This window comes from Gopherus flavomarginatus, chromosome 4 (genome assembly GCF_025201925.1).
Source record: "Gopherus flavomarginatus isolate rGopFla2 chromosome 4, rGopFla2.mat.asm, whole genome shotgun sequence".
Taxonomy (NCBI): Eukaryota; Metazoa; Chordata; order Testudines; family Testudinidae; genus Gopherus; species Gopherus flavomarginatus.
The window spans coordinates 140,950,954-141,095,132 of NC_066620.1; the positions used below are offsets into that span (position 1 = coordinate 140,950,954).

At 42.9% G+C, this 144,179-nt stretch overlaps 1 protein-coding gene across 1 annotated transcript; it reads left to right on the plus strand.

The window, feature by feature from the left end:
* Positions 1-45,863: 45,863 nt before the first annotated feature.
* MCHR2 (melanin concentrating hormone receptor 2) lies at positions 45,864-92,484 on the plus strand. Its single transcript, XM_050949328.1, has 5 exons — positions 45,864-46,045; positions 61,299-61,508; positions 85,571-85,765; positions 89,757-89,876; positions 92,145-92,484. The coding sequence occupies exons 1-5, from the start codon at positions 45,864-45,866 to the stop codon at positions 92,467-92,469; spliced, it is 1,032 nt and encodes a 343-aa protein (XP_050805285.1). The 3' UTR covers positions 92,470-92,484.
* Positions 92,485-144,179: the final 51,695 nt, after the last annotated feature.

Below are 144,179 nucleotides of genomic sequence, written 5' to 3' on the forward strand. Positions count from 1 at the left end.
ATCAGCCTCAACCCCCTACCCCATCAGAAACTTAGAATCATAGAAGATTAGGGTTGGAAGAGACCTCAGGAGGTCATCTAGTCTAACCCCCTGCTGAAAGCAGGACCAACACCAAATAAATCATCTCAGCCAGGACTTTGTCAAGCCAGGCCTTAAAAACCTCTAAGGAAGGAGATTCCACTAGCTCCCTAGGTAACCCATTCCAGTGCTTCACCACCATCCTAGTGGAACAGTGTTTCCTAATATCCAACCTAGACCTCCCCCACTGCAACTTGAGACCACTGTTCCTTGTTCTATCATCTGCCACCACTGAGAACAATCTAGCTCCATCCTCTTTGGAACCCCCACCCTTTTGGTAGTTGAAGGCTATCAAATTCCCCCCTCACTCTTCTCTTCTGCAGACTAAATAAGCCCAGTTCCCTCAGCCTCTCCTCATAAGTCATGTGCCCCAGCCCCCTAATCATTTTCATTGCCCTCCACTGGACTCTCTCCAATTTGTCCAAATCCTTTCTGTAGTGGGGGGGCCAAAACTGGACACAATAATCCAGATGTGGCCTCATCAGTGCTGAATAGAGGGGAATAATCACTTCCCTCGATCTGCTGGCAATGCTCCTACTAATGCAGCCCAATATATTGCCAAGAAGGCTAATGGCAAAGGCACACTGACTCATATCCAGCTGCTTTTCCACTGTCATCCTCAGGTCTTTTTCTACAGAACTGCCGCTTAGCCAGTCAGTCCCCAGCCTATAGCAGAGCATGGGATTCTTAGGTCCTAAGTGCAGGACTCTGAACTTGTCCTTATTGAACCTCAGCAGATGTCTTTTGGCCCAATCCTCCAATTTGTCTAGGTCACTCTGGACCCTATCCCTATCCTCCAGCATATCTACCTCTCCCTCCATCTTAGTGTAATCCATGAACTTGCTGAGGGTGCAATCCATCCCATCATCTAGACCATTAATGAAGATGTTGAACAAAACTAGCCCAGGACTGACCCCTAGGGCACTCATTTGATACAGGCTGCCAACTAGACATTGAGCTGTTGATCACAACCCGTTGAGCCTGATGATCTAGCCAGATTTCTATCCACCTTACAGTCCATTCATCCAATCCATACTTCTTTACCTTCTGGCAAGAATACTCTGGGACATCATATCAAAAGCTTTGCTAAAGTCAAGGTATATCATGTCCACCAGTTTCCCCATATCCACAGAACCACTTATCTCATCATAGAAGGCAATCAGGTTAGTCAGAAGGGTGACCAGATAGCAAATGTGAAAAATTGGGACAGGAGTGGGGGGTAATAGGTGCCTATGTAAGAAAAAGTCCCAAATATCGGGACTGTCCCTATAAAATTGGGATATCTGGTCACCCTATACATCAGGCATGACTTGTCCTAGGTGAATCCATGCTCACTGTTCCTGACCATTTTCCTTTCTTCTAAGTGCTTCAAAATGGATTCCTTGAGGACCTGCTCCATGATTTTTCTGAGAACTGAAGTGAGACTGACTAGTCTGTAGTTCCCCGGATTCTCCTTCTTCCCTTTTTTAAAGATGGGCACTATATTTGCATTTTTCCAGTTGTCTGGGACCTTCCCCAATTGCCACAAGTTTTCAAAGATAATGGCCAATGGCTGTGCAATCACATCAGACAACTACCTCAGCACCCTTGGATCCATTGCATCCAGCCCCATGGACTTGTGAAACTTTTCTCCCTTTGTTTCACAGATGTAATGGAACACACAACAGGAAGCAACAACAGTAGGGACATTGCTTTCACTGAGGTCTAACCTAGTAAGCAAACCATGCCAGCAGCCTTTTAAATATCCACAGGCATATTCCACCACCATTCTCCACTTGCTCAGCCTGCGGTTGAACCAGTCCTTACTGCTGTCCACGCTGCCTGCCTACGGCTTCAAGAGGCATGGACCAAGGGGTAGGCTGGGTCTCCCAGGATCATGATTGGCATTTCAACGTCACCAATTTTTCAGTCTGGAAAGACAGTCCCTGATTGCAGCTTTCTGAACAGACCAGAGTTCCTAAAGTGCATGTATCATGCACCTTTCCCGACCATCCCATGTTGACGGGGAACCACCTGTTAGCCAGGAGTGAAATGCAAAGGCAAGCAGCAAGGCTTAGACACAGATTCTCAAAGATATTTAGGAGCCAGATTTTATATGTATTTAGGCACCTAGTGGGATTTTCAAAAGAACCTAGGACATTCTAGCCACCTGAGTGTTAAGCACCCAGCTACTTTTGAAAATCCCACTAGGTGCCTAAATACCTGTAAAAATCTGGCCTACACATTCCTAATTTCCATCGACCTGGCCTTGGCTCCTAACTGATGAGCCAGAGATAGGCACCTGCCTCCATCTCCACTTGAGAATCTCAGCCATGAGCCCTCTCCTGGAGTTAGGCATCTAAGCCAGCCCTTTCTTGTGAAGGAAAAAAAAAAGAGAGATGCCATCACAGAATAGCCAATAGCCCAGTGGTTAGGACACTTACCTCGGATATGGGCTCAAATTCCTGCTCCAGAGCTGGTCACTCAGATGAGTACCTTTGTGAGCTTACATTTGGAGGATTTTAAGGTATCTCACTATAAAAATCTGGATACTTAATTCCCCTCACCCCCAACCTCTACCTCTTAATCCAAATGAAAGTTTATTGTAAACTCTGGAGCATATGATGCAGTCACCAGGGAAATAAATGGCTTGTTGAGATTATACTGTGGTTCGCTAAATTTCTCAATGACCTCCAGTTCCTCAGCTGTTAGTACACTTCAGCTACATTGCCTTCACCTGAAATATTTGTCCTTGATTTTTATTAGTGAATATACAAGTGAGCTATTTTTCCTGGGATGAGAATGTCAAGCTGGCAGCCGTGGCCATTGACTATTATGGAACAGTTTTTCACATATCTTACCAAGCTATAAGCTGCCAGATCAGAAAAAAAAAACCTAGTGGGTTTTAACCCACCTTTCCACGATCTCTCCCTTAGCTGTGCTGAGCACTTCTTGGATGGACCCATAAACCTGGCCCAAAGTCATTCAAATACCATTACAGCCATTCTGAAGAAGAGCTCTGTGTAACCTTGAAAGCTTGTCTCTTTCACCAACAGAAGTTGATCTAATAAAATATCACTAGACCCAGCCTTGTCTCTCTAATCATCTACCACAGTGCTTCTCAAAGACAGGCCACTGCTTGTTCAGGGAAAGCCCCTGGCGGTCCGGGCTGGTTTGTTTACCTGCCGCATCCACATGTCTGGCCGATTGCAACTCCCATTGGCTGTGGTTCACTGCTCCAAGCCAATGGGGGCTGCGGGAAGTGGCGCAGGCCAAGGGATGTGCTGGCCTCCCTTCCCGCAGCCCCCATTGGCCTGGTGCAGTGAGCTGCGGCCAGTGGGAACCACGATCGGCCAAACCTGCAGACGTGGCAGGAAAACAAACCGGCCTGGACTGCCAGGGGCTTTCCCTGAACAAACGACAGCCCAACTTTGAGAAGCACTGATCTACCATATGCAGATGTTCAAAAAGATGAATATTCATATACTTTAGAATCTTACCAGTAAATATACCAAATAGAAAACGGTTTGGTATAAGGAATGTATGGGTCACTGCATATTCCTAGCACACTTAGAATTAGTTTCTAAACAACTCTTTTCTGTAGCAGGCCATTATTATAGTATATTAGCCTTGAAATACCATAACAGAAGGTAGGGTTAGATATAAAGTCTTCTTTCAGTGGAGAGTTAAAAGTTCATGGGTTAGATTCTTAGTGTCCCTCCAAACCATAACATGCACATGCTATTTGGTATTTGTCACACTCTTCTCAGACAACTGTGCATAATTAAACTATGTAGTGATGATTGCTCTCCGTGATTGTTCTAATTTATCCATTCTCATGCACTTGAATGCAGTTGTAACTCTAAGGGAAAAAAATTAGCTATGCAGCATAATTAAAATTAATCATTAGTAAGATCTCAATGTTTCACCTACTGTAATTAACCATTAAAATCTAAACTGACAAGTATAATTGGAAAGATGAACTGAAAAGTATCAATATTTTACTTAATTTCTGTACAGTTTTAGCAAAAATTACAGCATGAGAAAATTTAATACTGTGTTTACTATATTTTCCTAGAGATAGTGTTAGGAAAGGCCCTGATTCTCTAGTTACATACATGCTTAATTCTACACACAAGTTATATTAGTATAACCTAGTGTAAAGTTATGTAGTTAATTACTTAAGAAGTTTTGCTATTGTGACACTGAGCCAGAAAGGGTTAAGTAACTATCAGCTAAATGACCCAAATTCAACCTTTAAAAACATATTGGAAAAGTATATACATGGTAATCAGGGCCATTCCTTATAAATAATTAGCATAGCCATGTTAGATAGACTAGAGCTTTGAAAGTCAAAAATTAGAGACTGTAGTGAGGCAATGTGGGTCCTCACCGCCCCAGAGAGAGACACGCCCCTTTGAACACCAGAGTGGGCGGGGTCAGGGAGCTCTAAGCGTGCCCCCCAGAGGTCAGGCATGGCACAGGAAGTATAAAGGTCTGACCCCAGAGCTGCCAGGGAGGCCAGACATCTTAGGCCTACCTCCCAGTGGGGAAGCCCCAGAGACCTGCGGTGAACCCAAGGGCTGGCCAGACCAGCCCTAGCCCAGCTACCCAGGGGAGTTGCCGAGCCTGCCCTGCACCAGCTATCCCAAGGAACCCATGATGTTGGACCCCCTTGTGGACACCACCCTGCCCCAGGTACCTCATGGGGGAGTCCAGAAGTAGCCTGGGGCAGCCGACCCTAGTCTGGCTGCAGCACACCCAGAACCCATGTCAGTGTGTTGTGGCCAGAATCCCCACTTACACTGCAGTGCATCTTCTGCTGCTGCTAGGGCCCTGGGTTGGGATGCAGTGGAGTGGGAGGGCCTGCGTCCTCTCTGCCATCCAACTCGCGGGTGGTAGTCTCCCCCTCTCCCAGGCCTTCAGACCCAGGTCCTGGGCTCAGTGTTGATCAGTTGTTGTTGATCAGCTGATGCCTGAGGACCTGAGCACCTGACCACCCTGACCTAGGGCCTGGGCTGACGACTAACTGTGTTGTTTCTGCCCTCACAAAGGCCATGGAGGAAGACTTCTGTGGCCGGACTAATTCCGTGCTAGACCTCTTCCCGAACTTAGTGAGGCGATGGGGGTCCCAGCCGGCCCAGAGAGAGACGAGCCGCGGCTAACCTCTCTACAGAGGTAAATACTAATTGTACTTGTATGTGTTTATCTATATCTTGCTAGATGTTAACCATGTAACCAGATTAGCGTGTGGATGCTAATTCCCTTTCATGTCCTAATTACATTACAGTATGCTTGCGGATATTCAGTTAACCTTAAGATCAAAGATGTATTGCAGGAAATAATGACTTACATTGTCCTCAGTTTAAATTTCTGTGCCATAATGGAATGCCTTGATAGTTTAAATGGACAATTGCCTTATGTTAATTAATACTAGTTTACCTGTGTATACATGGGAAACAGAATTGACTTCAAAGCCACAAAGTATATTATCTATTCTTCATCCGATGAATGCCTGCTGTGTTATCATGCTGTCAAGAGGCTATAGTAGCCTGCCAGAGATCTATGAAAGAACCCTAGGACTTGATCCTGTCATCGCAGATCTGCTTAAGCCTGGTTAGGGGAAGCTCGAGTCACAAGACTGACGTCTCCAACTCCAGTCTGAATTACCCTGCTAATTTTCATGGAAGAATTTGAACAAACTCTCTATATGGATGGCCTATTATACTCTAATTTTGAAATTGATTCCAGAAGAATTTTATAAATCAACATCTTCACCATCTCTGCTATGAAACTGACCTAAGAACTTTGCTCATATCTGTATGTAGCTATCTTTTAACCAATACTCACTCTCTTCTTTTTAATAAATCTTAATTTAGTTAATAAGAATTAGCTGTAAGTGCATATTTGGGTAAGATCTGAAATGTTCATTGACCAGATGGTAATTTGTCCAATCTCTTAGGATTGGTAGAACTTTATATATGGTAAATAAGATTTTAACTAATCCTCATTATATTTGACTTGGCTGTCTGGGTGGGAGCCCAGGGCTGGATTGCTTTAAGGTAACTGTATTTTTGACTTCTGGGTAACCAGTAAGGTATTGTAGAAGTTATTTTGTTGCTGGCTTGCTTAATCTAATTATTAGAATAACCACCAGTTTTGAGGATCATCTGTCCCATTCTTTGCAGTTGGCCCTGACTGAGCAATCTCAGCGTGGTCCCCCACCCCCAGCTACCATGGTCACAGTTATATATAAAACTCATTTTTTGTTATGAATAAAGCCCATGATACATAAGTAGCTACAACTGAATCACTCATAAAAGACCAATCAATAGATATTTTAAAAACCTATCATGTTGACAATTGGCATATTTTAATTATTATATAAAGATGTTGTTTAAAATTAAAGGTATGTTAAACTTATTCAATTTGGTGCCAGTGCCTTGAAATGGAATTATGGAAAATAGTTGGCAGACAATTTTGATAGCAAGCATCATGGCCCAGATCAGGCACAGTTTGAAACAGCCTATGGTTCATTGAAAACAGACCTTTGAAATATGAGGTATATAGCACATTCCAAACCAAAGACCTTTTGCCTGCCGTAATTTTGAAGTTTGGGTTTTTATGAAAAGATCAGAGAGTTCTACTTGTAACTATGACCTGATCCTCAGCTGATGTAAACTGCTGATTTTGATGGATCTGTGCTGATATATACCAGGTGAGGATCAGGTCAATACATTTGTAACTTGGATTAGAAAGATTTTTGAAGGGTAATTTTGATGTTTCTATGTCAGGGAATGTAAAGGTAACCTTTAAATCACTCCATGTCTTGACTTACTTTCTGTGCACAATGGGCATAGCAGATGATCTGGTTCATTGTGTTTTAGACTGTTGCTACAAAATGAAGTAGTACTTTATTGTAAAGGCAATGTCCAAATCGAGGGTGACACAGGTAAGATAATCAAGTAGAACTGTATACTTCACATCAGGCTATTCACCCAAGGATGTTCCCCTGGTCTGATTACCTCTTTCAAAAATTGCTACAAGTCAGCATGAACCCAAATTACTGTGCAATGGTTTGGAAAGGCAGTATTTACCAATAAAGTGAAAAATTATTGACGTTTCCCTTGGATTTCTCATGATCTGAAAACTCCTCAATGCCAACCAGCAAGTGGAGTTACAAGAATATCCTGATACGTACATTCTAGTTCACCTAAGGATATCATGTGAGGTCTTAAATGAAAGCCATGGTCATTAATGTAGTGGTGAAATATATGTACAAATACTACGTAAGGAGTTATGTATGTATACTTAAAAGTCTGTATCAAGTTGTTATGGATGAGGATGTAGGCAGTCTGATCTAATAGTCAGAACAGGTGTCAGGTCTAGTGGGTGGAGCAGGCACCCAGGTTGGTGACTGAAGCCAAGAATGACCACCTGAATCAACTGTCAGTTACCAGAGCCAAGACTCAAGCCAGCATCAGAACCAGGAATCAAAACTGAAGGTTGTAGCTGAGGTCAGATACCAAATGCCAAGGGTCAAGCTGGAGTCAGGGTCAGAAGTCAGAGGCTGAATTGGTAACTGATGATTGAAGGTGAGGAGATGTAATGGCAGGAACTGAAGGAGAGGCAAGGATCCAGCCTGAAGCAGGAGCATGGTGGGAAAAGGAGCAAAGGCAGAAGCAAAGCAGGAATCAGAAACAGGATTGGGTGCAAGAGGTAGACACAAGAGGAAATCACCTTGTTGTTCAGACAAAATTTCTGGGCCTCCTTTTGGCTTAAATAGCATAGTTGGACCAATCAGTGCAGCCATACGATCCTCCAGTCAGGGCTCCTGTGGATGGTACATTGACTGAGGCTATAGTCCTATGAGTTTCTCAGCCCAGCAGGTTTCAGCAAACATTGAGTGGAGTCGAGGGTGCAGCGGCTGTCTGAGGCCCCTCCAGCCTGTGATCAAGACCTGGGGGCATCGCACAAGACAGAGTTGAAAAACAGGTTTTTTTAGACAAGACATTTATTCACCTCCCATGTTGGCATATAAATTAAGCCAGTACATTGGCTACATACGAAGTCAGCGAGGGGATATGAAATGAATGGGGCAGCAGCACACAGGAAAGTAAGCTATAGGTTATCCTGACTGGGAGTACAGACAATGAACTTTGGGGATATACGCAAAAAAACACCTCTTTATCCTGCACTTAGGAAGTAAACAGACACCACATTTATATTCATGAAAATAGGATCTCTGCCTGCCTTGGTGGAAGAAGCTTCAAAAGACTTTGGGTGAGATAAGAAATCTTTCAATGGGAGGTTATCCTTTTAAGTTTAGTCTCTAGAAAGCATGTTACAATTTTGTTTTATATGTAACCCTTTTGTTTCTTTCTATTATCCTTACTATCTCTTGAATCTTTGTTAATAAACTTATCCTTGATTTCACTATAAATATATCTAAGTGCTGTGATGCAACACTAGTTGCTGATCCTGAGTTGAATCCTATAAGCTAGCATGTACATTGTTCTCTTGGGGACAGAAGACCTGGTATTTCTGTGAGCTTTCAGTGAATAAGGGGCTGGAAACTACAGAACGCTTCAAAGGGGCTCATGGATTGGGGTGTATCTTCTGTTAACCTGCAAGGCAAAGGAAGGGTGGCCTAGTGCAGGGGACATAGTTTGGGTGGCTAACAGGCTGGTGGTGTCAGGGAGTTGACACCCAGTTAAAGTCTTCCTCTCACTGGAGGCAAGGCGGGGGGGAAAACAAGATGACTCTCAGTTCTGGGGAGCTCAAGAACTGTCACATTTCTGTGTTAGGAAATATTACGCTGTGATATAATATTCTGTGATCTAATATAGCCCATCAGTAATAGAGAGAATATAGGACTGTCTTTTTTTATTGTGCCTATGCAGTGCCTGGCATAATGGCAGCCTGAACCCAAACTGCGGCATCGACTGCTGCTGGAGGCTCACTTTGGCTGTCAGGTGACCTTCCTCAAGAAGGGCCTGGAAGCGTTGCTGTTTGTCTGATAACAAGTCATTCAGGAACTCTTCTAGCATGGCATAATTGTTAAAGTCATATTTTGCTAGCAGAGCCTGGTAATTAAAGATGGAAAACAGCAACGCCATGGAAGAATAGACCTTCCAGCCCAGAAGGTCTGGGCATTTGGCTTCATTGTTTGGGGGGGGGTTATAGTAATGTATGTGCTGCCTTGAGCGTTTGGTCACATGAACCACCAAGGAAGTGGGGGTTGGGTAGGAGAAGAGAAAATCTGCTCCGTTAGAGGGTACAAAGTACTGGCACTCTGCCTGTCTGGGTGTGGGGGCACAGGAGCAGGGCATGTGCCAAACAGTCCACATTGGCTGCAAGACAGCATTGTTGATAGGCAGCGTGACAAGCAGCCTTCGGGACTAGAGGATATCCAGCAACTGATGGTGGCAGTGGTCCTGGACCAGCTCCAGGGCATGCCCAAGTCACTAGAAACCCTCTGCAGCAGCTCCTGGTACTGCCTGTGATCATCAGGAGGTGATGGGTTGCGGGGGGGGGGGGAATTAGGGCATTGGCTGGAGATGAGGAGGCAACATTAGGGACTGGTGGAACCATCGGTACCAGCTCCAACTCCAATTCCAAGCTGCAGCTGGATGGATCTGGTGAGGGAACCTGAACCGCAGGGCACAAAGCCTGAGAAGGTGGATAAAGCTGGTGGTAAGGGTCCAGGATGGCCAGTGTTGCTAAGGGGTCAGGTCCTGGTGGTACAGCCAACCCCAAAGGTAGCGCTACCAAGGAGGTGGTGGTGGGGCACACTCCAATACATGCACTGGCTGTGCTGATTCAGGCACAGCCAGTGCATGTGAGTCTGAGCTGCACCGGGACACAGGAGAGAAGGACGGGTCTTCCCTCAAGAAGGCTTCTGAATCGGAAGAGACATACGGAAGCAGGTAAGCCATCAATATGGGAGGTCCGCAGCCAAGGTCTGGGTAAGATCCATGCCCCAATAGGAGTGGTGCATCTGCTGGAGAGGAGGGTTTCTGGTCTCATGAACAGCAGACAAAAAGAGTAGGGAAGATCCAGGTGTGCCAGCAGGAGGAGAGGATCAATGTGACCAGGTGTCCGGGGAACGTCTCTAGTATTGCTAGTGGAGTGCGGTGACATCTGCAGTACAGAGTGTAGAGATGGCTGTTGCACCAGCACTGCGTGCACCAGAAAGTGGTCCTGACTGTCAGCCGATGCATCCAATGATGTTCCACCACTTCCCACTTCTTTTTAACTGCCCTCAGAATAGAGAAGCTTGGGTGGCCATGTAGTGGTGTCTGCACCTGACGTCTCACCTAACTGAGTGTGGCGCAGGGAGGGAACACTGAGCTTGGAAGCAGTCTGCAACAGGAACTTGCTGCAATGCCCTTGACAGCGTTTGCAACTCTCATGCTGGGGCTTCTCCAGTACTGACTGCACCCCAGATCTGAGATGAGAGAAGCGCCGTCAGATCTGACAGTCCTGTATTGGACTAGGCATGTGGCCAGAGAGCCTCTTCCATGAGGAACTTGAAGAGGCAGAGTAGGTGAGCCTCATGGGTCCACGGCGGGAAGGAGCAGCAGATTTTGCATTGGGCAACTAGATGAGTTTCTCCAAGGCAACAAAGGCAGTAGTGGTGCTTGTCGCACAAGGAGAACAAGCAAGAGCACGGCGCACAGTTCTCACACCCTGGAAAGCAGGGCATAGTCCCCAGAGAAGCAGGAGGAGAGCCCAGCTCCAAAAGGGGCAAGAGTTGAGACTAACTGTACTAACTAGCAACACTAACTATAATAAAAGGAAAAAAGAGGAATACTAACTATGTATAATGGACAAGTGTTCTTGCAGGCAAGCTCTGAGTATGGAGGAACAAGGATTCCGACTCCAACCATGCGACAGTAAGAACTCAGGAGGTGTTGTCCCACACAGCATCATATAACCTCAACTGCACCATGAGGCTACATGTGGCGTACATGTCGACGAACAGATACTGCTACAAAAATCTTCTAGCTCCAGTGCATGGCGTGCATGCGCACCAGCCTTTGGAATGCATATAGGAACCATCATTCAAAGAAGAACCATTAATACTAAAAAAATTGTAGCCTATGCAAAACATTTATCTGAATATTAACTATATGGGACGTTTGAGTCTCTACTATTCTGTTACTGAGATAACTAAAGTCTGGCATTGGTGTTAAGTTTCTTAAGATGCCCATTTTTTATTTTCATTCCTATAAATTCTGAACAGATTTACTTTTGAATTCTTAGAATATTCATTCTTTAGTCAAAATGTAAGTGCTGTTATTTTGAGAAGGCTACGCTGTATTTTTCATACCTAACAATGAGACTAAATCTCTGCTTTAAGTGCAAAATTCAACTCTGCCTTAATTGTGGAGCCACTACTGATGTGTCTATATGAAATAGAAGTCATGTGTCTGCTAAACAAGTGCATGCTTTAAAGTACCTAGGAGTAGTTTAAACCTGTGATTATTTCTTATTCTGCACATTTCAATTAAAGTGTATCTCCTCAAAATGGATAGGATTTTCAAGGTGTTCTACACTGACCAGCTCTTTGCTGCTGAATTTGCTGCTGAAATGAAATTATCTTCTACTAGAAGTGATATGAATTGTCATTACCAGATTTATATAAAATCTGTTTTTCTTGTCAAGAATGTTAGTATTAGGCAGCAAAGTTAAATTACTGCATTGTTAACCAAAGCATGAATAGCTTGCTTGAAAGTGTTAAATTTGTCTTAAAGAAAATTCTGACCATGAACCTGAAGGAATGCACTGAACTCCAAGAACTGCATAGCGGTTTCTGGTAGACAACAACTTAAAAGCTTATCAGCTGCTAAGATTTACAGATCTCTCATCAAAATGGAGCGTGAAGTGCAATTATCATTGCATTTCATCTTGGCAGGTAGTTTCCAACAAGTACTGAAATTTACTAATGATGAGAAAGGTTCCCTTCCATACTGAAGTACTCCCCATTTCTCATTATCCAGGAGATGCAGTCATAGTTGTTCTTTGGGACTGAAGCTCCTATTGTGAATCTTGTTAAAAATAGCTACTGGTACCAATACTCTGCTCTAGATTATATTTTCTCTGTAAACTAAATGAGATCAGATGAAGTTCTGGTACCATCACCCCTTTTATACAAAGAATATTCTCTTTCATTAGAGACTAATATAAATGTAAAGTAGAAGTGTTCATATAATGCTTCTGAAATTACAACAGGCTATGCCGACCTGACCTTATGTCCTGGGAGGCAGATGCAGGCAGCATGAGACATTACAGAAAGGTTCCTAAAGGTCATCTGCCCCTGTGACCACTACCCCATGCTGCTTGTCCAAGTGGGCACCAATGATACTGCCAGCCATGACCCTGAATGGCTTAATGACTTCTTGGTTTCGGTCTTCACTGAGAAGTCTGAAGGAATGTCTAATATAGTGAATGCTTACGGGAAGAGGGTAGGTTTAGAAGATAAAATAAAAAAAGAGCAAGTAAAAAATCACTTAGAAAAGTTAGATGCCTGCAAGTCACCAGGGCCTGATGAAATGCATCCTAGAATACTCAAGGAGTTAATAGAGGAGGTATCTGAGCCTCTAGCTATTATCTTTGGGAAATCATGGGAGACGGGGGAGATTCCAGAAGACTGGAAGGGGGCAAATATAGTGCCTATCTATAAAAAGGGAAATTAAAACAACCCAGGAAACTACAGACCAGTTAGTTTAACTTCTGTGCCAGGGAAGATAATGGAGCAGATAATTAAAGAAATCATCTGCAAACACTTGGAAGGTGGTAAGGTGATAGGGAATAGCCAGCATGGATTTGTAAAGAACAAATCGTGTCAAACTAATCTGATAGCATTCTTTGATAGGATAACGAGCCTTGTGGATAAGGGAGAAGCGGTGGATGTGATATACCTAGACTTTAGTAAGGCATTTGATACGGTCTCGCATGATATTCTTATAGACAAACTAGGAAAGTACAAATTAGATGGGGCTACTATAAGGTGGGTGCGTAACTGGCTGGATAACCGTACTCAGAGAGTAGTTATTAATGGCTCCCAATCCTGCTGGAAAGGTATAACAAGTGGGGTTCTGCAGGGGTCTGTTTTGGGACCGGCTCTGTTCAATATCTTCATCAATGATTTAGATGTTGGCATAGAAAGTACGCTTATTAAGTTTGCGGACGATACCAAACTGGGAGGGATTGCAACTGCTTTGGAGGACAGGGTCAAAATTCAAAACGATCTGAACAAATTGGAGAAATGGTCTGAGGTAAACAGGATGAAGTTCAATCAAGATAAATGCAAAGTGCTCCACTTAGGAAGGAACAATCAGTTTCACACATACAGAATGGGAGGAGACTGTCTAGGAAGGAGTATGGCAGAAAGAGATCTAGGGGTCATAGTGGACCACAAGCTTAATATGAGTCAACAGTGTGATACTGTTGCAAAAAAAGCAAATGTGATTCTGGGATGCATTAACAGGTGTGTTGTAAACAAGACACGAGAAGTCATTCTTCCGCTTTACTCTGCGCTGGTTAGGCCTCAACTGGAGTATTGTGTCCAGTTCTGGGCACCGCATTTCAAGAAAGATGTGGAGAAACTGGAGAGGGTCCAGAGAAGAGCAACGAGAATGATTAAAGGTCTTGAGAACATGACCTATGAAGGAAGGCTGAAGGAATTGGGTTTGTTTAGTTTGGAAAAGAGAAGACTGAGAGGGGACATGATAGCAGTTTTCAGGTATCTAAAAGGGTATCATCAGGAGGAGGGAGAAAACTTGTTCACCTTAGCCTCCAATGATAGAACAAGAAGCAATGGCTTAAACTGCAGCAAGGGAGATTTAGGTTGGACATTAGGAAAAAGTTCCTAACTGTCAGGGTAGTTAAACACTGGAATAGATTGCCTAGGGAAGTTGTGGAATCGCCATCTCTGGAGATATTTAAGAGTAGGTTAGATAAATGTCTATTAGGGATGGTCTAGACAGTATTTGGTCCTGCCATGAGGGCAGGGGACTGTACTCGATGACCTCTCAAGGTCCCTTCCAGTCCTAGAGTCTATGAGTCTATGAATAGATCAGCAGTAACTGCAGGGTTCTGGGAGCATGGGTGAAGGAATCAGGGGCACAGGTGGTTCTCATCCATCCTCCCAGTTGAGGGTAAAGGCCCAGGCAGGGACATGTGCATCCTGAAGTTGAATGCATGGCTGCACAGGTTGTGTCACCTGGAGGGTTTTGGCTTTCTTCACCATGGGATGGGGTTCTGGGAAGAACTACTGCTGGCATCCTCCTAACCAAGAAGGGGAAGTGCATCTTTACACACACTGACTCACCTACCCAGCGAGGAGGGTTTTAAACTATATTCAAAGGGGGCAGGTGAAAAAACCCACAGACAGGTATTAAAAAAAGATGACCTTAGCAGAGGGCTAAATGTTGGGGGTGGGAAGCATAAATGGAAGTTACAACAGGGACACAGAATTTACAAGAGGGATAATGGAGAAATCAGCTCAGCATCTTAAATGTCTATACACAAAGGCAAGGAGTATCAGGAATAAACAGGAAGAACAAGAAGTACATAAGCTAAATTATGACTTAATTGGCATCACTGAAACTTGGTGGGATAAATCTCATAACTGCAATATTGGTATAGAAGGGTATAGCTTGCTCAGAAAGGATGGGCATAGGAAAGAGGGAGGAGGTGTTGCATTGTACATCAATAATATATACACTTGTCTGAAGTCCAGAAGGAGGTGAGAGCTGAATGTCTCTCTGGCTAAAGGTAAAAGGAGGGAAAACGGGTACGTTGTTATGGTAGGGGTGTACGATATACACACATCAGGAGGACGAGGTGGATGAGGCATTTCTAGAACAAATAACAGAAATATCCAAAACACAAGACCTGGTAGTAATGGGGAACTTTAACAATCCAGACATCTGTTGGAAAAGTAATAACAAACAGCAAAACATAAATGATCCAGTAAGTTCCTGGAATGTATTGGGGACAACCTTCTGTTTCAGTAGCCGGGGGACACAGCCAATTTATACTTGATTTTAACTAACAGGGAGGAATTGGTTGAGAATCTGATGGTTGAAGGCAGTTGGGGTGAAAGTGATCATGAAATGATAGATTTCATGATTCTAAGGAAGGGGCAGTGAGAGCAGCAGAATAAGGAAAATGGACTTCATAAAAAAATAGACTTTAACAAACTCAGAACTAGTAGGTCCCATGGGAAGAAAATCAGAGGGAAAAAGGAGCTCAGGACAGCTGGCATGGACGAATGGAGATGCTTCAGCCCTCCTTTTCAGAGTGATACTGATAGCCTAGTCATGAAGGATTTGTGTTTGCAGAAGAGGTAAAATACAGAGTCCTATGACAATTGAAGGGGGAGGTAAAGAATGTCTGTCTAGAAAAATATGTTGTTTAGAGTCCTGTGGATGATGAACCACATTTTGCTTTGGCTGTCTAAAATCCCTGTTCATGCAAAAGCAGACCATTATGCAGTGTCTTATCTATGCCAATTCATTTCTCTTCTAACAAGGAAATATCCTTTTGGAAGTACTACAGTGATGAACGCCATAGAAAAGCCTGTATCAAAACATACAACCTACTGCTTGAGCCCAAATGTTCTTGACCATTAGAATGCTATGGTAATACATTGATGCACAACTTCAGAGACAGTAGCAGCTACTGATTGAATTTTAACCATAGAGCAAATTCTAAGATCTTTATTAAATTTCTACTTAGTCCTTAATCAGGAAAACTCCCAAAGAATCAAGTCTTTACACAGATAAATCCCACTTGATATGTAACGACTGAGTAAAAACTGAGTAAGTGTAACAACTCACAGCTCTTTGGCAAGAAATGAACCCAGGATCTTAGGTACTAAAAGCCTGGGCCTCTATCACATGAATGGAAGGCATTATGCCACTGACTGGTAGCAATCTTTATCTTCTTTTATGGACCACATTATGACAGAGAAAGTTGTTATGCCCTGACAGTGCATAAAGCCTAGCAAAATATTGTGAATTAAGCACCATGGTCCCACAAACATCATTTTATTTTTAATAGAAAAAATAGAACGATATGTGGTATGAATGGGGTGTAGTAATACAGAAGCTTTCGGCTGCATGATGGTAAGGGCGGGTAAAATGTATAAGCTTGTGCAGCAAACGCTTAAGACTTAAGATCAGATTTGATAATTCCAACATTTTAAGGACATCACTTGTAAATAATTGTTTTTTCACCATAACTACCAGATAGTATACTGAACACTGATTTGTTATGCACACATACAGCGCTGACTGCTAGATAAACTTTTTTTTTTAACCAAAGGCAAAAGTACAATAGCTGTAATTATAAACAATATTTTGTGTTACACAAACTTGGATGAAGCAGTAAAGCACTGGCTGTGTTACATTTCATGAGTTGGAAACTGGCCAATATACTGCTTTCATTGTGTTACTTGCATTACTCAACAACACAAGCAAAAAAAAACCCCCAAAACCTGGACCCAACTAGGCAGAGTCTGCCGCCAGGGTCAATACAGATGCAGACTCGCATCCACAATGAGGAATAGCTCAGTATCCACACTTAGAAAATTAAGATGTTTTTGAATATTCCTTAACCTAGCTAGCAGCTGTGATCAAGAGTGCTTTTTCTCCTGTGTGCCTGCTGAGAACAATTCAAACTCTTTTGATGTGGACTTTGCCACAGTTATACTTGCTTTTGTCCGTTTGAGCTTGGAATACTCTCATGCACTATACATGACCCTATACTGGGAGATCATCCAAAAGCTGAAGTTGAAGAATGATGGCTGTCCATTTATTAAAAGGCGTTTTACACAGAGAATACATTAAACTGGTGTTCAGTGGTTGTTAATGGCAATTTATTAGCTTTTGGGTAGAGTTTAAGCATTGGTTTGAGAGCTGGCTACAAGAGACCACCTTTTTCTTTGTGTGGTATTGCACAGATCAGCCTGTGCATCTTGGAGGCTGCCTCTCTCTTCGTGCTTTCAACTTACAGTTGAGTTCAGATGGGATGCTTGAGCTGAGGAGTCCTAGTTTATTTTTCCAGGGGGCAGGATTTTCTAGCTTCCATCCTCCAAACCACTCTTGGTCTGCATGCTGAAAGACACTGTTCCTGAGAGGCTAGGTAGAGTACAGAGGATATTCAGTTTTGTAGGCAGCTTTCTTAGTAGCACTTCTTACAATAATGTAAAATGACACTGTCACTTTGAAATCCAGTCAATTTCAAAATAGGAGTTAAAAGCAATTGCAAGTATTACACCTGCCTTTTGGGGCCCCCTTGCCAATTATTGTGAGTTTAGAATGACTTTTTTTCCATTTTCAGATGTTTTCCTTTCCAACTGTTGTGTGATAAGCTCAAACACCAAGGAAAATTGAAACTGTCTAGACACAAAGTGCTATCAAATGATCAAAATAAAACAGATTGACATTTTTCCCTAATCTTTTTCAGATATAGCAATTTTAGGTATTACTTATAACAATAGTACCAACGGGTAAAATATTTTCAGAAGAGAAGGTGCCTTCTGAAGGTGATAGAATCCTGTTCAAGGTGATGGTTTTAAGACTTGCAGTCTAAATGGTTTGAGACCTGGCTACAAGAGACCACCTTTTTCTTTGTGTGGTATTGCACAAAGATTATTATTGTTACTGTGTGTTTTAAATTGTTGTTGTTGTGCATTTAAAAATACACTGATAGACCATTTTATATATTGAAAATAAATATTAAACTATTACTTCTATGTCCTTCTAAAGGGAATTTGTGTCAATAATATAAAATTGATTTATGGTTTTTGATGGAGTGAGATGTACAAAAAGTGCTTCTGTAAAGGTAATTTAAATTTCAAAAAATGGACTGAAGTGTATTTTTGACTTCAACAAGGTTACACCAGGAATAAATCTATCTTTTTAATTTTTGCCAGATATGTTATTAGAGGTGAAGAGAGAATGAGAAAAGGATTGTGTTTAAATGCTCTGAATTGACCTCAGGCTGGAAGAGAAGGAAGATGTAATAGTCCAGATAGTATCTTATCTAATTAGATACAACAATGACCAGATAGGTAGGTGCCAAATACAATGATAGGGCCTGGTCTAGCAAACATCCATATAAGTAACTTTATGTATAATAAACCCATTGAGGTCAGTGGAACTCCTCACCTCTGTGTCTGCAGCATGAGTCCTTAAGTCAGTTTCCCTTTTGGGAGACTTTCACACACAGCCACAATGATCAGAATGTCCCATTTGCTTTCAGCAGGCAACATTCATTCCTCCTAGGCTCTGGCTCCAGTTTCCTCATAGCTGCAGCTGTATTTGTGGGTTGGGACTGAGGCAAACTGCTTTGCCCCTATCTTTACAGGAGTTACACATTTGCACAGCATGTTGCAAAAGGGAGGATTTCCAGCTGGTTTTGTTCACTAGGTTTTGCCCCTGTTTCTGAGCTGATGAGGTGAGGGACAATACTTTGCAGAAGCAGGCAGCTTGATGGGGAGGAGTCGGAGAAACAAGAATGAATGATCAGATGCTGCTGCTGCTGCATCCATAGTAAGTGTTAGCTTGCTATTCTCTGAGGCAGCACTGTAGATGCGGGTCTTAGCACTCCTTATCAGCCTAAGCAGAGCTTTGCCTTCCTTCTATGTTAATAGAGTATGCAATGACCTGGCACCAGTCAGCCAAGAAGCAGGGGAAAGCAAGTTTCATCCAGAAAATGATCATGCTATAGGGTCTTTTACTTATTTATTTTGCAGGGGATGGCAGGCAATGAAAACAAAACCAATCAATTGAGGTAACAGGATAATACAGATATGGGAAAGTTTATATTTCTGGAGACCCCAACAGGAGATTATGTTGCTTGTGTCCTTTGAACCTCTAGGATGTTTCTTCTCATTCATTCGTTCTGATTCCAGTTTGGTGACCTGCACCCTCTAAACCATGGCAATTCTCTGGAACAATTTGTCTGAATAAGGTAGGTGTAACAGGGCATTTATTTTCCATTTGCTGTATCCAAATGAGGGAGTTGATGAATCTTTAACTCTGATCTTTTTCTTAATTAAAACTCAGGGGCGGCTGTAGACATTTCGCCGCCCCAAGCACGGCGTCATGCCGCGCGGGGGCGCTCTGCCGCTCGCTGGTTCCGCGGCTTCGGTGGACCTCCCGCAGGCGTGCCTGCGAAGGGTCCGCTGCTCCCGCGGCTTCGGTGGAGCCGCGGGACCAGCGGACCCTCCCAAGGCATGCTGCCGAAGGCAACCTGCCTGCCACCCTCCCAGCAACCGACAGAGCGCCCCCCGTGGCATGCCGCCCCAAACACGCGCTTGGGGTGCTGGGGCGTGCAGCCGCCTCTGTTAAAACTGCATTATTTGTGGATCTTAATTACTGGAAAATACTGCAACACAGGGAGTTTAAGCCTAAAGTTTGTTAGTTTTCTATACTTTTGCCTTGGTTTGGTGGATTTGTGACACTAGACTGTAATGAGGTTTTAAAATTCCTTCTCTAATTTCTTAATTAAGAGCTGCTCTTAGTAGAAAGTTACATAAACCAGCACAGGCTGAAGAAGATTGGTTTAAAATTGGAATAGTAAGAGCTCAGACTGTAAGGATGTGACAAGGATGCTGTGAAGTGAATTAAGGAATGATTTTTTAACATGTAGATCTGGTAGCATTTTGGACATCAGAGCTAAACGTGTAGATCGAAAGGACTAGAATTTTTCTTTTAATGAGAACAAAATCATATTCTCTTAATTTCCTCATGAGATGAATTAGAATGACCTTTTCTGATTAAATTATTCATGGTAATATTGCTTCATTTCATTAAAAAAGAAGCTAGTGCTTTGAGAATTCAGCAGGAAAATATTAAGTGTAGGGTTTTTTTAAAAAAGTTGTACTGTACAATAATCATTAAGAGCACATTTAACAATATGAGGTAAACACCACATTTAAAAAAATTGTCTGCTCCATGATGTGTATTCACTTACTACTTACATCTCCATTTTGATATGAGAGTAGACCATAAAGAATAATATTTCCCGGGTAGTCTACCTCAGTGTACTTTCACCATCAGAATAGAAATAAATGTCTGCTTTGTATTGTTAAATAAAAGGCACTTGCAGATTTACTGGGATATACTATATTTAAATATGGATATTTAAGGGGTACCTCCACTGGAATTTTTTAAAAAGTATTATATAAAAGATCAAGAAGAACAACTTTTACAATTTAATTAAAGTGTCTTGAATCAATAAAGATGATCTTAGCTAGATATTAAGAGCATTATCCAATATTTTCACTTTCTGTCATTATATATTATAAAATGAACCTATTCAAAAAGCAGTTTATATTCAACAAGCTGCCTTGCAAGCCCATAGTCCTTATTTCACAGGGGAAATCTTCAGAACAGCATAGAAGCAGCAATCATTATATGGAACCGAAATGAATATTGATTATTCTCTTATCTCAGCGCATATTTTTCAAATTCAAGAACACAAAAAACAATAGCTTGTCACTATGAAATCAACATATTAATTCAAAAGTTAAGTTGTTTCAAGCAAGGACATTCCAAAGACTCCCTCAGTCTGCCATACTGTAGTGCAGCACATATCGTGTGTAATAACACACATGATTCTGAGATGCCAGAATCCCGAGGTCTGACATAGTTTTTAAAATACACAAAAGGTGGATGCTGCTAAACCCTTTAGCGGATATTGAATTTTGGTCCTTGAGGCAAAGTAATTGGGTTCTACTGCATGGCAGGTGGGGGCCAAGATACAGGGAGGTATATGGTGGGCGGAGCATAGGCCAAAGGAGAGGCATAGGCGGGCCAGAAGATCTGTCACTAGAGATTCTTCTATCTCCAGAAGCAGCCCACTGGGCTGAAGTAGCTTCTGCAGAGCAGCTCCCATACAGACCAGAAGGTGATTCCTTCCTCCTGCACTCTTTGCCCTGTGTCCAGTCCCTTGCTCTCCCTGTGGTTGCTCAATGTCTGTGTATTCAGATGAGATCGCACTTCCAGCATCCACCATTGTCAAATATTGTGCTAACACCATCAATTTACACAGCCGCTTATACAATGTTCCCAGCCTCCATGGCCAGAGATGGATAATTCTAAACAGTGATGTCTACCCTGCAAAGCCACAACTTGTTAGCTGTGGTTTACACAGGTCTCTGATCAATGGGCAGCTACAGCTGAGGCTTCTATTCTAGAACCCAGGTTTCCCTTAGAATTACATGAGCCAAGCAAACAGGCCTCTGCTCAACTTTTCCCTCTCTTTTACCATGCATTACCCAATTCCATTAGCAGCTCAAAACACTCATGTTCAGTCATGAAAGCATAACATGGCCTGAGTGTTAATGGAAGTCACTTCTGCTGATGAGCATTCCTGTTTGCTTGCTCTGAAGAGAAGACCTAAAAAGTATGAAACAATCCACTTGTCATGAATAACATGGTATACAGGGAAACTGGCATTTCTCTCATATTTTCATCATTGGTCTTGCTTAGCAGTTCTCAAACTGTGGTTTGGGACCCTAAAGTGGGTTGTTACCTCATTTTAATGGAGGTCGCCAGGGCTGGTGTTAGACTTGCTGAGGCCAAAGCCAAAGCCTGAGAGCTTCAGCCCTGGGTGGCAGGGCTCAGATTACAGGCCACCCGCCTGGAGTCGTGTAGTAATTTTTGTTGTCAGAAGGGGGATGCAGTGCAATGAAGTTTGAAAACCCCTGGTTCTAGCTCAGTATCCTGCTTCTCCTATTGGATTTTTGCTTTTTTTGGTGCAGGGAGAGGGGGCTTAAGCAATAACTTCTTGCCTCAGAAATGCACAGAAGCTAGAAAATTCCACAGAGTCTATGATAATGAAGTCTGTAATCCTACCATGTGTTGGTAGCATGCTATTATTTGTAATGTGATAGTACATAGGAATCCCAGTCATGGACCAGGACCCCACTGTGCTAGGTGCTGTACAAACATAGAACAAAAAGATGGCCCTGCCTCAAAGAGCTCACAGTCTAAGCATAAGATGAGATGGATACAGACAGATGGAGGAACACAAGGAAACAAATGAGACGTACTGGTCAACCTGATGCGTAGTGCTTGGGCATTTCCTCAACCATTGTCAAGCTTTTTGTAGGCAAAGGAGAGTTTTAAGAGTTGATATGTAGCTCCTTCCAAGTGTGAGGAGCAGCATGAGAAAAAGCATGAAGATGCTTGTTTGAAAATGTAACAAGTAAGCAATGAAGGCTGACATCATTAGCAGACTGGAGGTAGGATAGTATGTTCCAGTGGAGAAAGCACTGGACACAGGAGACATGGGCTTAGCCTCAGGTTTACCAGGAACCTGTTCTGTGACCTTGAGTAAGTTGTATGTTAACCTCTCTCTACCTCAGTTTTCTCATCAATAAAATAAGGATATTTGCTAGCCCTTGTAAAAGTGCTTTGAGATCTCCTGCAGAAAAGTGCTATAAGTATTAATATTATTCCCATTTTGTCCTCTAGACAGGTATCTAATTGCAGTGGATTTCTTAATTTTGCATGTTTTCTATAGCTTTTTTCAGATGAGGTACCATGAACTAGTAGATACATGACCTCTACATTACATGGACTTCTAAACAAATGTCCCAGGGACAGATTGTTTTCTCTCTCTTCCTCTCCCCCTTGAGATCTAAAATGAATTAAAACATATGGATAAAACATTGCTTGTAGAATTCATTGTTTTATTGATTGGGCTACACAAGGTAGATCAACACTCGAAAAAATAATTTTAGAAGATGAATGGCTTCACATAAAAGCCAGAGCTTTTATGATGCTGTGATGGGTTGGACCCCCTAGCCCCCATTCTGGGATGCCACCTGATGTACTTGGATTTCACTGAACCTCCCCTGCTCAATCAGCCTTGGTTCCCTGTCCCTGCTTTGCTGAATTAGGCTTTCCAGCCTCTTGCAGCACACACATACAGGTAGGGCTATGCCCTGCTGCAGACACAGACTCTCCTTTTGGGGAAAGAAAGCCAAAAAAATACTGTCTTGTGCTGTATAGAAAAATCTATAAAGCACAAGCTCATAAAAATCTGCCCTCTTCCTTCATGTGGAGAGAGATGTGCACACTTTTTGCCCTCCCCAGTTAAAAATTGTGTAAAGTGGGTTTTATTACAAAGAAATAAGTCTATTAACTACCAAAAGGTGGATTTTAAGTGAATATGAGATAACAGACAGAACAAAGCAGATTACTTAGCAAATGAAACCAAACACGCAAAATAAGCTAGTAGTACTAAAGAAATTGGTTACAAATAGTATTTCTCACTCTAGATATTTTTGCAGGCAGATTTCAGAAAGTCTTGAAAGGCAGCCACACTGGTCTCCCTCTTGAGATCTCAGGTATTATTACTCACCAGCTAGATGCCCTTCCAGCTTAGGCTCAACCCTTCTCCCCCCAGTTCACTTCTTGTTTCCAGATCTTTTTTTCCAGTGTCTCTTAGGCCACTCCCCCACCTTCCCCTCTCTGGCAGAGCCGCAGTGCACTGTGCCTCCGGTGCCAGCGCTCTGGATGCTCCTGGGCAGCTCTGCAGCTCCTGCTGCTTTGAGCGGCATGGTAAGAGGGTGGGGCTGCAAGCTCCAGCAGGCTGTGCAGCATCCATACATGCTGCCCTGAGCAGCATGGTAAGGGGGCCAGGCTGGGGCTGGGAGGAGGGGTTGGATATGGGGCAGGGAGCAGTTGGAGGGGGCAGAGGTTCTGGGGGGGGCATGGGAGTTCCGAGAGTCTGTTGGGGTGGTGGTGGATGGAGGGGTCAGGGCAGTCAAGGGACAGGGAATGGGGTGAGTTGGATCAGGGGACAAGGAGCAGGGGGGTATGATGGATTGCGGGTTCTGAGGGGGGCAGGATGTGGGTGGGGGTCAGATGGGGGGGGAAGGATAGGCTGTTTTGGGAGGCACAGCCTTCCCTACCCGGCCCCCAATACAATTTTGCAAACCCAGTGTGCAGGGCCAAGCTTTAGAAAGTGCAGGGCCCGATTCGAACAGTTTCGATGGGGCCACAGCAAGGATGACAAAAAAAAGCGCATTAAAAAAAACATGTGGGTCTTATACTCATCAGGCAGTGCTCAGAGTCTTTGGCACTGAAGGACCGGCTGCCGAAGTGCTGCCAAAGACCCGGTAGGGAACCAGTTGTTAAGATTTTGGCAGCTCATTACTGATCATAGCAATAGATAAATGCCACAAATAGCTCATCCATGCATGAATCAGCCCATGGCAAGGTGGGGTCTAATAAGAGGGTGATATCTATTTGATTAAGGTGCCACAAACTCCTCATTCAATTTATATAAATTATAGGAGAAAGCAGCTAATCTCCCTGCTCCCTCTTTCTAGCTGTAAATGTGTGATGTGTTACTGAAAGCAAATCAGTGTTAGGCCAAACTCTCCCATATAATACTCCCTTACAGCTATGAGTATTCACTTACAATGGTAGGGAATATTTAAAAATATAACTATATCCTAGCTCTCAAATCTATGGGCTAATTAAAAGCAAGCAGGAAGTCTGTTAACCAGGGGAATATTTGTATGTAAATATTAAATAGGCTAATATTAAAAAATTGACAAAAAATAAATAGATAAAAACAGACAAACTATTAGGCAGTAACAATGAACTTTTTGCTCTAAGAAGACCCATAAACCCTTTAAGGGGCTCCACATTTAATTTAGACAAACCACTGATGGATCCAGGGCTGCCCAGAGGATTCAGGGAGCCTGGGGCAAAGCAATTTTGGGGACCCCTTCCATAAAAAAAATTGCAATACTATATTCTCGTGGGGGCCCCTGCAGGGCCCAGGCAAATTGCCCTCACTTGCTCCCTGCCAGAGGCAGCCCTGGGAAAAATAAACCTTCCGCATCTCGGCACAAATTCAGCTTTGAGAAAACTTCTTTACAAGGTATCGCTGGTTCTCAGCATCAGCTAGTGCTAAAAGGCACTAAAGCTCATTAAAAGGGCTGGACAAATATTTCCCGTCAAAACTTTTTTTGGATCGAAAACTAGGGGTTTTTAAAAAGCAAAAAAAAACAAAACACGGACAATGTCTGCTTTCCTTCAAAATTTGTTGTGGTTTTTTTTAATTAAAAAGCTGAAATTAGTCTACCAAAACCTGAATATGGTTTGGGGTTTCAGAAGTGTGTAGCCAAATGTTTGCTGCTTGCTGTGTATGATAAAGAAACACTAAAAAATTCTGCTTAAAAAGATCCAAAACTTTTGAACCACCTCAGCTTGTGACCAAATGCCTGAGCTCATCCAGTCAGAGATTTTTCCAGGTTTCTCATACTCTGCTGGCTTTCTTGACTCATATCTGTCTCCATAACTTTGGGTTCATTTAGGTTAGAACATAAGAACAGCCATACTGGGTCAAACCAAAGGTCCATCCAGCCCAGTATCCTGTCTACTGACAACGGTCAATGCCAAGTGCCCCAGAGGGAGTGAACCTACAGTTAATGATCAAGTGATCTCTCCCCTGCTATCCATCTCCACCCTCTGACAAACAGAGGCTAGGGACACCATTCGTTACCCATCCTGGCTAATAGCCATTAATGGACTTAGCCTCCCTGCATTTATCTGTTTCCTAGAGACTGGCTCCATGGGGTCCCTCACAAACTGAAGACGGTTACTGTGGGTTTGTCTTTAGAATAGCTTATGTACATACTCCATGAACTGAGCATTTGAGCTTGTTCCAGAATCTGGGATGAGCCTATGTTGTGAAAACTGACATGCTCAAAATAGCACATGCATGTGAATAGACACAGGGTGCTAAAATTAAATTAACCCGGGGTTCTCAAACTGGGGGTCGGGACCCCTCAGGGGGTCACAAGGTTATTACTAGGGGTCACGAGCTGTCAACCTCCACCTCAAACCCCGCTTTGCCTCCAGCATTTATAATAGTGTTAAATATACCAAAAAGTTATTTCAATGTATTGAGGGGGAGTCGCACTCAGAGGTTTGCTATGTGAATGGGGTCACCAGGACAAAAAAGTTTGAGAACCACTGAATTAAATCCTCTGAAGCCTCAGGGAATGCCTGGAGGGGGGGAGGGGAAGGTGTCTCCCTTGGTAGGGTCAGGAAGGAGGTAGGTGGTGTAGGATATTGCTCTTCTCATGTGATCCCTCCCCCAGTGGCTAATTTTAAATGAAGCTACTCTCCCCTGACATGAATCTCCCTATGGCACTGAAATTAAATATAGGCTATAACTTGGCATTTGAGAAGTAAAACGGATGGTAGCCCTAATGGAAAAGCTAACAGCTTGGCTCTTCTGCAAGCCTCAAACTGCTGAATGAGCTTTAGAGTGGGGAAAGGCTGTGCCTCCCAAACAGCCTGGCCCTGCCCCCTATCTGACCCCCTACTTCCTGCCCCCCAACTGCCCACCCCCCTCAGAATCCCTGACCTATCCTGTTCCTTGCCCCCTCACCATCCCCAAGAGACCCACCACCACCACCACGGGACCCCACCCCTGCTCCCTGTCCCCTGACTGCCCCGACCCCTATCCACCCCCCCGCCCACTGAGTCTTGACAAATCCCTGGAACACCCACAATCCAACCGCCCCATTCCCTGTCCCCTGACCGCCCCCCCCCCACATCTGCCCCCTCCCTGTGCCCTGACTGTCCCCAGGACTTCCTGCCCCTTAGCCAACCCCCCCGGCTCCGGCCCCTTACTCCTGGCGCCCCGCTCACCCGGAGCGTTAGCACATCGTATCCAGCAATGTCCCTGAACAGCGGTGCAGCATGGCTCCGGCGGGGCTCCTGAGCTCCGCCCCGCTCAGAACCACATGGTAAGGAGCGGGGCGGGGAGCTCAGGAGTCCCGCCGAGCCACAGTGCACTGCTGTTCAGGGACGCTGCTGGATCTGTTGAGGTTCCGGGTGAGGGTCAGAGGCAGGGTCAGGCTAGGGCAGGAGCCTCGCCCGTTCTCTTGGGGGCCCCTGCGGAGCCCGGGGCCTGGGGCAAATTGCTCCACTTGCCCCCCCCCCGGGTGGCCCTGATGGATCATTCTTTGACAATTTGGCTTGCAGACCCCAGGGAAATCCATGGCTCTGTGGTCTAACAAAGGACGCAGCTAGAGACTTCAGTTTCTTGCTCTTCAGGCTCTGTTTGAAGCTTAAACCACTCCACTTTTAGTCGTCTGAGTTGAAGCTACTCTGGATATGTCTACACTGCAATTAAAAACCTGCAGCCTGAGCCTGAATGTCTGCACTGTAGCCTGAGCCCTGTGAGTCTGTCAGTTGACACGGGCCAACTTTAGGTGTCTAACTGCAGTGTAGACATAACCTGTGACATAGGGTGACCAGACAGCAAATGTGAAAAATCAGGACAGGGGAGAGGGGTAATAGGTGCCTATATGAGAAAAAGACCCACAAATCGGTACTGTCTCCATAAAAATCAGGACATCTGGTCACCCTACTGTGACATTACAGGGTGCAATCCAGACCACCCATGAGCTGTGTCACCCCTGCCCTTCAAAAGTGGGTTCCTCACAATTCTTGTTGCTGTAGCTCCCACCTGGGCTGCTCACAAATAGCCTTCCAGCATGCAAGTGACACTCTGAGTAAAGCTCCAGCCCACCAGCCACAGATCAGTCACACTCTGGCTTCCACCAGCCTTTGTTTCCACTTGCAGGGTGACCCCAACACACTCCCAGACCCAGATTTTCCCAAAAAAACATGTATTATGCACTGTCCAGCCCTCTCCTACACTGTCCAGATATATTACATCTGTTTCCCTTCTAAGCAAATCAATACACAGCATACCATAAACTGAGTTTCCTACACAGTTCAGTTTAAAGACAACACTGGATTAGTTTTAATTAAAGAATCAAATTTATTTAACTACAAGGAGATAAGTTTTACCTGAGTACAAATATACAGCATTAAAGTTGGAAATGGTTACAAGAGAAATAAGATACATTTTACCATTGGGAAGCATTTTAACAAACTAGATTTGGTTCAAGATAAAATGCTAACTACATGCTCCCAGCAACAGCACTGACCAAACCTCAGGTCAGGATCTCTCTGTAAGTCAAATAGTCTGGTTTCTTTTGTTGTTTTAGGTGCAAGAGCAAGAGCTGGACAGGGAGAGATACCTTGGAGTGTTTTTGCCCCCCACTTTATAGTCCAGTTGCTATTTGAAATGCATTTTCCTGTGGGTCACCCCTAGATGAAGTTCATTCTTGATGTGAGGAAGGAGACAAGGCATCTCTCTTGGTGAAAGAGGTTCCATGCTGCTGTTTGCTAAGATGTAGATCTGTTTGTTCCTGACCCCCTTTTTTGCCGAAGTATGGCCACTGAATCGGTAATGGCTCATCAATTTTGCTGATACCTGGCTAAGGCATCAGCTTGTTCTTTGTCTTTGAGAAATTGGTTTACCCACACTTGTCTGGTAAACACATTTCAGACCTAATTTCAGCATATGTTCATCATGTTGATACACACATTTCATCATGATATTATTGACCAAGGAGTTATTTGCTTTGTACAAGGCATATTTTGTACATAGATTACTACAACAGTGTTTAGGGTGTGAAGATAGGTGTGCATCCCGTCACTGTCACACACACTATCAATGAAGTCCACAGCCCCAACTGACTTTACCTGACTCTTGCCAATGTCTTACACAGTGACTGAAATTTCATTTCATTCTATTTTCCCCCATGATTTACAAAGGCATTTGAGACATATTCCATCACATTAAATCTTTAAAAGCTTGAAATTAAAGTAGTTTCCATAAAATTACCAACCTGAAATCCTGACTGACAGGTTTCATAGTCGTCAAGGTCAGAGTCATGAAAAATACATTGTCACTTGGCTCTAAGCCATACATGCAAGAACTCAAGAAATAAATGGGAATAGAGAAATAGGCTAGAAAATGTCTAACATCTGAGGAACCAGCACATTATGAAGGGGAAAGAGCATTGTAGAAATAAGTAAAGTGTGAATAGAATTTCCTTTAAATAAATAATTTAAACAACAGCAGAGGGGGAAATTTCAGTGTTCAAAACAAAGAGTTAGTAATATTGCAAGTGTGTTCTGCTATAAGAGATTCCAGAGGACAACAAATAGTTTACTGTTTTGTTTGCTCTATGAAGCTAATGTGTGCGTACTAATGAAGTTAGCAATGAATGAAACAGAAAACAAAGGAATTGAAAGATTGGAGAGAGCCCAGCTTTGCAGCAAATGAACTCCTCAATTCTGTGTTTCAAAATAAAGTAGCAAATTCACTAGGAAAGGGTAGGCTAAAGTAACATATCCAAGAAGGTTTGAGAAAAAAAAAAGCCACACCCACATAATCCTAAATGGCTTGCAGGTGTGTACGTCTGTTAGTTATATCTGTGACTTTTTCTCATGTTATAGTGAAAAAATATCACAGAAAAAGATGCTGAACAAGGAACTTTTAGAATACGATATTATTCCTAAGACTATTCCTCCTCTCTCTCTCTGCTTCACTATAGAACTTCTGTCTAGAAATTTCCCCAGTTCCTTCCTCCTCATTTCCTACAAAAAGAGTATAATATAAACAAACAGTACACAGAGCCCTGCAAATCTTCAACCCTCACAAGTTTTTTCTTCTGTCTTTATTAAAATTAGTATTTAATAATAAATTACAGATATTGTGAACCTCTTGTTCCTCATACAGTCAAACAATCTCTATTTGGGCATACTTTGTCTTGGCATTTGAAAGCCACCTAGACCAACATGGCCAGGTTTCTAGTCATCTCTATATAATTGGAGTGGTTAACTGTAGCTGCAAACTTTGGCTGATGCAGCTGTAGCCTTGGACAAATGGTAAGACATCAGCACTGGGAATTCTGTTCTATTTAGGTTTTTACATCGAGTGCATATAAAATTTCCACTTTTTCGCTTCCCCAAAGCTGCTCTTCTATATAATGGAAATGTCTTGATTCTGTTGAAAATGGAATCCTTCCATACCTTAGACATGAGGACAGGATTTGTCATTAAGAGTAAAAATTCAGTGTCCCAATATTATCTTGGATTTTTGCGCTTTTTGACTCTTGCTGTACTTGCTTAAGTTTGGTCCTTTGCTAGTGTTTGTGTGGGACTGAGAAGTGGCATAGTCCTTGCCATACAATTCAAGTATCACTTGGAATAAAAAATTGTTTGTCCATTTTAGCAAAGCAGAAATTATGCAGTTTTGTCTTTGTAGCCGAATGCCAATTTATGTTATGACACCAAACATAAATGATTTGATTATGCATTAGTTTTATGACTCATCCAGCCATTTGTAAGGTAATGTATTGTCAGACTGAATATCCTAGATATGGAACAGAACTTTAGAATTTGAGGTTACAAAGAGAAGCTGGCAAACTTGAACTCTATGAAATCAGCTCTTTTTTTATTGTTGACTTTCTAATACAACACTTAGAATAATATGTCCTGAATGTTTTGGGGAAAAAAAACACATTAAAAAATGTTGAGTTTTCCTGCTCTACTGTTGATGTTTATAAGAATTTAGTGCTGTCAAAGGCAGATTAAAACAACTCTCTTTTCTGCTAACTTCTTTCAGGTACTGTAATTTTAGGTGTTACGTGTGACTACAGTAGATCCCAAATTGAGACAGAAATATGATTTTGAAGTTGACTGTGTCCCTTTAAACATTCAGAGCTCAGTCTTGTACCACACTGGCATATAGAACCCCCAGTGACGTCAGTAGATGCACCAGACACACAAAATTCCCTTTTTAGTCAAGGGGAGTTGTTTAAATGGAATGGTTATAGGACTGAGAAATGTAGTTCAAATGAAACAAACAAAACATTCTACTTTTTACAAAATTTCCTATCAGCTGTAGCCCTCTAATATATTTAGCAGTAGTGCCTCTAATGCAGTTAATACACTTTTGAGTAATGTACAGTATGAGCAAAAACTAAACGTTTTGTAATAGTCAATTTTTATTTAGCTTGACAGAGTGAGTTTAATGGTTAGAGCAGGGGCTGGCTACATTTTATTCACAACATGGACAAGTTAATTAAGCTCTTTATCCCTCAAATCGCTTATCACTTGTGTGTATAATATTTACTTATCTTCTGGGTTGTTACCTTGTGATCCCAGTCACTGTCTGTATCCATCTGTTGTCTCCTGTTTTGTACTTAAATAGTAAGCTCTTTGGGGCAGGAACTGTCTTTTTGTTCTGTGTTTGTATAGCACTCATATATAGTGGGGTCCTGGTCAATGACCAAGGCTCCTAGATACCATTGTACAAATAATAATTTGTAATTAATGTTTGAAAAAGTGCTCTGATAATTTTGAATTAAAGGCAGTATAGAGGTGTAAATAATTGTTACTTGTTCACATGAATGCTAGCAGTAGCAAGTGCGCTATTCTGGTGTATCTTATTTATATAAAACATAAATAAATAGGAAAGGAAGCTTTTTATGTGCATTAGGAATGCTGCAAATGACTCTTAACAATTTTTAGATAATGTGTTTTAGAAATCTTTGTACCTTTCAGTTTGATTAATTTGTGTGGTGTATGGCTCCTGGTTTTTGCAAGAAAACACCACCTGTGCATTTTCATTTAACGAGTGCCTGTCTCACATTTCATATAATGCTAATAGTACCAAGTCTTGGGCTTTTGGTGACAATGAATGGCAGTAAAACTCTTCCTCTTGAGAACTGGTAATTGAGTGCTTTTATTCTCCAAAACATAAAGGAATTATAAATTTCCAGTCAGAAACCTTTTGCCCTATCTTAGTGAGATAAAATATTTAATTATGCATGCGGTCTACACTAATGAAGTTTGGCATGAGCAATTCAAGTGTCACTGCCTCCTCCGACGAGAAAGTATCATTCTAATAATAAACCCAACTGAGTATAAATTCTTTAGCGAGTGGAAACATACTGCATAGGGGGATTTTTTGGTTGGTTGTTTATTTTATTGTAAATGTTTCTCACAATCTACAAAAAACATTGGTTTCTCATTGCAGGCTTTTATTATAATTTATACGGCAGTACCACCTCGAGGCCCTAATCAGGACTGGGGCTCCATTGGACTAGGCACTGAACACACGTACAAGATGGCCTCTGCCCCGAAGAACTTGTAATCAACATACATGATGAGAGACACCGTACATCTATTATTGCATAGTTATTATGTCTTCGGCCCAGATCCCCAGACATATTTATGCTCTTAAATGCCATTGATTACATTGAAAGTTAGGAACTTAAATGCCCTTGAGGACCTGGGACTTTGTTCTTATACTCTGAGGGCCAGATTCTCTGTCAGCCCTTGGCACTGCTCAGGCAGAGTAAAGGGGCCAGATGCAGCCAGATCTGGCCATTGAGATCCCACACACCTGTGAATGAGCTCTCAGGTGGCTCTGAGTTGATATAGCCAGCACCTGTACCTCCAGCCCATCCCTCACTCAGTCACTTCTGTCATTGGTGTTGTGCTGAGGACATGGCTGAAGCATGCTGCATTCCTATTAAACTCAACTGGTGTACAGTCCCTTATGGATTGTTAGCAGCTGGCATAAATGAGCTTATTGGCTCTCAGCCTTTCCAGACTACAGTACCCATTTCAGGAGTTTGATTTGTCTTGCTTACTCTCAAGTTTCACCTCACTTAAACTACTTGCTTACAAAATCAGACATAAAAATACAGAAGTGTCACAGCGCACTTTTACTGAAATATTGCTTACTCCTCATTTTTACCATATAATCTTAAAATATACCAATTGGTATATAAATATTGTACTTACATTTCATTGTATAGAGCCATTTAAACAAGTCATTGTATGAAATTTTAGTTTGTATTGACTTTGCTAGCACTTATGTAGCGTGTTGTAAAACTAGGCAAATATCTAGCTGTGTTGATGTACCCCCAGGAAGACCTCTGTGTACCCCCAGGAATACATCATACATAGGCGCCAGCTCCATGGGTACACTGGGGCTGGAGCACCTATGGGGAAAAATTAGTGGGTGCTTTGCACCTACTGGCAGCCAAGCTCCCTGCCCCCCGCAACCTCCGCCTCCTCCCCTGAGTGCACTGCATCCCTGCTTCTCTCCCTAGCTCCCCAGCACTTGCCATCGCAAAACAGCTGTTTCATGGCATAACAAGCTCTGGGAGGGAGTGGGAGGAGCAGGAACATGGCACACTCAGGGGAGGAGGCAGGGAAGAAGGGGGTCTGGGGCGGCGATTTGGGGAAGGAGTCCAATAGGGCAGGGAGGAGGCAGAGTTGCGGATGGGGTTGGAATGGGGGCAGGGCAGGGGCCAGAGGGAGGGTCAAGCACCCACTGGCACCAGCAGAAGTTGGCACCTATGACACCGTACCCTTGGTTCAGTATTAGATTACCCCAGGATGATATAACCATTTCAGAGCCCAGATTAGTCTAGAAAATCAGAGAGCCATAACCAGACCCATGTCAGGTTCCACCCACCCCCCCTCCCTCCAACTCAACCGCACCAAGCAGAAACCAGACAAAGCAGAGAATCTGAGCTGAATGTCCAATTGAAAATGTCAGTGATAAGAGATCTAAGTGAGACTGAGCAGAGGTGATGCCAGCGACTCCTCAATCCTGATAGGATGATGTAAATGGCATAGCAAAGCCCATGTAACTGCAGAGTACTATTTTTACTTATGTTGCCCCACAACTTAACAGCTTCCATTTGCTTCTGCCTTGCAGGGCTGGCTTCAGGCACCAGTGCAGCAAGCAGGTGCTTGGGTGGCCAATGGAAAGGGGCGGCACATCCGGCTCTTCGGCGGCAATTCAGCAGCGGGTCCCTCTCTCCTTCTTGGAGGGAAGGACCTGCTGCTGAATTGCCACCGAAGAATGAGGCAACGGTGGTAGAGCTGCCACCCGAAGAGCTGCCGATTGCAGCTTCTTTTTTTTCGCTGCTTGAGGCAGCAAAAACACTGGACTGGCCCTGCTGCCTTGCCAATAAGTGACTATATTTAGAGATGGAAGGTGAGCATAGCATGAAGGAGAAATAATTGTTCCATCCTAGAAAGACCTATGAGGTAACAGGAGAAATCAATTAAGCTATGTAAACAAAGAGGCAAGGGGCAGAAAAGGCACGAGAATGGTACTGCACTAAGGTGAATTCTGGCAAAACCTCTGGAACGAACTCTTTGTAAGCTACAGAAAAATATATATACCGAAATCTAGCCTATTAATCACAAGCAATTAGACACACCTTGCCTATTACACTCAAATAATCATTAGACTTAATCTTGTCTGTCATATTACAATAAAATGGCTTTTTCTTCTGGAGTTAATTCTATACTTGTCTCTGTAGTGATATACCCCTGCCAGTACACTAGGAATTATGACTAAAATAGTACACATCAACAGCTCTAGAAGACAAGAGGGGTAATTAGTATCTTGTATAAGAGCATCAGCTTGGAAATAAAGATACGGGATACTCAGAAATAACAATACTGTCTCTTCTTATTGTGCTTTGAGTGATTTAGTTATATTTTGGTATGAGTCTCCATCTATTTGTGCTACTTAAAAATCACATTTCTAGGTCTTGGGTAAAGCTTTACCAACCTATTACCATAAACTACAAGAATTTTAATGCGTGAAATGCTTTAAGACAACAGAAAATCCCAAATCTGTTGACGTAATCAATCATCTAGGGACCAGATTCTACCACTCTTTTCACATTGCATGAAACAGATGTGTCTATACCTATACTACTGGGAACTGCTTTTCTAAATGCCAGATAAATTAATACTGTTTTTCCATCTCAACATGGCCGCTAAAATCAATGACTAAAGTTGACATTCATCTGCCAAGCACCAAAGCGTCCAATTTTCCTTGTACATTTTCTACTGTTACATTTAAGATATCTGAACACATGACATTGAAAGAGAGAACAAGATGGATAACTGGTAACTTACAGAATAGGAAGACAGAGAAATCATGGCCACAATTTTCAAACTAGGAACCTAAACTTGGGCTGTTAATCTAAATATTGGTCTGGACTTTTATTTTAAGTGGGAGGTCTGTCAGCATCTACAGATTTCAACCTGTAATGATCACACATGAATTGTGGGTGGGTTGCTTCCCCCTAAACATTCAAAAAACAGAAGGTAGATGAAAAGCAACATGATTTATTATTTTTTAAAATCTTATGATTTTAAGCCAATCATGTATTGTATTAATTTAGATGGAATATATGAGCTAAAGGTGTTAACATGACCATGACTGTCCAACATTAAACAGTATTAAACAAGATTTGGGATTTAGTATTCAGAAACCTCAGCCTGCTTAGTTCCACGGCGCACACACCATTAAAAATCCTTTTAACCTTTTATTAAAGATATATAAAAAAGAAGGGAAAACAGTTTAAGTAATTGAAATCTAAAATATTAAACAAGGCTTTTATTTTAACATTTCTTGTTCCCTTTCTCTTTAGCTGGAGAGAGTTTTTCAAGTGAAAAAGACCGTTGTTTAACAGTCATTTAGATGGTATCAAATTTGGCAATAACTGTTCTTAATGGGGAAAAGAGGAAAGTTGAGATGGGCTGGAGAGGTCATTGCTGCTGCAGTTGTTAAAATTTGACCCCATTTCCTAATACGACGAAACAAGACAAACACAAGATGGAGAGGAAAGAACTGCAACGAGAAAATGCAGCTTCCGTGCCTGGTGGTTGACTTTTACTAGCAACTTCACTCCTAGACCTGGCAAACTTGTGCCAGCATTGGGCTATTTAGGGCACTGCTGTTAGCTGCCTCTTCCTGGTCACAGACTCACAGCAAAGTTGCAAAATACACAGTCTTGGCTGGCTAAGCCAGACTCATTTTAAACAGGAGGGAAAAGGGGAGAGAGATAGGAAAGAGAAGAAATAAGGTAGGGAAGGAAAAGGACACCTGGGGGGCAGACAGCCTCACATCCCAGCTGGAGTTCAAGATTTAGCGGAGACTGGCGGAGATGGTGATGTCATCTGTCTCCCTCTCTCTGGTTCAGTGTGGTCAGCACATCTTTCAGGATTAGTATCGAGGAAGGCCTGGGATACCAGAATATGATGGGGGTAGCAACAATGATGGTAAAATTCACTCCAGTAGACATTTTTTCCTCCCCAATGTTTCTTTAAGGACCCCAAAAGGGAGTGAGAGTGGAACAATCCATCTCCTCATTATTTTGTCCACCAATTAGGTCTAGTTTCCAACACATCAATTTGGAGTCACTGGTTTCTGGTTCCACGCTGTCAATAACCTAGTCCCAGATTTGGACCTTAGCGTCCAAAATATGGGGGTTAGCATGAAAACCTCCAAGCTTAGTTACCAGCTTGGACCTGGTACTGCTGCCACCACCCAAAAAATTAGAGTGTTTTGGGGCACTCTGGTCCCCCCAAAAACCTTCCCTGGGGACCCCAAGGCCCAAATCCCTTGAGTCTCACAACAAAGGGAAATAAATCTTTTCCCTTCCCCGGAGAGATACACAGAAGCAACCTCCATGAATCTAAGCAGAGGGAGTCCACCCTCTCTAATTCCAGTCCTGGAAACAAAAGCACTTCCCTCTTCACCCAGAGGGAATGCAAAGTCAGGCTAGTAAATCTAACACACACAGATCTCCCCCTGACTTCTTCCTCCCACCAATTCCCTGGTGAGCTGCAGACTCAATTCCCTGGAGTTCCTCACTAAAGAAAAACTCCAACAGGTCTTAAAAGAAAGCTTTATATAAAAAAGAAATAAAAATACATACAAATGGTCTCTCTCTATTAAGGTGACAAATACAGGGTCAATTGCTTAAAAGAAATATGAATAAACAGCCTTATTCAAAAAGAATACAATTCAAAGCACTCCAGCAACTATAGACATGTAAATACAAAAGAACATATAAATCCCTATCTGATCTTCGGTACTTACAACTGGGAAACAGAAGATTAGAAAGCAGGAAATAGAAATCACTTCTCATCCGAAAGAGCATACAGGCAGAAAACAAGAACAAAGGACTCACACACAAACTTCCCTCCACCCAGAGTTGAAAAAATCCTGTTTCCTGATTGGTTCTCTGGTCAGGTGCTTCAGATACTTATTTCCAGGTGAAAGAGACGTTAACCCTAAGCTATCTGTTTATGACACGCCCCCCAAATTGCAGACAGTGGGGAAGCTCACTGGTGGCGATTTCCTCCTAGAACTTTAAACTAAACAGATTAATACAACACATGCACCTTTACATATACCACTAAGTATATAACTAACAGACTTCTATATTTTAAGAACACTTTTTAACTACTAGATTCTGGGAAACTCTCACGGGAGAGTGCATCAGCTACTTTGTTAGAAGCTCCTGAGATGTGCTGAATTTCAAAATCAAAATCTTGGAGAGCTAAACTCCAACGAAGAAGTTTCTTGTTGTTCCCCTTGGCAGTATGAAGCCACTTTAGTGCAGCATGGTCAGTTTGTAGCTGGAACCGCCGTCCCCAAACATATGGGCGTAGCTTTTCCTTTTCACTGACTGACCAGTGACTTTTCCTCTCAGACAGTTTCTTGCTGAGAAACATGACAGGATGGAAGTTGTGATCTGTTGCTTCCTGCATGAGCACTGCTCCTATACCACGCTCAGATGCATCCGTGGTTACTAGGAATGGCTTGTCAAAGTCCGGGGCCCTGAGCACAGGGTCAGACATGAGTGTTGCCTTAAGTTGGGTAAAGGCCTTTTGACACTCATTAGTCCACTTAACTGCATTTGGCTGGGTCTTTTTGGTCAGGTCGGTCAGTGGGGCAGCGATTTGGCTGTAGTGTGGTACAAATCGCCTGTAGTACCCGGCCAAGCCTAAGAAGGATTGGACCTGTTTCTTTGACCGTGGGATAGGCCACTTTTGGATAGCATCCACCTTGGCCTGTAGGGGGTTTATGGTTCCTCGACCCACCTGGTGCCCCAGGTAAGTCACTCTGTTTTGGCCTATTTGACACTTTTTGGCTTTAACAGTTAGTCTGGCCTGCCGGATGCGCTCAAAGACCTTTTCCAGGTGTAGTAGGTGTTCGGGCCAGGAGTCTGAAAAAATGGCCACATCATCGAGGTAGGCAACTGCAAATTCTCCCAGTCCTGCTAGTAGACCATCTACCAGCCTCTGGAAGGTGGCGGGTGCATTTCGAAGGCCGAAAGGAAGGACATTAAATTCATACACCCCCGCATGGGTGTCAAATGCTGACCTCTCCTTGGCAGGTTCATCTAGCGGTACTTGCCAGTACCCCTTGGTTAAGTCTATTGTAGAGATGAACTGGGCCTGTCTCAACTTTTCCAATAGCTCATCGGTGCGGGGCATTGGATAGTTGTCTGGGCGAGTTACCACATTTAGCTTACGGTAGTCCACGCAAAAGCATATTTCCCCATCTGGTTTGGGTACCAGAACCACTGGAGATGCCCATGCACTGGTAGATGAGCGGATTATACCCATCTGTAGCATGTTCTGGATCTCCCATTCTATAGCAGCTTGGGCATGACTAGACACCCGGTAGGGTGGGGTTCTGATTGGGTGAGCATTACCTGTATCAATGGAGTGGTATGCCCGTTCAGTCGGTCCTGGGGTGGCTGAGAACAATGGGGTGAAGCTAGTGCACAGCTCCTTGATTTGTCGCCGCTGCAGACGTTCCAGGGTGGTTGAGAGGTTCACCTCTTCCACGCCACCGTCTTTTTTCCCTTCGTAGTAGACACCGTCAGGCCACTCAGCATCATCTCCCTGGACTGTAAACTGACAAACCTGTAAGTCTCTGGAATAGAAAGGCTTGAGAGAATTAACATGGTACACTCTGGGCTTTAGTGAGGAATTGGGAAATGCTATGAGGTAGTTCACAGTTCCCAGGCGCTCTTGGACCGTGAATGGCCCTTCCCATGATGCTTCCATCTTATGGGCCTGTTGCGCCTTCAAGACCATAACCTGGTCTCCTACCTTGAAGGAACGTTCTCTGGTATGTTTGTCATACCAGGCCTTTTGCTCTTTCTGAGCATCCTTTAGGTTCTCTTTAGCAAGGGCTAAGGAGTGTCGGAGGGTGCTTTGTAGGTTGCTTACAAAGTCCAGAATGTTAATTCCTGGAGAAGGCGTAAACCCCTCCCATTACTGCTTCACCAACTGTAATGGCCCCTTAACCTCGTGACCATACAAAGTTCAAACGGTGAAAACCCTAAACTGGGATGTGGTACATTCCTGTAGGCAAACAGCAACTGCTGCAACACTAGGTCCCAATTATTGGAGTATTCGTTGACGAATTTACGTATCATGGCCCCCAAAGTTCCATTAAACCTTTCCACCAGGCCATTGGTTTGATGGTGGTACGGGGTGGCAACCAAGTGATTCACCCCATGAGTTTCCCACAGTTTTTCCATGGTCCCTGCCAGGAAATTAGATCCTGAATCTGTAAGGATGTCGGAGGGCCAACCTACCCTGGCAAAGATGTCTGTTAGGGCCAGACACTCAGTGTTAGCCCTGGTGTTGCCTAGAGCTACTGCTTCCGGCCATCGGGTAGCAAAGTCCACTAAAGTCAGTACGTACTGCTTTCCTCTGGGTGTCCTTTTTGGGAAAGGACCCAGAATATCCACAGCTACTCGCTGAAATGGGACCTCAATTATGGGGAGTGGCTGGAGAGGGGCCTTGACCTGGTCTTGGGGTTTTCCCACTCTTTGGCATACCTCGCAAGACCAGACATACTTGGCAACATCCTTGCCCATCCCCTCCCAGTGGAAGGACTTTCCTAACTGGTCCTTGGTTCTGTTCACCCCAGCATGGCCACTGGGATGATCATGGGCTAAGCTTAAGAGCTTCCCCCGGTACTTAGTTGGAACCACCAACTGTTTTTGCGGCTGCCATTTTTCCCGGTGTCCACCAGAAACAATCTCCTTGTATAAAAGTCCTTGGTCTATAACAAACCGGGATCGATTAGAAGAGCTGAGAGGCGGTGGGGTGCTGATGCCGCCGCCCACGCTTTCTGAAGGCTGTCATCTGCTTCCTGCTCAGTCTGGAACTGTTCCCTTGAGGCTGGGGTCACCAGTTCTTCCTCAGACTGTGGACTTGGGCTTGGTCCCTCTGGAAGCGATGTAGGTGATGGGGTTGTTTCTGTTGCTGGTGAACCGCTCTCCGCTGGTGCACCTGAGGGTATTTCAGGCTCGGGATGAGCCTTTTGGGTATGGCTGTCTGTTGCTTCTGCCAGTTCTGGCTTGCTGGCGCCCTCTGGCGTTGAGTTTGAAGATGTGGTTGCAGTTGCTGGTGCTAGTTGCTGTTCCAGTTCCGGGCCTGGGACTGGAGGTGTGGTGGCTGTTTCAGTGGTTGGCATGGAATCCGGGTCCACTACCTCTGTCTGGGTCTCTGGTAACACAGACGGGGCCTCTGTGGACGGCTCAGGAACAGGAATGGGTCTGGAAGCTTGCCTGGTTTGGCTGCGTGTAACCATTCCCACTCGCTTGGCCCGCTTCACCTGGTTGGCCAAGTCTTCCCCCAGTAGCATGGGGATAGGATAATTGTCATAGACTGCAAAAGTCCACATTCCTGACCAGCCTTTGTACTGGACAGGCAGTTCAGCTGTAGGCAAGTCTACAGCTTGTGACATGAAGGGGTAAATTGTCACTTGGGCCTTTGGGTTGATGAATTTGGGGTCTACGAAGGATTGGTGGATAGCTGACACTTGTGCCCCCGTGTCTCTCCAAGCAGTAACCTTCTTTCCGCCCACTCTCAAATTTTCCCTTCGCTCCAAGGGTATTTGAGAGGCATCTGGGCCTGGGGATCTTTTGTGTGATGGTGGTGTAATGAATTGCACTCGGATGGCGTTCTTTGGACAGTTGGCCTTGATATGTCCTGGTTCATTACACTTAAAGCATCTTCCATCTGATGGGTCACTGGGTCGAGGTGAGTTACTGGAGACTGGTGAGGTGGAAGAATACTGTGTCTGTGGCTTTACTTGGGTTGTAGGTGGGGTTTTTGGCTGCCCTCGGTTGTAGGGTTTATGGTCGGTGTGCCCCCTGGGGTATTCGTTCCCCTTGACCGTAGCTTTCTTGCTTTCTGCCACTTCCATCCATCTGGCTCCAATCTCCCCCGCCTCAGCGAGATTTTTGGGTTTTCCATCTTGTATGTACCGTGTTATGTCCTCAGGAACACTATCCAAGAACTGGTCCATTTGTATGAGGAGGTGCAGTTCTTCCAAGGTTTTAACATTGTGTCCTGATATCCAGGCCTCATAATTTTTCCCAACGCAGTAGGCGTGTTTGGGAAATGACACATCTGGTTTCCACTTTTGGGTTCTGAAACGCCGACGGGCATGATCCGGGGTTATCCCCCTTCTGTATCTGGCCTTGGTTTGAAAAAGTTTATAGTCGTTCATGTTCTCCTTAGGCATTTCAGCTGCCACCTCTGCTAAAGGTCCACTGAGCTGTGGTCTCAATTCTACCATGTACTGGTCTTCAGGGATACTGTACCCAAGACAGGCTTTCAAAATTTTCCAAGAAGGCCTCGGTGTCATCACTTGCCTTGTAGGTGGGAAATTTCCTGTGCTGTGGAACAATAACCGGCGCAGGGTTGTTAGGGTTGGCTGGAGCAGGTTGCTTAGCCTTTTCTAATTCCATGGCCTGTCGGTGGGTCTCCCTCTGTTTTTCCAACTCTCGTTGGTGGGCTGCATTGTTGACTTCTTCTTGTTTTTGTAGCCTTTCCATCTCTTGTTTGTGAGTTGCCTCATCTCTGGCCATCTGTGTTCTGAGCAGTTCTGTTTTTCCATTGCTTCGAGCTGTACTGCCTCTGGTTTTCGTGACATCTTGTTTTCTTGTGTTGGGGTGCCCTCCGGTGTTTATCTTCTGCACTGCAGGCTCTGTTGCCTCCTGGGGTCTGCCTAGCAACAGTGCCTTTTTCCCTTTCTTTCTCTAGCTAATGTTTTCAATGTAAAGTAAACCAGAAAAACCACTTTATTTGCATGTATATAGTGCTGGTAATGACTCTCAATGGGAGTGCTATTGTCTGACAAAAGACCTGTTTGTCACAGCTTAATGGTTCCTTGCTTAATATGCAAGCCAAAAAGTGCCAGAGAGAGCAGAAAAAAAATTCTCTCTGGTTCCCTTTTAAAACCACACTGTTTCTCTCTGCTAAAAAGCCCCTAGCAGAGAAAAGAAAAATATAATATTCCTACTGGCTTCTGGATTCTATCTTTCCCACTACGCTGCACACCATGTCAATAACCTAGTCCCAGATTTGGACCTGAGCGTCCAAAATATGGGGGTTAGCATGAAAACCTCCAAGCTTAGTTACCAGCTTGGACCTGGTACTGCTGCCACCACCCAAAATATTAGAGTGTTTTGGGGCACTCTGGTCCCCCCAAAAACCTTCCTTGGGGACCCCAAGACCCAAATCCCTTGAGTCTCACAACAAAGGGAAATAAATCTTTTCCCTTCTCCCCTCCAGGTGCTCCTGGAGAGATACACAGAAGCAACCTCCGTGAATCTAAGCAGAGGGAGTCCACCCTCTCTAATTCCAGTCCTGGAAACAAAAGCACTTCCCTCTTCACCCAGAGGGAATGCAAAGTCAGGCTAGTAAATCTAACACACACAGATCTCCCCCTGACTTCTTCCTCCCACCAATTCCCTGGTGAGCTGCAGACTCAATTCCCTGGAGTTCCTCACTAAAGAAAAACTCCAACAGGTCTTAAAAGAAAGCTTTATATAAAAAAGAAATAAAAATACATACAAATGGTCTCTCTCTATTAAGGTGACAAATACAGGGTCAATTGCTTAAAAGAAATATGAATAAACAGCCTTATTCAAAAAGAATACAATTCAAAGCACTCCAGCAACTATAGACATGTAAATACAAAAGAACATATAAATCCCTATCTGATCTTTGGTACTTACAACTGGGAAACAGAAGATTAGAAAGCAGGAAATAGAAATCACTTCTCATCCGAAAGAGCATACAGGCAGAAAACAAGAACAAAGGACTCACACACAAACTTCCCTCCACCCAGAGTTGAAAAAATCCTGTTTCCTGATTGGTCCTCTGGTCAGGTGCTTCAGATACTTATTTCCAGGTGAAAGAGACGTTAACCCTTAGCTATCTGTTTATGACACACGCTTCTCTTGTTTACCAATGATGATCTTAATACAGTTCTTGAATTATATCAGTAAATCTTTTTGTATAATTTAGTCCATCTACATTTATTATCATAGCTTATGTGGATCTTATGAACTTTCACGTACTTTTTACAGCTGAGCTCACAATTAGGGTAAATTTGTAGTCCACATTATTACCACATGATTAGGAGTGGGCTTATTCATGATTTTTAAATGCTTAAAGTTGGTAGTACTACATAAAAAGGATTTTATAGTGGAGACACAAAACTAGAATTAATGCAAAGAGAAAGTTGGAAAAAAATACCAAACAATCATAAACTAGGAATTCAGAATTAGGAATGAAAGCTCAACATTAATTGTATCCCTCTTGTTCTTCTGCCTTTCAGATAAGGTTGTTCTTTGTAGCATTCTAAAGCATTTGTTAGATAATGTGATTTATAATTTCATACAAACCAGAATTTACTAAACCAGTGGATTACACTGTCATACACCTACTGAGCAATTGATCAAATCTTCATAGTCTCGAAATCTGACCCTCTGATCAGGACTGGCTCTACAGTTTTTGCTGCCCCAAGCAGCGCGCTGAATTGCTGCTGCAGTCTGTGTGCCCTTAGGGCGGCAGGCGCGTTTCCACAGCGGCGGCAATTTGGCGGCAGCTTCTATGTTTAGCTGAAGCCACCACAGACATTACTAAACATAGAAGCTGCCGCCAAATTGCCACCACCGCGGAAACGTGCCTGCCGCCCTAAGGGCACATGGACTGCCCCGCTGTCCGTGGCGGCAATTCAGCACGCTGCTTGGGGGCAAAACAGGGACTGCCACCCCTTGCAGATTGCTGCCCTAAGCACCAGCTTGGAATGCTGGTGCCTGGAGCCGGCCCTGCTTCTGATGAACTTCTGCATTTCACACCTAGGCCTTCCCAGAAGTCAGGATTAGTTCAGGATGGTTTTCCAACTCAGGGACATCTATATTCCTTCCACACAGAGCTGTCAGGCAAAGGTCTCAGAGGCAGAATTGAGCCCAGAAATATTTATGACACCACAGAATGGCTTCCATTTTGACAGTGGTATTTCTTAGAAGTTATTTCCCTGACTCTTCCCCTTCACTCCTCCGAGGCACCCTGAGAGACAAAGAGATAGCTTTTATCCCCTTACTGTGACTGGGACATCAGAGCTAGATCTTGTGTAGCTGCTTCTCGGCCACTTGCTCTGAGTGACCAGGTACTGCTGTTTATCCTCCATAAAGGGGTATGCCCTGATCCCAGTTTACAGTCTGTTGGCACAGATTGGACAGTTCAGAAGGGGACTCCTGCAGTCTAGTTTCAAAACAGCTACTCCTAGTTAAAAACCTCTCTTTGTCACCCTACAAATCAGAAGGTTTACCCCACAGAACTCAGACCCACTCATTATTTTTACTTGCAATTGTGTTTGTGTTAAATGTGAGAGACTATGGATTGTGAATGAATTCAATGTGGTTTATTGTTAACATTTCTAATAATAATAATAATAATAATAATAATAATAATAATAATAAGTTAGTAATACCTTGTCTCCAGCAGTTCTCGCTGCTGGGATTTATTTATTTATTTAAAATGGAATTGTTCTGCTAAGTGTCTCCTTTAGGCTATAACTTTCCAAGGTTCATCCCCTGCACTCCCTCAGCGTGTGCAGCTGACAGCTTTGTGAGGACAGAATATAGATCTCTTCAGGCTGATCCTGTTTCAGTCTCTAAAACTGAGGCAAACCCACTACACCAAACTTTGCAGAATTCAAGAATCCCCCATTCCCTCTGCACAAATCCTGCCAAACTCCCCAAGTACCTCAAAGCCACTATTCTCCTTTGAACCACATCAGACAGAACACATACATTTTCTTTATAACCCTCTTTGCATTGTTTTCATATAATTTTTGACAACCTGCTCCCTTAAGCTAGAAGGCATCCTTACAAATTTAATGTCCCTCTTCAGCAGCAAAAAACAGCCAAATTGCATCATTGTCTCTTAGCCCAGGCCACAGGCAGCAATCCATTTCACTTCTGAAATCACGTTCCTCGTCTCTCAGTGAAATGGGAAATATCCCAGAATTTACATTCCAAGCACCAGAAAAAAACAAATAAAAAAACCGACACATAATCTATGGAGAATCTGGCTAGACAAATTCTGACTGGAAAGATATACACTTTAAACAGTGAAAGCAATTAACCACTGGAATAGCTTACGATACGTCTTCTGATTTTGGGATTCTCAATTTTTGGGTACACAAGGTGAGATAATATCTGGGGATTGCTTCTTGGAAGCACTAATCACCCTCAACACCAAATGAACTCCAACTGAGAGACTGAGCACCTCTGAAAATCAGGCCCTGATTTGACTCAAGTGGGGCACTCAAAATTAGAGCTCCCTTTTGAAAACTTGGGCCTAAGTGACTTATTCAACATTTCGTAAACCTGTGGGAGATCAAGAAATAGATGCCCAGGGGATTTCCATGTTGGAATGAATGCTGTGACCTAAACTGACCCATTAAAAAAGTTCTGTATATTTTAATATACATACAAAACATGTCCCAGATTTTTTTTTAAAGCAATACTATCTAAGTCTGTTGAGTTATTCATGAACTCAAACAACCACTTGGAAGATTTTATTCATGAAATTCAAACTGTAATTAAAAATCATGTATCCCAAGCTACTTGACTAATGAAACATTCAAATTGTAAGTCGATGAATAATTTATTTTCTGTTACTGTTACAGATTTAAGGCTCTAACATCTCTGAAGAATGAATGAAGTCCAGCCTTCCTGTTGGAATAGCACACCTGTCTTGTTCAACAAATCTTGGAGTGGAGGGCATTATTACCAAGTGATCAGTGCAGCAGAAACAATCATCCTTCCCTCTCTAATTGGGATTATCTGCTCTATGGGATTAGTTGGCAATATCCTCATTGTGTTCACTATAGTAAGGTATGGAATTTAGCATATGTGCTGCAACAGAGACTTACTGTTGTAAACAAATCATTTGAATACATTGAGGAATGGAATTGTCCAGCAAAGACTAGTACAATAAATGGCTACGTAGAGCACGAATTATTTTGATACACAGTTGTGTCTAACCAAATTTGGGCCATGAGTCAAGAAAGCACTTAAACATATGATTAGGTCCCTCTCTTCACAGGGAAGCACTTAAACACGTGCTTCACTTCAAGCACATGTTTATTGAGTTCAGTGGGACTTAAAAGCACACATGTAAGCTTTCTTCCTCAATAGGGATGCCTTTTTGAATTGAGAGTTTAGAAATTGATTCAGCTCCCACTGAATTCAGTAGCAAAATTCCCATTGACTCGGATAGCGTAGAGCCTTAAGCTTTATCAAAAAAATTTCATCACCTTCCCTCTCTGCTAACAATGCAGTTTGATCCAGTTAGCATCTTCTCTCCTGCCTCAGAATGATTAAGAAGGATAATCCATGCAAGAGATTTGCTACTCTGTGACATTCAGACAAAAAAATATAAATGCAAACATCTGACCCTTGCATACATACTATGTTTTCTTGTCAAGACATCCATATTGGAAGCCAAGTGACCTATTCTGAGACTTTTTAGAATAATAATATTTTAAAAGTAATTCTATAAAAACAAAAACAAATGAAACATTCTCCATTTTCTATCTACCTAAGCTTATTTTTTATATCAGACTGCTGGTTAGTAGTAATGGCCTCCCAGAATTTCGTCACTTTCCCCAGCATGACTCCCTATTCCCAGTAACAAGAACTTCTGTGCCAGTTGAGGATTCCCTTGCATCTTTAAGCTTGCTTTGCTATGATCTAGCAATGTCAAGCAGACTTCTTGGACCTCAGGATCTGGCCCAATCATCAGTTTTGTGCAACAAGAAAATAACTTTAATCTTCTGATTCTACCAACAGTTTTATAGTGAGACTCAACTGCATGATTTAGCCACAGAATTGAAAGACATGTTTGATCAGAAGCTGATTTGATCTAAACACCTGTAATGCAAATTATAATAAACATGATAGACTAAGGCTAATACATGTCAGCATCAGCAAGATTTAATAAATGAACTCTGTCCATAGACACAGTTAACTTTAAAGGGGGAGATTTCCAGTGACACAAAAAGGAATTAGACACCTAATAGTCTGTTCTGCCTTTGAAAATCTCCTTTTGATGCACAAAGACTAGGCTTCATTCACAAAGGAGCTTAGGTGTGGTGACTGACTGCATTTTAGGAACCCAGAAAATCACTGGGATTTATAAACCCTGAGTTTGGCACCTGGGCTCCCTATACAATGAATGGGGAGAGACAGGTGCCTCAGAATGAGAGTCACAGAAGCCAACAGGCTAGGTGGGGAGACACCTAAGCTAGCCAATGGGAGATGCCAATGTGAGGGGTATGTTCTAAATCCTATCTCTACTACCCCTCAGGGGAGTATCCTAGTCACTGGCCGATAGGATATTCTGATGTGGGACTCAGTCTTTTCTGAGAAAGCTGGTCTACTATGAATAACTAAGGAAAGGCTCACTAGGCCAAAAAGAGAGGTGACTCTGTAGCCTGGCGATTAACACACCCAGGATATGGGAGAGCCAGTCCACCTGCTCCAATGAATTTAAATTATGTAGTCACAGTGGAAGAACTTCAGCAGGAGAGATTGAGGGATGCCAATAACAGAATGTCCCATAGCTCAGGGGTTAGAGCACTCTTCTGAGAAATGGCAGTGCCTAGTTCAAATTCCTCCTGCCCCTCAGGCAGAGGGAGGATTTGAACCAGGGGTCTCCTGTGGGCCAGGTGAGTACCTTATCATTGGGCTAAAAGTTATGAGGGAGGCCCTCCTCCCACCACTGTTTTGCATAAGTTCACCTATAGCAGCCTGTGACAAGATGCACTCACCACTGTGGCACCTCCTGATGGTTGTTCTGGAGATTACCTCTGCCCACCAGTGCACCTTCATCTGCTGATGTCTTGCTGCCATCACTTCTGCTCCAGGACCCACATCACTCCCAGGACTGTGATGTCTTCTTTAGGACACAGCATTGCAGCTATGCTGCACTTTGTAATCACCCCTTCCAGAGGACTGTCCTGAAGTCTGATGGTCCAGCCACTTCCTCAGTGGTGAGTGGTGGTAAAAGGGGGACCCAGGCCCCCCAGCTACTCCAGGTCCTGGCCCAGGGACCTTGTAGATGGTAGCCATGTGCTGCATCCCCTCCAACCTCTCAGCCTACTTCCCTGGGTAGCTTCCCCACAGCCCCAGCATCTTCTCCACCCTTATCTCAGGGCCTAAACGTGCCAGTCTTAGCAGTCATCCAGGAGCTTGCTCTCACTCCCCTGATTCTGCCCAGCACTGCTAAGTCCAGGGTGCTAGCTTTCTTCCTCCTCTAAGGCAGCCCATTCCCCCCCCCCCTCCAGCTCTCGGAAACTACTGCCTCTGCTCTGCCCTACAGCTCTTCTTATATGGGCCTACTCAACCCTGATTAGCTGCTCCTCACAACCCCTCTCCTATTGGCTGCTTTCTGTGCAGCTTCCCCAGGGCTCCATTAATAGTTTACCGGCCAGTATGGGGTGGATGCCCCATCACAGGACCCAATCCAATAAGCAAGCTCAGAGCATGCTTACCAGATTGAGCCCCTCAAGGTAAGTGGAGAAAAGCCTGGTCACGGGCTGCATTGCGCATGCACAGGTCCCTAGGGAACTTAGACTGCAAAAATTTAGATGCCAAGTGAGGTTAGACGCCTACAGAGTTCAGCAGCAGCTGAGCAGAGGTTCTGTGAAGCCCAGTGGGGCCTGATTCTGGGACTTAGGCACCTACAATGGCAGTTAAGTGCCAAAGTCCTTTTGTGAATCTAGCCCCAAATGTCTAATGCTCCCAATCTTTGTGGAGAAGACCAAGGAGTTTGTATGGGCTGGAAGTAAGGGGAATATGTCTGTGAAAATGAATGAATGGATATAAAGGAAGAGAATATTCATTGAGCTTTTAAAATTCATAATATAGTCTCTGAAATATTATAATAAAAGAAAACTAAAAAGGAACAAAAGGGTTTTTTTCCTTCTTGAAAGGCCTTTGTCTGGCATGAATAACAAGATGAGGCAGAAGAGAATAGAGACAGACAGTGACATTAAAAACTAAATGTTGTAATTATTGACATTGAATGTGCTAGATAAGCAAACAGAAGAGATTGTAGAAAAATTTATATTTAAAGTTTGGCTCTACACTGCAACATGTGGTGGGAGGGATAGATCAGTGGTTTGAGCACTGGCCTACTAAACCCAGAGTTGTGAGTTCAGCCTTTGAGGGGGCCACTTAGGAATCTGGGGCAAAAGCAGTGCTTTGTCCTACAACTGAAGACAGAGGACTGGACTTAATAACCTTTCAGGGTCCCTTCTAGCTCTATGAGATAGGTCTATCTCCATACAGTGTTTTGGGGGTTTTTTTGGACTATATAAAATGTTCACCTTTTGCTGAAAAGATCTGCTTCCAATATGTGTCAGGTCATATCTTCTTTCTTTACTGAATACATTTTTTTTTACTATTTTTTCTTCAGTAAGCATCAAAGAGTCAACTGCTGAAATAGAAGGTGGATTCTGTCCCTGTTATTATGTCATCAACAGGATTATTAACCAAGTTCCAGTTGCAGAATTTTTATTAATAGTGATACAAGATCCAGAAAGAATCCTGTATTTTCAGATTGCAGTTTGAGCTTGCAGGGTTGGCAGTTAGAAAATACTTATTTTTACGAGCAAATAAAGCTGATTCGATCTGGACCCTATGATGGGACCTTATGATGTGATTTTTAAAAGCTTCTCAAAAATGCATTTTGGGCAAAATTCATCCATATGCAGAAGGTCAGGACTAAAGTCCCATTTAAGCCCTACTAAATGGCTCATTGACCTTTTCCTGGCCTTCTGAAAATGAGTGGATTTCACCCATAGGGAAGGGAGAGTAGAGTTTTTCTATACTCAAGTACAAAGAAGCAATACAGAACATGCTAAGAAAGGTTGAGAGCCGATTTTTGATGGCACACAGGGTGGGCTGAGCTGCTTAGCCCGCCACCGCTCTGGGGGGTCCCACCCCTGGTCCCACTCAGCACCCGCTGCTGGCCTGGGCAAAGGAACCCCAGGTTTCCAGTGGGCTGAGACCCTGGCTGGCAGGAGCCAGCAGCCGAAACCCCAGAGCGGCTGCAGGCTGAGCCACTCAGCCCACCACCACTCTGGGGTTTCCACCGCCGGCTCCTGCCAACTGGGGTCCCACCACCGGTCCCACTCAGCACCTGCTGCTGGCCTGGGGTTCCTTCCCCCAGGCTGGCAGTGGGCTGAGACCCCAGCTGGCAAGAGCCGATGGTGGAAACCCCAGAGCGGCAGCAGGCTGAGCTTCTCAGCCTGTCGCCATTCTGGGGTTCCCGCTGCTGGCCCGTTGCCAGCTGGGGTCCCACTCAGCACCTGCTGCTGGCCTGGGTGAAGGAACCCCAGGCTGGAAGTGGGCTGTGACCCTGGGTGGCAAGAGCCAGTGGCCAAAACCCCAGAGCGGGGGGGCTGTGTGCCGCTCTGGGGTTCCCGCTGCTGGCCCTTTGCCAGCCAGGGTCCCACCGCCAGTCCCACTCAGTACCCGCTGCTGGCCTGGATGAAGGAACCCCAGGCTAGCAGCGGGCTGAAACTCCAGCTGACAGGAGCCAGCGGCCGAAATCCCAAAGTGGGGCGGGCTGAGCCACTCAGCCTGCAGCTGCTGTAGGGTTTCCACTGCTGGCCCCTTGCCAGTCAGGCTCCTGGTCCCACTGAGCGCCTGCTGCTGGTCTGGGTGAAGGAACCCCAGGCCGGCAGTGGGCTGAAACCCCAGAGCGGGGGCAGGTGGAGATGCTCAGCCCACTGCCGAAACCCCAGAGCTGGGCGGGCTGACCCGCTCAGCCCACCGCCACTCTGGGGTTCCAGGTGCTGGCCCCTTGCCAGCTGGGGTCCTGCCGCTGGTTCCACTCACCTTGCTTCCTGTTGGAGTTCCAGCGCAGGCCCCCTGCCAGACAGGGTCCAGGCTTCCGGCCTTGCTCAGCCCTACCAGCCGCCAGCTCCACTCACCTCAGCTGCCGATCTGGGGTTCTACACGGTTAGCAACTGATCATTCAGAAGCCTGTGTGCAGCTTAAAGTATCCAAATACATGCCACCAGACACTGGAAAACTCAGCAAGGAAAAGCAAGGGCAAGGATCACACTAAACTAATAAGATCTGGATTTTAATTTAATTTTAAATAAAGCTTCTGAAACATTTTGAAAACCTTGTTTACTTTACATATAACAGTAGTTTGGTTATATATTATAGACTTATAGAGAGACCTTCTAAAAATGTTAAAATGTATTACTGGCACGCGAAGCCTTAAATTAGAGTGTATGCATGAAGACGCAGCACACCACTGCTGAAAGGTTGCCGACCCCTCGTATAGATCATCTGTCTGGTCTTTAAACTGAGAGGAGCCACTGACTGGGAGCAAATCCTTTTGAGATTCAAAACATCTGCTGAGATCTCAAGGTGCTAGTTAGTGCAGGCGCTTGGACTGGAATAGGATGAATTTGTGACAGCACACAGTGCACTTTCCAGGTCCCCCAAAGTTGTTATTGAAATGACAATTAGTGTATGAATTATTGCAATATCAGTTCAAAGTACTATTTAACACTCCTTTTTGTAAGAGAATTGGGATCAGTCTTTCAAATCCTTTCCTCATTAGTGTGACCGGGAGGAAGAGTGTTAGCTAGAAGACTGAACTAGCTAGAGAAATGACATGTTTACAGAATCTGTAGAACTGAAATCTTGATTATTTAAGTTATCTCTCATGGAGCTATATGAATGTGTCAACTATTGAACAGCAAATTGCTCATATGGCTTATCATGGTTTGGGGAAAAAGCTCTGATTGTCAATGTAATTTCTGTGGCCTTAGCAATTTCTGAAAGAGTTTTAAACTCAATAAGGAAAAGGAAACATAACTGAAAAGAGAGAAAGAGGGTTTGCAATCAAGTCTATAGGCTGCATTTTTTAGGGTGTTTCATTGATATAATGCCACTATATAAATCCATGGTACCCATGCATCTTGAATACTACATTAAGTTCTGGTCACCCCATGTCAAAAATGATATATTGGAATTGGAAAAGGTGCAGACAATGGCAACAAAAATTATTAGGGGTATGGAACAGCTTCCGTATGAGGAGAGATTAAAAAGATTGGAACTGTACAGCTCAGAGAAGAGATGACTGAAGGAGGGCGTAATAGAGGCTGATAAAATCATGAATAATATGGAGAAAATGAATAGGGAAGTGTTATTTAGCCCTTCACATAACACAAGAATTAGGGATCAGCCAATGAAATTAATAGGCAGTAGATTTTAAACAAACAAAAGGAAATACTTCTTCATACAATGCCGTGTCAACCTGTGGAACTCATTGCCATGGGATGTTGTAAAGGCCAAATGTATAACTGGGTTCAAAAAAGAATTAGATAGAATCATAGAACCGTAGGGTTAGAATGGACCACAAGAGTCATTTACTCCAGGGCAGATTGGCCCTGGAGATTTTTCGCCTTCCTCTGCAGCATGGGGCACGGGTCACTTGCTGGAGGATTCTCTACAGCTTGAGGTTTTCAAACTACAATCTGAGGACTTCAATAACTCAGACATAGGCTAAGGGTTTGCTACAGGAATGGGTGGGTGAGATTCTGTGGCCTGCATTGTGCAGGGGGTGAGACTAGATGATCATAATGGTCCCTTCTGACCTTAAAGTCTATGAGTCTATGTGTCTATGATCAGAGGGGTAGCTGTGTTAGTCTGGATCTGTAAAGGCAGCAAAGAGTCCTGTGGCACCTTATAGACTAACAGACGTTTTGGAGCATGAGCTTTTGTGGGTGAATACCCACTTCGTCGGATGAGTCTATAAGTCATCTAATCTAACCACCTACCAAAATGCAGGATTTGTTCCTAGAGGATAGGTCCATCAATGGCTATTAACTAAGATGATCAGGGACACAGTCCAATGCTGCAGGTGTTCCTAAACCTCTAACCGCCAGAAGCTGGGACTGGATGACAGGGGATGGATCACACGAAATTGCCCTGTTCTGTTCATTCCCTTTGAAGTATCCGGCATTGGGAACTATCAGAAGATAGGATCCTGGGCTAGATGGACCACTGGTCTGACCCAGTATGGCTGTTCTTATGTTCTTATGATAGGGGTAGAAATGGCGGTGTTCATGGATTATAAACAAAATTTCTTAAATAAAATATAGGTAAACTGTAACCAATACATTGGTATTAAAATGATTTAGGCAATAACGGGTATCAAATGGGTCTCCACTTCAGTATTGTGGCAGCTCTGACAAACTACAGGAATTTTCAGTATCTCTAGAGAGCTGTGCAAAATTCAGCATGCCCCATCCTCTGGTCTCTAATTAAATATTTTTCTAATTAAATGCATAGATCCTTGTACCTTGCACATACAGCATGGAAGAAAGCATGTCGTCTCTCCCACCACAATTACTGTGTTCTCAGTATGAGGGGTTATCTTTGTCTTACACTCGGTCCCAGGCTTCAACCCTCTCTGACAATTCCACGTTGGCGCTAACAGTGGGGAGAGCCAAACAGAAACGGAGACGTATTTTCAAAACATCCAGAGAAAATATTTTCACTTGAAAGGTTCACATCTTTTAGTTTCATTTATTCAAGATCTCGTCTCTTGCTCTTTAGTTGCACTGCCTCTAATAGTACTTCAGTTGCCTTGGGATGCTTGCTACACATTCTTTGCTGATTATTGTAACATAAAATTTGACAGAGTAGAGAATTTGAACTTCTAAATGTAAGTTCAGAAATGCCTGTCAGGCTCTCTCCCATTATTGTGCATGAAGCAGTGCACAAAAGCCCTACAACAAGGAAGAACCGAATTTCATCTTTCTGGTAAACATGTTTACATGCAACATACAAAAGATTTATTTTATCTGGAAAGTCTGAGTGTTTAAACATAATAGCACCACTGGATGCCTGAAGAGCAACAGGGGTTTTCTGGAGATCATCTAGGCTCTGTCAGCATAGACAAGGTTATAGGCTGTTTGTCTACAAACATGGGAGGAAAGAACAAACAAACACAAACAAGCATCTCCACATGCTCCAATTATCAATGTCAGCAAACCAACATTATAGCTTTGTACCTCTGTTTTTTCCACATCACAGTCAGATGAGGTAGAAGCACACTTCATTATTTATTAGAGTTGTGTGAAACAACCATTTATGTCTAGCTGGCTCCATTGAACTCTCATTTGTCTTTGGAAATACTCTTATTTCATACATTTGAGGACTTAGTGGCTGCAGTACAAATAAGAAGAAACTTGGGACACTGTTTGTGTGGGTGTTATTAATATTATTTGGGTAATAAGCAGGAAGAACTGGAAGTGCTAATAAATAAATACAACTATGACATTGTTGGCATCACTGAAACTTGGTGGGATAATACACATGATTGGAATGTTGGTGTGGATGGGTATAGTTTGCTCAGGAAGGATAGACAGAAAAAAGGGAGGAGGTGTTGCTTTATATATTAAACATGTACACACTTGGACTGAGGTGGAGATGGACATAGGAGACGGAAGTGTTGAGAGGGTTAGGATAAAAGTGGTAAAAAACAAGGGTGATATTGTGCTAGGAATCTACTACAGGCCACCTAACCAGGTGGATGAGGGGATGAGGCTTTTTTTAAACAACTAACAAAATCATCCAAAGCCCAAGATTTGGTGGTGATGGGGGACTTCAACTATCCAGATATATGTTGGGAAAATAACACCGCGGGGCACAGACTATCCAATAAGTTCCTGGACTGCATTGCAGACAACTTTTTATTTCAGAAGGTTGAAAAAGCTACTAGGGGGGAAGCTGTTCTAGACTTGATTTTAATAAGTAGAGAGGAACTCGTTGAGAATTTGAAAGTAGAAGGAAGCTTGGTTGAAAGTGATCATGAAATCATAGAGTTTGCAATTCTAAGGAAGGGTAGAAGGGAGTACAGCAAAATAGAGACAATGGATTTCAGGAAGGCGGATTTTGGTAAGCTCAGAGAGCTAATAGGTAAGGTCCCGTGGGAATCAAGACTGAGGGGAAAAATAACTGAGGAGAGTTGGCAGTTTTTCAAAGAGACACTATTAAGGGCCCAAAAGCAAGCTATTCCGATGGGTAGGAAAGATAGAAAATGTGGCAAAAGACCACCTTGGCTTAACCACGAGATCTTGCATGACCTACAAAATAAAAAGGAGTCATATAAAAAATGGAAACTAGGTCAGATTACAAAGGATGAATATAGGCAAACAACACTGGAATGCAGGGTCAAGATTAGAAAGGCAAAGGCACAAAATGAGCTCAAACTAGCTATGGGAATAAAGGGAAACAAGACGACTTTTTATCAATACATTAGAAGCAAGAGAAAGACCAAGGACAGGGTAGGCCCACTGCTCAGTGAGGAGGGAGAAACAGTAACAGGAAACTTGGAAATGGCAGAGATGCTTAATGACTTCTTTGTTTCGGTCTTCACTGAGAAGTCTGAAGGAATGTCTAACATAGTGAATGCTTATGGGAAGGGGGTAGGTTTAGAAGATAAAATAAAAAAAGAGTAAGTTAAAAATCATTTAGAAAAGTTAGATGCCTGCAAGTCACCAGGGCCTGATGAAATGCATCCTAGAATACTCAAGGAGTTAATAGAGGAGGTATCTGAGCCTCTAGATATTAATTTTGGAAAGTCATGGGAAACGGGAGAGATTCCAGAAGACTTGAAAAGGGCAAATATAGTGCCCATCTATAAAAAGGGAAATAAAAACAACCCAGGAAGCTACAGACCAGTTAGTTTAACTTCTGTGCCAGGGAAGATAATGGAGCAAGTAATTAAAGAAATCATCTGCAAACATTTGGAAGGTGGTAAGGTGATAGGGAATAGCCAGCATGGATTTGTAAAGAACAAATCATGTCAAACCAATCTGATAGCTTTCTTTGATAGGATAACGAGTCTCGTGGATAAGGGAGAAGTGGTGGATGTTGTATACCTAGACTTTAGTAAGGCATTTGATACGGTCTCGCATGATATCCTTATCGATAAACTAGGCAAATACAATTTAGATGGGGCTACTATAAGGTGAGTGCATAACTGGCTGGATAACCGTACTCAGAGAGTAGTTATTAATGGCTCCCAATCCTGCTGGAAAGGTATAACAAGTGGGGTTCCGCAGGGGTCTGTTTTGGGACTGGCTCTGTTCAATATCTTCATCAATGACTTAGATGTTGGCATAGAAAGTACGCTTATTAAGTTTGCAGACGATACCAAACTGGGAGGGATTGCAACTGCTTTGGAGGACAGGGTCAAAATTCAAAATGATCTGGACAAATTGGAGAAATGGTCTGAGGTAAACCGATGAAGTTCAATAAAGACAAATGCAAAGTGCTCCACTTAGGAAGGAACAATCAGTTTCACACATACAGAATGGGAAGAGACTGTCTAGGAAGGAGTATGGCAGAAAGAGATCTAGGGGTCATAGTGGACCACAAGCTAAATATGAGTCAACAGTATGATACTGTTGCAAAAAAAAGCAGACGTGATTCTGGGATGCATTAACAGGTGTGTTGTAAACAAGACACAAGAAGTCATTCTTCCGCTCTACTCTGCGCTGGTTAGGCCTCAACTGGAGTATTGTGTTCAGTTCTGGGCACTGCATTTCAAGAAAGATGTGGAGAAATTGGAGAGGGTCCAGAGAAGAGCAACAAGAATGATTAAAGGTCTTGAGAACATGACCTATGAAGGAAGGCTGAAAGAATTGGGTTTATTTAGTTTGGAAAAGAGAAGACTGAGAGGGGACATGATAACAGTTTTCAGGTATCTAAAAGGGTGTCATCAGGAGGAGGGAGAAAACGTGTTCACCTTAGCTTTTAATGATAGAACAAGAAGCAATGGGCTTAAACTGCAGCAAGGGAGATTTAGGTTGGACATTAGGAGAAAGTTCCTAACTGTCAGGGTAGTTAAACACTGAACTAAATTGCCTAGGGAGGTTGTGGAATCTCCATCTCTGGAAATACTTAAGAGTAGGTTAGATAAATGTCTATCAGGGATGGTCTAGATAGTATTTGGTCCTGCCATGAGGGCAGGGGACTGGACTCGATGACCTCTCGAGGTCCCTTCCAGTCCTAGAGTCTATGAGAGTTTATGAGTCTATGAAGCGCCAACAGCATGGTCAGTGTGCTGAATGCAGTATGCACAAGTGGGAATGGAATTTTCTTGCCTGCAGATCTGCCTTCTTACCTTTTGTGTCTTTCAGTGAGATTGACACATAAGCCTCTACCCTCTACTGGAAAATAAACTGAAAAGAAATACTATAGGCACCCACTGCTTTCAGAAAACCTTTTGAGACTGTATTGGGTTGTCTGTTCTTTGTTGGGGAGAAGATATACTCATAACATGGCCCTGATGCTACAAAGCACTTTAACACGTTTCACTTTAAGCATGCAAGAAACCCAGCGGGACTGTTCTTGCCAGCTGCTGTCAGTGGGTCTATTATTTACATGCACCACGCCCGCACACCCCTCTCTCACACATACACTCTCCCCCCAGCCCACAACTGAGGGCTGTGCTGAGCTAGGAACTTAATTTTTGTAAAGGACCGGATCCTCATCCTCCATTGAGGAGTTCACTAATTTACTAATTTAACCCACTGTCTGCAGATATCATTGAATACACAAAAGCTGTGCTATAGGAACCTAATTACATTTGCAAAGTCAAGCACTCACAAATTAGAAAATGCCAGAATTAAGGCTGCCTGTGCAACTTTAATTCAGCCCCTTTATGCATATGAATTATGATACAGTCTTTAATTACATGATCGCACACAATTTTTCCACACAACCCCTGCCTCCTTTCATGAATAGGATGGACAGTGCTCACTGAATGAGCAGCTCTTCAATATTTTCTTTTCTCTGGATTGTTCAGTGCATGGCCCTAGGGCTTTCTTTACTGCACATGATTCAAACCCTGATCCAAAGACGGAATTATTAATTTCCTCATGGGCTTTTATTATTAGTTATTATTTGAATTATCATAGCCGTAGAGCCCCACTCATGAACTGGGACTGGGACTCCATTGTGTTAGGTACTGTACTCATCACTGTAATATCTGAGTGCCTCACAAACATTAATTATTATTTTTTCATGACCTTGTGAGATGAGATGGTGGTATTATCCCCATTTTACAGACAGGGAACTAAGGCAAAGAGATTAAGGACAATTGGGTGCCCCATTTAAGACGCCTGATTTTCCAACATCTCACTGCACTATCTAGCACTTTATATATTCAAGAACAGCTCTCATTGATTTCATTTGCAGCTGAGAGCGTTTGACCCTTCTGCAAATCAGACCCCAAGCTATCGACTTGGGCATCCAGAAAAGAGGAACACACAACTAGTAACCACCTGTGAAGAGTTTGGTTTAAGTAACTTGTTCAACGTCACACAAGAACTCTGTGGCAGAGACAGGAATAGAATCCAATTCTCCAAGGCAGTATTCAGCTGCCTTAACCAGGAGACAATCCTTTCTCTCCTCCAATCCTTTCCTGCCTCTTTCACTACACAACTTCCAACTGCTGCAATAAATAAGGCAGAGGTCTTAGAGACAACACCCTCCGTCAGTACATGACCCTGACTCACTCCTCGAAGCAGCAATACGGTGGAAAAATAATATGTGATCTTGTAATTATAGATTTCAGAGTAGCAGCCATGTTAGTCTGTATCTGCAAAAAGAACAGGAGTACTTGTGGCACCTTAGAGACTAACAAATTTATTTGAGCATAAGCTTTCGTGGGCTACAGCCCACTTCTTCGAATGCATGGAATGGAACATATATTGAGGAGATATATATACACATACAGAGAGCATGAAAAGGTGGGAGTTGCCCTACCAACTTTAGAAGGCCAATTAAGTAACGGAAAAAAAAAACTTTTGAAGTGATAATCAAGATAGCCCAGTACAGACAGTTTGATAAGAAGTGTGAGAATACTTACAAGGGGAGATAGATTCAATGTTTGTCATGGCTCAGCCATTCCCAGTCCCTAAAACACTCAAAAACCAGTAGGAGAACACTTAAACCTTTCTGGTCATTCAATGACAGACCTGCGGGTGGCAATTTTGCAACAGAAAAGTTTCAAAAACAGACTCCAACAAGAAACTGCTGAGCTGGAATTGATATGCAAACTAGATACAATCACCTTAGGTTTAAAAAGGGACTGGGAATGGCTGAGCCATTACAAACATTGAATCTAACTCCCCTTGTAAATATTCTCACATTTCTTATCAAACTGTCTGTACTGGGCTATCTTGATTATCACTTCAGAAGGTTTTTTTTTTTCCCCCTTACTTAAATGGCCTCTTAGAGTTGGTAGGGCAACTCCCACCTTTTCATGCTCTCTGTATGTGTATGTGTATATATATCTCCTCAATATATGTTCCATTCCATGCATCTGAAGAAGTGGGCTGTAGCCCAGAAAAGTTTCTGCTCAAATAAATTTGTTAGTATCTAAGGTGCCACAAGTACTCCTGTTCTTTTTGTAATTATAGCCAGTATCATAATGCATTTGAATGTGGGGGTGAAGCAAATTAAGTGTATATAAGTAACCTTAATTCTGGTATTTTGCAACTTTTGAGTGCTTTACTCTGCAACCTTAATAATATTCTTTTAACACAGTTTAACATTTGTGTAACATATTTAAAAAATGCCAATATAGGTCACCAGCCATAGAATAAAGAAGCTATCATTGAAGATGAATACATTATATGATAATCCCTCTGGGAATGAGCAGGGACATCTTTGCTGGTTGATCCAGAAGAAGCTAAGGTACAGGAAAGGGCAACAAAAATGATTAGCAGTATGGAACAGCTTCCTTATAAGGAGACTGGGTCTTTTCAGCTTGGAAAAGAGGCAACTAAGGGAAGATCTGATGGAGATCTATAAAATCATGACTGGTGTGAAGAAAGTATTATTTACTCCCTCTCATAATGCAGGAACTAGGGATCACCAAATGAAATTAATAGGCAGCAGGTTTAAAACAAACTAAAGGAAGTATTTCTTCACACAATGCACAGTCAACCTGTGGAACTCTTTGCCAGAGGATGTTATGAAGACCAAGATTATACAAGGGTTCAAAAAAGAACTAGATAAGTTCATGGGGTATAGGTCCATCAATGGCTATTAGCCAGAATTGGCAAAGGATGTAAAACCATGCTCTGAAGTGTCCCTAGCCTGTGTTTGCCAGAAGCTGGGAATGGGCGACAGGGGATGGATCACTTGATGATTACTTGTTCTGTTCATTCACTCTGGGGAACCTGGCATTGGTCATTGTTGGAAGACAGGATACTGGGCTGGATGGACCAGTGATCTGACACAGTATGTCCGTTCTTATGTTCTTATATAATGGGACATGGAAGGATGCATTTATGATAACTGACCAGTTGAAGCATTATGAGGGCATATGGTCAAAACAAACAATGTAACTGTTTTAATTCAAAGTACCAAAATTCACTGTCCTCTTTCATTCCTCTCGTCCCCATTATTTCCATTCTCTCTTTTAGGTAAGCAAACAAACAAATCTTGCCATGTCTCACATCCCCTTGCAGCCCTGTTAGCAAAGGAGATTCCTCTTATTCTCAGATATATAATTATACACTTTTCTGCATCTGAGGCGATATGTTCAGCATTTGTAAGTCTGCTACTTGCTTCAAGTGTGGTGGCTTGCATGGAAAACATTTTGCTGAGGGGCTACTGAAACTCATTTTCACCTGTGACCTAAACTACAACTAGAACCCAGGCCATCGGAGGTGGCCAATTAATGTTTTAGGGCCAGATTTGTAAAAGTGCTGAAAGCTGCAGAGAGGTGCCCAGTGGGATTTTCAGAATTGCCCCTTTAAAAATCTAGCCCTTGGTTCACTGCATCATCTAGTACTCAGGTCAGAGGGCCTGAGTTTCACCTCTCACTTACAGTAGCTTTACCTCATGGTGCTCCATCAACTACAGTGGAAGTATTGAGAGTGGAGAATCAGGCCCAGAGATTTTTTAAATTTTTATAAATTTTGAAAGAGAAGTTTGGGCTACCCAGGTGGGCACTGAAAACTAAAGAGCATTAGCTCAGCAACATTGATGTTGACTATGTCAAGTAATCTGTTTTCCCCATTTATTTCAGGTCTAGAAAAAAAAACATTCCAGATATCTATATCTGCAATCTGGCTGTAGCAGATTTGGTTCATATCATTGGCATGCCCTTTCTCATTCATCAGTGGGCCCGTGGAGGAGAGTGGGTGTTTGGCAGCCCTCTGTGTACCATCATTACATCCTTAGACACATGCAACCAGTTTGCATGCAGCGCTATTATGACAGTCATGAGTTTGGACAGGTACGTGGTTTAATCTGAATATATCCTAATTCTGTACAACAAATGCAACACTATTTTAATGTCATGTTTAAAAAGAGCTTTTCACAAATCCATCTTTATTAATTCCTGAATAAGAAATGTTATCTTTTCTGCAGGTGTTAGTTTACAAACAGTATGAATACCCTTTTCTTGCTGTTTTAGGCCCCGGGTTAGCGATGTACTTGAACACATGCCTAATTTTAAGCATGGAAGCAATCTCATTGACTTCAGTGGAACTATCTCGGGGTTAAAGTTAAGCACATGCTTATGCAGCTTGCTGCATTGGGGGTGCAGATTATATTAATAATCAATTTCCCAAATAAACTATATATATTTTAATGATTATAGTGTAATAATAATAAAAATGGCTTCATGGTGAACTACAGAAGCCTTGATTTTAAAATAAAACAGTGACAAATAGTATATCTGTTTATATTATTTCTGAAAATAAATGGACAGGAAGGACAAGTGTACAGTGAACCTAGGATGCTTTTACAAGTGTAGTAGAAAGGTGAACAAAAAAAAAACACCACCAATTCAGGAATAGAAGGAAAGCATTAAGGAAATGTTAAAGAGAGATATGAGTTAGGATAAGAAGAGGTGAGGGGTAGAAAGATTGATTTGTAAGATGTTGCTATGAAAGGTGCCAACTAAAACCATGGGTGTGGATTATATCATCAGAGGAGAGTAAAGAGAAGACTAAGGATAGAAATTTGAAGGCATATCAATGGAGAATAAAATAGAAAAATGAAATCTAGAAACAGCTTTAAAAGTAGGTAACTACAGCCAGTTTTTCCTGGGATAGATAAGTGTATTAACATTAGACGTAGCAATTGAATGACAAGGAATTGAATAAAAAAAAATGAGAAAATGACAATTGTCGCTCTAATCCAGTTTTTAAGGTAGGGATCTGGCAGAGCCGCCAACAGGGGGCACAAAAGCGACGTTAAAGCACTGCCATGGCAAAGGCTCTGCTCAAAGCACTGCTGTACCAGCACTTTAATGTCATTACCTCTTTTGCGCCCCCTAGGCCACCGATGGGGTGGGGCGGGGTGAGGAGAGAGAAAGGAGCAACTGCCCTGTGGCTGGTGATTTAAAAGGGCCCGGGGCTCAGACTGCTGCTACTGCGGCAGCGGCTGGAGTCCTGGGCTCTTTAAATCACCGCTGGAGCCCCGGGCAGTGCCGGCCAGGCAGCACAGATGAGCTGGCTGGAGGACGCTGATCCCCGGCCCTGCTCCTTCTACCTGAGGCCCCGCCCCTTGGACATAGAGCCAGCCCCCATAGCGGTAAGAGCTCAATTTTACTTTCACCTCTGACTTTGTGGCCACTTCTAAACAAAGATAGGTTGAGCATGTTGGCTACCAGATCCTTATTTGTGTCTGTCACCTTGCTGAATAATATTATTTTCCCCAGAAATACTTCCCCTAGCAGTGGTCCTTCATGAGCTACATTAGAGAGCCATCCAGTCGTAGCATTGATATCATAGCCTTTACACCTTGAAAAACAACTTTATATACGAGTGCTTCAAGAAGTGACATAAACAACTGCCTCTCCATGGTTAGCTGGAAATTGCACGGGCTGCCTAGCAGGGTTTGCCTTTCATTTACTTGATTTAATATTTAATAATAAATCATTTAAGCAAAACTCTAAAAACTACTTGGGTTGCTAATGCATACTGTCATTTACAACAAGGTTTCCCACAGTGACACTGATTGAGTGACCATAGCTAGCCCCCACTAGGACCCCGGTCACAAGGGCTTTAAGGGCTTGGCTACACTGGAGAGTTGCAGCGCTGATGGTGGGTTTACAGCACTGCAACTTAGTAACTGTCCACACCTGCAAGGCACATCCAGCGCTGCAACTCCCTGGCTGCAGCGCTGGCTGTACACCTGGTCTGCTTGGGGTGTAACGATTGCAGCGCTGGTGATGCAGCGCTGCTCGTCAAGTGTGGCCACCAAAAGCGCTGTTATTGGCCTCCAGGGTATTAGGAGGTATCCCAGAATTCCTGTCCACAACAAACCGGAAGAATGGCTGAACTCTGAGCTCCCGAGCTACTTATCTAAAAAACAAATGCAGCTGCTCTTTGCTCCAGCGAGTGACGAGCGGAGGCAGGGGAATTGCTTTGGAATGTTCACAGCTGTTTGCTTGAGGAGAGAGAGGAGTCCGTGTTGAGCAGCTGCTTATGTGGTCTGAAGGCTATTTAGGAGTGCATAATTTGCATTTAGTGAGTAAGAGAGGGGTGGGGGAAGGGCTCGAAACTTTTAAAATGATTGAAGGTTGGTGCTGTGTATCTTACAGTCCTTAGAACTTGCAAGGCAAGGAGCTGAGAACAGTGTCAGGTCCAAAAATCCACTCTCTCTGTCTCCCCCATGCTCCCTGTCACACTCCACCCCACCCCCCTGTTTTGAAAAGTACGTTGCAGGCACTTGAACGCTGGGATAGCTGCCCACAATGCACCACTCCCAACAGCGCTGCAAATGCTGCAAATGTGGCCACACTGCAGCGCTGGTAGCTGTCAGTGTGGCCACACTGCAGCGCTTTCCCTACACAGCTGTACGAAGACAGCTGTAACTCCCAGCGCTGTACAGCTGTAAGTGTAGCCATACCTTGAGGCATTTGTGCTGCTTAATATAGATTAATGTTGATGTCACAAGCAAACTTTAAGTACATAAAACAAAGCTGGAGTCGTGGCAGCAGAACTTTAGTCTGTTGCTAAAGGGACACATCCTCAGGAACAACTCACAGCTCCTGTCGTTCTAGTGGAGGAGGAGACACACATCAGAACTTATTCCAATGTCCTTTATATCAAAAGTAAATCCACTGAAGTCAGTGGTGTTACATCAGTTATGTACACAAGTTATGTTGACTCAGCTGCATCACAGAGAGATGTGAACAATCCACGCCCCTAAGTGAAACAGTTAAGATGACCCATCCCTCAGTGTAGACAGCACTATGTTGATGGAAGCAGCTGCTATAGCAGTTTAATTGAAGACATAGCCTTACTCTGTTCCCAGTCAGGGCTGGCTCCAGACACCAGCGAAGGAAGCAGGTGCCTGAGGCGGCCAATAGAAAGGGGCAGCACTCCGTCCAGTACGGGGGCCGCATATCTAGGTCTTCAGCAGCACTTCAGCGGCGGGTCCTTCACTCCGTCTCTTCTTCTTCGGCGACACTTCAGCGGGAGCATCTTGTTTTTGTTTTTCGCTGGTTGGGGTGGCAAAAAAGCTGGAGCTGGCCCTGCTCCCAGTGAAGGAAGGGTCAAACCTCCAATTCACTGAAATATGAGCAGGATCCAACATATACAATCTAAATCCATCAAGTAATAAACCAGGGATTGGGGACACTAAATTAGAATTGCAGATTCAATGACATTTGAGTAGTGGTAACAGAAAAGCATCTTGAAGCTTCACATCACAGTTATGCCTGGTTAGTTTAATCCTTCTGATAACCAAGGGTTAGTGGCAAAATGAGTTCTTTCAGTTACATTCTTATCTCAATGGATTTGTTTTAAGATAATGAAATGAATTTTAACACGTTTTCTTTTGCAAAAGTCTGATTTGAAAATGTTTTAACACACCAGAGCATGATAGACAATATAAATCCCAGAGGTTAAATTCAGGTATCAAAACCTCATATAGTCATTCTCAATTTTTTTCTATCTGCCAGACAGAAATGTGCAGATAATCCAAAAACTACCACCCGCCTCTCCCTATGGGGGAAAAAGCCTCCTTGCTTTATGTTCTTATTAATATTCAAAAAATATATATTTTAGTAAATTAAAGGCGTCCATAAAACTAAAATATCCTAGTCAAGAACTGAGCAAAACTAATCACTGTGAGCCTGACTCTACTTTTACATCACTTTACACTGGTTCCACTCTACTGTCTTCAGTAGACTTATTCCTGATTTGCACTGGACTATGTGAGACTGGAATCAGGCCCTCTGTTACAAAACTGTTAGAGTTAGGCCTCAGCCATGGGTCTCAGATCCAGATGTCTGTGGTCCTGCTAAAGTCAGCAGCAAAGCTCCTATAGATTTCACTGGATACAGCAGGATGAGACACTTTAGATTTAGATCTAAATTTGAGCTTCCCTAAAGTTTGGTGTTCACATTAAGGCCCATTATAGAGATAGTCCTGAGCCATGAAACTGAGTTTGTGATGTAAATACATATCCAAACATACCCAATGTTCAGTGGAACAAAAATTGGTCAAGTATTCCAGTTCAGGCAGATCTCTAATCTCTACATAAGAATGGCCATACTGGGTCAGCCCAAAGGTCCATCTAGCCCAGTATCCTGTCTTCCGACAGTGGCCAGTGCCATGTGTTTAAGAGGGAATGAGCAGAACAGGCAAACATCAAGTGTTCCATCCCCTGTTGCTATGTCAGTATTCCTGATGAAACTCTCCATTATACTCAGTTAGTTCACAGTTTGAGAGAAGGCAAGTTCAGCATCTTAAAATTATCTACTGTATAATAAATATATATTAAAAATTAAACTCATCTAGGACTTAAAATGTTATAGTATAGGGGATGCCAGATACTCCCCTCTGCAGAATGAAAGAACAGAAGTAAACATGGAGAAAAAAGGCAAAGGGGCTGTAAGCTGCGAGGCATATCTCCCCTACCTTAACACACTCAGAGCTGTCCGTGGCCTGCATGTGTGAATGTTCAGTGGAAATGGAGGAGAGAGGTATGCAGCCAGCTGCAGGAGGAGAATGCAGCTGCTCTAACATGCTGTGCTTTCTTCGGTAGGCATTTGAGAAGATTCCCCATAAAACTGAAGGTAACATAGCACTGGAAGTTTTCCACCTTGTTGAGGTTGGCAAGGGTTTCCACAGTTGAGGAGGGCTCTCTACTCCAAAAGCTTTGATGAAAGGGAGGAAGAATCTTGAGAATGACCTCTTCATTGCTCGTCCTGAAGTGGAGCTCAGCCAGAGATGTTGTACTGGGCAATGCATTCCTCTTCTCCCAGGATGGGACATCAGGGCTGTTCTGAGAAGACTCAGTTTGCCTATCCTAACACATCCTTCCCAGGAGCTCAACTGACAATACAATTAGATTAGATGGAGTCTGGTTCCTTCTCTAGCAGTGTACACTGAATGTGAATTGCAGACAAAACTGAAATCAGTGAGAAAAGCAGCACACACAGACATACTACAGAAAGGATAACTATGTTAAAGCCAAGGAAATGAGTAAATAATTCAGGCCAGATTCATTCTTGTTGCTACAGGAAGGGATAAGTTACACCTTCCTGCACCAGCCTGAACTCATGACCTTCAGGGTAAGTTTGATTCACATCAAGGAAAGGAACTGCTGATGCATACCCTGAGCCAAATCTAGCCACATGAGCATCATAGAATATCAGGGTTGAGAGGGACCTCAGGAGGTCATCTAGTCCAACTCCCTGCTCAAAGCAGGACCAATCCCCAACTAAATCATCCCAGCCAGGGCTTTGTCAAGCCAGGCCTTAAAAACCTCTAAGGAAGGAGATTCCACCACCTCCCTAGGTAACCCATTCCAGTGCTTCATCACCCTCCTGGTGAAAACGCTTTTCCTAATATCCAACCTCCTTCACTGTAACTTGAGACCATTACTCCTTGTTCTGAGGATATACTCATGTCAGTCAATTTAGTGATTTCCTTTCTTGTGCTAGATTTCATTTTATCAGCTTTGGGTTCTGCACTGATGAGTTCAAGGAATGAGAGCTAGAAAATTTAATGAATTTAGAAACACAGGGCAGGAGCAGTACCTTTACAGTCAAATTTCTATTACTAAAAATGCCTAAACAAGTAATTAAGTGATCCAGAAGTAAAGTCATCATAAAACATTTAAAGCGATAAAAATAGCTAAGGGCCAGATTATGTTATCCTTATTCATATCAAGTAGTTCATTGCCCCAGGATTAATCATATTGATATCAATGAGATTACTGTTGGCATAAGGTACTACTCAGTCTGAGTAAGGTATTACTATCTAAATAATTGTGAACCTGATTTGCCTGTTTAAATGTGCATTTAATCAACTTCAGGTCTTCTGGTATAGTGTATTTGGCTGATCTCTTTTTCTATAACTCAGATGGAAAAGCGATGGGCCAATCTCAAAAGCTTAGCATTGGCATTCCAGTCTAATAAGCACCCACAACTTTGGTGGTGTCTCTAAATCAGAGTTTACAAAACTGGGATGAGATTCATAGGACAACAAGCATCTCCATAAGACTCTGTACTTCCAGTTTTGGTCCTGAAGATTCATGGGCCCAAAATAAAGAGGATAGGGTTCGTACCTCATCTAAACTGGTTCCCCAGTTCTAAAAAGGCTCTAGAATAATCATACTGATATACTTTGCACTTATGTAGCACTTTTCATACAAAGATCTCAAAGCACTATACAAAAGGTGGATAAATATTATTAGTCCCATTTTACAAGTTGGGCACTTGAAACACAGAGAGGTTGTGTGTCTAAGGTCATATAGACTCAGCAGCAGAACTGAGATTAGACCAAGGTCTCCTTGCTCCCAGTCCATTGCTCAACAAGAAATCTCATTTTGCCCTAAGGCTGCCTTATGCCTCTCTGGTCAAGTAAAGTGACATTAAAGTGGATGTAAATATAATTTATTACACTTTAAAGCCCCTTTACACTGCCCTTTGTGCAAATAAAAATTCCCCTCCCCACCATGAATAAAATTGTATTAAGTGTTTAGACAGCAGACATTCACCTTTGAACTGCTTCAGAATTCTTCAGCTTGGATTGAAAAAAACCTTATGCTAAAATTAAGAAAATATAGTATAAGCTTTTTAAAAGCAATATCAGGGAGCGCTCAATTTGCAAATACATATTTTCTTCACTTTTTATTTTGCCTTCACTCTTAAACTGAAACTCCATTCTCTATTCAAACATACAGTACATAGTAGAGAAAGGGTAGTGTATATTCATAGAGTTCAAAGTCAGAAAGGACCATTAGATCATCTAATCTGACCTCCTGTATATCACAGGCTATTAAATTTCACTTTGTTGCCCCGTACTGAGTCCAGAAACTTGTGTTTGGCTAATGCGTATCTTCCAGAAAGGCATCCAGTCTTGATCTGAAGAACACAAAAGATGGAGAATCCACCATGTCCCTTGGGAGTTTGTTTGCAGCCTGAATCACTCTCACTACCATTTTCCTCTTTAAATTTGTCTGTCTTCACCTGCCAGCTATTGGAATTGTTATGGTGACAGGTTTCAGAGTGGTAGCCGTGTTAGTCTGTATCAGCAAAAACAAACTCCTTGTTGGTCTTGTTATGCTTTTCTCCACTAGATTTAAGAGTCCTTTAGTACTCAGTATTTTATCCCTATGAAAGTATTTATACACTGTAATCAAGTCAATCTTCTTTTTGATAAGCTAAAAAGGTTGCTAAACTTGCATTGCTCCTCTCTACAGTCTCAAGAATGCATTTCTTCCAAAGATGTTGCATTGGTTAAAGAAAATTACAAAGTAACAATCTGGAAGTTTACTATAGATGCACCTGCACATTATCATCTTCTCTAAGTTAAAGCCACCTTAGAAGTAAAAGATTCATAGGCATTTACAAATCAAAGACTATTGCATTAATTCAGTCTGTGGCACAAAGATGCTCTCCATCTCAGAATATACTGCAGATGTTTCCAAAAATTTAGACTAGAGCATGTGTGTGATAAAAAAATAGATGACTGATAAAAAGAATAGAAATAATGTATTTTCATAAACAGGAATCACTTTCAAAACTCATTTATTATGATTATGTCATCATTATCTAGCACTACAGATGTACATCACACTGTGAAACAGGTAAAGTGTGTAAACAGATAAGACTGACTGTTACTAGATTTTCCCATTACTTTGAGATACGCTCATTTATTAGGGTTACTCTTCTTGGAGGGGTGGGTTCTGTAATTCTATCAATGTACTGCTTGTGTGACTTGTATTCTCATACGGAGCTCTACTTCTCCTTTCTGCAAGTTCCCTTCCAATGGAGCTATTCTGCAGGACCTACGTTCCCCGGGGCTGGGTCCTTCCAGCCGCAGAATCAGACTGACACACATACACACACACATTAACAGAGTCCATCTGAGAGGACTGGGTTAATCAGCACTCCCAAGCTGACCCCTTAAATGTCCTGGATCCAGCAGGCTGGGTCAAACAGCACTTCCAAGCTGTCACCCTCATATGCCATGGGCACTGGATTGGAATAGAGTATGCCTGAGCAGGCTGGGTTGAGCAGCACTTCCAAGCTGCTACCCCCATATGCCCTAGGTTCAGCACGTCCCTATCCCCATATTCATGTTACAATTGTTCTGGTAGTAACCCACTTGATGAGCAAACCCCACAGGATTTTGGGGCGCTGCAGAGATCTTTAGCTTAGGTACAAGGAGTGTTGCTGCAGACACACACACAGAGACACAGAGAGAGACACACACAGAGAAACAACCAGCTTAACCATGAAAGTTAGTTATTGCCAGGTAATAACCATACAAGGGGAGCCAAACAAACAAAACAGTTATAATATGAAATCTAACTGAAATTTGATCACACAAGTCAGGTTTAGAAAACTGTAACTGATCACACAAGTCAGGGTCAGAAGGCTATGCCTAGAGAGAGAGAGTTAGGTTTTTACCACTCCGTAACGTTTGAATTAATTGGGGTTCTCAAGTGGTGGGAAATGAGTCAGACAGGCTGGATACTGTGCCCTGGTTCCCCAAGAACACAGAGCTGATAGGTAACAATTCCCCCCGTTGATGGGATGAATCAATTACTCTAAATGTCCATTCTTGAGAAAACTACATATGTTAAAGAGCAGCTTAGCTGTGACCAAGGCAGTGTTGGTTTTAGTAGGAATGGCTTCCACCCATTTGGAAAAGGGATCTACTATTACCAGGCAGTATTTATTTCCTCTACTGCTGGTGGGTAAAGGGCCTGTAACAGGGTGCAGACTCACCACAGCAGCACCTGTTAGGGAATTAGCTCTTTCAGCAGTGCGTCATCGATAGAGGTGTCTCTCCCACCATTACTGTCAGTCTCCACCATCCTCACAGTTGGATGCACATCACTCCCAGACCATGGCATGCGCTTCTGGACATTGCCTTCCGGCTGTGCCTGCTCTGCTGGCTCTCCCCACCTTCCGGGGGACCGGCAGCTTCAGGTTCTATCACTCGCCTCAGTGGCTCACTGCAGTCCTCAGTTTAGCCCCTTTCTCCAAGGGCAAACTGCAGTCTGGCTTAGCCACTCTCATCACTGGCAAGTGGAGGGGCCCGGCCCACCCGCTACTCTGGGCCCTGTCCCAGGAACCCTCTAGCAGCAGCCACTTACTGCCCTCCTCCAACTCTCTTCCACTGCCTCCTTCCCTGGGCCACTTCTCCATAGCCCCAGCACCTTCTCTACCCCTTTGTGTCAGGGCCCCAGTCTGGCAGCCGTCAGCCTAGAGCTCTGCCAGCCTCTGCAGACCCTGTCCTGTCCTGTCCTGTCCTGTCCTGTCCTGTCTTGGGTTCTTCTGTCTTTGCCCTCCGGGGAGACACTGCCTTTCTCCTTCCCCTGAAGCCTTCTTATAAGGCCAGGTCTGGCCCTGATTAGCTGCTTTCAAGCCTCCACTTGATTGGCTCCCAATAAGCCCTTTTAGGATTGGTGGGGACTCTGTGCAGCCTCGCTGGCTTGCTTTAACCCTTTCCATGCCAGAGTGGGGCAGCTGCCCCACTACACAGCTTGTGTAATCTATCTGAATCCAGGACCATGGACCCTCTATTCTTTGGTGTCCCAATGCATTTTTTTGAACCTGGTGATCAGCATTAACCATGGCGCACTGCAGACGATTATGACACCTCTGATCTATATCTGCTTTCATGCCTGGCCACCACTCTGTATCTTTAACCCTAATTAAAATATCCTGTTTTTCTCTATGCCCTTGCTGATGCACAAATTGAATCAGGTCCTCCCGTACCCAGCTGGGGACTATCCAGTACCCTTGACAACCTGCATCCACTACCCTCAAGACATCTGCAACCTTCTCAATCCTATATTTTTCTGTGGGATCTCTCCCCGTCTTGGCTAAGGACCAGATGTCTGTATCCCCATCTTGAAGGGTACTTAAGTCCTAGGTATCTATTCCTTTGCCTAAAGTTTTTCCTCTGGTAGTTACTGCCTCTATTTGTTCTACCTGGTCTGTGTCTCTAATGTGGTTACTAGTAGCAACAGCTTTGGCTAAGGCATCAGTTCTGTTCAAGTATGCTTCTTCTGAGTGATTTTTCTGATGCCCTTTTGTGTGAGTCATCCAGGTGTCTCCAGTTCTTTCCTTGATCAGATTTGCTGTTTATCTCCATTTGTCTGAATGAGAAATGAAGCGCCCATCTGCGGCTATCATTTCTCTATTCAACCAAAGGGGAAGCCACACAGTGATTGCTCTGGCTGTCCAGTCAGTGTAAATAGTAACAGAAGTGTCCCAGGATTCATAAGCTAGGACAGCTCTAACTGCATCCACCTCAGCTGCTTGGGCAGAATGGGGGCAAGCTAGTCCTTGGACCATCTCTCAGTCATTTATGCGAATGGCTCCATACCCTGTTTGGCGATGACCCATATGGTAGAAACTTGAGTCATCTGTAAACCAAACTGCATACCCCTTCTGTTTAGCATCTGCAAGCCTCGTGCCTCCCTTGACTGGCCATTCAAGGTGTTTTACAAGTGGGAGGGGGCAGGTATGCTCCTCTCCTTCTATAATTAGCCCATACAGGTCTGGTGAAATGGCTTGTTCTTTTTTAAACTTAATTCCTCAGTTTACTAAGGTAAGGATCCATTGAGCAATGCAGGGGTTAGAGACCTGGACGTCCTATATTTTCCCAATATGATGTACTTGAGTGTGGAATGCACCATCTGAACAATGACCTTCGACCCTCTAATAATAAATTCCCAATGAGTGAGGTTCCAGACCAATGCAAGACACTCCTTTTCACTGGGGCTAAAGCCTTGCTCTGTTTGATCCAGGAGCCTCCAGACATGTGCAATGACTCTGAGCTTGTCGCATTGCCTTTGGTTGAGAGTAGCTCCGATGCTTGTATCTGCAGAGGTCAATTAGATCACAAAGGGCAGGGTAAGGTCAGGATAAGCCAGGGCAGAAGCAATAGCCAAACCTTGTTTCAAGGTGGCCAGTGCAGTCTATTGGTCTGGTCCCCATTTCCAAACACTGCGTTGTTTTTTTAAATAATTGATACAGAGGCTTGGCTTTGTCAGAGAACATTTCAATGAACTTTCTGGAGAAATTAAAAGTTCCTTAGAGAGCTCGCAGGGAGTGCGTGTCAGTGGAAGCAGGAAGCTTTCCTATAGTTTCTACCCTTTGTTGATTGGGAATCCGGCCATCCTCCCCAAGACACACCCCCTGGTATTTCACTTGTTGCTCTACTAACTGAGCTTTTCTCTATTTACCTTAAATCGAGTTTCCTGCACTACAGTCAACACCTTCCTGGTGATTTCCCTGTTCATTTCCGAAGTGGGGGGTGTGTATTAGGATGTCATCCAAGTATGAAATTATGTATGATTGGTGGTCAGGGTGCAGATGGTTCTGCTTTTAGTGACCTGGGCATGACAAATACTAGGGGAAGAATGGAAAACTTGAGGAGTCTGGCTGGTGGCATATTGTCATCCCCTATAGGTAAAAGCAAACTTATATCAACATGAAGGATGGAGGGATATAGCCATGAAAGCATTAGCCAAATCGGTCACAGAGAACCGTTTTGAGCCAGCTGCTACAATTTCTTTGTATTCAGCTCCTACATGGGCTGCTGCAAGGGTGGCCGCATTTAATGCATGGAAGTCTATTGTCATTCTGTAAGTGACAATGTCTGCCTTAAGGACCGGCCATACTGATGAATTGCAGATACTTTGCATAGGCACAAGCACCCTTTGTTCCTAGAGGCAGTCTATAGTATTTTTAATGCCCTCCTCTGCTGCAGCTGGGTACTTATATTGCCTTTGAGGAGGGGGATCTTTTCCCTCAATCTAAACTTCAGCATTATGTTTTCCACACTCTGCCTTATTTTTAGTCCATACCGTGGAAAATTCTTGTACTCATGTATCACTAATGGAGATTAGGGTGGCTGTGGGTGCCTTTATAGCAGCACAACAATGCACAGCAGAGATCTCTGCAGCCTCCCCCCCCCCCAAAGTCCATAACACACCGTTAGCTAGATCCACAGTTAGCTGAAATGTTCGGAAGAAAGGAACACCTAGGATTCCCTTCTCATTTCCCTCATGAGCACAGCATTCTATTGTCCCTGTAGTCGTCAATTTGCAAGGGAACATCCTGCCAGAATTCCTGGATTTCTCCACCATACCCACTGAGCTGAACCTGTTTAGCGGTGGGTCTCCCTCCAGAGATCCACCGGGGATTTAGAATGTTTACTGATGCTCCGGTGTCCACTAGCAATTGGGCTAACATCCCTGGGTTCCCCACTGTAGCCTTCACAGTGGCTTTCCCCCATATATCACACTGAAGTCTTGCTATCAGCTGAGGAGGCCTATGGGGAACCGGGCACCCATACTGATCGGCCAACTCCCTGGAGAGCCTCCACTCAGAAGAGGGGGCAGGGATCTGGTTTTGACAGGAAGTGGGCATGGGGAACGCACTCCGTACCGGGCAGTGGGCTGAGGGGGGCCTGCCTGCATTAACTCTGTTCTCCGCATGATCTGAGACAAAGCATTAATCAAGATGCTGAGGGGCTGGTGATCATATTTTCCAATATCCTCCCTAAGTTCACCAGCTCCTTCCAAATCATGTTCCTAAGGATCTCCTTGGGTCGATGCTGCCCAGGGTTGTGGGGGGTAGGGGAATTATAATTGGGAGGGCGACTGACAGAGTGAGAACCTTTATTTGGAAATGTGATAGCCTGTATGGGCTCTGAGGTAGTCTTTTTGCTGAGTTGTCTTTTTAAGGCACCAGTCTCTTGCAACAAATCCCCTGCTTGTTTGATTTTTGCCACTAGTTCATTCCAGGTTAGGTATTCTACATCCACAGCCCACATGGTCATTTTTGTCTGAGAATTTAGTCCTGCATAAGTGTTTTGTACTAACTCATATCCCTGATAATGGGAAGTATATTCCCATTCTCCTCTGTCTAGGGTAATGAATCAGAGAGAGCTGCCAGCACCTTGTTTGGAATTAGATAAGCTTTGGGGGCCTCTCCTTGTTTCTGCTCTTCCATTATATATAGTTTCTTGAGGGAAGAAGCAGGCAGTAGTATTTTGAGAGCACTTATCCATTCCCCGGGTCCAGCAGCAGTTCGCTCCCAAGAACCTGCTATGCCTATTTCCAGAGCATCTGTATCACAAGGAAAGGCACATAACTGAGCCGAATGGATTAAGTCCAGGCCATCAACAGAGGGCTACATTTGCCAATTGCAAGCCAGCCATGCCATAGCAGTGTCACGGTTCGATGGCCCCACTCTCTGTGCAATAGCCTTGGCCTGACTAGGAGATCATCTTACTACGTCCGTGACCAGCTCCATTGTGGGAAGATCAGCTCTTGCAACTATGTGTTTAACTTCCCTTGTGGAAACGGGCAATATCATGCATGTGTGGCCAATCGGGGTTGAATGGGGTTTTGGGGTCAGCACGAGGGGGTATCTCTATTTTCCCAGGGGGCGCCAAATCGCAATCATCTTTCAACCTTACAGCTGCTACCACTCCCTTATGGGCGCTAAGGTGGGTATGCAATTTACTAATCTCTGCCTCACATTTCTGATGGCCTGCTGCTGCCTTGGCTGCCTTATTCTCATCTACAAGGAAGTGAGTTGCTGGTCTCGCTTCTTCTAACAAAATTTTTGTGTGTGTTAACTCTTTCCTATACTGTTCTGCATTCCTGCTGGCCTTGTCCCTCTCCTCTTGCATATTTCTGAGTAGGGTCACCATTTTAAGCTTTTCTGCTATAAATTCACACCTGTCTGTCTCACATTTGTTCAAATGCTGTTGTAACTGCTTTTTCTCCAGCTCCAGTTCATGCCTTCCCTTTACCATTTCAACCATCTCCAGACATGCACAAAATAATGCCTATGCAGCAGCCACATCCTTTGCACTACCCCGTGGCATAATGGTTGTGAAATATTATTCAAAGCTCAGACTCACTTCAACCAGGGGATTCTCACTCTTAAAGCACTCAGTTTCCCAGGGGCATTTCCTCTTCTTCATTAACCATCTCTCTAACCTGTTGCTTTTCTCCTATCTCAAGTGAACAGACAACGGGGGCTTTTTTCAGCGAACTCTACTTCCCTTATCTCACTAATGGGCTCTACCAAAAGCCCTTTCATGGAGTCACAGTATTGCTCTAAAATTTTTACTTTTAAGACACAGCTCTTAAAAACTTATTGCTCAGTCCTATAGTTATTCTAAGCATGATTCTTAACTGAAATGTCACCAAATATTCTATGAGAGAGGGACCTCGCTAAAGGAGCTTAGTCTGAAAAAGGAAGAGATAGTTTGCGCAGCTCCGTGCCTCAATTTCCCCACTCCGCTCTGCAGCAGCTACCCAACAAGGGCCACATCATTAGGGTCATGTGATGCCCATGTTCCTCCACCAATTAGTTACCAGATTTGCCCATTAGTTTGGGGTATGCACATTTCTTAGGGTTACTCTTCTGGGGGGGTTTCCATAATTCTATCAATGTACTGTTTGTGTCACTTGTGTTCTCATATGGAGCTCTACTTCTCACTTCTTCGAATTCCCTCCCAGTGGAGCTATCCTGCAGGACCTTGGTTCCCCAGGGCTGGGTTCTTCCAGCCCCAGAATCAGACGGACACACACACACACACACACGCACACACACACACGCACACACTAACAGAGTGCGTCTGAGAGGACTGGGTTAATCAGCACTCCAAGCTGATCCCTTATGTGTCCTGGACTCGGTAGGCTGGATCAAGCAGCACTTCCAAGCTGTCACCCTCATATGCCCTTGAACTCAGTAGACTGGGTCAAACAGCACTTCCAAGCTGTCACCCCCATATGCCATGGGCACCGCACTGGAATAGAGTACGCCTGAGCAGGCTGGGTTGAGCAGCACTTCCAAGCTGCCACCCTCATATGCCCCAGGTTCAGCAAGTAGTAACCCACTTGATGAGCAAAACCCACAGGATTTTGGGGCACTGCAGAGATCCTTAGCTTAGGTACAAGGAGCATTGCTGCAGAGACAGAGAAATAGAGAGAAAAAACAACCAGCTTACCCATGAAAGTTATTTATTGCCAGGTAATAACCATAGGTAAGCCAACAAACAAAACAGTTATAATATTAAATCTAACTTTAAATTTGATTACAAAAGTCAGGTTTAGAAAACTGTAACCAATCACGCAATTCAGGGTCAGAAGGCTATACCTAGAGAGAGAGAGAGAGGTTCTCACCACTCCATGAAGCTTGAATTGATCGGGGGTCCCAGGTGGTGGTGGTAGCTGAGGGTCTGGAGTGCTGGAGACAGGCAGAGCCCCCAGCACAATCAATCAGGAGAAGATGAAGTCCCAGTGGAACTGATGCAGATGTTGGATCCAGGCATTAGAACCCTTATTTGAGCGTGGGTAGGGGGTTTTGTAGAGAAACAATAATGGTTCAAGGGAGAACACTAGACTTGTTTATGGGTAAACTGATGGCTCAAGGGAGTATACCAAAGTTGTTTTGTTCAGGCTAGACAATAGGAACTGATCATTCCTGTAGGTGGTGTTCCTTCCAAGGAGCTCACAATGCAATAAGGCAGCTTTAGTATTTTGGATATCAATAAAGGATTCACTACTAGAATTGGTCTGATAACTACTGAGCTGGGTGTGTGCAGATGTGGGTTCATTAACATCTGGAGCAGAGATTCCCCCATCATGCAGTGCTTCCCTGCTTTTCTGGTCCCAGAGTTCAGTGTGGTTCTTGCCTTGGAATCTCTGTTCTCCATTCTGTATGCTAATGGAGATGCCTCCCCGTCCTGTATTTGATGCAAATGAGGCTAGGGGAGTTTCCTTAATCCTGTCACCCTTGTCTGGGGGCGGGGTTAGGTGTGTCTCCCACTGCCTTTTCATTGCTTTTTGTACGTCTTTCTTCTGACCAGCTTTGGTTCAAGCAGAGGCTGTGGTGAGGGGCGGTGGGGGAGGAAGGTCTTTTGTGAGTCAGGCTGAGTACTGAGCCCTGGTTCCCCAAGAACACAGAGCTAATAGGTAACATGACCCAAAGGGTAAAAAGCTAAAGGTTATCATTGACAGAGTGCAGGAAAATATGAAGGAAATAAAATGAAGCATGTGCTATATATCTTGAGTGTTTTGAAGGATAGCTGGAGGGTGATATCTTAGAAATATTAAAATAGGTGATCTTGATGGTTTTACAGTAGTTTGTGGAAAGAGGAAAGTATGAATGCTGGTGAACATTAAATGTACTAAGCATGCCATTAAATGGTGCTTGGGAGAAAAGGTCCCAAGAAAACACTAAATTGCTCCTCTCTTCAACAAAGCTTGCAAAATAAAACAAATCTGGAGTTTGTTGGCCAAACCATTTTGCAGATACAATGGGCCCCAAAAAGTTATACAATCACTTTATAGTACAGATATATTTCAGGATAGATACATTTTGAATACACTGTCATTAAATTACAGAAACCTTTCCCAAAAGAGAAAATGGGCACTTTTTGAAATTCACGTATCTTCACAACTCTTTATCTGATTTTTTACAAACTTCCCAGAAAAATTCTACCCAGGGTTTAGCGGCAGCACGTAAAATAGCAACGGGGTCTGGCTTCTTCGGGGAAATTTGAGCAATGCAGAAGTCAGAAAACCAGACATGACATAAAGTTATTTCCAACCTTGGCTATGAAGTGGGAAGCGCCACTCCGTTATATAACAGGTCTCGCCTTGTTTCAGCCCCGTTAAAGACTCTCAGGCACTTAACAAACTTACGAAATATATGATCGCAAATACAAATAAATTCAAATACTGACTACTTGATAGCACTGCTTTGATCTAGACAACACTGAGATCCTATGACTGATGGCAGCTGTGGTATATTATGCTGTACAGTTCTGTGTGAAATACTGTGAAGAAAAGAGAATTGTACTGGTCTTTTTGTAGTTGTATATTCAGTGCTTGAAGTAGATTGAAGCAGGGAGGGGAAGTTCTTTCCACTCCAGCCAAAGAGAAGCAGGAGCTGAGGAGGAGCACTGAGATCTTCTAATGAAAAGCACTATATAAGTATTAGTATTATTAGTACTGTTATAATGCAAGTCAGCAGAAGAGGGAAAGCAGCACTTTACTCTGCTCCCCCATACTTTAAACTCCTCGATATATTTAAATTCTACACTGATTTGCTCTGATTTGCAACCATTCTGAGATTTTTCATACTGTCAATCATCCCTTGTTTATGCCAGATTCTAGAAATGCCTTTGCAGCTTCTATTAAAAAAACAGTTATTTTGAACATATTTTTGTGTGAAAGCAGCTTAGTTGCTGCTACACAAAAATACTTGAAATAATAAAAGCAAATTTAAATAAAAATGAGTAAATAGGACTCTGTATTTGTGTACAGAGAATGAGTGACATGCCAATCTCAATTACAGTGTATAAATCCAGAGTAATTCCAAGGTTATAAGCATAGTATCAATAGGTAAAATAGAGTTAGTCCCAATTTGCACTAATGTGCCTAACATCAGAATCTGATTCTGTGAGCCAATAGATTAGATTAGTACAGATAGATCTGCCCAAATTAGGGCAAGTCAGTGCCAGCTGCATTGTAAATGTGGAGCATTTCAAACAATCCTTGATGGATAACCTGTCTCCTCTCATACCCAGATCACTCAAACAGCCTGTTATTTCTGTCTCCAGCATTGTGACTGTGAGACCATGATTAATAGTAATTATGGGGAAAACAACCACCATAATTTTTGTTATATGTCATATTCTGTCAGATTCCGGTGAAAAAGAGCTTGGTTTGTTACACAACTTGAAAAATGAAAGAATGGGTTTTGTAGCCATAGGCATGACTGAAAAGGAAATCAGTCAGCTGAAACATGAATCTTCATTGCTCTGAAGTAAAGTAAATGATATACTGTTTATGGGATGGATCAGTGTTCTGAGGTGGTACAGAGAAGCCACTTTCTAGATGGCTGGCTGGGGTGCTCAGCTCAAATGCTCAGGGTCAAACTGATTGCCAAGTGAGGTGCATCTTGAGAGATTTTCTCCTTCCTCGGCAGCATGGGATGTGGTTTGCCTGCTAGGATCATCTCACCAACCAATTCCCTGCCGTTGCAGGGTCCTTTAACATTGGTGGCACCTCAGCCTCTTCTGTTCTCTCCCAGTGGAATACAAGAGATTAAATTCCTGAGGATTTGAAAGGATGAAGTCACTGGCTCAATATAAGGGTATCTGGATGAAATGTAATGGTATCTGATATGCAGGTGATCAAGCTACATGATCTCATGGTACCTTGTGGTCTTAAACTTTATGAAACTATGACTCTCTGAAGGTTTAAGATACTTTTATATCTAGTTCACATAAAATGTAAAGATGAATTACCACTCTGTGTACTTTCCTTGAGCTATCACTATAGTGTATGAGTGTCTAGTATAGGAAAGCTGTTACTACATGGTTAACCACAGTTTCAAATCATTTATAATTAAATTTGGACAGGCGCATTTCAGCTCATTTAGTCCATCCACCTGTATTACTGAGTGACAGTGGGATACAGTGCTAGTAATCTTAAATTTTTATAGCATCTACAGTATTAGATTCCATGAATTCACATATCAGGTTATTCCATTGTCTACTTAACCTCAGAGTATCAACATGATCGATACTTCATCTGATAGTTGTTTAACTCAGCCTGTGCTCACAGTTATCCTGGTGAAGATCTGCAGTAACTCACTTGACTTTAGTAGAATTACTTTAGATTTGCGCCAGTGCAAGTGAAAGAAGAATTTTGTGCTCAGTTTGCAGAGACTGCTGTTAAAATCATACATATATGTGGCTTGATATATTTGTTTACTGGCAAAATTCTGCTGTTATATGTATTCATGTAAATCAGGAATAACTCCATTGAGAGGATAATCTGGTCCTTTATTTGTAGTAATTGTAGTTAACTGAATATACAATATCTACATGACATTTTCCTTGTGAAACGGCATGTCAGAGATACTAGTTTTATGATAAATAATGTTTATTGCATAAAGTAGTTGTGTTTCCGCTGTAGTTTCCCAGTTTAAAATTACTACAGTAGTTGTAAGCAGTGGTCAGCAACCAGTAGATCGAGATCAACAGGTCAGTCATGGAGTCTCTGCCAGTCGAATGCAATCTCCAGCCACTAAAACTCCGGCAGTGCAGTAGGGTTAAGACAGGCTCCTGCCCTGGCCCCGTGCCACTCCTGAAAGCAGCTGGCACATTCCTGCATGGTGGGTTTCAAGGGGGTCTCCAGGCGCTGCTTCTGCCTGCAAGCACTGCCCCTGCAGCTCCCATTGGCCAGGAATCAGGAACTGCAGCCAATGGGAGCTGTGGGGGCAGTGCTTGCAGGGATGGGCAGTGCATGAAGCCACTTGCCTCCCACCACACGCCGGGGCCGCAGCACAGGAACGTGTCAATAGCGCAGGGAGTAGCATGGGGCCAGAGCATACAGGGAGCCTGCCTTAGCCCTGCTGCACTGCCCATGGTAAGCACTTCCTGGAGGGAATCTGCTCCCCTCCCCTTCCCTCCCACACCCCAACCCCCAGTTCTGAGCACCCTCCCAAAGCCAGCACCCCATACCCCCTCCCACACCCTAACCTTCTGCCCTGAGCCCCCTCCCAGAGCCCGCACCCCAAGCCCCTACCACACCCCAACCCCCCACCCCAGACCAGAGCCCTCTCCTGCACCCAAACTTCCTCTCAGAGCTCACATCCCTCACCACCTCCTGCACCCCAACCCACTGCCCCAGGCTCAGCCTCGGAGCTCCCTCTCACACTCCAAACCACTTGGCCCCAGCCCAATTAAAGTGAGTGAGGATGGGGGAGAGTGAGCAACAGAGGCATGGGGGGATGGACTGAATGGGATGGGGCCTCAGGGAAGGGGCAGGGCAGATCCTGGGTTGCACTTAAATTCACAAAGTGATCTTGTGCTTAAAAAGGTTGGAGACCACTGCTTTAGAAAAAGGGGGAGGCATATCTGTTTGGCAGTATGTGAAAGTTTTCAGCCTTATAGCTGATACCGTGCTGCCTGGTGTACCTCAGTCTGAAGGACTGTCAATCCTGTCCATTCCATGAACACTAAAAATCAGTTACTACTAATAAAAACTCTATCAGCTTTTCACCAATTGTCACTTTTATTTTTGCTCTTTTAAGTGTCTTACTCTAGTAGGTGTCTTAAATAATATGACTTCAAATCATTAGGATGGAATCTTGCAGAGTGAAAAAAACCCTGTGATTTACTAACTTAGAAAATGATTTATAAGAATTGTTTTGCTTCTTGATACAGAGGTTTTTGTAGCAGCTAGCAAATACTGACTTCCCAATTTTCAGAAGGCTGCTGTGATTATGAATCCACTATTTCAGTCTTCTTAAAGAAATAGCAGTCAATCCAACTCCAATTCAATGTGAATTGAATCAGGCCCACAGTTCACTGTGTCTATCTAAAAAGTCTTTCCCAGTTCAGAATCCATTCAAGTAGAAAATGGGAATGGAGTATCTGGACAAAGAGTCATATTATTGAACTGCTTGGTAGAGCTGGGCTCGTAGAGATCTTTTTCACCATTTTTTTAAGTGCCTGCTTTTTTTCTTTTGGTAAACTTTAAAATTCAGTGTTTTTCAGGTAGCTCTACTGTTTGGTATTGGCTTAAGAAATAGGACCAGAATTTCTTTCTGGGTTATACACCCTGTGCACCACTTCAGTGGCAAAACTGCCATAATGCCCAACAGAGCATTCCCTTGGTAAAGCGAACTCTGCTGGCACATCTGCACTGCGTCCCCTCTTCCTGGCATAGAGGATGTGTTGAGCGGGAGGGAGTGGTGGAGCTCTCCCACCATTCTCCACTGCAGGAAGTTTCGTTAAAGGACCTTAAACTAGTGATGGATCTTAGAGCAGGCTGGCTGCTGCTCTAAGTCTCATCAGGGCTGGGATTGGGCTCAGGATGAGGGAGCTCCCTGATGCCATCCTCCTCCCTCAGATGAGTGCTCCAGTGCAGGCGAGAATCTACCCTTGCATGTTAAATGCAGAGCTCTGGTACTCTTTGGGAGCACTGTCCAGCACATTTCCTAGGTTTGAAATCAAATATTTTAATTACTTGCTGTTTTTTCAAGACATGCAGGGAGCTCTGAGACTACCTCATTGCTTTCATCATCTTCTCGTCTAGCCAGTTGCCCTAAAGCACTACTCTGCAGCCACTAGTGGCAAATACAGTCTCCTTCAATGCCATCATTAGTTCTATTTGACAAGTCAGTTGGTAAAGGGTAAGGAAACCAGAGGTTCCCTTTTCCTGACTTAGAGCAAAGATACCACCTCTGTAACATAGCTGATCTCAAGTAGAAATGGGAACTCTAAGGAATTATACCAAACCCAGCTCTTTTAATTGACAACACAATGGGCTGTATCCTCAGGCACAGTGTGGCTGCTTTGCACCTCACTGCTGGCATTTTGTGGCTGCAAAAACGTTCTGACCAGCACAGTGAGAATCATGTCAGTGCAAGGGTGATTCTGTTGGGTGATTCTAATGACAGAGCCATCATAGAGGTTTGTACACCATACACCCTCCCTGCAACATGCACAACAGGGAAAAGAAGGTAGATTGGCTGGAATGTAATTGTATAACACTGACCCTTAGCTATGTTTACATACCCTTGTGACTGTGACAAGACAGTACATACTACAGTACCTCTCAGGCTTCTCTAATGAAGCACGAGGAAGACATGCAGAAAGCAGCACCAGATTCCAGGCAGTGTATGTGGAAGCTTTACACCATCTTTGGAGACAATGCTCTGATTTGTATTCTGTGCATTTTGAACCTATTCATGGTCTGCCCCATATTTCTTGGGCTCTGCCACTACAGTATGGAAAGATGCAGACAGAAAAGTAGAACTTAACTTTAATTGTTTTCAACAACAAAATGGAATTTCCTTTCATAGATTCCAAAATACCTGGGACCATGCTCCCCAGGAAATTATTTACAGGTTAACTTAGCCGTGATGTTAGTAGTAATGTTATCACCCTCAAGCTCTGACCTTAACTGGAATGAAAAAGGATGTCAAATGCAATGTACTTAAATGTCTATCTTATACATTCCTGAGTAAACATTTAAATGTTACATCTCTGCCATATAAATTGCTTCATTTAATCTTCTGGTTTTTAGCTCAAAGGAGAGACAACTTTAATCCACTTTGAGCTGACAGATGAAAGTTCCCTTTACAAAATATGTAGGTCATGAAATTTCAATTGAATTTATATTGTAGCATTTGTAAACTAGGTTTACTTGTGAGTTAGTGAACTCGCTGAACAGTTCAGAATCTATTTCTTTGGCAGTAGTGATAGTAAATCTTTTAAATTCTACAGACGCAACTACAGCAGATTTGAGGGATCCTATTACTCAAATATGTCAGATTGGCCTTTAATTGTGTTGAAAAATGAAAGTCTTAGGTACACTGTTATATCTCCATCCCCTTCCAGGAAATAATTCAGTCTAAAGTCTTCTTTTTGTGTACTCCTTTTAGGAATGAGTCCTGAAATTGATGTCTTCCAGTACCATCATTTATTAAAAACCTCCATCACAGCACTTAAATGATATAGTTGTAACTGTGCCTCTGTGGGTCACAACTGAGACTACCAAGTTCAGGACAAACTGCTGAGAAATAGGGCAGACACACCCCAAAACTGGTGGTTATCCTCCCATAAGATATACCAAACCAGCAACAAAAGAAAACTTTTGTTTCACCACACTGGCTAATAAGAAGTCAGAAAAACTGTCTCCTTTAGACATTCCAGTCCTTATATCACCACAAAAAACCACTAGACTTACTGATGAGTGGTTATTTAAAAATAATTTCATCAAACAAAAGGATTATTCTGATCCCAAAGGACCAGCCACAAACCCAGGGCAATATATAAGTCAGATCTTATCCAATAATCACACTGTTCCCAATCCTTTAGTATCTAAAATCTAAAGGTTTATTTATAAAAGAAAGAAAGGTGAGAATTAAAATTGGTTAAAGGAATCAAATACATGGAATAATTGCAAAGTTCTCGGATCAGGCTTGTAGCAGTGATGGAATAAACTGCTGGCTTGTTAAGTCTCTGGTTGTTTCCAAATGATTAGAAGGTCCTCAGTCCCTTGGTTAGAATGCTCCCATTAGTATAAATCCATAGTTCAGAAGTTTGAGCAGGAAAGAGGCAAAACGGAGCTGTTCCCAGGGCCTTTTATAGCGTCTGCCATATGGAAGGAATCCCATTGTTCTCACTGTGGAAAATTACAGGTAACAAGATGGTGTTTGGAGTCACATGGGCAAGTCACATGTCCATGCATGATATGGCTTAGTCATAGCAGAAGCCATTACCCATCCTCCAGTTAGAAAGTTCATAGGAAAGTCCATTAAGTGTAAATAGGCATCTTCCATTGTGAATTAAGTGTTCTTTGATGAGCCAATAGTCCCTTCAAGATGTACAGGCTAAATACCTTGTGGATGTTAACTACAGGAGCAAACATGCATGCATACAGATAGCATAATCATATTCAGCAAATCACAACTTTTCTATTGACACCTTACTTGACACACTTTGTGTAAGATTTTTTGCAATTGTATAACAGTGGTAGCAACAATGATCTACATAGTCATATTTTAATCAGATAATGACATAGTGGTAACCAAAGTTTAATGACTCATAACTGCAGTTGTGGACTGTTCAGAGCACTGCTTGAATAAACTGCAGATTCAAAGTGCTTTTTCCTCCTGTTTGTAGTATTATATGACTTTTAAAAAGCAGATTTCACTTTTGGAAATGTATATTTTATTTATTACTTTAGGGACAACTATATAAACTTCCTAATTCATTTTATTTTTCCATAATATTGTTCTGTTACCTGTTTTTGCAGGTACTTGGCTCTTGTCCAACCATTTCGCCTCACTAACCTGAGAACAAGATCAAAGACTATTCGCGTTAATTTATGCCTGTGGGCAGCTTCACTGATCCTTGTGTTTCCTGTGTGGGTCTACTCCAAAGTAATCAAATTCAAAGACGGCTTAGAGAGTTGTGCTTTCGATCTAACGTCACCTGATGATGTACTTTGGTAAGATTCTAAAACTACATGTGCCAGGCCCTCAGCTGGTGAAAGAGTCTAAATAATAAGAGCAGTGAATTAGAGTGCCTCGTGATAAGGGAGGATATTGATATAATAGGCATCACAGAAACCTGGTGAACTGAGGACAATTAATGGGACTCAATCCTTCAGGAGTACAAAATATATCAGAAGGACACAACTGGTCGTGCTGGGGAGTGGCACTATATGTGAAAGAAAATGTAGAATCAAATGAAGCAAAAATCTTAAGTGAATTCACATGTTCTATAGAATCTGTATGGATAGTAATTTCTATCTAATAAGAATATAATATTAGGGACCTATTATTGGCCACCTGACCAGGACAGTGATAGTGACAATGAAATGCTAAGGGAAATTAGAGAGGCTATCAAAATTAAGAGCCCAATAATAGTGGGGGATTTCAATTATCCCCATATTGACTGGGAACATGTCTCCTCAGGACGAAATGCAGAGACAAAATTTCTTGATACTTTAAATGACTGCTTCTTGGAGCAACTGGTATGGGAACCCACAAGGGGAGAGGCAACTCTCAATTTAGTCCTGCGTGGACTGCAGGAGCTGGTCCTAGAGGTAACTATAACAGGACCACTTGGAAATAGTGACCATAATATAATAACATTTAACATCCCTGTGGTGGGAAGAACACCCACCCAACGCTGTAGCATTTAATTTCAGAAAGGGGAACTATGTAAAAATGAGGGGGTTAGTTAAACAGAAATGAAAAGGTACAGTGACTGAAGAGAAATCCCTGCAAGCTACATGGACGCTTTTCAAAGACACCATAATAGAGGCCCAGCTTAAATGTCTACTCCAAATTAAAAAACACAGTAAAAGCTAAAAGAATCACCGTGGCTTAACAACCATGTAAAAGAAGCAGTGAGAGATAAAAAGGCATCTTTTAAAAAGTGGAAGTCAAATCCTAGTGAGGTAAATAGAAAGGAACATAAACACTGCCTAATTAAGTGTAAAAATGTAATAAGAAAAGCCAAAGAGGAGTTTGAAGAACGGCTAGCCAAAAACTCCAAAGGTAATAACAAAATGTTTTTTAAGTACATCAAAAGCAGGAAGCCTGCTAAACAACCAGTGGGGCCCCTTGACAATCAAGATACAAAAGAAGCGCTTAAAGACAATAAAGTAATTGTGGAAAAACTAAATGGATTCTTTGCTTCAGTCTTCATGGCTGAGGATGTTAGGGAGATTCCCAAACCTGAGCTGGCTTTTGTAGGTGACAAATCGGAGGAATTGTCACAGATTGAGGTGTCACTAGAGGAGATTTTGGAATTAATTGATATTTCACAGTAACAAGTCACCAGGACCAGATGGCATTCACCCAAGAGTTTTGAAAGAACTCAGATGTGAAGTTGCGGAACTATTAACTATGGTTTGTAACATCTCCTTTAAATTGGCTTCTGTACCCAATGACTGGAAGTTAGCTAATGTAACGCCAATTTTTAAAAAGGGCTCTAGAGGTGATCCTGGCAATTACAGAGCAATAAGTCTAACGTTAGTGCCGGGAAAATTAGTTGAAACAATAGTAAAGAATAAAATTGTCAGACACATAGAAGAACATAAATTGTTGGGCAAAAGTCAACATGGTTTCTGTAAAGGGAAATCATGTCTTACTAATCTATTAGAGTTCTTTGAAGGGGTCAACAAACATGTGGACAAGGGGGATCCTGTGGACATAGTGTACTTAGATTTCCATAAAACCTTTGACAAGGTCCCTCACCAAAGGCTCTAATGTAAATTAAGTTGTCATGGGATAAGAGGGAAGGTCCTTTCATGGATTGAGAACTGGTTAAAAGACAGGGAACAAAGGATAGGAATAAATGATAAATTCTCAGAATGGAGAGAGGTAACAAGTAGTGTCCACCAAGGGTCAGTCCTAGGACCAATCCTATTCAACTTATTCATAAATGATCGGGAGAAAGGGGTAAAAAATGAGGTGGCAAAGTTTGCAGATGATACTAAGCTGTTCAAGATAGTTAAGACCAAAGCAGACTGTGAAGAACTTCAAAAAGATCTCATGAAATTAATTGATTGGGCAACAAAATGGCAAATGAAATTTAATGTGGATAAATGTAAAGTAATGAACATTGGAAGAAATAACCCCAACTATACGTACAATATGATGGGGGATAATTTAGCTACAATGATTCAGGAAAAAGATCTTGGAGTCATCATGGATAGTTCTCTGAAGACATCCACGCAGTGTGCAGCAGCCGTCAAAAAAGCAAACAGGATGTTAGGAATCATTAAAAAGGGGATAGAAAATAAGACAGAGAGTATCTTATTGCCTTTATATAAATCCATGGTACACCCACATCTTGAATACTGCATACAGATGTGGTCTCCTCATCTCAAAAAAGATATACTGGCATTAGAAAAGGTTCAGAGAAGAGCAACTAAAATGATTAGGGCTTTGGAACGGGTCCCATATGAGGAGAGCTTAAAGAGACTAGGACTTTTCAGCTTGGAAAAGAGGAGACTAATGAGGGGATATGATAGACGTATATAAAATCATGAGTGATGTAGAAAAAGTAAATAAGGAAAAGTTATTTACTTGTTCCCATAATACAAGAACTAGAGGCCACCAAATGAAATTAATGGGCAACAGGTTTAAAACAAATAAAAGGAAGTTCTTCACACAGCGCACAGTCAACTTGTGGAACTCCTTGCCTGAGGGAGTTGTGAAGGCTAGGACTAAAGCAGGGTTTAAAAGAGAATTAGATAAATTCTTGGATGTTAAGTCCATTAGTGGATATTAGCCAGGATGGGTAAGGAAAAGCGTCCCTAGCCTGTGTTTGTCAGAAGGTGGAGCTGGATGGCAGAAAAGAGATCACTTGATCATTGCCTGTTGGGTTCACTCAATGCCTGGAGCACCGGTCATTGGCCTCTGTCGGTAGACAGGATACTGGGCTAGATGGACCTTTGGTCTGACCCAGGATGGCTGTTTTTAAGTTCTTATGAGTAGCTCCACTCACTTCAGCTCTGATTCACACCAGCTGAGGTTCAGGCCCAATTTGTCTGCAGCATTCCTGTCCCTGACATGAGGGAACAGAAGAATGAGCTGAACTTTGGTCTCCTACTTGGCAGTTCAGAGTGCTATCTTCACTAAAGTAGTCCTAGATATTATTATTAATATTGATGGCCTCAGCACAACTGAATGCAATGGAGCTCCACTGATGTGCAGCAGCTGAGGATATGGCCTGGAGTGCTTAGTCTCTGGCTGGAATTAGGTACCTTCTTTTCCACATAGAGATCCCTCGGTGCACTGTCTGTTCAGACAGGCTATGCTCATTTGAGGATATGGCCCATGAAAAAAATAACCTACATTCTCTGAAACACACATGGCCCTCCAGTGTCTGGCTGTGCCCAGATTCCTGCCTTATTTCTACAATTGTCTTTTTTTTGGGGGGGGGGGCGGGGGGCAGGGAGGGGAATAAAAGAAGGTTTGGATTTTCAGATGTGCTTGGCATTAATAATAGTGCTAGGAACTAATGATACTAGAAATCAATGGAAATTTTACCATTGACTTCAATGACGGGCGAGTTAGGTCAACCCTGAGCACTTTTGAAAAAGTTGATACTCTACTGAGTTCATATTTGTATATTTCATGTTCTTTCCGAATGATGCCCAAAGTACATGACCTTCTAACTGTACACTTCATATCTTGTCCTATAATTAAATCTCATCCAAAATGTTCAAAAGAGGCCTCTGATTTTGTGTTCCTCAGTTTTTGAGGGCCTAGCTTGAGTGTTTGGGGAGTTTATCCTCAGAAGTGCTGAACACTCACAGCTGCCCTTGACTTCAATTGTGGTTCCAAAAGTGAGGTCCCAGGAAACCCAAAATCAGAGGCCACTTTCTGAAAAATGTTGTCTATATTTTTTTTCCATTTCTGAGATTATTTATATGCATTATGCAAACAAGCTGTCTGTTCTCTCTGCATTTTGTTTTCCAGGTACACGCTTTATCTGACTATCACAACTTTCTTTTTCCCATTACCACTGATATTCATTTGCTATATATTGATTTTATGTTACACATGGGAGATGTATCAGCAAAACAAGCAAGCAGGATGGTAACGTATGTTATATTCCAGATATGCTACTAGGGGTGGGAAGAACTTGTTTGCAGTGGGCCAGGTCCTGAAAGGCGCTGTATACCCTTCACTCCCATGATGTCAGTGGGAGTTGAGGGTACTCAACACCTCAAACCAGATACACAGCGCCTTGTAGTCTCAGGCCCATAATTGTGTTTGGTTTGGTGGACAAACACTTTCACAGATACGAATGCTGTTGCATGAAGGTATGTGACAGAATTATTAATAGAAACTCTTTCAAAACATAATGAATTAAGTCTCATACATATAGAGAGTTTAAACCCCTAAAGGCTTTAGATCATTTTGTCTAGTGTCCTTTATAACACAGGCCATAATATTTCACCCAATTACATCTGTACTGAGTTTTGTCACCCTGCTGCTCCTGTACTGAGCTATGTCAGTATTTCCATTGCAAACCCCTATTTCAGGAGCTTATAAAATAACCCAAAAGAAACAGGTTCCTGGCTGCAATTGTGCATACAGTTTTTTATCTCAAAAAAAAATTGCTTCTCCAAACTTTGACGGGAAATTGGTGTGGTTTTGTCTTTTGGTTGAAGCAGTTTTTTTTAAAATGTAATGATTTCAGGTGTTGACTGAGTTAGAACTCTTGATAGAGAGGACCAAATTCTTGATTAGAGATAGCTGAAAATTTGGGGGGCAGGGAAATAGGAAGTTCAGAAAATTTAAATTAAATTTTAAAAAATCTTAAATTTTCCATGGAAAATTTAACTGTTTGGCAGAAATTCAAATTTTTTTTTTAAAAGGTCAAAAATTGAAACATTTTGACCAAGACATTTCTGTTTGGAAATGCTGTGGGTGCCTTACAGGAGTAGTAGCTCAGGTTTCTCAAGTTCCCATTCTTCTTTATGGGCCAGGCAACCTGGTCAAACTACATCTCCCAAAATGCACCATGATCTTCTCTCTTAGAGAGAAGAGCTGGTGTATCATGAGATTCCTTGGTCATGATGCAGGATGGAAGATGTAGTCTGGCCAAGGAGCCAGCCCATAGAAGAGAGGGGGGATAGGAGACAACCAAACTACAACACCCATGAGGCTTTGCAGTAGCATTGCCAAATCCATATATTTTGGTTTTTGGACAAAATATTACAATTTTGGGGCATTCTGTTTTTCAAATTTTCCATAGAAAGCAGATTCTTTTAATGAAAAATGTGTTTAGTCAAAAACACAATTGTACATTACAAAAAAACAATTTCAACAGAAAATCTTCAACCAGCCCTAGTCATATCTCTCCTCAAGATCCCTTGTGTACATGGCAGGCACCACCATCTATTGCAGAGGATTCTTTCTCCCTATCCCTTTCCACTCCATTTGTCATGTCTCGCACTCCAGCAGCTGCAGAGGGGGGACAGTGTGCATAGGTTTTTCAAAAATAGCCAACACCTGCATAGTAGAGGGAAGTTTCCTTGCATCATTCCTGTCAACCCTCTTTAGGACCACATAAGGGCCAGGCATGATCTTCTGCCCTGTATGTTTCCCTAATTAAAACAATGCAGTCAGCAGTGGGGCCCCAATCTGCACAGTTCCAATGCTGGAAGGGGCAGATATTTGTTTACAATATTCTGAATGATAGCAAATTGTCATCAACCAGGCCTATTAAAAAAAAACTTTCCCAGAGCTGCCCAGAGGATTCAGGGGGCCTGGGGCAGGGCCGGGTCTTTGGCAGCAATTCAGCTGCGAGTCCCTGTAGGAGGGAAGGACCCGCGGCCAAATTGCAGCCGAAGAATGAAGCAACAGCAGTAGAGCAGCTTAAGTGCCACCGATCACAGCTTTTTTTTTTTTTCCCCCACCGCTTGCGGCGCTTGTACTCACCAGGCGGCACACCAAGGCTTCGGCAGCACTTCAGTGGCAGGTCCTTCACTTGCTCCAAGGCTTCGGCTGCACTGAAGGGCCGTCATCGAAGACCCAGAGGGAATGAAGGGCCTGCCGCCAAAAACCTGGAGCAGCTCGCAGGGCCCCTGCAGGGCCCAGGGCCTGGCGTAAATTGCCCCACTTGCCCTCCCCTGGGCGGCCCTGTTCTCAGTGCCACCTATACTAATGAACCCATAAGACCATATTGAGCCCTGACAGAAGCAGACACAACTCCCAAGGACTTCATTTTTATTTGTCATGTTGTGTCTGCTTCTGTCAGGACTAAATTTTGCCCAAAATACACTGTCTTCACTGATCTGTGCTTTCCTTTATATTATCTTCATTTAACAGTTACCAATCTTCACTTTTGCGTTGCAGTTGCAATACCAGTGTCCCAAGACAACGGGTCATGAGACTGACTAAGATGGTGCTGGTGCTGGTCGGTGTATTTGTTGTAAGTGCTGCTCCATACCACGTGATACAGCTCGTGAATCTTCAGATTTCTCAGCCATCACTGACATTCTATGTGAGCTATTACTTCTCCATCTGCCTTAGTTATGCCAGCAGTGGCATTAACCCTTTCCTTTACATACTACTTAGCGGGAACTTTCGGAAGCGTCTGATTCGGTGCACAAATGTCAAGCTCAAGATAACAGAACGTGAAGTTAACAACATTGAAAACACACTGAGGTCAAGCTTTTAAAAGGAGAGTCTATTCAATGAGAGAGATGTATTACATATATGTCTATTTTTATGGTTCAGCTGACAAGGCCTCATTCCCTTCTCATTTATAGTGCTGTAATTCAGGAGTGACTTAATCATAGTTAATGGACTTACATCAGTGTAAAGCTAGAGGGAGAGAAGAATCAGGCCCACTATTTGGATATTAGGGTACGTGGTGGAAGGATGCTGTGCAAAAGTATTCTTTGTTATTGTCCAGTTGCCTCCTTAATGGTGAATACTACAAGCATAAAGACCAAAATGAGCTTCTAAAAATGTGCAGTTCACTGGCAGTTACAGGATAGAAGGACTATCTGTGGCTGGTATGTTCAGACAAGTATTCAAGAACTGACGTTGCCATTAGCGACTAACCCATCATGTCCATGACATTGTGTGTGATCTCATGCATGTGATGGGTTAGTTACTTATAACAAGCCAAAAAGTACTAACTGCCAACAGGTCTGAAAGCAGCACTAGCAGCTATTGATTTTCAACGGTCATACCATGGTCTCCCCTTGGGTCCCCGCTCCTGCAGCTATTAACAGACAAGGGAGAGACAAAGCAGAAGGAACTTGGAGAGGAAGGAGGGCAGTGCTTTCAAATTCAGCTTTGTACATGTGCTTACAAACTATGAAATGAATGCACTGATATTTATATTAAATGTACATCTGAAAATAATAAACATATATTTGACAAAGAGCTGCGTGTTTCAGGAATCACTGTTTGTTTCTTGATTTCAAAACCACCACTTCCAAGATGGCCTTAAAAAGAGTACTCACTCCTTAAAGCGCTCAAACCTGCTCCTGCTAGAGTCAATGACAAAAAATCCATTGACTTCAATAGGGGAAGAACTGAGCCTGACATTTCCGAATGTTGCCAGCATCTTAGCTGTTTGATTGCCTGATCAAATTAGCAAAACTTCCACTGAAGTATTGAAATCAATGAGAGTTTTGTCTGAATAAGCAGTGCATTGGAACCACGATTATACAACTTGGTTAAACAGAAAATACTTAATTTTTACTTTGGTAATACTGAAAACAAAGCCATGCTTAATCAATAGAACATTGCGCTAGGGCAGCTGTTCTCAAACTATGAGTCAGGATCCCAAACTGGGTCACACCCCCATTTTAATGGGATTGCCAAGACTGGCTTAGACCTGGCAGATTACAGACCTCCTACCCAGGTCTGAAGACCTTGGCCTTCAGTTTTGCCTCTCTGCCTGCCACCCACGGCAGTGGGGCTCAGGCTTCGTTTCCCTTCCTGGGGTTGTGCAGTAATTTTTGTTGTCAGAAGGGGGTCAGAGTGCAATGAAGTTTGAGAACCTCTGCGCTGGGAAATTATTAAAATAGGAAAAATGCTTTTTCCCAGGCCCCATTGTTCTAATTTTCAGTCGCTCAAAAGTGCAGAGTAAATGTTTATTCCTTTATTTACTATTTAGTGGAAATGTCTATAATAAAAATTATTAAAGGAATATAAACAATTTTTAAATTTTTATTTATTTTCTTTAACCACCCAGAGCTTCTGGATTTATCTAAAGTATTCCAGTCTACTGATACAAGCAATGAAACTAGTCTAATTATATGGTGAAAAAATCGTTACAACCCTATTTAATTTTAAATTACTCTGAAAAATGAAACCTTAGGTCCTGTAGGAAATTTGGTATTACTTCCAGCTGAAATAACTTTGAAGAGGGCATATATGGATCTGAAGAAAGAATCTGTCCATGTCTACAGGGGTAAATTGTAACAGGCAATGTAATTACTTTTGTTACACTAGTCACACTGAAACATGGGATAGAGGAGAGATGTATGTGAGACAGCCACCTTCTTGGCCAGCACACTGTGAATTGAATCAGGGACCTCCAGAGTTAAAAAACATGAGCTGCTACAGCTTGAGCTAAAGAGGCAAACCCCCTTAGCTGGGGGCTGTAACAGCTCATATCCTCTGGGAACTGGCACAGAATGGGACCTGTAAAGTGCACTCACCAATGGGTTATATGGGTATTTCCTACCGGTGATAAATAATTTTGGTGTAATTTCTCCAACGAGACTTTAAAATTTCAGAATACCTCCTTGAAGAAGACATTTATTTATAATTTTATTAGCAGCACTGCAGGTATTGACTATAGCTCTGTCTCCAAATAATTTGCTTTCTAAATATGTACAAAACACTGTAATTAAAACACAGCTCCTTCTGTTAGGATCTATTAATAATATCCTGCAGCTACTGTATAACTCTGCACTGCAAATACTTTGTTTTATTCAAAGTTATGGTAATAGCTTTAGAGAAAACCTTTGATAGTTAAATTAGAATGTTCTGACTGAAAGGTTCCAAGATGCTCAGCTGACAAAAATAAAAATCAAGCTCTTTAGACTTGTTATGCAGTATGCACTCAAAGGCATTATGGACCTGATCCTATTCCCACTGAAGTAAATAGCAAAACTCTGGATCTTTATAGCACATGACTTACATGAGGTTATATTCATTATGATGCCAACAGTCATGTCATTGTCCAGACTAAGTTATTGCCAAGCAGTAGGTGACAAGTTATTGGGTGCTTTTAAGCAGGGAACTGGAGAGTTCAGGAATTGGGTAATGGGAGATGTGGAGCAGTTCCCCTCTATAACTCCCATTCAGCAAAAGCACTTACATACACACTGAATTGTAAGTACGCAGGTAGTCCCAGTGACAGCGTGTGATAATGTGGTTAATGGCTTTGCTGCATCAGGATCTCAAGTCATTCATCCAAATTCAGCCCAGCTCAATGGAGTCTGAAAGTCACCATCATCTTACAGGTGTTGGTGGGAGGGAGGGGAAGGTCTGTCTGTGTGATATGGCGTGGTGGTCTCTGTCCAGTTCCCTGGGGACAAGTATTGACAAAACAAAATGTAACGGGCATCCTTGGGGGTGGTCTCAGCAGGAAGTGCAAGGATGAATGATTACAGAGCCTGAAGTGTTCTCACCATTAGAAGTAGTTCCTCTCAACACTGGGTTGTCACCCTGATGGACTAATAAAGTAAATGTTGTACTGGGCCAGGCTGTGTAGAGCAGTAGTGTCTTTGTTTTCCTGCGCTGTCAAACGGCATCTATCAGAATCACTAAAAGAAAGAACACCATCATGGGCTTGGGAGGCTTTTCGGAGCAAAACAACGCATTCAACACAAACAGCAATCTAAATAGCACACTCTCAGTGATTTCCCATCAGAATTGGGTGAAGTTTCATGAAGAGGCACACAAAGAAGCAAATCTGAATGTTTCCAGAGGAGCTCTGTGCACAACCAGAATCTGTACAATGTACAGCTGAAATAGCTTTGTTCTGAATATTCAAAATTTAATCAAGCTACATGTGGTGTAGTGGCACTCAGACTATATATTTTGGTTCTAATTATTGTCCTAATATGGCACAAATGTACACTAGCTGAGGAAATAAATTATTATTAGGATTTAAGATACAATTTTTGTATTCACTTGGGGGCCATGGAACATGACACAGTGAGCTCCCAACTTCTCTGGGACAATCCACCCTCCTCCTCCTGCATCCACCACTGGGTGACCACCCTTTTCCCTCCATGTTCCTCCCTAAGTCAAAATCACATACAGATTACAGTGACCAGCTGAGAGTCAGAGCCAATTGTGTATTGCTGAGAACCCTGAGAACAGAAGAAGATCCCTTCTGACTTAGACTGTGCCATTTCATCATTTGTGGATTCCTGTGGCTTGGACCTAGAGACAGCAGTAAGGATAGCTACCCACAATTGCTCTTCCTTACCTACTTATCTTTCTGCAAGGCCACACATAATTCAACCTTCAGATATGTTCAGGATGCAAACTATGCATCTGGGGATATTGCTTTTCCCAGATGTACTTAAGATTAGAGTAATAGTTTTTGGATTCATTATTTGAAAATGATTTGAAAGGAAACGAATCTCCAGCAGAAAATTTCCCCTGTGTAGGAACTCTGATATTAAAAGACATACATGTAATCATAAGTCAAAGAAGATCCCTGATCCAGAAGCTTGCTGCAACCGTGCATCCTACACAATCTGAGAGACTCACAGAACTACCTGAAGGATGCAAACTACTTCATGGAATATAAACTGCAAACATTCCATGCCCCATTTGTTGGGGATGTTTCTCATGTGGGGTTGCCATTTATAATATTGTTTGTACCCATTTAATGATTTGGATGCTGAAAGTACCTGGGAGAGCAATGACATTCTGCCTACCCCTGACTAAGCCCTAGAAAATAATTATTACATACACACACACACACACACACACACACATTTAGTTAGTGTTCTATTGAGTGTCTAGTAATGGATAGCACTGGTTCAAGCACATAAATGTTTACTTTATAGTTAGAACTTATCAGAAAGAAAAGAACAACCTAAATTATACCTGATTCCCTTTTGTGTTCATTCTACCTCCACCATTGTCTCTTGCCAAACCTCTTTGTCTCCCCTTCCTTCCTCCTGACCTTCATAATGCAACAACTGTGTGGGTCCTACTGACACCACATGGTCCCAACAGATGAGGAGGGGAACATCTCCAGCAGTGCCCCATCTCACTTTCCACACCACTTCCCAGCTCCTTGGAGGTCTGGCTGTTGTGTTCTCTGCCAGGTTATCAAACTAACTATGTCAGGTGTCTGGGACCCTCTGTCCCTATACTCTCCCCGTGGGGTTAAAATAATAAAATTTATGTAAGAAAGTTTAAGCCTGGTTGAAAAAGGCCATTGTCACTATACCATTTATATAGTAAACTCATTTAACTGTACAAGAGTCTCACAAGTTGGAACAGGACTGGGTTGGTAGAGCTCTGTCTGCTGTCACACCTCAAAATCTAGAGGTTATGTGCTGTTCCAAAGAAAACTAACAGTAAATGTTATTGCTGTTATCTTTGATACTTGGGGTAGATTTCTCATATTCAGAACCACTGTAAATCAGTCTGAAATGATCCTGGCTAACTGTAGCGATACTAACTGCAGCACCTCCTGCTGGTCATCTTGGGAATTAGCTCTTTCCAGCCTTTAAAGTGCCATCTGCCAGTAGGTGGCTTGCCTGCCTCAGGCCCCTATGTCCCTCCTGGACCCCTGTGCTTCTTTTGTCAGGGTTCTGCGCACCATAGTACCCCCCACACACTGAGTGTCCCCTCCCAGGGGAACCCCCAGCCCTCTAAACCCACCTTGCCCCAGTGACTACTGCCAGTCGTCATCTAGCCTCGTTTCACTGGAGGGAAACTGAAGTATGTAATGGACACTCTTCATCGGCAAAGGGTTAGGACCTGCTGCCTTTGCCTACCCTAAGTTGCACATCTGTAGCCCCTTTGTAGGCCTTCACCAAGGCCTGCAACCTGGGACTTTACCAGGCTGGTGCTCCCCAGCTCCCTTGCCCTATTCCCCAGTACTGCTTCAGTTCAGGTACTTTGCTCTCAGGCAGCTAGCCCTTTCCACTCCAATGCTGGAGATAGACTCCTCCAGCTCCTGGCCCCCAGCCCTCTTATAAGGCCAGCTGGGCCCTGATTGAGCTGGCCACAGCTGTGGCTGCTTCCCCAATCAACCTAGCTTGGCTGCTTTTAACCCCTGTTCTCCAGGAGTGGGGAGATACATATGTCCCCATCATAACTACAGATGACTTTAAGAGGCTCTTCAGCCTACTAACTTAAGCTTGGTCTACACTCCAGAGTTAGGTCGACGTAAGGCAGCTTATATCTACCTAACTATGTCAGTGTACACACTATAGCATTGCTCCCGCAGATACAAGTGCCCTACAATATCATCTTAATAACTCCACCTCCACGAGAGACATAAGGCTTATGTTGGTGTAGGTAGAGTGACGCAGTGTCTGTGTAAACACTGCGTTACATCAGCTGTTGGCTAAAATTCTTGTCAATTTTACACTCCCTAGACCAGGGGTCGGCAACTTTTCAGAAGTGGGGTGCCGAGTCTTCATTTCTTCACTCTAATTTAAGGTTTCACTTGCCAGTAATACATTTTAACTTTTTTAGAAGGTCTCTTTCTATAAGTCTATAATATAGAACTAAACTATTGTAGTATGTACAGTAAATAAGATTTTTTAAATGTTTAAGAAGCTTCATTTAAAATTAAATTAAAATGCAGAGCCCCCAGACTGGTGGCCAGGACCCGGGCAGCGTGAGTGTCACTGAAAATCAGTTTGCATGCCGCCTTCGGCACGCTTGCCATAGGTTGCCTACCCCTGCCCTAGACTCATGTCTTTTTGATGAAAAAGGACTTCGAGTCTTGAAGATATGGTTAAATCCTGTGATTAAGAGCTGCAGCATTCCTTAAAGGCTCCACGGTAATGAATTATATTATGTAATGCAAAACATACTTCCATAAATTTAGGTGTAACAACAAAAAATGTATTTAGACTGTACTGGACACTTCACTGACTGCTTACAATTAAAGCTGTTTCTTCAGATACATGCTAGTGCTGTCTTAAAAATAAGGGCAAACTTCCACTCAAATTGTGGGTGTATCCTATAGTTAAACATATGGAAAGAAGTTGACTCAAGAATTAAAATGGTTTGGGGCTTGAACAGTCAAACACTGGTCAAGAACTACAAATTAGGATATTTACCCATAAATTTGGGCCTCTCGTCATCACAGTGTTCAGGGTTTCTGAGAGCAGCCATGGTCACGAAGCAAATGATTTTACCATGGTGGAAAGGTAAACCAATGCACAGAATAGAACAATGGTACCCTGAACCCTCTGACCTAGTAACAAAAGATAGGGTGACTTTCAACCACAGGGATCAACTGTACAAGTTTGAAGAAATCTGAGGCTTCATTTTTAGCAACATTTGACTAAGGAATCCCAAGGGCCTGGTGGCTGTCCCAGACTTCCTTCCCAATTCCTCTTCCCCCCATCTCTTGACTCTGCCCCACCCTCCTTCTTCTTCTCCCTGCTTCACACTACCCTTCCCTGTATGTTAATGTTATGCTGCATGCCACAGATGGCAATTTTAAGTCTATAACTTTCATTTTTCTTTGTGCATTGTGATGTTGATATGGAAATTTCAACTTAATAAAAATATTAATTAAGGTTTAAGAGGCAATAAATATTCAGGGTAGGTGAGGTAATATATTTTATTGGACCACTTCTGTTGGTGGAAGTGACAAGTTTTAAGCTACAGAGAGCTCTTCCTCAGGTCAGGAGAAGGTAGCTAGAGTGTCTAAGTGAAATACAAGGTGGGACAGATGTTAAGCATAAGGAGTTCACACATACTATAAGAGACCTTTTAGAATGACATGGGCCATAAAGTATTAGCTGGCAGTAGGGTGTGTTACAAATTGTTGTAATGAGCCATAAAACCAGTCTATCTAAGTCAAGTCCATGTTTTTTAGTGTGCAGCAAAGTTATGAACTTAAGTGCCAAGCTAATCTTTTGAAGATTCACAGATTCTAAAACCAGAAGGGACCATTATACAGTTTTCCTTTAACGACAAGGACTGAGAGGTCAGATATGGGGTGAAAGCATGACATGTGAAAAGTATTCACCCTTATGTGATATGGTGTTTTTGTCCATAGTTTTATCCATCTGTTAATCTACCACACAGCTATTGCTAAGCAAGCACCTTCATTCTTAAGTTAAAAACATATTAAAACAATAAAAAATGTACATACGTTTTAAGAAGCTTACTAGAGATCATCCCAACTCCAAATGGGTGATTCGTCCTTCAAGCCCCACACTTGGGTTTTTCCTGTGGTCACAAGTTCATCACAACTTCAGCTCTGAACCGCCCAGACTAGGCCAAGTCCTTCCAAACTTTCCCAGGAAGGATTGGGGCTTCATCTTGAACATAAAGTTCTGTCCATTTGTTGTACTGGAAAGAAGACCCTGAGTCAGCTTATCTTGTGCTATTTATCTGAAAATCCTTTCTTTGCCTCCGTCTCTGGAGAATCCAATCTGAACTAATATATGCAAGCTTTTCCAGGTAGTGGTGCTTTTATGGGGGTGTTACAACAGAGAAGAGCAACAAAAATTATTAAGGATATGGAACAGATTCCATACAAGGAGAGAGAGAGACACACACACACACACAAAAGACTGGGACTGTTCAGCTTGGAAAAGAGATGACTAAGGGAGAACATAATAGAGGTCTGTAAAATCATGAATGCTGTGGAGAAAGTGAACAGAGAAGTGTTATTTACTCCTTCTCATAACACAAAAACTAAATTAATAGGCAGCAGACTTAAAACAAACAAAAGGAACTACTTCTTCACACAATGCACAGTCAACCGTGGAACTCATTGCCATGGGGGCCAAAAGGAAAACTGGGTTCAAAAAAAGAACTGGATGAGTTCATGAAGGATAGGTCCATCAATGGAGATTAGCCAAACTGGTCAGGGATGCAGACCCATGCTCCTGGTGTCCCTAAACCTCCAGAAGCTGGGACTTGATGACAGGGGAGATATCATTCAAAATTACCATGTTCTGTTCATTCCCTCTGAAGCATCTGGTATCTGCTCCATCAGAAGACAGGATACTGGATGAGATGGACCATTGGTCTGGCCCAGAATGGCCGCTCTTACCAGTGAATTTACCTAAACAACCCCCAGTGGTCTCAATTCCTGGAGGAACTCTAGCTACCCTTCTTCATGGAAATACATAAATCCCTGACCTACAAGGATGCATAAATCATTTGTTTAATACAATGGACTCTGAAGGCATTACATTTAATTCAATAAGGTTTATCTAGAACAGGGCAGGAAATTGCCATACCTGTCACACTACTCAATATCAGAAAGACTGGAGACTCAAGTTCTCAGTGTTTACCACTGTGTATTGTGTCAGAATGCACAGCGGCATGTATTTTGAATCAAACTACTGTTACTTATTTCATACTTCTTCAGCATACAACTTAATGCATTATAATGTAAGACCACAACTAAAACAGACCGGCAGACAGGTTTTATCAAATATCTATTATTAATCAAGAAAAACGGTGTCTATTTCTGGGGAAAGGATGAGAGAAAGAGAGAGAGAGAGAACAAATCATATGTGACAGATGTTAGTTATGTGGCATACAGCACTGTTGAAAGTCACTCAGATATTACTGTGCTCATGGTGGTATAAGAACCTGAACAGAGTAGAAACTAGAAAAAGAAAATCATTCAGCTATGTGGACATTTGGATTGAGTCTTGAAGACTATAGAAAAGTAAAGATTTTGGTTAAGCTTGTAATACAGCAGATTAGCTTGTGGTATTCTTTCCAACACACAAACAGGTCTAGCCAACAGCTTTGAAGAGCTTCCCCAGCAAAAGCAGATTCAAAAGTGCCTTGGTGCTGTCAAACCTGTAAGACATGGTCAACTAAGAAAATGGACTTGAAATGTCATGGCAGCAAAGCTAGTGAATACAAAAGTTTTTCTTCTGAATATGACAGTACTGCTGGAACCATTTAAGGACAAGGTTCAAGTTAGAGGAGTAGGGCCAAATGCCAACAGTTTCCAACCTGAATTCTTGGAATTAGGCACCTAACTCTGTAATTTAGTACTTAAATAAAGCAACCTGATTTTTAAGTGTTGATTACTGATATGGGTTTTATGAGTCCGCACCACCTCGGAAAGTCAGGCCACTTTTATTGAGGTGACTAAATATAGATTTAGATGTCAAACTTTAGACAAACGGACTTGAAAATTCTGGCCTATAGCTCTTGGTACCTCTTGGTTCAAGTGAACCTAATAAATTGTATTTCCCCTTTCCCCACCACTAATGTGTCTCCATTCAATGAATTAATACAGCCTGATATTATTACATATGTATACCCACTATGCTTGATACAAGAACTTGTGAAGGCAGTTGGCAAAATTCTGCCCCTGTCTTTAATGAGGGCTCCATGAGTGAAAATGATATCAGATCGAGGGCTCATTATTTCCTTTAGATCTTCAATTGATGGACAAAGGGCAGCATGCAAATTAATGCATGTTGGACTTGATCTTGCAAGGTGCTAAGCACTCTGGTCCCCATCTACAAAGTTGGAGCATGTGCTTAACTTGATGTACATGATTTCAGTGGGGCTACTCAATGCACTTCAGAGTGCTCAGGACTTTGCAGGGTCAAACCCTTTGTCATTTGATATTGATCAGGCAGGGTGTCTAGTTTTCTATTAAGGCAGTTAGGTTGTTTATATGGTGGGCAAAATGAGGTGTAATATAAAAGATTTATTAAATAAAGCAAATTATCTTGTAACTCATTCCTTTTGCTGATACAGACAAACACAGCTACCACTCTGAAACCTAGCTGAGGAAAGAGGCTTTAAAAATGGTAACTGTGAAACAAGAGCTGATGTGTGTGACCAACTCAAAAGTGCAAGATGCTGAAGTGACAAGAACTCCTAATACCAATTCAGACTATAGGCAACCCACACAGTGTATAGTGACAGATATGACAAATGTTATCAGAAAACGGTTAGCCAAGAGCTACTCTATATAGCACTGAATCAAAGTCAAAACCCAGTGTGCTACAATACAGGGGAAAAAGAAAACATTGGTGAGGGGTTCATTGACTATTTTAAACTGGCATTTAGATTTGAGCAAATTGCTATGCTAAAATGCATCTGATTTTTAAAGGAAAAGTGTATATTTCCAGTGGTATGTATAGCAAATCATGATCAAACTGAATTCCTGGGGACACCTTTGGGTGTACAAGGAATGCGGGATTATACCCTAAGTAATTTTTAAAAATTACATTAGGAAATACATCTGTAATTAAAGGTATTGGATCAGGTCCTGGGCTGGTGTAGATGCCATAGCTCCATGCTGACATACACCAGCTGAGGATCTGTGCCATTATTTGCTCAAGTTTTTAACTCAGACAAGGTGGGTGAGGTAACATCTTTTATTGGACCAACTTCTGTTGGGAGAGAGATACAAAAGTTCGAGCCACGCAGAGCTCTTCTTCAGGAAAGAAACTTTCATCATCCAGAGCTCTTGTTCAGGTTTATATGTTTTTAACTGTCATTTATAATTTACTTTATAATTTGCATATTGTGTCAATTCATTATAATATTTTAATCGGAAGTATGATTATTATTGCAATGGGTAGACAAACCTGCAGTATGGAGCTACAGCTCAATCAGGCCCAAATTCAACAAGGTACTTAAGCATGTGCCTCCTTTTGAGCATATAAGTAGTCCTAATGACTTGAATGGGCTTTAGTCTGACTTGTGATTCCATTTTAATACAGGTAATATTAAAGTTAAGAATGAATTACAGGTCTATACCTTCAAAAGCAGACCTAGCTTGTCAAAGTGTTACGCTGGTCTAGATAATTAACATGCCACATCATGGTCATCGAAGCTGGCAATAAATAATCACCTGGGAAGTAAATAGGGAGCTGCAAATGTGGACTGGAAGTCATATGGAACACTCACATGAGTAGCAGGATTACATCATGACACCTAAGTGAAGCTAATAATTAACTTAATTTATACATATAGGAGTTAATTCTCTCCTCAGTTTCCTGATGTGGCTCCCATTGACTTAAATAGGGTTGAACTGCTACAGATGAAAACAGAATTCGGTCCTTAATGTCTACTAGAGCTCATGTTCTGAGTTCTCTGATGCATTCTAGTAACTCAGTTTAAGTTTATCAGTATGGAACACTGGAAATCCAAATTGGAGGAGGACAACAGATCACTGTCATTTCCCTGACTGCACACTATCTGTATTGTTACCCATGCAGAATTCTAATCAAGATCATTGAATGTCTATCATAATTAGAGCTTTATTGGATCCTGCTAAGAATAATAGTTCCAATTTTGTGCAAATCTTTCATTACTTACCTTCAAGTACCTCCACTTGTGTTCGTGGCTGGAATTATGCATCTTAATTTCCCGCCACCAGAGTCACTCTCAGGCTTTTGCAAAGGATGAAACATCTTTATCGCTACTCTTGATATTGCATTGAAGGGATGGACAGAGCCTCATACCAGAGCAGGTTAGTGAGTGCAGATCCCTATTACCCATGTCTTTCTCCAATGAATTATGCTGCTAGGGATGCCTCTGTCTGGTGCTGCCCTGGAGCAGCCCTTCAAAGATGATTTCACAGTACAGAATATTCTTTAAACTGTTCTTTCCTTATTTTTGCTTCCATTCCTTCCACCTTGTTGTTAATATTAATTGTGTGAAGTATCTGGTCAGCATTAACCTTTTTAGTGAAGACTGAAGCAAAATAGGCATTATATACCTCAGCCTTCTTGCTGTTACGAGTTATTAGTTCTCCTTCCCTCCATGTAGGAGACCAACACTTTCATTTGTCTTTCTCTTGCTTCTAAGGTATTTAAATAATGTCTTCTTATTGCCTGTTATGTCCCTTGCTAAGAATTCTTCATTTTGTGCCTTTATCCATACTGCCTATATTAACCTACCTGTGAATTCTCTGCTGGGTCGGTATGGGTGGGGAGAGGAATGATACCACAGAGGTGTGCAAGCTCCCTCATTTTGAGTGTCCTCCAGTTGGAGATCCCCAGGGCCGGAGCCCCTTAAACCTCATAGTAATAGTGTTAAAATATAAGGTTTTGTTTTCAGGCTACATTTGTAATTAAATATTGGCTAACTTGGCCTTAACATTATGTTGATTCTTTTCCAGAACTATCGAAGGAACTGAGTTTGGTGTACAGAAAGACCTGGCACTATAGTCCCTGGTCCATTTCTGTGGTTAACCAAGAGTATGGCATCATACTCGTGGTTAACCAACACTGCATCTTGGATGCACTCAAGTGTAATTATATATCTGAAGAAATAGATAGATCTGAACATTTCCAAATCACAATTAACTGTAATTAACTTGAAAGGAGGAGACAGGGCTATTTTTTTAAGTATCAGAGGGGTAGCCGTGTTAGTCTGGATCTGTAAAAGCAGCAAAGAATTCTGCGGCACCTTATAGACTAACAGACGTTTTGGAGCATGAGCTTTCATGGGTGAATACCCACTTCCTCAGATGCATGTAGTGGAAATTTCCAGGGGCAGGTATATATATGCTAGCAAGCAAGCTAGAGATAACGAGGTCAGTACAATCAGGGAGGATGAGGCCCTGTTCTAGCAGTTGAGGTGTGAAAACCAAGAGAGGAGAAACTGGTTCTGTAGTTGGCAAGCCATTCACAGTCTTTGTTCAATCCTGAGCTGATGGTGTCAGATGAACTGAAGCTCAGCAGTTTCTCTTTGAAGTCTGATCCTGAAGTTTTTTTGCTGCAGGATGGCCACCGTAAGGTCTGCTATAGTGTGGCCAGGGAGGTTGAAGTGCTCTCCTACAGGTTTTCGTATATTGCCATTCCTAATGTCTGATTTGTGTCCATTTATCCTTTTCCATAGAGACTGTCCAGTTTGGGCGATGTACATAGCAGAGGGGCATTGCTGGCATATGATGGCGTATATTACATTGGTGGATGTGCAGGTGAATGAACCGGTGATGGTGTGGCTGATCTGGTTAGGTCCTGTGATGGTGTCGCTGGTGTAGATATGTGGGTGGAGTTGGCATCGAGGTTTGTTGCATGGATTGGTTCCTGAGCTAGAGTTATTATGGTGCGGTGTGCAGTTACTGGTGAGAATATGTTTCAGGTTGGCAGGTTGTCTGTGGGCGAGGACTGGCCTGCCACCCAAGGCCTGTGAAAGTGTGGGATCATTGTCCAGGATGGGTTGTAGATCCTTGATGATGCGTTGGAGGGGTTTTAGCTCGGGGCTGTATGTGATGGCCAGTGGAGTCCTGTTGGTCTCTTTCTTGGGTTTGTCTTGCAGTAGGAGGCTTCTGGGTACACGTCTGGCCCTGTTGATCTGTTTCCTTATTTCCTCATGCGGGTATTGTAGTTTTGAGAATGCTTGGTGGAGATTTTGTAGATGTTGGTCTCTGTCTGAGGGGTTAGAGCAGATGCGGTTGTACCTCAGTGCTTGACTGTAGACAATGGATCGTGTGATGTGTCCGGGATGGAAGCTGGAGGCATGAAGGTAGGCATAGCGGTCGGTAGGTTTTCGATATAGGGTGGTGTTAATGTGACCATCACTTATTTGCACCGTGGTGTCTAGAAAGTGGACCTCCCGTGTAGATTGGTCCAGGCTTAGGTTGATGGTGGGGTGGAAGCTGTTGAAATCGTGGTGGAATTTTTCCAGAATCTCCTTCCCATGGGTCCAGATGATGAAGATGTCATCAATGTAGCGTAGGTAGAGAAGGGGCGTGAGTGGACGAGAGCTGAGGAAGCGTTGTTCCAGGTCGGCCATAAAGATATTGGCATATTGTGGAGCCATGCAGGTGCCCATAGCAGTGCCACTGATCTGGAGATATATATTGTCATCAAATTTGAAATAGTTGTGTGTAAGTATAAAGGCACAGAGCTCAGCAGCCAGTTGTGCTGTGGCATCATCAGGGATAGTGTTCCTGACAGCTTGTATTTCATCTGTGTGTGGGATGTTTGTGTAGAGAGCCTCTACATCCATGGTGGCTAGGATGGTGTTTTCTGGGAGGTGACCAATGCATTGTAGTTTCCTCAGGAAATCAGTGGTGTCATGGAGATAGCTGGGAGTGCTGGTGGCATAGGGTCTGAGTAGAGAGTCCATATATCCAGACAGTCCTTCAGTGAGAGTGCCAATGCCCGAGATGATGTGGAGTCCAGGATTTCCGGGTTTGTGTATCTTGGGTAGTAGATAGAATAACCCTGGTCGGGGCTCTAGGGGTATGTTGATTTCTTCTGGTGTTAGTGTAGGGAGTGTCCTGAGTAGATGCTGTAGTTTCTTAGTGTATTCCTCAGTGGGATCTGAGGGAAGTGGCCTGTAGAATTTGGTATTGGAGAGTTGTTTGGTGGCCTCCTTTTGGTAGTCAGACCTGTTCATGATGACAATGGCACCTCCTTTATCAGCCTCTTTGATGATAATGTCAGGGTGGTTTCTGAGGCTGTGGATGGCATTGCGTTCTGCACGACTTAGGTTGTGAGGCAAGCGATGTTGTTGTTCCACGATTTCTGCCTGTGCACGCCGGCGAAAGCATTCAATGTAGAGGTCCAGACTGTCATTTCGACCCTCAGGAGGAGTCCATTTTTTTGAAACTCTGAAGAATGAACAAGTATTTCAGAGGCTTGACAAAAAAGAAGCAACCGCTGTGAGGAGTTCAAAGTGGATTCAGAGAGAGACACTTCCAGTTAAGTCCTCATGTGGTATAAACTCTGCCTTGTACAGCTCATCAAAAAAAAAGCTTTTTGTTAAAGTTTTTTCAGCAAAAAATGGTTTGTTTTTTTTAAGGACATTTTCAAATGAAAACAAAAATGTGACAAATCACCTGCTTAGGATTAGGCACATCTTGAAGTCATTTGCTGTCTATTAGCCCTGTAGACGCTAGTGGCCACTGAGCTACTTCGCTGCCTGTGGGAGAGGATTCAGATCAGCACCTGGTCTTACTATTTGGGCTGGGCTTTGTGATGAGTAATCCACCCAAAATGGATGCACTAAACACCAGCAGCAGCAAAATAAAACATTGACTCCATAACTCCATTCCCAGCGCCAAAGGTTTTAACATTAACAAAATATTCCTTCTCAGATATGGAAATGGAGGGTTCTAAAAAATAAAAAAGAAGAGCCATTTTTCCTTCATGACAAATTCAGTTATGTGCATTCATAAGTCACTATTGTGGAAGAAGGGAAAGAATTGACAAGGATTTGTAGGGGATCTTAATGCAGGTCAGTCTGTTAGCAAGAGTTAGGCCAGCTGTAACCCTAGTGACGTGAGATTTGTAGAAGCGAGGATAGTGTGAGGCGAGCAGGAAAGAACTGTGTGAGATGTTGTCACGACCTTGCACTGATAATTAAATACGTAGACTTGCGCCCAGAAGTGAGGAAAATAAGATAGCAGGATAGCCTATGTATAAACAAAATGCAGCTGTTGCTCATTAGTGTCTGTATTATTGCTTGTTATTGTCTGTAACAATGGTATAAATGCTTGCTGTAATTGTTTACCTGTTGAGAGACCTGTCCAGGACTGGGGTGACCCAGTGTCCTAAAGCACTCCCTCCCTCTATTGCAATTGCTGGAGAAATAATAAAGTGTTTGATTTTGTTGCACCCAAACAAAAAGTGAGAACTGAGATTTTCTCCGACACTGTGAAAGCAGAAGAGGAGAAAAACTCAGAAGGAAGAACACCTTCCTGTCGCTTTAACAATAATAATAATAATGGAAATTTATAAAAAAGGAAATATAAAAAATGCTACGGGAATTTCAACATCCAAAGCAAAGACCTACTGACCCCCTGGGCTAAAAACTCCTTTTGCTGTGAAGTAGTACTAAACCACATAACCATTAGGACAGCCATTACAGAGAGATAACACTCACTAGACCAGTGTAGTTTATCTATGGGAAACTATGGGAAAACATTACCTACTGTGACAGACCCAGGCCAGTGGGGTACAGGAGTCTGGTAGAGGGCAAATATACTGGTCACTGAGTGAGTAGTTTTCTGTTCCCTGAGTGACCAGAGCAGGATCTGCACTAGAGTAGTCAGGAAATTGCTAGAACCAATTAAGGCAGACAGGCTGATTAGAACACCTGCAGCCAATCAAGGCAGGCTAATCAGGGCACCTGGGTTTTAAAAGGAGCTCTCTCCAGTCAGATGGGGGAGGAGCCAGAGGAGAGGACGTGTGTGTGAGGAGCTGGGAGCAAGAGACACAAGGAGCTGAGACTGAGAAGGTATGCTGCTGGAGGACTAAGGAGTACAAGCATTATCAGACACCAGGAGGAAGGTCTGTGGTGAGGATAAAGAAGGTGTTTGGAGGAGGCCTTGGGGAAGTAGGCCAGGGAGGTGTAGCTATCACACAGCTGTTACAGGAGGCACTATAGACAGCTGTAAATCCATAGGGCCCTGGGCTGGAACCTGGAGTAGAGGGTGGGCCCAGGTTCCCCCCAAACCTCCAAGCTCCTGATAGACACAGGAGGAGTTGATCCAGACTGTGGGGGAGATCACTGAGGTGAGCAAATCTGCCAATAAGCGCAGGACCCACCAAGGTAGAGGAGGAACTTTGTCACACTACCTAGACACATGTTATCATAATTGGCAATCTGAATTTTTTTTTCCTGTAAGTACAGGTTAGTTACCAGCATTAACTGGTATTTTCTCACATTATACCCTAAGAGTTATAAAAAGTGACATTTTATAGCTGTTATTTACAGGTGTGATTTTCAAAGGAGCCTAAAGGAGTTGGAAGCCCAAATCCATTGAATTTTAATGGGATATGGGTATTCAGCTCCCTTGAAAATCCTATTCTATAGACATTTTCATAATATCTAGGGTAAAATTCTCTGCTGGTATAAACTGGAGCACTGGCTTCTACTTGTATCAGAGAATTTGTGCCCTAGTGTTATTTCTTACAGATTTCAAGTAATTGAACTGAATAAAAGGTCCAAGGGCATAGCAAGAAAAGATCAGAGATAGACCCATATTAAAAAGAAGCCACTCAAAAAAAGAGTTGCACCAGTTCTATCTTCAGAAACTAATGGCATGGGCTACATCTACCAACAGCTAAGTCACTATCAATGTAGTTTTTGAGACATCTTTTCCTCCAATTTGACCTCAATTTTCAGAAACCCCAGGAGGATAATCAAAGAAGACAGAGAAACCACAGACAAAATGATTAAAATCAAACAGGATATGAACACAAAAGTGATTGGTAGAAAGAGCTATAGTATGAGCAAAAAAAGATGATTTGTGGGCTGGGGAATAAATTAAAATAGTTTGATAAGATAAGTAACCATGTTTAAATGATAATCAGAAGGGAAATTACTACTAAGTAAGGACCACAGAAAGGGTGTACAATCATAAACATCATTCACTAGTATGAAAAAATATACATTCTAGTCAGCTTGACTTAGAATTTTAATTTATTGTCCTGTACTTGCCATTAGTCTGCTAATATTTTAAACATACAGATAATATAACTACAGCCTAACATGTCACTTAAAGAACAATTACATCATTTTTAGAAGAAAATAGAAAGTTTTAATCCATAAGTAAACAGTGACTGGGTTCAGAACTTGTGTTCCAAAATGATATAGTTGGAGCAAGCTGGAAGATAATGCTGTTTTGTGGCAATTTTGAAGGCTTTGAAATTTATTTTTGTTCTGCACTGGAATGGAAATAAGAGCTTTCAAACATATGTCAAAAGGAATATGTCTAAATATCCACCTCCATTTCTTTGCTTGTTCTTAATTCTCCCCAGTAAAGGAGAATGAAAAAATATTTCAGGTGGTTTTTACTTCTGGTTCACCTATCTTTAATTAAAACATTATAGTATAAGAGTGGACAATTAATACAATGATTGCAACATAACAAGAGTATAATTATAAAGAGCAAAACTGCTGCTACTTTTTGCACTGTGTGGGAGGACACTAGTTTTCCCTTGTTATACCAAGAAGAGTTTGCTCTCCAGAATACTGTCTCCAGAGTCCAGGAAGAGAAAAGAGCCTAGTACATAGAGAAGTGTCCAGACAATGAAGAAATCTGGTTCTTTCCCGCTGTGTCATGTTTTTGCTCTCTCCTCTCCTGAAAACACCATTATCGAACTTATCCTCAAAAAAACATCTGAAAGTAGCAAGAGGTGAACACCAAATTGAGTGTCTGCTCATAGTTTTGAAGCTTAGGGGACATCAAGCACGTTGACATCAAGCATAAGTCATGTCTATGTAGGAGGCTTAAGGGGAATGTCAAACATAGATAAGACAATATGCATATAGGTAGGTGTTGGTTATTTTTAAATGTCCTTCTCTAAGCTCTGTATATTATTTGGGCAAAATAAACCCTAATTCTTTTTGGAGAAACTGCTTTTGTGTCACTCACAGTGTTACTGACCACAGGCTCTTGAAGGAGAGTTCTGGCAGGGTCCAAGCCCTGTAAGTAACATGATTGGACACTAGGGAGGTAACTGAGCACTGTTTGCTGCTCCAGGTTAATGGTGTCTGTGGGAAGCGGCATGGGCTGAGGGGTGTGCTGGCCGCCACTTCCCACAGCCATCATTGGCCTGGAGCAGCAAACCGCTGCCAGTGGGAGCCGCGACTGGTCAAACCTGCAGATGTGGCAGGTAAACAAATCCCACCAGGGTAAGCAAACAAACCTAGCAGGCCGCATGCCAAAGATTGCCCATCCCTGATCTACATGGTCATATTTTAATCAGATAATGTCACACAGGACATGATATAAGGGACTGACGTAATGTGACAGATTGCTATCCTCCCAGGAGGCAGCCCTTGTTCCCACGTTCAGGTCGCATGGTTATTCGAGAGAACATCAATCACCTAGCTATGATCCATACAGTGCTGGTTACCTGATCCAGACATCACGGTTTCTGATGACTGGTGGCATGGTCCTCAGAGTTCCCCAGTCCTGGTTCCCTTTACCTGCGAAAGAGACAGAAGTGAGCTGAGTCCATCCAGACTATAGTCATCTAATTGTAACGTTAAGACTATTTGGTTGTTAGCTCATTTATCCTAGTTGAGTCTGGGCTTCATGCCCCATTGTGTTTGGTAAAACCATCAAGCTGTTTTATACTTGTTTCATATCTGTTTTAGATCTGTTCCATACCTATCTTATATCTGTTTTACCTTCCCAGTTCAGCTATGTTTTGGTTTATCCTGTAAAGGTACTTAAGTTTTCTTTTACTGTGGCTATTGGTGATAGATCCTAATTCGGGGGAAATCGAGCTTGATTTTGAAAGCAGGGAGTCCTTAAAATATCTCTCTTTTATTTTCTTCTGTTCAATACCCATTGTCATGATGCCTGGAGTGATTCACAGCAGAGAATGCTGAACTCAGGACAGACCATCAGAAAATAAGGCAGATATCCCAAACATTAGAATTCACCAAACCAGAAAGAAAAATGTACTCCTAGACCACCATACTAGTTTTACCCTGGACTACAGACAAGTCCCCTTAGCATTCCAGCCCCTTACTACCACCCAGACAAACAGGACTTTATGATGAAAGGTTATTAAAACCAAAATTTACCACACATTACGTTCTTTTATTCCCAAAGGACTAGTCACTTACCCCAGGTCAAAATATACTAAGGAAATTTTAGTTAATAAAATTTATAAACTATACTAAGGAAATTTAGTAGCTAAAATATACTCCAGATCGTCCCAAAGACAAACACTGGTAGCCAATTTCTTTAGTAGCTAAAACTAAAATTTATTAGCTAAGAGTTAAGGTCAAAGCAAATATAATACATTACAGTTGAATCACAATGAGTCCAGTTGTTAGCAGAGATATAATGTCTGCTAATTCTCCTGAAGTCCTTCCATGAATCTTTCAGGGCATTGGTGGGGGGATCTCAGTCCAATGGCTTAAACTGCCCCTGTTTAGAGTTCAGTAGATCAGAGATGTTGAATCATTCCCATGAATCTGTATTTTTAACTCTCCTGCACGGAAAGCAAGCTGATAGGCATCTTCACAGAAAACCCATCACAGCACGTGCTTTCCTCTGACAAAGAATAGATACTGTACTGGAGTCTGTGAAAAGTCCCAATGGCACTTGTTTTAAAGATCCAATACATCAGCCCTAGATGTGACTTTTTGACCTTTAACCTTTTTTTTCTTATAAATAAACTGTTAATATTAGTTGGTTAGGCCTCAACTGGAGTATTGTGTCCAGTTCTGGGCACCTCATTTCAAGAAAGATGTGGAGAAATTGGAGAGGGTCCAGAGAAGAGCAGCAAGAATGATTAAAGGTCTTGAGAACATGACCTATGAAGGAAGGCTGAAGGAAGGAAATTGGGTTTATTTAGTTTGGAAAAGAGAAGACTGAGAGGGGACATGATAGCAGTTTTCAGGTATTTAAAAGGGTGTCATCAGGAGGAGGGAGAAAACTTGTTCACCTTAGCCTCTAATGATAGAACAAGAAGCAATGAGCTTAAACTGCAGCAAGGGAGATTTAGGTTGGACATTAGGAAAAAGTTCCTAACTGTCAGGGTAGTTAAACACTGAAATAAATTGCCTAGGGAGTTTGTGGAATCTCCATCTCTGGAGATATTTAAGAGTAGGTTAGATAAATGTCTATCAGGGATGGTCTAGACAGTATTTGATCCTGCCATGAGGGCAGGGGACTGGACTCGATGACCTCTCGAGGTCCCTTCCAGTCCTAGAGTCTGTGAATATACTGGCCCACTGTCACCCCTGCTCTTCTTCTTTTCTCAGGTCTCATGTTTGTGTTTCTTTTACTGTTCTTGTTTCCCCATATTCTCACATGCCATATTCATTTACCCTTCTTCCCATATGATTTCCATGAACACATGGAAAGAGGGTGTGAGACACTGGCAGATCCAGTGGCAGCTCATACCAAAGCTCTAAGGCCTCAATGAACACTGGCAAATTAATAGCTGTAAACCAGTTTGGCTCACCTGTTTGTTAGTATTGTTAAAATAGATATTGGATTTATAGAAATGCGTTTAGACTTTATGAAATGCTTGAGAGTTGCTGCATGCATTAATCTCATTTATGATATCCAAATCCCATATTATAGGTTAATTAAGAGTAGCACCACTGAGGTCCATGGACTGAATCTTATCTGGCCAAGCAGAGTTTGGCACACAACTGGAGGGGAGAAGGGAGATGGCTTTATGCCACCTCTGCACATCCTGATTCTGCTAATTGGCTGGTTAAGCCAAACCATTCCCTAATTAAGCTCTGTTTAGGGCTGAATTGTGTTGCTAAATTAGCATAAAGAATTCTGATCATACTGGTGAGCCCAGCCCTAGACATTTTCCATTGTTTTAAAATGATCTTAGAATATATTGTGGGTTCCAGCAAAATTTTATTGTTCTGTTGCTTGCTATCTAAGTTGTCTGAATGGGATTTGTATTAAAGACAATTTAACTTGAGAAGATCTCCAAGAAAGGAGGTTCAGACTTTACTCCCAAATGATGTAATTGGAAATCTTACTTGCTTTTTCTTATGCCTAGACCAGGGGTCGGCAACCTTTCAGAAGTGGTACGCCAAGTCTTCATTTATTCACTCTAATTTAAGGTTTCGTGTCCCAGTAATACATCTTAATGTTTTTAGAAGGTCTCTTTCTATAAGTCTATAATATATAACTAACTTATTGTTTTATGTAAAGTAAATAAGGTTTTTAAAGTGTTTAAGAAGCTTCATTTAAAATTAAATTAAAATGCAGAGCCCCTCGGACTGGTGGCCAGGACCTAGGCAGTGTGAGTGCCACTGAAAATCAGCTCACATGCCACCTTTGGCATGTGTGCCATAGGTTGCCCATCCCTGGCCTAGATGGATTTCATTGATTAAATTGACCAAGATAAAAAGAAATATTATACTGATCTTCAGATAAGAGCCATTTAGGAGAACATTCTTATTTTTCCATAAGTCATTTATCTTCTATAAGAAATTGCTCCCATATCTGTTGTTGAGGCAGGTATGAGTATATTTGGAGACTTTTGTTTTTAAATGAATGTAGGATTTATTAGTAGGTCTGTAAAATTAGACACTAAAAATTATAAATCTATATGATCAAATTTAATTCTACAAGTCATCTACCAGTCAACATAAATGATATAAGTTAATATTTGAGAGTAAAGTGAAAACCTGACCCTGATAGTGCTAAAGGAGTTTTGCACCCCAGGATTCCACCCCAAATATTTCTGCAATTTGTAATTTTTTAAAAATTGTAAATGCTTTCACATGGTTATATTCTGTCTCCAAATATGCACGTGCAACCCCCAATGACTTGGCAATGGGAGTTCAGTACAGATATCTGAGGAATATTTGTTCCCTAGTGATTGTTGGATACATCAGACTCAGATGACCAATTGGCATGAAGGCATATCTGTCTAACCCTAAAGTCGTCTAGACTGTGAAATTAAACATTGCTGTAACTTGCTTAGCTTCAAATGAGGCTCAGTTCTCTCAGTCTAACATGTCTCCTCCTTATTCTACTTAGTCTTACCCCAGTTCTGTACACTATATTCCAACCTTATTAAAATGAGGAAATTGATATCAACTTTGTTGAAATATTCCCAGCACAAAAACTGAATGTCAAATCAGCATTTTTCCAATGGAGAAAACATTCCATCAGAAAATTTTCAACCAACTGTACTCAGAAGAGTGATCCCAAATCCCCTGCATTGATTAGATCATATATGCTGAAAACAGTCATGCGATAGAACAAGTGGAAGTCAAACTAGTATCTGACCTTGTTCCCACCTTGTCAACTAAACAATGAAATTTAAAAAACCAGAGCACTAAAAGAAAAGATCACCAAGACTGTTGCTTGGAGAAAGTATTATCCATAAGCGAATAAATTAAGAAACCAAGTTTTGCTTCCACAAAAGACATGACATTTTTTTTGCATGGAAACTGTGGAAGATCCACGAGTCAGGCTTCTGTAGCAGCTGAGTAATACTGGTTTATAATGGGACAAGCTTTGCTTACCCTGTTTGTTTTCAGGACCTTTTATAGTCTGTTCCTACTACTCTGAAGAGTCACAGTATAAAAGCCATGTTTCCTAAACTGCCATTAGCATAGTGCATCAGTGCCAAGCAATAATGCATCCTGGTTGCTTTGAAAGAGACATCTCTATGTGAGCAATCTATTCTTTTGGACTCTTTTGTGCTGGATTTTGTGCAAAATCTGTTTAGGTTTTGGCATTTCTTGACTAGCTTTAATGCTAGGGGTCAACAATGATACCTGGAATACAGGCAAGCAGCAGACATTCCCCTATATCCATGTCTCCATCTCCTTCCTCCTCCCCCCAATCCCCAGACACACTAGTCTTACACTTTCAGATTCATGTAAAAATCTTTCTATCTTAGGTACTTATATGCCCCCACCCCATTATCAAGGGGTTTGAGCACCTGACAATTTAATGTCTTTAGCCTCACAGCATATTCTTTTAGCCTCATTTTACACACAGGGAGCGGAGGCTCAAAGGTCCAAGGTCACCCAGGAAGTCCAGATGGAACACAAAATTGAACCCTGTTCTCCCAAGTTCCAGGCTAGTGTCCTAATCCCTGGACCATCATTATTTTCTAAGCATAGGATATCAGTCTTAGCCTAAGAGAAGTTACTCTTCCCAGAGGTAAGAGTATATAGCCCTGTCATAAACAGATAGCTAAGGGTTAACGTCTCTTTCACCTGAAGCACCTGACCAGAGGACCAATCAGGAAACAGGATTTTTTCAACTCTGGGTGGAGGGTTTGTTGTGTGTGAGTCTTTTGTTCTGGGTTGTCTGCCTGTATGCTATCTCGGATGAGGAGTGATTTCTATTTCCTGCTTTCTAATCTTCTGTTTCCCAGTTGTAAGTACAAAAAGATCAGATAGGATTTATATGTTTTTTTTTGTATTTACATGTCTATAGTGGCTGGAGTGCTTTGAATTGTATTCTTTTTGAATAAGGCTGTTTATTCAATATTTCTTTTAAGCAATTGACCCTGTATTTGTCACCTTAATACAGAGAGACCATTTGTATGTATTTTTCTTTCTTTTTTATATAAAGCTTTCTTTTAAGACCTGTTGGAGTTTTTCTTTAGTGGGGAACTTCAGGGAAATTGAGTCTGTACTCACCAGGGAATTGGTGGGAGGAAGAAGTCAGGGGGGAAATCTGTGTGTGTTAGATTTACTAGCCTGATTTTGCATTCCCTCTGGGTGAAGAGGGAAGTGCTTTTTGTTCCAGGACTGGAATTAGGGAGGGTGGAGTCCCTCTGCTTAGATTCACGGAGGTTGCTTCTGTGTATCTCTCCAGGGACAAGCCCACTCAAAAATATATAATGATAGCAGACAAATTGTGTCAACCCCTGGAAATCTTGAATTTTGTGAAGATCATGTGTGCTATAGTTCACTCACCATTTTTTTATTATTACCTACTACCTGTTTTCCAGCATGCAAAAGTGTCTTGGCACTTCCTGGAAGACATTAGAAAAGTCCCTACTCCAAAGACCATACAACCTAAAATTGTAGCCATAACATAAGTGAGGGAAACAAACTTTAGGGAAGGAGTGGATGAGGATGGATGAGAGTTAAGAACCACAATTTTGCAGATATTTAGTTTATTCATGTGACTATTTTGATCATTCTGTAAAATATTTTACATATAATTTAAATAAACATAGAATTCTAAGATAGTGAATGTTATTGATTCACTCATTGTAGGCATTGAGACTAAAGTAAGCATTCAAGAGGGAATTCAGTGAGAAGGTGGTTTGGCAGACCAGAGTAGAGATCATGGTGACAGTTGCATCTCTGACCCCTTCTCTGGTCTGAGTGCTCCTGTCATAAACAGATAGCTAAGGGTTAATGTCTCTTTCACCTGAAGCACCTGACCAGAGGACCAATCAGGAAACCGGATTTTTTCAACTTTGGGTGGAGGGAATTTTGTGTCTGAGGGTCTTTGTTTTCTGTCTGCCTGCTTTCTCTGAGCTTTGGAGAAGTAGTTCTGCTTTCTAATCTTCTGTTTCTAAGTGTAAGGACAAAGAGATCAGATAGTAAGTTATATGGTTTCTTTTCTTTGGTATTTGCATGAATATAAGTGCTGGAGTGCTTTGATTTGTATTCTTTTTGAATAAGGCTGTTTATTCAATATTCTTTTAAGCAATTGACCCTGTATTTCGTCACCTTAATACAGAGAGACCATTTGTATGTATTTTTCTTTCTTTTTTTATATAAAGCTTTCTTTTAAGACCTGTTGGAGTTTTTCCTTACTTCAGGGAAATTGAGTCTGTACTCACCAGGGAATTGGGGGGAGATCTGTGTGTGTTGAATTTGCTAGCATGATTTTGCATTTCCTCTGGGTGAAGAGGAAAGTGCTTTTTGTTTCCAGGACTGGGAACGGAGAGGGGGAGTCACTCTGTTTGGATTCACAGAGCTTGTGTCTGTGTATCTCTCCAGGAGCACCTGGAGGGGGGAAGGGAAAAAGGATTATTTCCCTTTGTTGTGAGACTCAAGGGATTTGGGTCTTGGGGTCCCCAGGGAAGGCTTTTCAGGGGGACCAGAGTGCCCCAAAACACTCTAATTTTTTGGGTGGTGGCAGCAAGTACCAGGTCCAAGCTGGTAGCTAAGCTTGGAGGTTTTCATGCTAACCCCCATATTTTGGACTCTAAGGTCCAAATCTGGGCGCTAAGGTCCAAATCTGGGACTAAGGTTATAATGGCTCCTCCTCAGCATGAGGCCTTGTGCCTTCACTTCCCCAGGAAGAAATTCTGTGATTCTTCACCATTTAGACCAGGTCCTGGCCTACATCACCCTGTGAGTCCACCATGCTTACTCCAGCAGGTCAACTGGGATTGGGTACCTGTGGTTCTTCCCTTTGAGAGCTTGTGCCAGTGGAGTATACAGTGACCAAACAGCCTTCTTAAGTCAAAGGATTGTTTAAGATTAAACATTAGGAACACAGTGTAACACGAGAGAGAATTCTAATACAATAAAAGGTCTACGCACCTATCCATCTCACCTAAAGTCCTAAGTATGCCTATGTAATTCTTCTACCATATGAAGTTGGCAGCAAAAAGGGCCAAATTCAATTTTACTTAAACACCAGCTTAAGTCTTCAGTCAAAAAGCTCAGAAACAATATATACCACCTGGACACTCTTGCTGGTCAATCCTTCCCCACTCACAAGAATTGAGTTGAGGGGTTTAAAACAGAATTGTATCGAGGAACAGAACAACAGAATGAACTTGAAAGCCACCAATTAACACCTTCTGTGAGGTAAAACATCCATTATCTTGAAGCTGCCTCTCTGCGCCATCCATTGCCTTGACATTGCTGCTGCTCAGCTCTTCGGAGTGGGATCTATGTCCCATAACCAAGTCCATACCACCAGAGAGGAACTCCCAGCAGAAAGTAGGAGCTTCTTTCTCTTTCCTTAGCTCTGTCCAGGCTCCTTTACCCAACTATGTATGACTGCAGTCAAGTGACTGACAAAGAGGTGCCAACTGGCAAAAGGTTTCATTGTTCTTTATAGCCAGTCCTCTCTCAGACCTGACCAACTCTCTATACCTAATACACAGCTTTCATGGTACTTTTCCATGAACAGTAGCTTGTGAGATTCAGTATATGACAGAGTGGAGAAGGACCCTCTGCATCCATTCACAGAGGAGACATCTTGTTGAGTGGTGGTGTTTTTCCATTAAAGATTGGACCATGGTTCCTGTGATGCCAGTGAGCTCTGCAACAGACTTTGGGAGGCAAACCTACTTTATTAGAGTGGAAAGGTAACCATTAATAGGTGTAGGCACTCGCTCATTATGATTTTCTATTGTAATGTTTGTTTCCATTACTCTTTCATATCTAGTCTATTTCTTATATATTCACACAAACACCTAATTTTGTTTCATTACAAGTGCTGTGTGTTACATAGGAGTGGTGGTTTAAGGTAAAAAAACTGGTAAACTGGGATCCTCTGCCCAAAGGAGTAATGAACCTGGGATTTCTGTGAGTAGCCAGTGTCAGGGGCTGGATATCACAGGGGAACAGTTCAAGAAGATTGGGGGCTGGGATGCATCTCCTGTTATCCTGCCAGCCACAGGCACGGCTGGCATAGCCCAAGGTTGGATGCTTGAGTGGCTGAAGGGCTGGTGGTGCTAGGCAGCTAATGTTATCACAAGCAAGACTCCTGCATGCTCAGATAACAAGGTGACTCACAGCCCTGGGTACCCGCAGGAACGATCACTGACACGCAGGGCCGTCCTTAGGCATAGGCAACATAGGCAGCTGCGTAGGGCACCTGAAAATTTGGGGCACCACTGGGTCTTAGTGTCCACCCTCTTGTTTTCCTATCCCTGTTCTGACCCTTCCTGCAGGCTCCCACAGATGGCTGCTCTAGCCTGGTGAGTCTTCCTTGGGAGGGAATCTAGTAGTTAAAAGTGAAAAAACCTCCAGCCTGCCAGACCTATTAGCACAACATTGAAACTGTTAAAGAGACATTCAAGGGGTAATAAAGCCATTTAACAGGCATTTGCCAACCCCACGGTATACACTGACAGGTTTCAGAGTGGTAATCCTGTTAGTCTGTATCAGCAAAAAACAAGGACGAGTCCTTGTGTCACCTCAAAGACTAACAAATTATTTGGGCATAAGCTTTTGTGGACTAGAACCCATTTCATCAGATGTCCACGAAAGCTTATGCCCAAATAAATTTTTATACTGTCAGTTTCTGACTTTACTGACAAAAACAGTTGTGCATTAATGTAATATTTACACAGAACATGTCAGTCTACAGGAACTTAGTTTAAAATTTGCTTTAAAAATATTTCATTAGTGAGCTGGTGAAGATTATAAAATCACATTTCTAAAAAATGCTTGCATAGAGTTTTAGATGCACAATCATCTTTAGCCTTAAATGTGTGGATCTTCACACATAGTTTTTTAAATAAATCCTTCAAAAGACCTCCCTTATCTAAAATACACATTTTAATTACTATAGTTAAAAAAAAAAGTGCTTCCAAGTCTTCCTGTCCTTTCTGTCCATCCCTTCACCACCTCTCCCTCCACTCCCCACTGAAGAGAGCCCTTAAAGGGACAACAGTCCTTCCCTTCCAGATAGCTGAACAAAGAGTTCCCTTTCTTTACTTCTGACTATCCGACAAACTAGTTTTAAAAGAACCCTCCAGCAAAATCAGTACCTTAGTAAGACAAAATCCTTGTTATACCTAAAATCTTTGGAAACATTTTTTTAAAGTTGGTGAAATTTCATAACCATGTCTCTTGTTATGGAGATCACACAAAGAAAATTACTGTTCCCTTTTTCTAAAAGCAATGAACATTGTTATGAACACACTAAACCTCTCTGATTAATTTAAAAGAATGTCTTTGTTTCAGTGAGTTAAATATGTAGTAATCTGGAATGCTGGTTTAAGATTTGAGTACATTTAAAATATAAATTCAACTTAGAAATACTGATGAAGAAAATGTAAAACAGAGAAGAGCTGCATCATGTATTCCATTATATGTAATGTTGTATTCAGCAGGACAGCTGACTCACCCTTACTATGAAGTTTTTGCAAATAAATCTCTGACAAACTTCAGGGCATATCAAAAAACCTGTGACTGACATTTTTTATTCCCAAATTTTAGTGCTTTAATTAGGTACTTTCTTCATGTCCATTCTGCATGAGGGAGAGTGCATGGAAGTCTCTGCGGGGATCTCCGCCACCATGAGGCAGGCTGGGCATCTCATTATCCTTTGCTGTCAAGTCCCTCCTCCCCCTCCCCCACCAGGCTGTGAGCTTGGGCTGCCATCCGGCATAGGGCACCAGTTTAATAATACTGCCTAGGGCCCCATAAATCCTAAGGACGGTCCTGCTGACACTAGGCACTTTTGGCATAGATGCTGTATCTCTTTATCTTCCAACAGGGTCAGTTGTGTTTGATTGCCCCAAATGCAAGACTTAACTGTATTTTAACCAAAATGTCCCAGAATGACAAATAAAACTTTAACGCAAATGAAGGCTGGCCCAGTCATTTCAGTTTGCTCTCCCACAAAGGATGGCAGAGATTTCCCTCACCAATGGAGCCCCTGCCCACCTGCAATTCTTAAGCAGCCTTGGGGCACTCTTCTCCCATTTCACCAACAGTTGTCAATAGTGAGCTCCCTTCTCTCAAAGGCTTCAGGTCACAGGGCTTACCCCAGACTAACCAACCCAGACTGTTTTTAACCCAGACCGCTAACCTCTGTATTCTAGGGGTAAGTCCGTCCAACAATCTCTTCCATAACTGCTTCCCCAAGAGAGTGTGTCCTCTTTTACATTTAGTCAGAGCCTTTGTTCTCACCTGTCATGGTATGAACCCCCACTCTGAACCTTAGCGTCCAAAAGATGGGGTACCAGCATGAATTCTTCTAAGCTTAATTACCAGCTTAGATCTGATAGGCTGCCACTAACCAGGACTTGCAGTGCCTGGTGCATTCTAATCCCCCCAAAAATATTCCCAGGGGACCCCAAGACCCAGACCCCCTGGATCTTAACACAAGGAAAGTAAACCCTTTCCCCCACCGTTGCCTCTCCCAGGCTTCCCCTCCCTGGGTTACCCTGGAAGATCACTGTGATTCAAACTCCTTCAATCTTAAAACAGAGAGGAATTCACCTTCCCCTTCCCTTCTCTCTCCCTCCCCGATTCTCCCTGAGAGAGAGACAGTAATCTTAACATAGAGAGAAATCAGGCTTTTCCTCCCCTGTTCTCTCCTTCCTCCCACCAATTCCCTGGTGATTGCAGACTCCCTCCCCTGGGGTCTTACCCAAGATAACCAAAAAATCAATCAGGTTCTAAAAAAGAAAATCTTTTAATAAAAGAAAGAAAAAAGTACAAGTTGTCTCTGTAAAATTAAAATGGAAAAATGTTACAGGGTCTTTCAGCTTATAGACACCAGGGAGAGTCCTCCCCCCAGTACAAATACAAGTTGTAACAGAGATACAATCCTCCCAGCAAAATAAAAGTTAAAATTCTTCCAGCAAAATACACATTTGCAAATAAAGAAAACAATCAAAAGACTAAAACCGCCTTTCTACTGGTACTTACTAAATTTGAACAGAAGATTAGAGAACCTGTATGTGCATCTGGTCACTCTCAGAACCCAGAGAGAACAACGGACAAACAAACAACACAACACAAAGACTTCCCTCCACCGAGATTTGAAAGTATCTTGTCTCCTGATTGGTCCTCTGGGCAGGTGTTCCAGGTTCACTGCTTGTAACCCTTTACAGGTAAAAGAGACACTAACCCTTAACTATCTGTTTATGACATCACCTCTGAAGCTTTTTTAGTCCTGCTAGTCCAAAACCAGTTTGGTGACCTCTGAAGGTAATTACCTTGATGCTCTGGCTCCAAATAGGTCTTACATTATCTCAAATGTTCGTGGAAAAGTGGTTAATTGGTACTAGCACCCACACTTCCTGGGTGTATTTCCTGGCAATCTTGTAATTAAATTAACTCAATATATGGACTCAAGTACATATTCCAGTAACCAGGTGAATATTCATAAATTACCTTTTATTTGATTAAATTGGTTGTAAAAACCATGCATCTTTAAGTCTAGTGTCTTTCAGAGATAATATAAAGACTGGAATTCCGAAGGAAACTGCTTTTCTGGCTTCTTGTTAGCCAGTGTGGTGAAACAGAAGTTAAGATACACCAAACCAGCAACAAAAGTTATGAGAGAATAACCAGTTTTGGGGTGTGTCTGCCCTATTTCTCAGCAGTTTGTCCTGAATTTGGTATTCTCAGTTTTGACCCACCAAGGTATGGTTACACCCAGTTCTACTGATTCTGAGTGGGTGGACAATATGTACCCCTTAGGTATTACAAGTGATTGGCACTATCATGCTAACCACAAAAGCTGGATAGATAGGATCAGGCCAGCTGAGTGATTCTCAAAGATTTTGGAAAGGAAAAGTGACTTTTCAAGCCACTGCAACCTTTGGAAAATACCTAAAAGAAGGGAATTCAGATCTGTTATGGAGTGGAGTGCTTCTAGAGACAAAAAAGGGATCAGCACCTGCTGAGGGAGTTGATGGCATAATTCACCTGGTTTGTAACAAAGCCAGCAAGTTACACCCAGATTGGCTTCAGTTCTGCTTTGGGTTCCTCCAAAACCAAAATGTAAACAAACTCCATGTGCAGCCACCCAAGTGTGCACCTTAGAGAGAACTATCCACAGACCACCTGAATGGAGCTTGTGGACCACTGGTGGTCCGCGGACCACAGTTTGAGAACCTCTGCCTTACATGACATTATTTTGGTGAACTCAGGGGATCCTGTAAGGTATACATTATTTTGCCCTCTGGCATCAAGAGGTCCTTGGGTCACAGTGTAGGTCTGATTCCTGTTACTGATGGACAGGTACCCCATATGTGCATGTGGGACATGAATATCCCATAGAGCTAATTTACAGGTATTTTATTAGCAGGACTGCAAGAAACCTACAGCTTTACATTAGCTTAAGAAGTCAGCATAAGGTTTTGAGACCTATGAGCCTTAACAAAAGTGAGTTGCCCAATGGTGACCCTGAGTTATTGCTTAGCAGATTTTGGGGAAAGCTTGTATAAAATGATACCAGGTAATTGCAGGAAATGAAACTTACACCAGGTTTGGATATTTTAGGATAGGAACATCAGCAAATGTATAACCAGTTCATTGCCAAGGCGACAAATTGACAGATATGACAATAAATTGAGATTATGAATATACTAAGATATACAATAAGGACACCCCAAAATTGTTAGAGTGAGGAAGTCAGTTATGGACAAAAGAGGCTGAGAATTTATCTGAATATTCATGTATCTGAATATTCATGTATCAGAGGGGTAGCTGTGTTAGTCTGGATTTGTAAAAGCAGTGGAGTCCTGTGGCACCTTATAGACTAACAGACGTATTGGAACATGAGCTTTCGTGGGTGAATACCCACTTCGTCAGATGCATGTAGTGGAAATTTCCAGAGGCAGGTATAAATATGCAGGCAAGAATCAGGCTAGAGATAACGAGGTTAGTTCAATCAGGGAGGATGAGGCCCTCTTCTAGTAGTTGAAGTGTGAAAACCAAGGGAGGAGAAACTGGTTTTGTAGTTGGCTAGCCATTCACAGTCTTTGTTTAATCCTGAGCTGATGGTGTCAAATTTACAGATGAACTGAACCTCAGCAGTTTCTCTTTGAAGTCTGGACCTGAAGTTTTTTTACTGCAGGATGGCTACCTTTAAATCTGCTATTGTGTGTCCAGGGAGATTGAAGTGTTCTTCTACAGGTTTTTGTATATTGCCATTCCTAATATCTGATTTGTGTCCATTTATCCTTTTCTGTAGGGACTGTCCAGTTTGGCCGATGTACATAGCAGAGGGGCATTGCTGGCATATGATGGCGTATATTACATTGGTGGACGTGCAGGTGAATGAACCGGTGATGGTGTGGCTGATGTGGTTAGGTCCTGTGATGGTGCCACTGGTGTAGATTGGCTCTATTGTTGATCATGTCCTCAGTGAGACTAAGGATAGAACAGCCTTGGAGTCTGATCTATCCCTCCAGATGTGATCTTCCCAGAACTAAACTGAAAGGGATTCACAGAGTTTAATGCCAGATGGGACCATTAGCTCATCTAATCTGACCTTCTGTTTCTTATAGACCATTAAATTTCACCCTATTACCTCTGTTTGAGCCCCAAATTTGTGTTTGTCTAAAGCAATAAGTCACCAGAACCAGATGGTATTCACCCAAGAGTTCTGAAGGAATTCAAATGTGAAATTGCAGAACGACTAACTGTTATCTGTAACCTATCATTTAAATCAGCTTCTGTACCAGATGACTGGAGGATAGCTAATGTAACACTCATTTTTAAAAAGGGCTCCAGAGGTGATCCTGACAATTACAGGCCTGTAAGCCTGATTTCAGTACCAAGCAAATGTTTATCCCTAGTAGATGTTGTTTAATGTCCTACTTAGTTACTAATGAACTGAAAAATACTTCATCTTTTTCATTTGATATAAGTACATCATCCCACTTCTTTTCAAACACAGAACATAAATATTTATTGAATGGTGCTGCTTTTTCTGCCTCATTAACAATTTTACCATCTCCATCTAATAGCAGGGGTGCTGGAACTCAGGGTGCTGAGGAAGCAGCAGCACCCGCTGGCTTAAAATGGTTTCCGTTACAATATAGGGGTTTTATAATTTTGTTCAATGGCTTTCAGCATTCCCACTGTAAAAATTGTTCCAACGCCACTGTCTAGTTGTGGGCCTATACCATTGGTGGGATTTCTTTTGTTCATAATATATATTTTAAAAACTCTGTCTTATTGTTCCCAGTCCTACCAGCCATGAATATTTCCTTGATGTCTTTAGCTTCCCCAATTTTTGCACTTCATAATTTCTAATTTATATCAATTGCTATTGTGACGGACTCAGGCCAGAGGATATAAGAGGATAGTAGAAGGCAGGTATAGCAACCTCAGAATGAGCAGGTCCTAGTTCCCTGGATAGCCAAACAAGGGCTACTCCAGGCCAATCAAGACACCTGACTCCAATTTAGTCAGTTAAGGCTGTTAGGCTAATGGAGACAGCTTGAACCAATTAAGGTCCTACTTATACTGCTTTAAAAGTTCTCCTTTCCAATTCTCTCAGGAGGAGACCAGGTGAAATGAGCTGGAGGAGAGGAAGCGTTACTGAACCCTGAGGAAAGGGTGAAGCTTGGAAAAGGGGAGCACGGGGAAGTAGCCCAGGGAATCAGAGCAGTGTCAGTGGAGGAGAGAAGCCATTAACTGCTGCTATCACTAGGGTCCCTGGGCTGGAACCAGGAGTAGAGGGCTGGCCCAGGTTCCCCCTTTTCCCTCCTCATGATCTACAGAGATCCCTTTGAAAGGGGAAACAGACTTTAGTCCAGGCAGGAGACCAAACTGTGCCTATGGAGCTCTAAGGAACAACAGAGACTGGGTATTCCACCTTCCCACCTCCCATACCGGCCTATGATGAAAATAGCTCAATAAGCTGTAACCTTTGCCACCATATTGGGAAAGAGTGGTCATATTGAAGGCCTTAGTGAGCTTCTGAGGCCACTGTATCTGCCAAGAAGCACAGGACCCACCAATACAGGCACGGCCCTTTGTCACGCTATCTATTTCTCCCTTTTTCCAATTTGTTATCTATTATTTTTATATTTATAAATGCTGCTTTCACTTTGTCACTGGACCAGTATGGGTTTTTAGCCAAAGTTGTCCTCTTTCTTCACTGTGGAATCACAACTTTCAAAGGAGGTGGGGTGGGGATGGGGAAGCTTTCACTGTTTTCCGCAACTATTCTGTGGATAAAGAAAGAAAATAGTTCAGAATTTCTAGTGACATGAATCTGGCATCTTTCATAAGCCGTTGAAATTCACTTAATAAATTAACTGTAGCACAAAACCTACATATGTTTAGTACTAATTCTCCCCAAACCCTTGTAGCTCTGTCAGATCTCACCATTTTTGTTGGCATATTATTAAGAAATTATTATTTTCTAGGGCTGAATTTATACCTATTAGATATATACATATTTTACTATCTATCTGCCCGACAGGAAGGTTGCCCGGGTTCTTATTCTCTCTAATAACAGGAAGTCTGAAAATATATCAACTATATAATCATCTTCTCAACTCAATATAGCCTGTTCATTTCATTGACAGCAGTATTCAAAAACATGTCATTCCGATGCACCCGCTGACCTGTTTCTCTGAATTTTGTTTCGATAAGCAGAATCAACACAATGTTAAGCCACATGATGATTTGTGAACGAGTTGAATATGAGATTTACACAAAACTAGTCCCAATTAGAACAAACTAGATCTTATATATGTTGCCATATCTGTCATTTTTAATTTTCATGGGCTTTTAAATAAGAAATTGTGACATTATTAGATGATAAGTACAAGTTGGCCTCTTATACAGAAGCAGGTTGTTGCTGGTTACTTTTAGTACCACAATTTCCTGTTCAGTTTTCCATTTGAACAGACATCTAAGGTCTACATATAACTGGAAATGTTGGGAGATGCCTCTTTCACACTCAGTCATTAGAGATTCATAGGGGAAAAACAGGTGAGCGGAGGAGGAGGAGGATTCTTTCAAATACTCCTGTGAAAGTATCTTCATTTCCTCTCATCAATTATCAGTTTTTACTCTTGTTGGGCAATGGTGCCTTCAAGCTTCTTTTCCAGGTGACTGGCTGTCATTTAGCTGACAGATGCTCACATCTCCATTTGAAGAGTCTCCATAGCTGTTGTTTCCACCTTTTGTGTCTCATCTTGTATGCTGTAAGTTGTTTGGGACAGGGACCATCTTCTCCTTGGTATATTTTTGTACTGTGTCTACCACAACAGGTTGGGGCCTCTATATGCTACTGCAATTAAAGACTAATAATGCCCTGCGTGTTTAGGAATCTAGAGATCTGTAGTGTCACACAGTCTACCCCAGGACAGGGGTGAGACAGGATGTGAAATTCACTATTCCTCAGCCACTGGAGAAGTGATATTTTCCCCCTTCGTATCAGACACAGCCTCCATGGCAGCGCAACCCAGAAGACCCATGGTATTTCTTTGGGTCAGATGCCATGAAGGTTAAATTCAACCGCACAAGACCCTGAGCTTGTCCCCTGTGGTCAGGGTTTTCATTAGGCATTTTTCTGCTTTAGATGAAGGGCTGGAGACTCTTGCTTTTCTAAATGTATTTGTTACATATTGGACCATATATTATTTTTAAACAGTTAGACTTCTGTGGAAGCTTGGAATATTGTGCTTCTATGGTCATATATAGGTTTTCATGCCACACATACTGACCATACCCTTTGGTAAATTAGTCTTATTACTAGGACCTTTCACAGAATAACATACATTTGATATGGAGAGAAAGAACACAGTAATTCTTAGATAGACAGACAATTTGTTCCAATGAGAGATTCATAGATTCCAAAGCCAGAAGGGGCCACTGGGATCTAGTCTGACCACAGGCCACAGAATTACTCAAAACAATTCCTTTTGAACTAGAGCATACTTTTTTTAAAAAAAAATCAAATCTAGATTTAAAAATTGCCAGTGATGGAGAATCCCCCATGGCCCCTCGGTAAGTTGTTCCAATGGTGAATTACCCTCATAGTTAAACATTTATGCTTTGTTTCTAGTCTGAACTTGCCTAGCTTCCATTCCAGCCATTGACTCTTGCTATATCTTTCTCTGTTGGTTGAAGAGCCCATTATCAAATATTTGTTCCCATGTAAGTACTTATAGTCTGTGATCAAGTCATCCCTGGTCAAGATAAATAGACTGAACTGCTTGAGTCTATCACTCTGGCATATTTTTCAATCCTTTCATCATTCTCATGGCTCTTCTCTGAGCTGTCTCCAATTTATCAACATCCTTCCTGAATTGTAGACACTCGAATCAGACAAAGTATCCTAGCAGTGGTTGCACCAGCGCCAAAAACAGAGAGAAACTAATCTTTCTATTCCTACTGAGATTCCTCTGTTTATCCATCCAAGGATCGCATTATCTCTTTTGGCCACAGCATCACGCTGGGAATTTATGTTCAGTTGATTATTCACCACAACCCCAAATCTTATTCAAAGTCACTGCTTCCTAGGATTGAAACTACCATCCTGTGAGTATGCCCTACATTCTTTGTTTCTAGATGCACACATTTACATTTAGACTTATTAAAATACATATTATTTGCTTGCCTCCAGCTTACTAAGAAATCCAGATCATTCTTTCTCAGTGACCAGTGCCCATCTTTATTTACCACTACCACTATTTTAAAGACTTTTAGTAAAATACCTTGCAAAATTCCTCTCATTCACTAACTCTGAGTAAGTAACTTTTTATTTTAATGACAATTAAATATTTCCCCACCAGTCATCCTCTTCGATATTGTAAAGGATGAGTCAGGAGATTCTAAATCCAAGCTGGTAAATTTTCATGACACTTCTGTAAGGCTGCAATTCTGCTTATCACAGTAGAATATTTAAAGAAAAAAACGGAGTAAGCAGGGTTACAATTGAAACAATTTCTGCTGACAGAACTGCAAAGGACTATGTGAGAAGTATCCACTTTATAAGATTATCCCCTCACTTCCTAGAGGGAAGGGATTTATGGAAGCAGCACAAGAAGCCTGATATTGGGAAGAAAGAACACTTTGTCATTAAATTGATTGGTAGCACTGTCATCTCAGGAGAAAGGTACCATCTATGTGCTACTCTTTTAGCTGCAGGGATGTCTTCCATAATATAGGTTGTAAAAGCGGTCATGGTAAACAAAAAATAATCCCAGAGAAATCCTTCCCCAATAAGAATAAAAAAATGTAAATTGATAAATACCACAAACTGTAACAAAAAAGCTGACATTCCACCTATAACTCATGCAGTGGGTATAAAAAGAACACATGATGATGCAATTTCAAATAGAAAAAGCAATTAGCTCTTTTAACACTAAGAAAAGAAAGAATGCAGTCTCTTCTTCATCAGCTCTTGAATAAAGATACATTTAAACTCCAGAAAAAGCTGCTTGAACATTTTGCAACCAATGCAATCCATTTTCTCAGCCTCTGCAGTGGTGGGCACACTGCAAGGCCTATTCATCCATCAATGCTTAGGCAATCTATGCAGATAACACAATACTATACAGTTTTATTTTGCATAAATCAAGTGACTAGGCTCAAGATCAGAGAGGGATTCCAGGTAGGTACTCATGCAGCTCAAAATCATTTTTACAGGTTTGTTTGTTTTTTTGTAAAAGTGTCTTTTTTAATTATGCTAAAATAATATTTCACAATCTGCACAGAGTCTGACTAATGGACAGAGGCATTATACCATCCTTGTTTTGAATAAAGCCAGATTATAATAATAATATAATATAATAGTAATAATGAGCTAGGATCCTTGATGGATCCCAGGAACAATATTAGGAAAGTGATAGAACCCAAAGAAACTGACATGGCACAAGGGAGTGACTCAGCACAGCAGACCACTAGACCGAATGAATGATCCTAAAAGGCGCCCTTTTTTGAGCAAAGGAGTCATGTGGTTTTGATTTTTGCTTTCAATCATCAATGCTCTTTTACCTTCCTAAATTCGTATTAATGTTACTTTCAGAATTTCTTGACTCATTTTTGCCTCTGCATGTTTTATGATTTTATTTCCTCCATATCCAGTTTTGCATGTCCTTTACTTGCCCTCCTCTAACTTACACTAATTTCTCCAGAGATATCACAGGAACTACCAGTGATGGTGCCAGCTCACAGTATTTCTTCTTTAAAAGGCTGCCTTGATGTTTCTTTAAAAGCCTGTGTGTCTTTGACAAAAGATGTGACTCACCAGCAAAATGTCTAAGTGACATACAGAAGAAAGATCCGCTTCCAAAGACTGAGTTATAGGTTTCATTTCACAAAATTTGCAGAGCTTTAGTGTTACGAATACACAGTAAAATTTTACTCCTTGGAAGAAAAAAAGAACTTTATTGATGGTTATTCCCAGGCTGAGTTAAAATAATTCTGGAAATTGCAAAAACAACAAATAGCTCCACAGTATATGTGCCCCCGCCAAGTCCATTAAAATATCATTATCAAGCACAGTGTAAGCATGCAGTGTCTAATTGCAACAACAACAACAAAAAAATTTTACAGACTCTACTACTGAGCATGGTTTGAATCTTTAGTCTTGCACCTGAACCAAACATTTGTCACAGCTGGTTGCAGCATGTTATATGAGTAAAGTGCTCCATCTGCTGGATAAATCAGCTACTATTCCAGATGACTCAGGGTAAGACATTTACACAATCACCATCCGTGGTGTATTGCTAAATGTTATCTGGATTTGTAACTGTCAGTGTTTGGAGGGGTCTTGGACACTTGCTTTGCACACGCAGCCAGAAAGGTTAGAGTGGTTAGCTTTTCAGGTGTGAAGGTGATGGAGCCATGTCCGAAGGAATGTTTCCCAATTAGCAAACAGAAAATGTAGAGAGTTTCAACTATCCCCACACTGAGAAATTTTCGCATATGTTTCACACTCAGTTTAAAACATGATGTTATTTACAATGGTTGCAATAAAAATGTGTACTTGCAGTGTATTATTCAGCCACTAGATATTAGTGCTCTGCATAGAGATCCAGGCAGGGTGTTCTCATTGGTAACAAACGAAAACAAAACTGCAACTCAAGCTCTGTAGACTTGTTTGTGCCTATAGCTGTAGCTCTTTTCTAAAATAACAGCCTCCTCTTTAAGGTCTCTGATTCCATACATAATGTAATGAGGATGTACTGGACACATGAGAGATAGGGATGCATGTGCTGGGTCCTTTGTGTGCATTTCAAGGTATGTTAAATGCAATGGCTTTATTGTGGTTTGCCTTCTCATTTCTAAGTTCTTGTGCTTGGCAATACTTCCATCTTTCAAACAGGAACTGACATTTCAGCCTGTGCGACACTGTGTCTCTTCGACTGTCCCTGCCTACCCCTCACGTGAACTGAGTTAGTCACACAAGTCTTCCGGATTAGCGAACTGAGTTTATTTCACTTTGGTATGCACACTGCCTCTGCTGTCTGTTATTAAAAACACTTTTCTGTCCCTTTACAAGAAGCAGTGGGCATTTTAAATTTACTTAACAAAACTATCTTTGCCCTTAACATTTTGTTATAAACTAATACCATTACATCATCAGGCAATGACAAATGCAATACTTCTGAGATTCTGGCGAAGCTCGGCAAATGCAGCTTACTTTTGGTTTGTTTTATTAAAATCAAAAACAGGAAAATGCCATTCTTTTAGTTAACCCGTTTTCCTCTGATTTTTAACTTTTAATACAATCTGATTGTTATATTAGTGCTTTAAACTGTTTAGCACTATTACTTTGCTAGGTAGCACTAATTGTGATATCAAAAACTACTGAGATTGGGTGAGGAGGAAAGAAGAGGTTTGTATGAACCTGGCCATGTCTACATTTGCAAGTTAAAGTGTATTAAATCAGCCCCGGGCACCATAACTCCTGCGGTGTCCACACTGGCAAGACACTTAGAGCACCCAGACCCTGCGCTGGGTCACTCCTGGCAATCCACCTCCACGAGAAGCACAAAGTTTTCTGCGCCCTGGCTGGAGCGCCATGGTGTCAGTATGGATGACATGTTGCATTACTGCCCTGTGATTGGCCTCTGGAAACATCCCATAATCCCCTGAAGCCACCTGGCCACTCTGGTCATTGTTTTGAACTCAGCTGCAGGCATGCACATATCCCCTTTCAAAGCTCCAGTTTCTGACAGCCGGCTTGCTTATCTGCTCTGGGACACAAAGCAAACCGTTACTGTGGAATGCTCCTTCTGCAGAGGCAGGTGTGTGTGTGTGTGTGTGTGTGTGTGTGTGTGTGAGAGAGAGAGAGAGAGAGAGAGAAAGGCAGGGAGTGGAGTGGGAGCTGATGTCCAGTTTCACCCTTCCCCCAGCCACTGTCTGGACTTACAAGATAGCATGCTGACACACTCTGCCCCCTAAAACACACTGTCTCTCCTCCTCCCCTCCATACACACAACACACTCCTTGCCACACTCCTCTCCCCTCATTTGAAAAGCAGCTGGCAACCTAGTAGGATGCCCATGGAACAATGGAATTGGGAAACCTGCAGCATGTGATGCTGTGCCTGCCCCATTAGGCATTGCAAACCCTTTCCAAAGCACGCTGCAGCCACTTGCATTCTGGGATATCTACCACAATGCACTGCTCTCTGTGGCGTTGCAAGAGCTGTTAATGTGGACATGCTCCACAGGCACAAGGAGCACAGTGTGAACATACAGCAGCACTTTCCCTGCTGCTGTCTCCGAGGGCTGGTTTAACTCCTGGTGCTCTACATCTGCAAGTGTAGACATAGCCCCTATGTCTAAAGCTATGTGAAACTCTGCAGTTGTGCACACCTTTACCCTACTTTTACAGTAACTCCTCACTTAAAGTCGTCCCAGTTAACGTTGTTTCGTTGTTACATTGCTGATCAATTAGGGAACATGCTCATTTAAAATTGTGCGATGCTCCCTTCTAACGTTGTTTGGCAGCTGCCTGCCTTGTCCGCTGCTTGCAGGAAGAACAGCCCGATGGAGCTAGCTGGTGGGTGGTTGGAACCAGGGTGGACCGGCACCCCCGCTATCAGCTCTCTCTATCAGCTCCCCACTCTCCTAAGTTCCCTGTGCAGCAGCTGCCCAGCAGGCTAGCAATTGCAGCTGTCCCTCACCCGACTGCCATGTGCTGCTCCTGCCCTCTGTCTTGGAGCTGCTCCCCGAGACTTCTGCTTGCTGTGGGCGGAGGGGCAGGAAGAAGGAGGCTAATGTCAGGGTGTCCCACTCCCCCCTGCTCCTGCACTCCGCTTACCCCATCTTCCATAGAGCAGGGGGGGACATATGACAGAAGGAGCTTCCAGGCAGCTGCAGCTGCGGTCCAGTCTCAGCTTGCTGATCTAATTAACGAGGCAATGTAGTTCTGACCCCACTCTTCATACTTAAAGGGGATATGCGCATCTCTCTCTCTTTCTCTCTTTCTCTCTCACACACACACACACACACACACACACACACACACACACACACACACACACACACACACACACACACGGTGTGTGTCTCTGTCTGCCCTCCCTTCTTTCCTGCTGCCTTGTATAGTAGAGTGTGAGAGTTAACCCTTGAGGGCTCAGCCAATTGCTAGTTCATCATTTAGCAGTAAGGCATTCCCTGGAAATATCGCACCCAGGGCCAGCTCCAGGCACCAGCCAAGCAAGCTGGTGCTTGGGGTGGCAGATTCCAAGGGGCGGCACTCCGCCCAATCCTTTTTTCTTTTTTTTGTTTGGTGCTTCGCTGCTTCCGCTGCCCCTGCAGGTTTTTTTCTTTTTGGTTTGCTGCTCCTGCCGCCCTGTAGGGGGTGGCAGCGTAGAGGAGGGGAGCAGCTGGGAGTGGTGCCAGGTCTGCAAGCCCGGCACAGCAGCCTGTGTCCTTCCCTGCCCGCCCAGCGGTTGTGGAGCCCACCCAGCAGGCGGTATGGCGGGAGGGGCCGCATGGTGAGCGCCCCACTTAAGGAAGCCCTGGCTGTCCCCGTTCTCCCTCCCCCCCACTAGCTAGAGTGTGCACTCCACTGCTCAGGGTCTGAAGGGCTGGGAGTCCCCCTGCACTCGCCGCCCCACAGGTATTTTTTTTTCCTTTTTGGTTTTTCTTCCTTTCGCCGCTCTGGCCGGCCAGGCGGTTTGTTTTGCGCCCTTCCCCCTCACCGCTCCAGCCGGGTGGTTTTTTTCACGCCCCCCCCCCCCCCATTGCTCCGACCGGCCAGCAGGTTTCACGCCCCCTCCGTTGCTCCGACTAGACAGCAGGTTTCCCGCTCTCCTCCTTTGCTGTTTCGGCTGGCTGGCAGGTTTGTTCCCCCCCGCCCCTTCGCCACTCCAGCCGAGCGGCAGGTTTGTTCCCCCCCCTTTGCTGCTCCGGCCCCCGTGCAGGTTTTTTTTTTTTTGCGCTTGGGGTAGCAAAAAAGCCAGAGCCAGCCCTGATCCTACCCTCTGACTCTTCCACCTCAACCAAGCTTCACAATCATCATCACTGTGTACCAGTATTAAATTGTTTGTTTAAAACATATACTCTTTGTATGTGTAATCTTTTGTCTGGTGAAAAAAATTTCCCTGGAACCTAACCCCCTCATTTACATAATTCTTATGGGGAAATTGGATTTGCTTAACATCTGTTTCGCTTAAAGTCACATTTTTCAGGAACATAACTACAGTAAGTGAGGAGTTACTGTACTTATAAGCTTACATCCCCTTTGTCTCACTCTAAGAGTTGAATAGATCACCACAAAGCAAACCTGCTGAGTTCTGCAAGGTTTGGGGTCAAGATTATCTGGAATTTTATTGTTCCAGAAAGTTTCTAGAGCACAGTAACCATCCCTGAGCCAGAATGATAGAAAAAACACCTAGTGCCAATTTTATAAGGGAACTTGTTGGGACTAATTGGGGTGAAGCAATTGGAGGGTTTAATTCACCTGTTCTAGGCTCATAGGGATTTACTTGTAAAAATAAAAAACATCATTGTGGTGCTTATGGAGAGCCAGAGCTACCAGGGTGTTTGTGTAGGGAAGGAGACCCAGATCCTCAAAGTTATTTAGGCTCTTAAATCCATTGAGATTGTCTAGCTGGATTGTCCAGAAGTATTGCTTGCCCCCTGGCCTTGACCTATTTGTGGTATAACATTTTCAATGAGGTTTAAATGAATATTTATATGATCTGATATATTTTTGACATGAAATAAACACTTCCCTACAGAAGAGTTGTAATACTGGGATTGTCTAATTTAACCCACCACAGTTTCCACTTCAAACAATAAGTTGGAACCCTTCCTTACTATGTCCCTACACCCGAAGTTCCTCCTTCTCATAGGCTTGAGCTCCCGTCCCCTGCTGTTTATTCAAAGGGCTGGCCTTGTGGCCTGCAACATGTCGTTTTAAAGATCTAGATCCACAGTGGGATTTAAATGCTTAAGTCACAGATTCAGCTGATACTGCAATGCACAAAACCTTTGCTAAACCTGCTACCTAAACTCACTCAGTGCCTAAATCTTTGCTGTAAAAGTTTCTTCAGCACCTACATTTCTGCCTCTGGGCATCTGCAGTTCTGTCTCGGGCTGGCATGCAAGTATCTATCTCATGCCTAATCCTCAGCATGCTCCTCAAATCAGGTGGAGATAGGCCTGCAGGGCCGATCTGGTGAGCATGCTTCAGGCACACCTAGCTGCACACAAAATGGGGGGGAGGAGAAGGAAGATTCTTCCCTTAGGGCACTCACCCCAGATGTAGAAGAGCCCAATTCTTTTCCCTCCTCTGTCTGATGTGGAGAAGGGATTTGAATAGAGGTTCCTCACCTATTAGGTGCATGTCCTAACCACTGGGCTGAGGGATATTCTGTTATGGGACTCTCTCCATCCCTCTTGTTAAAGCTGTTCCACCTTATATTACATAATTAAATAATAATTAGGGGCAAAGAAAGAGTGTGAGTGGCTCTATAGCCTGGTGGGCAGGGCAAACAAAGTAAGAGGTATACGGCCCCTTCTCTATAAATCCCAGTTTTTTTGTGTGGAGCAGGCACCTAAACCATTCTTAGGCAGCAGATTCCAGGAGAGAGTTCCTGGCTGTTGATCCCAGGCAGAGATACACTCCCAGCCCTGCAGCCTGGATTTAGGGGCCCAGCTCAGAGGGGGGCCGGGGCTTAGCACATACTCCTCTTACCCCTTTGTGGATCCAGGGCAAATGTCTTTGGGAAGTATCAAGCAGGTCCTTTGATTCCCTCCTAGGAGTTTGGGGGTGCCCAAACTGGGTTTTTTCCCCCTATTTCTGTTTTTGCCTCCACCCCTTGTTAGCTTGATGGGTCTGTTTACATGCTATGTAAATAAATTCTCCTTGTCTTTCAAAGGACTTCAGAAGTAACCCCCAAGTGGGGAAAACACATTCCAGAGCTGTTTACTCACCCCCGGACTTGGTAATAATTCCAACATATGTCACGACTTAATACATATCACATGCATACATTGTGCAACAATATTAATAATCAGCACATTATTAATTTTCAAATGATATCTCACATGGTATATTTTGTACAAAGACTTGTTAGTCACCCGATAGTATGCGAGGACCCAAGTAGTCAGATGCACACCTGTTATCTACCAGGTTGCAGGGGTGACCAAACGATAGAGGTTCGTTTTTGGATGTTTAGAGGGGGAACAGTTGTGGCACAGTGTGCAGGCACTGAGACGTATGGCTTTACCTTAATGGTTTATTAGTGATACAGAAACAATATTGACTAACAACTCTATTTATACAAGGAAACACACAATATACTCATACAAAGAAAGACACAATATACAGTTAACCCAAAAAGAAAATCTTGTTAACTTCCAAAAACAATTAATTACATAGCATACTTACTAATACAAACCAATGCAAAAACATTACGGCCGGCAGACGCGTAAGCTCCACTGGAACACGAGAGCTGAGAGAGGCTTCGAGGTGATCAGGCTCGGTTACGGGTGCACTCAGGGTGCAAGTGACTCAGGTGCGTTCTCCTCTCTGCCTGCCAAACTGTGGGCAGGACAGATATACCCAAAGTGACGCCCGCCCCCCAAGATCTAGTGAAGAAATCGCTGACAGCTATATGGGGCTTCTCGTCTACCAAATAAGGTAAAATTAACTATAGATAGGGTTTCACCGAGTTTCCCCGAAGAGCAGGGGGTATTTTGTTGCAAGCTGTTTGCAAAATATCTGTAAAATATCTGTAAAGTTGCAACAGAGTGGTCAAACTTCAGCCTCAGCCTTTTACTGGAAGCTGTTTGTAAAATATCTGTAAAGTTGCAACAGAGCGGTCAAACTTCAGCCTCAGCCTTTTACTGGAATGGTCAACCCTCAGCCTTTACTGGCAAAGACAAAAACAGGAAACAGCTCGGTGTACGTGCTGGCTTTGCATCTAAGCATGGAGGCCAGGACAGACATGCAGAAGCAGGCCTGGTGTTACAACATGCCCCCGTGCCCTGGCCGAATGCCCATGGTTAGGGTGCCTAAACCCCCGACTCGGAGTCCGACTCTTCGCCTTCCCCTACGAGAGGGCGAGTTTCGGGGATGGAGGCCGAACCAACGGTGCGACGGATGCAAGCTTTGATACAGGCACATCCGAGACATAGCAAGACACATCCGACCAAAAGAGAAACAAAAAGGGACTGAAAATAGGATTTAAATTGACCTAAGCCAAGCCAATCGAGCCAAGACCAAAACCGAAAGGTCTCACGAGACTCCCTGACAGTGGAGCTCAGCGTCTGCAGGTCTTCAATAATAGAGCTTAAGTTGAGAGAAATAGAAGGCAAAGAAACACAACACTTATCCTTAAAAGTTGGGATACACTTCAGCGATTTTTCACAAAGTCGGAGCTTTTAACAAATATTGAATCATTAACCTATTTTGAACAACATAGTTAAACAAATCATTTAACTGCTGATTAATTAGTGAAAAACCTTTGGCCGTAGTATTAGATAAAGTTTCTATGGCCAAGGACTGAAACAAAACTTGATCACGTAAATCCATATAACCGATGGGGTTAAAGGTAACTACAGAGGTGGTAAGGGATGAAATGGCTGTTTTAAACCAAGTCCACCACCCGAGGGACCGGCGGACGTGACCGGGATGGGAGCCAGGGGCTTTTACATAGACTCCGCCCCCCGACAAATAAAGAGTGCCGATGGTACAAATTCCCCGTGGGTTGGGGGGAAGGACTGCAAAGGTCACATTTCCACAGATCCAAAAGTGACCCGGCCTTAGAGGAGGGAAAAAGTTAGCACACTGGCCATGGGCCCGGTGCTGTCCCGTGCCGTGGGTGTGGAGATACGTGTCACCTAAGGAGGAATCGAAATCCTCGGAGCTGAGGGAGGTTAATACCGGGGTAGAACAATTTACCGGGGGGGGGGAAGGACGGAGGAGCAAAAAGGGCAGTTTGATTGGGAAAAATCCATCGGGTACAATTGGGATAGGCTCCTACCCACGTGGGATAAGAAGTCTGGGTATTACCAGGAAAGATCCAACAATGAGAGGCGGACACGGAAGCACTAACTTTGGCTGGGAAAGGGAAGGGATTGCGATCAGAGGTATTGAGATAGGGAAAAACATGTGCAGGCCACTGTTGGGGACAGTTATTCCACAACGAGTTATGGGCCCACTGCACAAAGGGGGAAGAACAATTTACAGGGGTCAAGTTAAACAAAGTAAAATTATACACAACGGGTACAAACACGAAGGGGGTGGGGGAAGAGGGTGACAATGGTGCAGAGCAGACGAGGCAATTTTGCGAGGAGATCTTGGAGACGTTTGGATTTCCTCCGAGCTCCTGGATCCAATAGGCTGCAAACCACGTTTGAAGACCCCCGGGGCCCAGGGGGTTCGGGGGTAGCAACACATCACGGTCCGCGACTGCCACGGTTAGCTAATAAAAGACATAAGCGAAAAAGAGAGGGCCTTAACTGGCCACTAGGTTAATCCAATGATTACTTAGAACGCTTACTGAGCCAATTGTGGTGAACTAGGAGTTTATCGGCTTGTTCATTGCTGACCACATAGGTGTTGGGATATTTTCCGGCCTTGAGTACAACTGCTTTATAGGGCTTACGCTGACCGGAAGCCTGGGGCTCCATTACCCAAACGGGCTGCTCTGGTTTAAACACGGGGACCCAGGGTTCTCTTTGAAGGGGAGCGATGTGAGGCCACCTGGAGTAGCCGTCGTTAAGGGCAATGAGAACCTGGGATAGGAATGTGCTCCAGTTTTTAAAGTCATCTTTGGGATTGGCCGTGCGCAACATGGTTTTAAGAACTGCGATTTTGCGCTCCACTACTCCATTGCTTTCTGGGTGATACTTGGTGTGAATGTGGAGAGAAGCTCCCCACCCGAGAATGAGCCGTTCAATGTGTTTGCTGGTGAACGGAGAACCCCCGTCTGCCTGAACCTCCGTGGTTGTGCCCCAGGCGGCGGCCGTTAGTCTTAAGGCCCCAGCGACAGTGGCGGCGGTAGTTTTATTAAGGGGGACACAGTAGGTTTGTCGTGATCCCAAATCTACTATAACCAGGGCTTTTGGATGCCGACGAGCACCTGGTAATGGCCCCATAAGGTCAATTTGCCATGTACTACCAGGAGCGAAATATCCCGCAGCATAGGCTGCGCGTTTGTAGCGGGGCCGATTCATGGACTTAACCTGCATGCACTTTAGACAAGATTGCACTATGCTTTCACACTGGTGGCGCTTCACCTCTGGCGTAATATTGGTGCAGGCTGACAATTTGTTATACAGCCTGCCGGCAGGCAAGTGACCCCATTCTTCATGGAACCAGCGAAGTAACGGTTCTGCCTGCGGGGTCGATTCCACTGTACACACTTGGGGGGTCTGAGCTTCCCTTATCTTTTGATCTAACTTGGAATGCAAGGGGTTAGAGTCTGGTCGATGCGAGGGACAATGAGTGACAAACCAGGGTAGGGAAGATTTTCGCAGTAAGGAGAAGATGTCCTCCCAAAGGGGCACAAACGCAGAGGGGTGAGCCTCATCGATCAAAATGCTTAAACAAAACTGTGAATCAATACCCAAAACAACCTGCTCACTAGCAGAGTGGGCTTTGACCACATGCTGAGCTGCTAAAAGGACGCCCTGCACCTCTCTTTGCTGCGCGGTGCAGGATGAAGGCAGATGCTTCACTTCAAAGTGATCGCATGTAGCACAAAGGACTCCCTCTCGTGTGGCCGGCGAGGTGCCCCCGTCAGATACGAACCATGGGTTATACTTTGTCTCAATACATATCGGTTGGCCTCGTGGAGGAATTAAAGCATCATTTCGAGACACCAGTTTCCACCCCTGCCAAGCCATCTCCGCCTGGAAACACAAAAGCTGCCAAGTAGCAGTGGTACCATGAAACTCAGGCGGAGGGGTGCTTGTGAGCCATGGGATAAGATGAACGCTGGGTCCTGACAGAGTACGCGTAACAGAGAGTCGGGCCCAGTGACGCGCACTGGCTGCAGCTAATAACATCTTTCCCACCAGTCCATAGTTGTATTGGGGTCCGACCATGCGGTGGGCCCAATTATAAACAGTTTTGCTTTGCTGTAATACAGAATACCCTACATGGTGCGCTGTAACAAACAGAGTGATGGTAAGGGGCTGGTGCGAATCAAACCGGGCAAGGTGGGGGTTAGAGGCAAACCAGGCGGCCAATCTTTCTAAGCTTTGCTGTGCTGAAGTGCTCCATACCTCTTGATTGCGTTTGGAAGAGATAGGGGCTTGTAAGGCTTCTAAGTCAGGAGTTAGATTTGCCGGGAGAAAGTGGCGGTGATAATTGAGGAGATCTAATAACTGCTGAAGCTCTTTTTTATGTTGAGGAGGGGTTTCCACCCAGGGATCCAACACACCAGCCGGGGCTTGGGTATAAGTGGTGGGGGTGAAATGGAAGCCCAAAAATGAAAAGCACTGGGAGGCCTGTAGGTGGCTTTTTGCTGTATTAATTTGCCACCCGTCGGCCTTTAATGCGTTGACAACCATTTGGGTGGTGTTTTGGACTGCCTGAGAATGGGACCCACACACGATAATATCATCTACATAGGGTAGTACACTTACACCTGATGGGGGCTTCACCTTTTGCAAGGTGATGTTGAGATGGGACGCTGCCAGTGCCGGGGAGTTACAGAACCCCTGCGGGCAAACTTTCCATTTATATTGAACGCCTTTAAAAGCGAAGTTTAAGATTTCTTGTGCGTCCTGTAGTGGAATTTGATAAAACATATCTTTTAAATCAAGAGTACATGCCCACTGATTACGTGCATCGCTTAGTTGCCGCTGGATTTCGGGGATGGTGACCGCACTGGCGAACGCGATATGCTTGACACGGCTGTTAGCCTGTCTATAGTCAATGACAAGACGATATTTAGAGGGGTCGCCAGGCTTGGGAATACCCCAGCCTGGGGACAGAAAAGTCGATGCAGTGGCCCTTTCAATTTTTCTTTCTTTTAAGAGTTGAACGAGTAACTCTTCAATGAGGGGGAGCCCTTCAGGTTTAGTGGGAATGGAGGAAAATTTCCAAGGCTGAGAGTTGATAATTTCGGGGATATAGGGGGAATGACTGCCTACTGCTATGGGAAGGGCTTGCAAAACAGAAGCCTGCAGTTTAAATCTCTTAATGTCTGAAACCCCTAACAAATTTTGCGCTCCCACCAAGGCTTTTACTTTTCTCATATATTTTCCATGGGCGATAGTAACCCAAACTACAGGTTTTTCTTCTACACTATTAAGACCTTGAGCCTGTGGGGGTGTGGGGAACCTCGGACTTAATTACACTAATTTGGGCGCTGGTGTCCAACAAAAAGGTAATGGGGAGGCAACTATCGACCAACAAAGTTGCATAGGGCCGTTTGTCGGTGGGGGTCTTGGTTTGGGCCGGGGCGCACCCGGCCGTTACTCGTTTTTTGACTTGACATAGTCGTCCCAATCTTTCCAGCTTAGTTGCTTTGCAAATGTCTGCTGTTCGGTGTTAGACATTTTACGCAACGCCTCTTTGGGGATTCCCTTGTGAAGGAGGAACCCGAAGAGTGCCCTTTCGGCTTTGGTACACTTGGGATAATTTTTCGGGGCTTGGTTGTCCCCTTGAGCCGCCGCAGCCAGGAGTACTGAGGGAGGCGGCGTTTCCGGAAATCGAATCTTGCTATCAGCCTCATACAATGTAACCACAGGGCGCCCTATGGTGGCATGTAACATGAGCGTTGCCCCGGTGTCAAGTTGGGGACCCCCTTCCAAAGCTAAAGTAAGAGCGTCCATTGGCACCGGAATTTGAGAAGGATCAGCCACAAAAATGAACGGCAAATTACTTTGTTGTTGCTGCTGGTTAAGATTTAGCGGAAATTGATTCGGGTCCCAAAGTACTATGGAGGCGCCGGCTATGCCCCATATTAAGTCATGGGGCGTTTTAAGGCTGCCTGGGGGAACATACATGCCTTTAAAGCTTCCCCTCATAGAGAGGATGGCTGCTGCCGGGGTAGTAACTGGCCAAGTTCCGTTGTTTAATAGAGCTTGACCAGGGAACCCCTTTGACCAATTGGCCGTTTTAGCCAAGACGGCGGCCTCCTCTCTATCTACTACTTCTGTCCCGTGGTCCAGGGCCACACGGCCTAGCCACGCCAGGGGTGGCTCATTCTCCCTACGCTGGGTTTCCCTCATAAAGTCTTTTAACTCGGCTTTAGACCGGGTGCGATATTCGGTTGTGGTGATGGTCTGACCCGTGTTAGAGTCGACCTTGCTCTTAGTCACAGCAACGGGCATGGCTTCTACTCTAATCCCTTCCTCTACCGCCGGGGGGGCCGTGGGCAGAGCGGGGTATAGCGAATGCTGAGGCGCCTCGTAAGGCGGGGGGGAAAAATCGCTGTCGCTGCCAGCGGGGGTTTTCTTTACCTCCCCTTCCTCGCTTGCCTCGCTCTTGCTACCCGTGAAGGAATCCGAGGCTGCTTGCTTTGCTGCAAACATAGTACTTCTGTGAAGCACAGCACAGAGATCTAACGCTTTATTTAACACACAGAACAGAACAGTGGAAATGTCCTCTGACTTATATTCATCTGGTCTGAGTTTTTTAGGCTTTTTGACCTTTTCTAGCTCTTCTAACAGGTGGGCTAATAGTTTGTGAGCCGGATCGCCGCCTTGTACCCGC

Bases quoted from the DNA above. Each gene is read 5' to 3' on its own strand.
- MCHR2 (XM_050949328.1), top strand. From the start codon at position 45,864: ATGAATGAAGTCCAGCCTTCCTGTTGGAATAGCACACCTGTCTTGTTC. The intron at 61,509-85,570 runs GTACGTGGTTTA...CTGTTTTTGCAG, and splicing joins ACAGTCATGAGTTTGGACAG to GTACTTGGCTCTTGTCCAAC. The intron at 89,877-92,144 runs GTAACGTATGTT...TTTGCGTTGCAG, and splicing joins CAAAACAAGCAAGCAGGATG to TTGCAATACCAGTGTCCCAA.